This window comes from Notechis scutatus, chromosome 1, assembly GCF_049901735.1.
Source record: "Notechis scutatus isolate UNSWTSFEM ecotype Mainland chromosome 1, rNotScu1.2, whole genome shotgun sequence".
Classification (NCBI taxonomy): Eukaryota; Metazoa; Chordata; class Lepidosauria; order Squamata; family Elapidae; genus Notechis; species Notechis scutatus.
This window is the reverse complement of record NC_142009.1, coordinates 234,323,270-234,442,079: the sequence shown is the minus strand read 5'-3', so window position 1 is coordinate 234,442,079 and position 118,810 is coordinate 234,323,270. Positions and strand designations below refer to the sequence as shown.

General features: G+C 37.8%; 2 protein-coding genes and 1 pseudogene across 2 annotated transcripts; 1 reads left to right on the top strand and 2 right to left on the bottom strand.

The window, feature by feature from the left end:
- Positions 1-11,471: 11,471 nt before the first annotated feature.
- MRPL21 (mitochondrial ribosomal protein L21) lies at positions 11,472-33,242 on the bottom strand. Its single transcript, XM_026668167.2, has 7 exons — positions 33,105-33,242; positions 30,833-30,893; positions 20,441-20,526; positions 18,509-18,672; positions 15,446-15,498; positions 14,806-14,909; positions 11,472-11,736 (listed from the first exon to the last, which is right to left on the bottom strand). Exons 1-7 carry the CDS (start codon positions 33,154-33,156, stop codon positions 11,672-11,674), a joined length of 585 nt encoding a protein of 194 aa, XP_026523952.2. The 5' UTR covers positions 33,157-33,242; the 3' UTR covers positions 11,472-11,671.
- On the bottom strand, positions 28,318-29,386 carry LOC113412493 (E3 ubiquitin-protein ligase RNF4 pseudogene; annotated as a pseudogene).
- Positions 33,241-98,785, top strand: IGHMBP2 (immunoglobulin mu DNA binding protein 2). Its single transcript, XM_087950708.1, has 15 exons — positions 33,241-33,433; positions 36,076-36,245; positions 40,894-41,086; positions 41,703-41,800; positions 47,065-47,228; positions 48,721-48,921; positions 52,803-52,950; positions 59,092-59,266; positions 73,715-73,897; positions 79,658-79,776; positions 82,928-83,022; positions 83,593-83,716; positions 91,437-92,258; positions 94,016-94,200; positions 98,484-98,785. The coding sequence occupies exons 1-15, from the start codon at positions 33,351-33,353 to the stop codon at positions 98,679-98,681; spliced, it is 2,958 nt and encodes a 985-aa protein (XP_087806834.1). The 5' UTR covers positions 33,241-33,350; the 3' UTR covers positions 98,682-98,785.
- The last annotated feature ends 20,025 nt before the right edge of the window (positions 98,786-118,810 follow it).

The window sequence follows — 118,810 nt, the reverse complement described above, 5'->3', positions numbered from 1 at the left end:
CTTTAAAAAAAAAGATTGAAATTTTCAATCTTCTTCTCTTTCTCCTTTTTTGGGGTTGGGGGAGAAATGGGATTAAGAGACAAAATACATGCCTTAAATTTGTCAGGTCTTAAAGCATTCTTTTGATACCTTTTGAACATCCCACCCCACAAATGGATGACCCCCCTCCACTGTTTTGGGAGTGCAGTTTCAGCATGCTGCACACATCTTGGTTTGACTCACAAATTGATACAAAGTGTACATTCCTGAGCTAGGCTAATGAAAAGAAATTAAACTTTCCTAGTATCTCATCAAACTATTGATGCTCTTAACTATAAAACTTACAGATGGTGACTTAACCTAGCTGATCTTGCATGATTTTGAAAAAGCTAACTAGATTGGACCAGTTTAGTATATGATGGGAGAACTACCAGAAAAATAGTATAAGCTAATGGGAAGTTAACAAAAGCTCCAGAAAAAAGCTATGGAAAAATTGTTTTTGTACTGTTGCCAACTCTGATTTCTGATATTCCAGCTTTTATCAGACAACTGCTCTGTTTATTCGTGGATTTTTCTTTGGGCAGGTCCATGCACACATGGCTCATCAATCTGCGGTGACAAATTTTCCTATTATTTCTTTCTGTGCAGAATAGCTGTCTTTTGATCAGTTGCACTGTTTCCTTTTGCCTGCAAGACTCTTAAAAGAAACTGGTTATAAAAAGGCCTTGCTGCTTTCATAATCTACAACAGGAAGAAGAAGCTTTTATTCCACAAAACTAATGGGGCTTCTCCCCCTGATAAAAAGCAGGATTTACTGCTAAACAAAAAAGTCCCTGGATAAATTTGGGTCCAGCTTTTCTGCTTGTCATCCAGTCCTGTCATCCAGCTAAAATATCTAGAGACCTAAATATAAAGCTCGGTTTCTTAGAGACTTTGGGACAGATTATATGAGCTGGGAGTATTCTATGATGAAGGAATGATCAAGAGACAAACATTGTATTACAGCAAATATTCTAAGTTCACAAACTAAAAACTCAGCTCTTGTTCATATCAAGGCCAGAATTCTCTAACATCTTTTGATTCTGTTTCAGGAGGAAGACAGAAAGCATATGTTCATTTTTAATTGCATTTTTTCTGCCATTCCTAAACTAGTTGGGGGGAATGCCAATCTGTTCTAATAATCCTAATTTATGTGCTAATCATGTATTGGTAATGCAGCATTTTTTTTAAAAAATATCTTTCCTTTTTCTGGCAACTTGTTACAGCTCTCCCAAGAGCCCAATCGGCAAAATCAGAAATTAGTTTCTAAAGAGAAAAATAACAGATGCCATCTTATCCAAAATCTGTGTGAAAAGATAACAGCATGATAAACTAAAATTAGATTGAATTATTCCTAATGGTGAAATCTATTTTCGCTTACTCAGAGATCACTATTGTTGGGTCATCAAAATATTTACATGATTTGGGATTACAGTTTATGAAGTTCCATCAAAATAGGTTGAAAATTGGCTGTTTTTAAAAAGAAAAAAAAAACAATTACTGACCATTTCATCCATCTTGGTGGAAAATTACTGTAAGGATCAACTTCCTTTTATATCACTAGCTTATGAATGCCAAGCCAGGTTTCTTAATACTTATTTTTTCTGATGATCTACACTCTGGATGCAACCCCATAGCTAGTACTATGGTTCGTCATATAGTCAGCTAGATGTTCAGACTGGATTTGGCATTTTTATCTACCTTTCAAGTCCTTCCCAAAGACTTGAGATAGGCAGAAGTTGATGTTATGTGGTGTTAGATATAGCACCACAGGATGTAAGGTATTCTGAGTAAAGCTGCCTTTTGCAATTGATTGATGGTGAATTTGTCAATGCCCATGGTGTTCAAGTGGTGCTCCAGTTGTTTTGGAATGGCACCCAAGGCTCCTATTACCAGTTAACAATGTTGATATTATTAATATTGTTATTATTGCCCTATTCAATAATATATTCCTCCTGATCAGGAAACCTGAGAATTAGCCAAACATTTCAGGTACCCTCCTACCATCCTGGCAGTTAGAGCTGAATATGATTTTTTGCAAGCAGCTACAAAGGACACTATCAAAAATAGTAGAATAAACATGCTGGGCTAAGCACCATAACTTCATGACTCTTATAAATGAAGCAAGAGTTTCATAATTCTACCTCTGAGGCATTTTCCTCTCCTTCTTTTCTTGCAATATGGTATTTCTTCTGTAGAGCCTAGCTGTACCCATATAACATAGACTGTTTACACATTAGCGCTTAGTGGTGAGATCAAACTTGTTTTAACAACTGTTCCCCCGTTCTTTCATGCATGTAGCCTGCCACTTTCTGCAGATGTTCTATAGAGGGTTTAATCAACAGCAAGCACACATTTTATGCCTATCCTTATAACAGGCTGAAAGACAGATCTCAAAACCCATATGCAGTGCCCTTGACCTTCCATTCTGCTTACAGTGAATGTGACACATTCACACATACAAATGGACCAGTCACCCGAGATTGGAATCAGATTTATTTGTGCCTTAGTCCCATTCAAAACATTAATCATACCTAGGTGAATCATGCCTAACATATGACAGTTGACTTCCATAGCCTTCCAATTATGCCTCCAGATTTCCAGGCACAATGGCTGAAAATCAGTGGTAGCTTTTTTCCCAATCATTTTAAAGTATAACACACAGAAAAAAAATATGGTGTAGTCTAAATCATTCTTAATATTGTTTTTTTTTAAAGGGGCATGTCCCTTCTCAACCTGGCGAAAAAAGTTTTCAGAAAATGCTTGTCCGATTTATAAATGTAGTAAAGTTGGAAGGGTCATCAGTCATAAATCTATTATCCCCCCGATAAATATTATGAACATTAAAATTGCTCACTTCTGGGTTATGCCATTACCACACTATACTTGCTTAAATAAATAAAAAAACAACTAACATATCCTGGGAACCCAAATGAGATTGCCTGTCTGCTTTATGTTTCCAGTCCTGCCAATGAATTTCTGTTGGCAGATTGTTGAGAATGTTACTTTGCAGCAAAATGCATGAAAGCATCACCTGAGTTCCTGATAGGCAGGGATGCAAGAGCCATCAGGAGAAACAATGGTTCTCAGCTTGCCTTTTAAGTCTTTTCTTGGGAAACATCAGCAATTCTATCAAAATGCAGGGAGGGGGATGCTAGACGTCTCCGTCTCCGTAGGGCAAATAGGCAGTTGGTTAGACACACTTTTAGAAAGCTCAGCAAGTTCATTCCCATTTGGAAAAGAGAGCTGCAAGACCTCTCCATCTAAGTACATTGTGTTAACTGTTCACCCTCTCTTTCCCCCCCCTCTGCCCTCCCCCCGTGACTGAACAGAATCTAACCCTCTTGAGTAATTTGAACATGAAGACCATATATGATTGTGGTTGCTGCTTATTTTGGGTGGTTTAATTTATTCTTGTTCTACATCTCCAATATGCTGTTTATCACGTAACTTTTGCTAAGGGCTTTCTTCTGATGCTTTAAGTCAAGCTAAAACAAAACTTGCCGTTCCATCAATGTTCAGTCTTGTTTTACTGCTAGATGAGCCTTTTCTGTTTTGTCAAGCCATTTGATAAACAGCTGGCATGGCAATATATTCTTACAGGTGGCATTTCTAACACACCTTTTTAATTGCATCATTGGTTTATCCTGGTTTTCTGCCCCTCCTTAAATCAAGTTTTAAACTTGAAAAAACAAAACAAATTAGTACTATAATATTTGATAATGAAAACTCAGCTGAACTAATAATACCACGTTTAACATATATTGCAGAATTCAATTTGTTAAACAAACTATAATTATTTGGGTTTACACATATTAAACCATAGCACATGATTTACACGTCATAATTGCTGCATTCACAGTGTAATAAATATGTTGAAACAAGCCACAATATGTCCTGGGTGCTTGGACATAAAGTAATATTTTAACTCTGTCCACTGTTCTACCATTTTGTTGTTTATGAAATTTTATGCTGTTGGAAGAAATATCCTAATGGGTTCAGTTCCAAGTGGAGGAAAAGACACTGGAAACATGGAGGCTGTTTGGAAAGATGGTTTAATGGTGGACAAGGTCACATGGCTTGGAGCTCCAAAGTGAAAAGAACTATCACATGCTTCAAGATGAAGGAAAAGAAGGGCTGATATGCTGAGTTTGCCTGGGTTTTATACCCTCTGTTGGGATGTGAATTTGAGCTTGTGTTCTGATTGGTTGTCAGACTCCCATGGGGCCATGCAGGGGCAATTCTGTAGGCTGTCCTGAGTCCCAGGCTTGGTTGAGCCTTGCTGGATGACGATGTAATGAAAGGGCTTTAGGCAATTCCTATAGCTCTACCTGGAGATCTTTGTTATGTAAAATAGACTGGCCTAGGCCAGAGTAATGGCCATTACCAAAGGTCGGGAGCTGAGTTTCTGCTTCTGAGTTTCTACTCTTTTTAGGGGAAATATTCTGCCTTTTTAATATTTCCTAGGATATTTCATTTTTCTAGGAGCGGGGTGGGTGATAACTTCCTACAATGTCAAGTATTAATAAACATGCATTTACTTCTGAGTTCATCTTTTCTCCATTTGCAACAGTTTGATGTCCCTGAGCAGAACCCAACTTTTTGGGGGAAGGAACCTTGTTGTCCCATGAATGTATTAACCCTGCATATTACAATTTATGCATACAGTAATGTATTGCGTTCCTTTTTCAATGCTTGAAAAACAAGAGCCAGAATTCCACACCCAGTTTAGCTGTAGGGTTACAGGAGGTGATTAAGGTATTTTTATGTTGTTGTTTTTTTAAAAAAAACTTTTAACGTTAAGTATTTTTCCCTTAAATACTGCCAGTTCCCTGCCCTTCTAACCGCTGAGTTATATTTAAAATAATTATTATAAGTAAGGATTACCCAAACAATTTAATCATTTTCAATTCAATTGGAGTTTATATGTTTCTCAGCTGATGGAACATCTTGCCCTTTTATCACTGGGAATAAATGAAGTAGCTGTTTATCCCAGTAGAGCACAATTTATTGACTTGGATGAGTGTGTAACATGTTACATGAAACTTGCACACAGCCAATAATGCCATTTTAGTTCTCTATTTTTGAACAGAAAAATATTCAGAACTGCTGACATCCAGATTTATTGATCGTCATTTACTCTGTAACCTCAAGACCAGACCACAATAGTGCACACAAAGCTCCCTTTGATGAATGTTTGAAGTAGCAAGCTTGTTTCTTGACTATGAATGGATAGTTGGGAGTACAACTAGCAGTCTGGGTTTGAAATTGATTTTTCAACATACTGTTGGAATACCTTCGTTAGAGAGCACCAGCTTTGAGCACAGACTTGGTCATCTGCTCATTTGAAATATTAAGGAAACATTGAAAAATAGGATGAGTACTGAGATATACCTAGTTAGTATACTGCATGACTTATTACCTTAGAAGAAAAAGACCACATAGTGGTTTAGAAGAGAAACTGTAGTAGACCATTTGCAAAACATTCAGATATAAAAAGCTCCAGGTCCAGGATAGATTTATACACAAGCTTTTTTTTAGCAATAATATTTTGGTTTATCCTAATTAGTTTTAGATTTTTGACATGTTATCTGGCTGAAAGGCTGGTTCAGAACAATTATAGGAAAAAGTTGTTATGGTGTAAAGTGGGTATAGAATCTAATAGAAAAATGAATGGGAAAAATATTTGGCAAGAACATCCTGGGTAATGTTGTGCTGGTTCCATAATTGGGAACTGTTTTGGTAACCCTGCGCATGGTTACATTTTTATTTTATTTAGTAAATTGAATATCAATTAACATAAGAAACAGAAATGTTTTGTAGCGTACAGGAAAGTAAACAAAAAGGACATCTGTTCCAAAACATTAAAATCCTGAAGTTGGAAAATGTATTCTGAAACCAGGGAACCAAAACAACTGGCAACAGGCATCTGTACAATTGTTAAAACCGTGTTATCATACTGATGAGGCACCCAACCTAACCCCTCCAATCTGCTGCCCTCCACAGTTGTGGTGTTACAGCACTCTTAATCTCAGCAGCAGCAGATAAAAAGAAAAAGGGCTTTTGAACTTTAAGAGCTGTGGCGCCACAGTGGTTAGAATGCAGTATTGCAGGATAATTCTGCCCACCGCCAGTTCAATCCTCACTGGCTCAAGGTTGACTCGGCCTTTCATCCTTTCGAGGTTGGTGAAATGTGGACTGAGATTGTTAGGAGCAATAGGCCAACACTGTAAACCTCTCAGAGTGCTGTCAAGCACTATGGAGTGGAGCGGTATAAGTGCTTTTGCTTTTGAGCTAGGAGCTTAGGGCCACTTACCTGACAATAAGCCACTCCAAAACCTAGTTGATGTCCCTTCCTATTTCAGGATGGAAGATTTGATGGCTGCTGTGTTTAAGGAAAGAGAAGTTCTAGAGACAAGATGTCACCACATAATTTAATGATACACAGAAAGAATGGATAATTAAATACCTTATTAATGCTATTATCCATTATTGTGGCCTGTAAGTTGCCCATAAATCTTATAATTATTCTCAGAAAGCAGTTCACCTTAATTTGAGCTATGATTATCTTAAGCTCCTGAGCAACCAGATATTTTTTTCGCAAAAGCCTCTGTGGCAGAATAACTTTTAATTAACCCTTGCTTGTATTCATTGCTTGCAGAGTTTTGGTAGCAAAAGCAAAAGAATCTAATACAAAAGAACATTCAATAAAAATTGAATGGAAACCATAGTTTGTTTTAAAATGTATATTCAACTTTGAATAACAAAACTTTGAATATTTGAATATTCAACTTTAAATAACAAAAGGAAAATTCTATTCATCCTGATCCAACTGAGTCAAATATTGATGACTCTCTTTGGTAAATTCTTAGAAAAATCCAAAGGGAACCTGTGCATTTTCATCAGTCTTGCAGTATGCCAGATTTCCTTTTCATTGCTCCTTTCAACACATAACTTGAAATTCAGATGCTGAATGGTGTAAATAGTATAGAAGGTAATTTGCAGATCTCTCTCTAGTGTCATCTTTCTGCATCCTCTAATTAATACAGGAGTGTCAAACTCGATTTCATTAAGGGGTGTATCAGTTGATCTTGGGGGACTGAAGTGGGCGTGGCCAGCTCAACATCACTCATGTCAGGGTCCCTGTGGCGGCCCAAGCGCTCTACCAGCAAAAATGGGCTCCTGACCTGTTTTCGGCTGCAATGACCCCCTACAACCCTCTGCCAGTGAAAACACAGCTCAGGGGGGCTGCGTGGGCTGGCCCTTCCCTGTTTCCAAGTCGTCTCCATGGGCCAGACTAAGCACCCCGTGGGCCAAATCCAGACCGCAGGTTTTGAGTTTAACACCCCTGCTCTAATACAAACCCAAAGAATATTATAAAGTAGGAACAAGTGCATTTCCAAATAACAGAACAATGAAACAGACACGGTGTATGCTTAGAAACCTTGATAAAAAACCAGCTGCGTTCACACGATACAATGGCATCTATAGAGAAGAGGGGAAGGGATGCCCTTGTATCATATCATTGAAGGAATGGTGTGAATTGTATCATTTCTCTCATTGTGGCTTCTTATGGACACCTATGCAGGAGAAACTATGAATTAATTATGATGAAAGGACTCAGCCACTGAATGTAACCCAGACAACATATGAAATTTTGACTGACTTGGGGTTTAATAATCCTCCACTTTTAAGATATTATTGCAATAACCTTTGTGCTACTCAATATTTCCTGCTCAGTTTTTTCTGTTAAATTGCAAACAACACAGAAAAATCCTGGAGCAACTGAATTTTTACAAAGGACCATAGGTAAAGATAAGTTACAAGAAGTCATGGTTGTGTCCTGTGATTAAATTATATCTTATTTGTTTCCCAAATACACACTAGCAGAGAAAAACACAAGAAGCAGCAGAGATGTATGGGTCAAACAGTTCCACTCTACAGTTGCCTATCTTTGTGTCTAGAAAGCAAGATTAACTTTCTGATTGACCTTCCCTTTTAAATTAATTTCCAGATACAAGAAAGATTAATGCAAACAAGATCAATCTGAGGAATCTTTTACTTACCTTTTATGAACCTTGATTCCAACTACAACTGAATTATTCCATGGTAACCATTATTTGGTCTACAGTCCATGTTCAAATGATGTGGACCTAATGAGAAGTTCATTTGGGGTGCCATGTGAATATAGTCATCTTGATGCTGCTTTATCTCATGCGTAATTTATCTCTTTGATAATACAATTTAGTAAGTTTATGGAAGTGTAATAAAGATAGGTCATGGAGAAAAATAAGCTGGTAGATAAAGAGGACGGGCATTAAAAGCCTGACTCATGGTAGTTCAGGAAGCCCTCCTCCTTTTGTACTAATTTGTGAACTAAATATTACAAGAAATTCACAGATAAGTCAGTCTTGGTGATTTAAACATGTTTCCTAGAAAGTTTGCAAAGCGTTAAAGTAGTCTGAGCCTTCTACTTGTAAGGATATTGATTTATGTGATTATTTTTCTTAGTATAGTTAAAATGAATGAAATATTATGTATGAACACTGCACAAAAATATCTTTATACAACCCAGGAAACTCTTAATTTGGGATAGATTTGGGGTGATTGGATGGAGCTGAGTGTTTACTGGCTGGATGCCGTTCCTGACACCATGCGGGATTTGCAGCAAATATTCTTTCTTTGCTGAGAGAAACATCTACCACCACCATAGGATTGAACTCTCAACCTTCGAAGTGGGAGGCGGGCATCTTCACCACTAGACCATCACACTGCTCATATGAAACACTGTATGAATATTAATATCAACTATCAACAATATTATGAGATTAGGAATGGACTGTCCTTTTTAAAAAGTTATTATGGTGATTCTGGGGCCATGCCTCAAAGTTAAAACTCTTTTCTGTCTTATAACAAAGCATTAATTATTGATCCAGCTAGTATATGCTATGATGATAAATTGTTGCAGTGTTTTTTCATTGCTGTTAATCAGGATTGCAACTCTCCACCTGCCACTTCCCACCTGCAACTAAGTGACTGCCATTTGCAGGCTGTCAGAACCCAGATTATTAAAATGTATTTTTTGTTTGCAGTCAGAATGGACCCATAATATCCCAGAAAAATAAGTTAAAAATAAATCAAAGCATTCAAAACTAATGTTGGAAAAATATATATAAATAGAGCATATTTATAATTGTGGTGTCAAGCCTCAAATGTTTGTCAAAGCAGTATTTGCCACATTGCAATACTAATTTCAGAGATTTGCAAAGGCAGAAGGTGCAACTCCAATTCTACTTTTGTCCAGTTACTCTAGGACTAAAACAGATTCACACATATATTTTCCAGAATTCTAGAGCTATGATTCTCTTCGCATATGCATAATTCTTTATATATCTCTGAGGAAGTTTATTTATTTGTTTATTTATTTATTCAATTTCTATAGCATCTGTTACAGCAGTGTTAACATTTGAAAGCTTCAGTGACAGCTGTTTCTGTACCTTTGATTGTGATTACATGTGTAAACCACTTCAATGAGAAGCCTGCATAATAATATGAAAAAATTGCCTGTAATTTAAATTAGCAATGGTCCATTGATAAACCAACCACCTTCTCATGCTGTAGTCTTTGACCTATAGGTATGCATTTACTATTAATCAGACCTAAAATCTGCAGGTTCACATATTAAAAAAAACCTATGAATACTTTATTAGTTATATAAAATCAATGAAAATAGATATTTTAAAAGAAAAAAAAAACCATGGACATAGGCTGATCCATTAAAAAATCCATGGTTGTTTAAGTGAAAAATTAACAAGCTTTACCAACACAATTTTTGTAATCTATTCTTTTCCCTATTGATATCACTGAAAAAATACACCAAATGCAGATATACTTAGCTGTTTCTCAGTTTTTGTGTGTAAACTTCACCAGTTCCCAGAGATATTGGCACCACAGTTTGAACATTCAAATTGTCCCTGATACACTAAGGATACACTAGTGCAGTTTAATGGGAACAAATCAGTTCTAATAAATACTGTAAGAGCTGATAGAATTACATTATTAAATATGAAAACCACACTTCTGAATATTGTAAAAGCACTTCTGGCAGCCGAACTTTTTTTAGTGCCCCTCAGTCACATGACTGAATTTTAGCGCTTAGCAACTAGTTCACATTTGCAACTGGTTGCAGCATTTTCAAGTTATGTGATCACAATTTACAATTATTATTTTTTGCCAGTTTCTAGCAAAAACTGCCTGTTTGGGAAAATAGGTTCATATGATTCAGTGAGCAATCACTGCAAAACTGGTTGTAAAATCAGGTCCAGTCATGTGGGTGTGCTGATTTAAAACTGGTGGGCTTTATGATCTAAATCCCCACCCCAATTGTGTTTGTGAGTCAAAGACTACCTGTAGAGAGTCAGTTTAAGGAGAAAATAGGAGTACATATCTAAATCGAAATTAATATATATTTAGTACCATTGACTAGATACATGAACAATGAAGTATTATATTTTTCACCATTTGCTTTTTAATGGAGCTCAGCTCCAATTTGCTGATAGGTAACATTGCCAGAATCTTTATCAGAGCTTTTCACAGCATGTGAGAAGTATATCAAAACACTATTCACTTGTACTGTAATGGGGATCCATCCTGTAGCTTACTTATTTTTTGTTTGAGTGACATACAAACCTGTTACAAAAAACAATCCATGATGTCTGGCAAAAACTTCAATTTGAAATCAAAGTTTTAAATCACTTTGTGAATCCTGGCATGTATTAACCATCACACAGTTGTATAATCTTGCCTTATTTAGGGTTTGTTATACTCTGTTCATTTCTTCTGAGTATTAATACAAGAAATGGAAAAAACAAACCAGCAATTGGCCATGAGTACTTCCTCCTCCTCTAAACCATGGTCAGAATATGTCCTAGTTTATGGAATGAGACAACTTGACACATCCAACTTGCCATGGCCAAGTCACCACAGCAAATTCATCACAGGACAATTCAACAAATACAAAAGTTAAATTAATTTCAATGGAACAGCGGCCAATAATAATAAAATAAAGTCAATCCAGAAATACTATAATTTTGACAAAAAGGTGGTCACCAATATTAAACTGAATGAAATGATTAATACAGTGTTGAATTGCCCCACAGTGAGTTTTCCCCACAGTGAGTTGGCCATGGCGAATTGTCATAGACCCCTTAGTTTATGTGCAAAGATAGCCTCAGTGCAAAATAATCGAGAATCTTTTTGGCTATGGAACCACAGCTATTAAAAATGCTCTTTGGAAATTTGGTGCTAGTATTTTCTTATCAGTTTGAAACCTTAAAACACAAGCATTTTAATTGGATGATCTTAATTGTACTAATATATTTGATAATTTTTAATAACAGATTCATTGTGTTTTTATTAAATAGTATATAATACTGATTACAACTATATATGTCTTGATTTTAGTTTTTGAATTTTGTTTTATTTATAATATTTTAATTTAAAAATAAAAAGTACACAAGCAATAAAGATATTTGGTGATGGCAACAATAATGATTATAATAATATTTTAAAAAAATGTTTACTGAGAATAACCAAATGTAACATGAACATTTTCTATTTTCTTAATGCTCCCAAGATGTTACAAACCAATCCATCATGACAGAACAGGAGCAATTTCAATGGAATTTATCCGGAGAACAGTTTGCGGCTGAATGACAACTGGAAAAAAAATTGGAAAATTCAATTCAGGACTTGGATTTACAAGTGAATTACTTAATAACTTGCCAAAAAGAGCTAAATAATTCCATGACTGATCACAGGATATACATCTTAAAGGTTGCTTGTTTGTGGCACTGAGAAATAAACCATCATTTTGGAAGAATACCTGGTTAAATGTATTTGTTAAAATACATTGTTTTACCTTGTTAACATGTATGGAATCACATACAAGATTTGGAGCTATTGGAAGGGAACTGCCTTGCTTTAATTTTTTTTAAATTCAGTGAAATCTAAATCAGGTATATTTAAAGGGTACTATGCTAAAAGTCCAACAATCTAACAGCAGCTATGCAATGTTGGCTGATTTCTGATATCTAAGTAGGCTTAATTTTTTTAAAATAAAGTTTTATTTGGGTTTTCACACACAAAATACAAGTAAAACATCTTTTTTGAAAATAGTATGGTCCCGGGTTGAACTTCTTTATACAGACACAAAACTCAATTTCATGCTCCTTTTTGTGTTCTATTCCATATCTTATACTATTCTACATTTTCTATATAGTTTTTCCCCTCTTTTAATTTTCTCAATTTTATTTTGATTATCTCATCTCAATTCAAATCATTATAAACAGATTTTTTCCTGTAGTTACTAATTGGAGTATGACACCTTTATATCTTTTAATTACATCCATTCAACTCTTATTTAAACTTCAATATAAACCTTAAGGTTATGACCTTCAATATAATACATAATACATAACTTCCAATCGAATTCTGCTTGGTACATTCTTATAATACACACTATATTCTTTTTTTAAAAAAAAGGATTATTAATATATATAATTATAAACCCTCATTCCGTTCCAATTCACTTCTATCATTAATAATCATTAAAATCTTAACACCTTTAACACTTCTTTTCAATTAAATATCATACTTCCTTAAAGACACATATAATCTCCATAATTAATTTTTCCCTTATTTCTCTTCACATGTTTTATAAATAATTAAATATTCATTTTGTTACATTTATTTATTGACAAGCATTCCACTGAATTACGATAGCTATTTTATCAAACATTTTAATCATACATTGTTTCATATTTTCTAAAATTATTTCTGTTTCTAATATACCCATACTATCTTATGTACCTTTGCAGAATCCCTTTTTCCATTAAATTTTCACCCATTATCTCTAAATAGGCCCTGTTTCTCTATATTTTGTTTCTGTCCTTTATAACTTCTTTTCCTTTCTTTCTTCCCTCTCTTCTTCTCCCTCCCCCTTTTACCCCCTTGTCTCTCTACTTCTAATTCTCTCTTCTGCATTTCCCTCTTCTGTTGCTTTCTGATTTTATACTTATTTTTCACTCTATTTTTTTTTGGAGTTGTTTTTCCCAATCTTAAACTTTCCATTCTCTTTCCCCCCTTTCCTTTTTTTCTCCCACCTAAGATTACTTGTTCATTAAAGATGGCTTCTTCTTTGTCGCAATCTTCTTGTTCTGCAGGCATTTCTTGTTGTTTCTCATAATTCCAAATCTCCATTTCTAAAAACTGAAATACGAAGCCAAAAGAACCTCTCCCTTCTTGTGCATCTTCTTTCTACTTTTTAAGTTCCATTTTCAGTTCTTCTAAAAGTGGAGCCATTTTAAACAGTTTTAAACAACCATCCAATTGATTTTAGTCATTCAAATACAATAACCAAAAATCCAGAAATCATCAAGTAATCCAAATAGTCCCAAGTTATATCTTCTTATTTCTTTTTCCACTTTCTCTTCCTGGGGTTTTTGTTGCAATGTTTCAGTTAGAATGTATCTTTTGGAAGTCTTGTTGAGATTTTGCTGTAAGTTCTTTTTAATTCCAGGCAGTCTCCTCCCTTCCAGATCTTGCCTTTTTATTCTTTTTCTCTCCTTTCCTGTTTTCAAAAACTTTTGATTATCCAGAAATCTTTATTATCCCTTTGACTTTTTATTTTCAGCATTAAATGCCTATTAATGTCAAAGTGGATTTTTTTTCCAATTTCTTGCTTAAGTCTCTTAGCTGTCAGTATAGGAAAAGGAGACACCCCCCCCCAAATCTTTTCCCTTTTCTCTTTCCTTTGCAGCTTAAAAATCTTCTTAGGGAACAATGTTATTGTGTTTTTTTTAATAGTTTCAATTTCAGGGTACCTTATTTGTTGCTTTTGCTGTTTGACCCGGTCAACCAAAACTTTCTCTTCTTATCTTCCTCCTGCACATTCTTTTCCGGTCTAGTTCTTCTTTGTGGTGGCCATTTCTGACCACTGCTACAACCGCCTTCGGGAAAGGGAGTAATGGCCAGCTGGGGAGGAGAGATGTGGCTCTCCTTAACCCTACAGGCAGTCTCCCCCCTTTCACCACCTCTACGGGGTGGCTTAGCCCCGAAACCAGCTGGCTCTGGGCGCTCCAGCGGCGAGCACAGATCGAAGCCTCGCAGAGATGAGGTTTTGTCTGTCACCAAAGAAGCTCAAACCGGAAGTCCGGCTTAATTTTTGAATAGGAGACTACTAGGAAGTTACCTAAAGGACCATCTTTCCCAGGTACATCTACCCAACTCACAAGAATGGGAAGGAAGGGTATGTTATGGGTTCCCTCCATTAAGGGCTTTCTTGGTGGTAGTTCTATCCCAGTGGAACATCATCCCTGCAGAAATAAGATTGGCCCGCCACCTTGATATTCTTTTGAAAGTCTCTGAAGTCATGGGTTTACCAGCATGCCTGGGGACCCCAGGTGATTTATCTTTACCATGAATGGAGCAGCCATATATATTTTCTCAATAAATATAATAAATTAAAATAAATTAAAGAATTATAGCCTTAATGAAAAAAAAAGCTGAAAAGGGGCAACAAGAAGCTATATTTGCTATGTTGCTACAACAACATAGACCCAAATGGTATTTTATCTTTTTAAAATGGCAAAAAAAGAAAGGGAGATATTTGTGTTGTAGTTCTTGAATCTCAAATTCATTTTCCCCTTTTATATACAGCTCTTTGAATCATTACTATTTGGCTTAGTAGGGGTTTAAATAAAAAATTATGGATGTTTTTCATCTTACTTTTTCTTATCTCATAACTCTTCCTTCGACGGAACTTCACATTAACTCTTGGCCAAGAATCAGTCTTCTCTATAACAGTGGCCTCCACGCGGACTAGGTCCTTTCTTTATAACAAATTGAGAAATTAAAAAAAAATCATGTTTACTTCCTAATAGATATTTCCTTTGAAAAATTAAGCAATGGCAATAGAAATATTTCTAAAGCGATTGCAATTTATTTATTTACTGCATACATATTTTCTCAGAGAACTTTCTCAAGGTAGCTTACAAAACAAACAATAGCACAAAGCATATATAGAGATAATATCAAACAAATAATACCAGAAAACAGCAGACTACAACATTTTGAATTATATATTTATGATTTTAGAAGGGAACTCATTTCTCCAGAAAATTAAAACAAAGTGGACAATTGCTGGTCTAACTGCATCTCTCAACTAGTTCAACTTGCTTTTTTAAGGATGGTCTAAATACAATGGAGTTACTACGGCAATTCCCTTCTTTTCTGCACACATCTTTCCTCAGCTGCTTTTGAGTGCTTGGTAGAATCATTTTTAAAGCCTTTCGAACTCCTTTTCATCCCAGTGCACATGACTCTGAAAAGATTCAGCATGACTCAATGACCCCAAAGCATGCCTTACCCCAGGAGAGGCTTTCCCAGCAGTGTGAAGTTATCAGCCCCCACCAACAGTACCTGGGACAGAAGTAAATAATGCATGTTAATCATCATACTACAAAATATATCAGAACGTTTCCAAGGCAATCATGGAAGATGCACCCTTAAATCTGCACTTTGGTTTTCTCACCCTGGTAGTTGAATGACCAGGATAAAATAGGGGATTGCCAAATAAATACCACTTGGGACAAAAATTGTGTTATTTTCCCCACATCTCTGGAACATACAAGAGAAGACAATAAGCGATAGCAAACTTCACTGTTTTCATGCATGATGTGACTTCTTTCAGTGCTGCAGGGATAACCTCACATTTTGAAAAGAAGGAAGAAAATCACCCTGCTGGACACCTATTTGTTCCTGGAGTTCAGACAACTCAAAATCAATCTGAAGGAAATCATACGGAGAGTTTCCTGATGGGACCATGAACATCATGGTTTAATGATTAAGGCATGAAGCTAAAAATTGGGAGACGGTGAATTCTAGTCCTGCCTTAGAATGAAAGCTGACAGGGTAACTTTGGGCCAGTTGATCTCTTTCAGCCCATTATGTCAGGCTTGGGAGACAAGCTGGTTGGTCTTTTCCTCTTGTAATTGGATCAACACTTGGTTGATTTGAAAAAAAGTGGACCCTGCATGTGCAGGAAAATACTAGGAAGAAAAAAAAAACCATGCATTTTCTGTTCTTCAGATACACTGGGGCTTGGTGGTTCCAGAATTCCTAGCCATTTGCTATGTTGTCTGAGAATTCTGGGAATTACAATCCCAACATACTTGAAGAGTGCCAAATTGTAAAGTGTTGATGCAGCCTTTTTGTTCATTTTACTAACCAGCCAGCAAAATTTCATGGTCCCATGATAATTTCTTGCAAGATTTTCTTCTATTTCACACTTATTATGTTACTGAGTTAAATGATGCATAAATATCCAGGGATGTCTCATCAAAATAAAAATTAAAGGAGCAGATTATAGGAAAAGTTCTTTCCATTGCTAAATTATTCCAAATTGTAATATTTTATCAGAATACAAGGCAATCCAGTTCATCTCAGTGGCATCTTGTATTATTTTATATGAATCTACAATTATCCAGGCTGTTTTATTGTTAAGTGGATTAGTCTAGGCATTGAACTATGCATCAGAATTATGTTTACAAATCAGAGCAGATGTATATGGCAATGTATAATTAAATCATGTCTGGATAGGAGCAGAATAAATCACTTTAAAATGATCTTACACATGGAAGTCTTGTCTAAAACATGACAGTAATTAGTTGGTTTGAATTAGGCAAATAATAACTGAGATGTTTGCCTCTACAAAACATGGCTGGGGTTGATGTGAGGGGTTCTCCAAAGTATACAGAGGGAAACAGGTTCAACCCAAATCAAAATAAGTATATTGTACAGTGCCACAGAGACAGAGACATCAATTTAAAAAGTGAAGTGCCCACATAAGCTAACGAAGAGAAGTAAGTTATTCAAAGTATATTTTCCTCCAACCCCATCCATTTAATGGAGGCAGTCAGAATTAGTTGTGTGAATGAAGTCCGATGTTCACTTTTTAAAAGGTGCAATAGTGTTGAGAAAGTTCTCAGACTGAAGACAATATTTGGCTACTACAGGGGTGTCCAACTGGCAGCCCATGGGCCGGATGCATCACGTACAGGCCACGCCCACCCCGGCTCCGCAAACGGGAAAAATATCGCATGACGGCAATGTGATGCCGTGAGTTTGACAACTGTGCTCCAGTATAAGAGCTGTTACAGTCTCTTTTGTATGTTGGGTGTGTTCAGACTGGTCAGAGGAAGATGCTGAAACCTGGATAGCATGTTTTGAAATTATTTATACAGTATATTAAAATTTCTTTATATATCAACATATGCTGTTCAATTGTCTTAAAAGGCTGTAATCTGCTTTCAATAAATCTTATTCTAGAATTCCTGGGGAAAGCAGCTAAAACTGAGGTATCAACTAACAGGGTCTGACATTGTGAGTCACCTTAATAAGGCAAAGTGGATGGGGCTGAAAACTGTGTGGCAAGAAGTACAGGTGCCTCATTTAACGACTGTTCAGTTACAACAGTGAGGAAAAGATGACTTTACCAACAAACCTCACATTTAAAGACACCATAAGTCTGTAAAGCAAAGGAAAGGTGAAATAGGATCATAAATATAATCATTTTAGTGACAGCTTTGCTTAATGTCCAAATTGCTAGTCCCAATTGTGGTTGCTACCCAAGGACTACATGTATTCGTAAAGGGGGAAGAGTTAGAGGCTCTAAAACCTTGAAAACATCAATGGGGTGGTAGCATGAAAGTCACAACAAAAGAAGGCTAACAAGAGGATCTAATTGTTGCCAATAGGGAGCTAAAGCACTAGAAGGGAAGGCATAGGTCAGTATCTGATACCAGAGGGCACACAACACTTGCACTGGCCGATTGAGAGCTTAGGCAGCAGCTAAAGGAACTCTGCACTAGTAAGAAAAGGACAAAGTAAGAGAAACAAATTGGAATAATAGAGTAAGAGGCACACTTGAGTATAACTTGAGTATAAAGAAGTGGAAGCTTAGATAAAAGCCTGGATTAGTGGAAACAGATAAGGTGGCTATTAATACTTCTCCACTCCTATCTTGCCTTTGAACAACACCCACAGGTCCATCAGCAACCTTTCTTCCACAGCTCATCATTTACCACTTAATTCTTTTTCTCCTTGGAATGCCATTTGAATCTTAAAAGGGTTCCTGATCATCTTTATCTCTCTAGCCATCATCAGAAAACCACTTTGATGTTCTCACAAATAGCTCCCAGAAGTCATTCTTCAATGTTTTTAGCTCTGTCTCCCTGCTTCTACTACAATATCTACTCCCCTGTCACAGGACATGCATTCCTGCGGGAAATGCTAACAGGTAGCTAATGACACGATGAGACGGAGGCAGACATGTGTGTGTGTGTGTTATGCTGACTTAATGATACATTTATGGTAAAGTAATCTTTCGGATTACAAAGGGACAAAAAATTATTGCTAACATGAAGCCTACCTTTTCCATTCTGATTCTGTCTCCACATTCAGCGGGTATGTGGTTTTCAATTAAAATCAAGTCTTCACTAGTTATTTTCCACTGTCTACTGGCAAAGTGAACAACTGCAAACAGTCTTCCATATTGCCCAGTAGCAATTAACTCATTCACATTTTGTACAATCTCTGGAAGAAAATTAGTGAGTTAAAGTTAGTTATTGGCTAATTAAATGTATTTATTAGATTAATCTCCCACATTTTGTTCAGGAGCTCAAGATGATACCTAGACTGTTCCTTCATCTGACCCCTCCCCACCAAACAAGACTTGACAATTTAGGCTGAGAGGAAGTGAGTGGTTCCTTTTATGGCTGAAGATGTAGAACCTGGGTCATTTCATTTAGAGTAAGACCACCACTGCTCTCTAAATGAAATGTATGTATTGAGATGAGTGTGGGAGAATAATTGCCTTGGATGAATAGCCCTATTATAGCATCCATAGTGCTGCTTTTCTTATACTTTAAAAAGAACTGATTCTAAAGCAAACTTTAAGATAAGGGGAAATGCACACTGTTTTGGGTCCAAGCCAGGAAGGTTGGGTGCCGTAGTATAGGCAGAGCCATAGGCACCTTGACTTGTGAGCATCTCTTCTCAAAAGCTATTTCTTGGGCTGGCATTGTCCTGAAACATATTTATTTATTTATTTGATTTTATTTATTTGATTTGTCAATCGCTTACAAGATAATAGGTATAAGTATATACATAGTTATGAATACATGAAATGGGTACATATAAGAAAAACAAAAAATAAACAATAGGACAGGGATGGTAGGCAAGTTGGTGCGCTTATGCATGCCCCCTACAGACCTCTTAGGAAAGGGGTGAGGTCAATAGTAGACAGTCTACGGTTAAAGTTTTTGGGGTTTGGGGAAGAAACCACAGAGACAGGTAGAGTATTCCAGACATTGACCATTGTTGCTGAAGTCGTATTTCCTGCAATCAAGGTTGGTGCAGTTAACCTTGAGTTTGTATCTATTGTGTGCTCTTGTATTGTTGTGGTTGAAGCTGAAGTATTCATTGACAGGTAGGACATTGCAATGTATGATTTTATATACCATACTTAGATCAGACCGAAGATGGCGTAATTCAAGGCTTTCTAGGTCTAGAATTTCAAGTCTGGTGGCATAAGGTATTCTACAATGAGTAGAGGAGTGGAAAACTCTTCTTGTGAAATATTTCTGGACTTTCTCAACTGTGCTAATATCAGATACGTAATGTGGGTTCCAGACTGATGAGCTGTATTCGAGTATTGGTCTAGCAAATGTTTTGTATGCTCTGGTTAGTAGCGTGATATTACCAGAGAAAAAGCTACATAGAATTAGGTTAACAACTCTTAATTCCTTTTTGGCTGCGTAGTTACAGTGGGCTCTAGCACTTGGATCATTAGAGATGAGTATTCCATATACATGAGTTCAAGGGCATGAACGTGTAGCATGGTGTTTTGATCTTTGAACTCAAAACCTATCATTTCCAGAGGCTGCACGGCTACTGTTCAAGTCTAGAAAAAGACACAGTTTCATTCACATTCTTGGATGGGACACAGCACCAATCAGTGAGACCTTTCTCTTTGGGTTTATGAAACATAGGAGGTAGGGTTGGGTCTCTAAGGAGGCAACATTGACTACATAACAGTATGTTAATAGTAACTGCATTGGCTAAGAGGGTAAAGCATGTCAATAGCTAGATGACAAATCTAGCTACTTTCTGTATGAAACCTCTGAAGACATCTTTACTAATGCTAGTATTGCTTGTGTTTCTTGTTCTGCTATTCTGTGCTAAGGATTACATGTCTTTATTAAATCAAAAGCAGAAACAAATGAGAGGCAGTGACAACATCAAAATGAAACACACAGAAATGGCATGCCTTATGTTTTTTGAGAGGGTACAGATTATTTACCTCTATGATGTTCTGCCTCCTCTGCTGGATCTGGTAGCTTGATTTCAGGCCATGGAGGTGATGACAAGGATGTTTTTGGAAGTAGCCTGTAAAATAACAAGAATCTGCTATTATAAATATTACAGTCAATTCCTGGATATTTAATTGCATCTCTCAAGTCCCATTTTTTAAAAAATGTGTAGTCCTCTAGCCAAGAATTTTTCACACCTCTCCCAGCTAATACCTTATCTTAAAGTTTGCTTTAGAATTAGCTTCAGATACAGAAACATGAATCATAAAATATGATTACAGGAGAAGCAAAAACAGAAGAATGAATTACCTAATGGATTCCGAAATGCAATAGCAGGGAAGTCAACCTTCAGCCAACTCCTTGATTATACTGTAGAAGGCCCCCTATTTCATGCTGGAAAACTCACACTTTTCCAAGCAGAATGTTTCAGTTTCCAGGCACCTGGAAACTTCACTTAAAAGGATTTCAGAATCTAGGGGTGAGGTGGGGGCTTGGGGAAAGGGTGAGAGAAGTTACTATGAGCTACAGTAGCCTTTCTTCATCCTTCAGGTGTATTGAGGCTTGATGGAAAAGTAACTCAAAACAAGCAACATATTGAGCATATTTATAACATAATTAGGAAACTACTTCGAGCAATTGGGGAGGTCATTTGGAGCATGTACTGACATGTTTATCAGATATGTGTCAATGTTCCAAGTAATACCCCAAAGAAAGAAGAACTCTTTGAGGCAGTCAGATTCCTCAAAGGAGGGTTTTATTGGAGATATCATATTGGCACAGCTGGTGAAAACTGACTCTGAAAACTGCCACAGTTTTCACTTGATTAAAAAGTGAAAGTTCCACCTTTGCCCAAACAACCAGTCACATTGTCCAATCAAAGTGCTACCCAGTAGCCTGGTTACTTCACTCCTCCTTTCTCCAGCTACCTGTTGGAATGACCTTGATTCCCATGGGAACTATTTTGTTTTGGCCACAAAATCCCCATCTATGTCCCCCCTCCCTATCCCTTCTTTGCATTATGGCAATCCTGAAGCCTCCAAAATGGCCCCAGCCAAGTTTGCTTCAGAGTTGACAATAAAATGCAGTCAATCTGTTGCTTATACACTCATTTTCAAAAGCTTTCAATTAAAAAGCAGCATCACAAAGGGGAAGTTTGGTTACCTGGCATAAACCTAACTATGAATTATGGTTTATCTTTGAGTAAGTTTACCCATCAGTGGCTCATTCACCTAACCACAGTAGATGAAACTATGTTTTTTGTCCATGGTTAATAGGATTTCAATAATGAAAAAAGCCTTCTGAAAATGTTTTCAATTTCTTTATCATATCTTTTGATTCCTCTTTCCGTTTTATAATATATAAAATTGGAGGAAGAAAAAAAGAGTGATTGCCAAAGCACAGGCTACAAATATACACCCATTCATTCAAATCCCTGTGTGTTGTGCATGTTGTCCTGTAAAATGTTGTCATCTAGCCAAGGGTTCAGCTAGCTCAGGGTGGTACCATTCTGTGGCAGGCAGGCAGGCAGGCAGGCAGGCAGGCAGGCAGGCAGGCAGGCAGGCAGGCAGGCAGGCAGGCAGGCAGATGGTGATGATTGGTCTACTGTTTGCCAACCTTCCCTTTCACATAATAATCAGGCATTCAAAAAGTCCCAACCAGCATAAAGGAGCATCTATGGAGATACTCAGTCATTTAGGTCATAGTTATCACAAAGATGCTTTTCCAAATGGCAACTGGATTTTCTTGGCTTATTCCTTGAAAATGTTTAGCTTCTTATCCAAGTTCTGACTGAATTATGGGAAATGGAAGGATTGATAAATATCTTTTTACCATATAAAGGAGGCATTTGAAAATTTGTTTACAGCTCATGGAGCTGATGGCTGAAGATTTTTCTCTTGAGGAAGCTGGTAAATTGGATGGGAAACTGATTCAATATCTTTCTCCATGCCCATGGTAGAAAAGCTAATACAGGTAGTCCTTGACTTACAACAGTTCATTTAATGACCGTTCGAAATTACAACAGCACTAAAAAAAGTGACTTATAAAGTTTTTCACACATTGCTGCATCCCCATGGTCACGTGATCAAAATTCATATGCTTGGCAACTGACTCATATTTATGATGGTTGCAGTGTCCCAGGGTCATGTGATCACTTGTGTGACCATCTGACAAGCAGTCAATGGGGAAGCCAAATTCACTTAACAACCGTGTCACTAACTTAACAGCTGCAGTGATTCACTTAACAACTGTACCTATAGAATAAACCAATATAGTGATGTAGATTATTATTGTTTTTATTTTGAATTATAAGAAATTTAATGGAGCTGCTTCACTAGAACTACTAAGGGATTTTGGTAAAAGTCACTAGAATTTTGAGAGAAGAGACAAAGAGATATGGGAAAGCAGCGATTAGAAAAAGCGGGTTTCAAAAATAGCTGTCAGAAAAAAAATACGGAAGTGGTTTGTTTAGTTTTAAGAAAACAATTCATTTTTGGACAAAAAAAGCCAATTCTAGTTCTGTTTATGTATGCTTTCTCATCCCCATTTAAGGGTCTTTTAAAAGTAAATGTTGAACCAAAATGTAATCCTAAATTAAATATTTGCACTTAAATTGTTTTATGTACGCCATGTCATAACTCTTTGCCCTAATCTGGCCAGAAATTTCTTTAACAGACTTTTCTAAATATTGAGGGGCTAGAGGTGAATGGAGATACCATTGTTTAATATCCATCCTTTTATTTCCAACTTGCACTTTTCTTTTGGGGTTTTTGTGCAAGATCACAATTTCCTTTAGACTAGCACAGATGAGTTTGGTTAATAACAGGACATTCAAGCCCTGTTCAGTTTTCTGAATTTTAGAAATCATATTATTACCTGTATTTCATCTTGTGTGCTTCAGTGAACCAGTTTCCAGTCACTGATTTATTATGAGTTAAATTACTGCCAGGATATACACAGAATGGAAGAGTCTGAAGTAGTGAGCTTCTGGCCTTTGAATCTTGGTTGGATGAATGGACAATCTGCTGGATCCCAGTGTTCTATACTTAAGAGAAATACTGGCCTAGAGCTGGTAGAAAAGTCCTGCTTCTCAGACCACTTTGCCAATGAAGCACATACTTTTTATTCCAATGATGGCAGCAGATGTTCAAACGCTCACTGCCATTTACTGTAATAAAGCATGGAGAATCCCAAAGATCAACACTGCACTCATGTATGATAAATGCAAACTATGTCTTTTCCCAAAGGGAGCAAATCTAAATTCTAGCCTCTATTAGAAAAACACATATCTTTGGGGTTTTCTTTTGCATTTATCATTTGAAATGAATAATTTTAAAATAGGTCTCTTTGGTCCCAAGCAAAACTAGCAATAGAATGCAAACCAGTGCTCTTTGGCTAACTTGTGATTACCTGTATTATTCAAACTTTTTTTTCCTATAGTACATGCTTCCCACCAACATTTTTTTTCTTTGTTATGTCTCTGTGAGATTATCTTCAACCCATTTCCAACCGTGAATTAAACCAGCCTTAGCTGAACTCTTATTAAAGTGCTACTTATCTCTTATTCCCAATACTGACCAAAGGCAGCTTCAAAGTGAGACAATGTGTTAGTCTACAATGCTTGTTAATCTGGAGGGAAACCAGCTGGGGGCAATGATGTGCGATAGAGGCAGGACGGGATCAGCAATGGAAATGGCAATTTCCACACCAATTATTTTTCTGCCAAGGATGGAAAACCTCAGCTAGGCACTGGAAAAGACCCTCAAGAGCCTAATAGATCCAAAGTTTGACAGAAGCCCTGCTCTGGCTGGAACCAAATGCATGTAGGACACAATGAAAAATAGGGCTGCTCTTAAGAGTTAAGATTCCCTGCCCCAACCTCCCCACATTAGGTAGAATTTGAAGGAAAGCTGTATTTCTATGTGCAAGAATGTGATTACAGTTCTTTTGTGTAATTTGAGGTTTTGTTTTACTAAAATCCTGAATAAAGTGGCAGCAAAACTCCAATTCACTTCATGTTGTTTTCTGAATGAGGTGAGAGTTCACAGACAATAGGGGCTTAGGATATGTACAATGTGCATAGCTCAATTCTCTGTCACTGTCTCAAAGTCAGCAGTGGTAAACCACTTATTATTAAGAAAGCTACTGGTTGTGTTTGGTTCTTAAAAATGGACAGACTTCACTTCAGACTGTCTGGGTTCAGCGAAGTTCAAATGTGGTCAGCTAATTCATGGCTTCAGGCATTGTATGAGTCCCACCAGAATAGTTGACTTATACTCCTGTCTGAGAAGCAAACCCAGGCAAATTGGTTAATGTGGAAAACTTGAATTCCATATACTATTCATAGCAAGCTTTGAAAAACATGAAATACCTATTTGTAACAGAGGTATCCACAAATGTATCTTATTATTTATTGAATGTATATGCTGCCCATCTCAACAATACAATGACTGTGGCCAGCTTACAATATAAAAGAAGTGAAAAAAACCAAATTAAAATAGAATAAAAAGTTAAAAATTAAAATTAGAAACCCAGATGATGGGCAGCCTGTGGAAGAGAGAATCTTCTCTATCCCATCAGCCATCACCAATGTAGCGGCAGCAGAGCCAAATTTTTAGGTTCTTCCAGAAGGCCAGGAGTGTGGGGGCCGATCTCATCTCAGGAGAATATTCCAGAGGGTGGGGGCCACAGCAGAAAAGGTTCTCCTCCTCCTCCTGAATCCTGCCAACAGAAATTCTTTGGCTGACAGGTTCAGAAGTAGCTCTTTGTGCTGGAACAAATGGGGCAGGTTAATCTCAACAAGGTAAGGCAGTTCCTCGGATACCCTGGAACCCTGCCATAAAGGGCTTTAAAGGTAATGGCCAACATTTTGAATTGGATCTGGAAGCAAACTGGCAACCAGTGCAGTTCATGTAACAGCAGTGTCCCTTGTGCCATCCCAGGAGCTTCCAGTACTGTCCGCACTGTATCTTCACATATTTGTCACTAGTCAGAACCAGTACTGCACTCTAGAGACCAAAGGTCCCAACAAACAGAGAAACAGAAATAAGTCTAGCATGTGAAATCCTGCTACACATCTAAGATGCTCTTCTTGAAAAGATAGTATATAGGAAGTAACTTTTGTACTGGCTGAATAAAAAAACATGTTTGCAGTGCTTCTTCATTGCTATGCTTGTAAAGCATACAATTTACATCAATGGGAACATGTAGGATTTGAAAAAAAAAAGAACACACTGCTCCCACCTCAGAAAATATTGAGCATGTGAGAACCAATTCTTAATTTTTAAGGCTTATGTGGATAATAATATTTTAAGAAGTAAAATACTAGGTTAAATACCACGCCCACCTGTTCCAAAAGCAAACCAGAATGAAAACTAGAAATGGTGTATTGAGATGAATATTTATGTAAAAGAGGAATGTGTCAAGTATTTTAAAATAAAAGGGAGAAAACCAACATGTCAGGGGACAGACTAGAATTCTTGTGTTTTAATATATTGACTTTGCATGCCTAAAGAGCATGAAGAGATTATACAAATCCAAATTGCACAGCTAGTTTTTTAATAGAAATCATAAAACAGCTACCTTGATTCTGAATGTATGGCTATTAATACTGTTATTAATGCTAAGACAAGTGCTTCCTACCAAATACCTGAGGTAGTGATGCAATCACATCTTTGTGTTTTACCACCCAGAATACAAGGGTGAACATAAAGAGAACCTTATTCTTCCTTTGACTTTATGATGGGAGGTGAGGAATATAAAGCTATTTGTAGGGCTAGACAGAGACATTACAGAGCCCCAGGAGTCTCATGCGCATGAGCATGTTCTTTGCCTCCTGGAGAGAAGGCAGGCATAAAGACATTCAATTCAACTCTGGGGACCAGATTGGGACATTGTGGCAATAGCAAAGAAACACTTTGTCACGGCTTTCTTCCAAATTGACCTTTCAGCTCCCTAATCTAGTTTACCACCCAAATTATCTCCCAAGTAATCCCAAGTACTAACCACATCTATCTGTAGCTTTTTCAAGAGTTTTCAAAATGTGCTGCCACCTGCTGGGGCCAAAACATTTTATCTAGTTTGTTAGGTATCTTCCATTTAAGTTCATAATACTTCTTTACTATTGGAACTGTCAAAGAGAAAAAGGTGTTCTGTAGTGCATCAAGATGCTCACATAGCACCTGTCTAGGAACTCCTGTCTCTTTTTCCAAAGCTCTCTTAAGATACCCGCAGCATGAAAAGCAATCTGGTTTAATGCCAGCATCTTCTTCACTGTCATCAGAAACCTTTGGTCTGTATTTTAAAAAGTCCCAGTTTTAAGGACACAGTTGTCTGGGCCTGTAATATGAAGGTTCAGAACACATGTTATCTGTCTGTCCATAACCTGTGCTTTGGTACTAGTATTAGGTAACACTAAGAATTTAGTTAACAATAAACCTAAGTCATAAGAAACCATTTACTTCTCTGCCAAGAACCACTCTGTATTTTTCAGCTGTACTTTCCTATGATAAATTCTACAATTCAAGAAAAGCCAGTAAGCAAGTCTAAGGAAATAGTTAATATCTGGAAAATGATTAAAACTTGACAATTAAATGAATTTTTAACAAACCATCAAAAACTTTATTTACATAAATTAAAATCAATTGCCTATAAATACGGAAGCATATATATATATATATGCTTATAAAACAAATATCTGAAGGTTTTTTTTAAAGCTTTATTACTAAGCTAACATCTGTTCTGAAAACAAGTATCAAAAGTGCACTTTCCTCTCTTAAATGCATGTAACATTTATTGTTCGGACCGTTGTGTAATTTTAAGTAGGAGAATCCATGAAAAAGTAGAGAACTGCATTCATAATTCCAAGCTTATATACAGTAAGTTTAACTTCAATTGATTTTACAATAGTTCTGCAATAAGCATGGATATGGCTTTTCAACTGCCATTGCACATTACATTGATCTTTATTACAGTATTTTACATGACCGCACATGACAAAGTTCAGTAACTAGATTACACAGCCAGTCCGAAACAACTGTGGGAAGATCATTAAGGGGGGGGGAAAAATTACACCTTTTTCATTGAACCTGAAACTCAGACTATAGTTCATGCTGTATTATGTAAACATACTAGTCCATTTTAGTGATATGAGAATAGGTTTAGGCTTTCTAATTAGAAGTGAATGATTGCATAAGTACCCCATAACTGAAGGTTACATAAATTTAATAAATCCAATTAGTTCGGAATTACTAAAATTCTTAAATAGATCAGATTACTACATCAAGCCATCCACCAGTTTATTTACAAATATTTAACTGATCACTTTTATGTTCAAAATCTGTTCCTTATATGTTCTTATTTCTTACAGGCTTGAAATGGTTATTGGCTACTATTTATGGGAAAGAGCAGCCCTTTAGGCAATTTAGTTTGGACAACTGCCTACATTAAAGATAAGAATGTCACTAATCACAGAATTTCCATATGAGTTCAAGTAGATGATGTACATTCACAGATCTTATTACCATTAATATTCTTAATTATGAATGCATTTAAAATGAAATTTTTGGCTGCCAAAGAAAATGCATGTATATACAATATCCATGTATATAGTCTGAGATTTGAGTTCTAGGTTTTATAAATTTGGGAGTTCAGCATTTTTACTTGGGCTCTATTAACACAAAAGAAATTTTCTCACTGAATAACAAGGTTTTTCCATCAAGTCAGTATTACATTCTAATAAGATCCTTGTAATAGTGCCCTACATTCTTCGTCACAGCTTCTGCCTGATTGCATCAATATTTTTATAACTTACAATTAAACAAAAAAATAAGGTCTCTTTACTACTTGTACAGGATTTTTTTAACATAGGTTTCAGTAGATGGGAGTCTATGGTCTTCGAGTAAACTGAGCTATAATACTCCTTAAAGCAGAATTAAGTTTACATAAATAAAACACAAAGCAGCCAAATGAGAAAACTTAGATTACCAAATCCATCCATATATTCATATATATACTGGATGATACTGTTTGTGATTGAGTTTTTTCCTACAAGTAGGACAAGAGTTTGCACTTTTAAGAGAATTTTGGAGGCAATGACTACAAAAGATGTGGCCACATTTTGTTGACATTATAAGTCGTCCACTATGGATAATTTCTGCATAGCCATCCATGCAAATTGGACAACTCACAGTGCCTGAAGATTTTGGATTTCTAATTTTCTCCTTTTCTAATTCTCTAGGCAATTTACTGGCAGCCAACTCCTCACTTTCACTACATTCATTACATATTATACAGCTGTTGAACAGCGGTCGGCTTCTTAGTTTTTGGTTTTGCTGTTGTCTAGTCTCTTCCGCAAGTACAATGGAATCATTATGTGTAAGATCAACCACTGAAGTGTCACCGGTGAGATCTATTATTTCTACACTTTCATTGAGTTTGATTGGCTCTATTTTTGATACTGCTTCTGCAGCTGAAGGTGACATTCTATTTTGGTTAGGAATTTGCAGGTGAGTCCTCTCTCCATAGCGTTCCTTCCGATTCTCTTCCTGATTCATGCCTCTGCTAACACTCAAGGGGACAACTGCATCCAGAAGACTGGGCCCAGCTTTAGGAGAAGAGCCAACAGAGGCAGCTTCTACAGTGGCAATGGGAGAAATGGATGGCAAGGAGAAACTCTTGATTTTAGAAGTAGCTCCTGTAGCCATATTGCCCGAGACATTAGAAGGTGGTGCTGGGTTGAGGGGACTCTGATTGTTGCTTTTTCTGCTCCTGGTTCCATCAAGCTTCACACTGGCTGACTTCATGGTACGCAGCAAGAGGACTGGAGCAAGTTGCACAGAATATCTGTTTTCTCCCTTATCTCCAACTGCAGATTAATGCTTAGCTGCCACTCAGTTCTACAGTGCCGATTATGAATATTCTGGAGTACCTTTATACAATGGAAGAATTTTTAGAGTACTACAACCATTAAAGTGGTCTCTTTAATGCCACGTACTGCAAAGCTGGGAGCAAGTTCAAACTCTTGCGTTGAAATGTTACACTTTAGAACTGCATCAAAGTAGGGGAAAAAAATGATTAGGCTCAGATACAATTCATTTTATTTTCTTTTTTTTCAGCCAATAATCAGCTAAAACTATTATGAGGTAATAAAGAAATTCAGACAATTTATTGCAGCATACTAAGTCAAAGCAAGGATTCTGGTTGCAGATATTATATTTACCTCAGCTCAAACAACTGAGCAAACCAGTTGTTCAATTATCTGTAGGTATCTATTCTGTCTGAATTGAAAAACTAGTTACCAATTTTGGGTGCAATCTAAGAATATTAAACCATAATTTGATGTTGTTAACTTTCTGGCTTATTCCAAAATGGCAGTCATACCTTAAGGTTGGACCACCTAAAACTAAACATTTTGTTAATTTTGTTTATACACTCAAGCAAAGAAATGCATGTGTGCAAAGTGATCATTTTGCTGAGGTGATAATCTCAATGACTTCCTTGACTGCTACCTATATAAAAGAAGTCAGGAAAGAGAAAACCAGAAAATGAATGCAAGAAGTAGGCGCGGTGTAGGACATAAAGACTTTTCATACATGTTTGAAAACATTTAAAATACTATGTAACTGTTCACTTGCTTCAAGTGTCCTATAGCATCAGGATGTAAATTCAGGTCTTGCAGAACTACCCAGCATTGGGGTTTGTCTTACAATACTGCAAGAAAGACAACATGGCCTGCATTATGTAAAAAAGGGATATCATTATGGGCTTACTTGCACGCTGGAATCCCTCTTTTCGTCTGTTACAATAGCTTATTTTGCTTAATTGTAGGCTGTTTTGTACAAAAAGATTCTAAACTATCATAGGTAAATAACTGTACCATTATTTGCAATAGAAAAACTGCTATTTTCCCAAAGCCCCAACAGCATAAAAGGTGTTAAAAGCTTTCCAAAATCACGAGGAAGAGAAAAAAGAACGAGGCACCCATACAGTGCTTCAAGAGCCCCTAAATAGCAATAGCACTTAGACTTATATACAGCTTCATAGAGCTTTACAGCCCTCTCTAAGTAGAGTCAGCATATTGCCCCCAACAATCTAGGTCCTTATATTACATCTCGAAGCCCCAATTAAGGAAGAAAAAGATCCTAAAGGAATTCATGAAACTTATTCATATAATTTCAATTTAGCAGTAACACAAAGACAATTTCAAATGAATATGATTTGAATAATATATCTTTTTTTCTGCCTGTGTAAAATGTTAGTTAACAGTATACTGTCTTTCATACAACATTGAGACTAAAAGGTTAAATGTGTTATTTAAATGTAACCAAAACTAAATCAGAATACCAAAGCAGAAAAGAAAGCATTCTGCAATGTCCTGATCTTACCCTTGAACTGGTGAAGTGTTTTGTGCACTCAGACTTCGAATTGTAGACCTCAACAGAAATGCTGAAAGACAACCAGGGACAAAAAGTCACTCAGATAGGATTCAGATGTTCAAATTCTAGAATTAGTAAGAATAGTTTACACTTTTTAGGGAAGAGTAAAAATTCTACTGGAATCATCATCATACTCCTTAGACACTTCACAATTCATACAAAAAGATATTTGCAACCTTTTTGGGGTCAGAGAGGCAAGAAAGTATGCTGCACCAGATCTTAAATCCTAAAATATATGCTTACTCTTCAATATGAATTGAATTTCTGCAAATATATTGGATAGAGTAACAATATTCCATGTGGTCAAAATTAAGTTTATGCCTTTTTTAAATGCAATTTTCCTTCTCTTTCATAACAATTGCTTTTATATACAAAATTAAAAAAAAATCAAGGTAAAAAAGTAGGGAAGAATATTGTAAGATGCTATAAATAGGAAATGGAGAATTAAGTGGGTGACCTCCAACATAAACAGGAAGAAGTGGCAATACAGAGAAGGAGAATTTGAAGGTCTCTGTATATCTGAAAGACATTTCAGGTATACAGCCATTGTTTGAAATGGTTGTTTCTTACAATCTGAACTAAATTAACCCCTTTTTAATTTGGCACAATACACTGAATCACAGTAACTAACAAGCTAAATTTATGTCACATTGAAGGCAAACAAACCAAATTTCAGCATATGGTGTGCACCCAGCTTAACTGATTTAGCTGGGAATGCTATTTGAACCCAGGTAAATAAGTTTGTAACAAGACTTTCCTCCTTCTTGGAAAGATCTTTTAAAACTATTTTTTGGCTTTTTATATATAATTACATAATAGAATCTTGGAATAAAAATTACCCACTTATAATAAATGGAACAATAGCAGTTATCTGCAGGAAAATGCCAGCAAAAATTGCTGACTGAAGTCTCAGAGTGAAGTTTGCTCCAAATTATGCAATACTTTTCTGACAGACAAAAATTGCACATAGCCAAAACATTTTTTTTCCAAAGCATGCAATGACAAATAACTTTACTTTCTTGGAATGCTTATTAGTGTATGTTTGTTTTTTAAATACCAGCCTGAAAGAGTAAGAGAATAGGATCTCAATTTTGACTGCAATTGGAGTTGTCAGATGTTGCTCCTTGTTATTAAATGTGGAGTGCTGCTTAATACTATTCACACCATATAGCCTTAAAGGAATTTATACTAAAGAGTAAAATAAGTGTAATTTACCAAACTTGTCACTTCAACTACCAGACTTCAAAAACATATAATAATGTAGCCATCACAGAATATTCAATTGGAATGGAGATTAACATTTGTTTTATCATATACTTACATCCCAATAAAACAATTTGGCAATGCTTAATCAGTTATGAAGCAGTTTAATTATACACTACCAAATGAACAAATGAAAAAAAAGTTGAACATTTAAAATATTCTATTTTACACTGCCTATCGAATTAATAAAATTAAGATTGAAAACAGTAAAAGGTACTATTAACAAGGACATTAATATGCTAGTTTGGTTTGAGTCAGACTTTAATTTTCAAAAATAGATAGCTTCAAGGTTTCTGGGCATTTTTTATAATATAAATAAATGAAACATGCAAACTGAGAATACAATCACTCAGGCCACACGGATATTTTTTTGGGGGGTGGGGGGAAATATGCAAGAAACATTTGAGCTTTGGCGGTTCAAAACCCGACTAAACGTGCTTTGCTTCTTACAAGGCAGAGTTCCCTCATAATACAGAGATTACTTGCATTATGGGGAGCTCATATATACAACTCATAATTATTCCTAGCAGCGAAGACACAATGAACAAGGCAAAACAAAACAAAATATATTATCCATGACTTGAAGCACCTTTCCTCACCTGGTTGAGGTGAATTACAAATCGGAGCATACGACCGGCCAGAGATGAAGTCCAACGTAATTGGGGAGTATGGGGAATGGGTCGGGGGGAAAGAAAGGCTGTCTGAAGAAAAATGCCAGAATAAACAAGAGCTCGATGCAGGAGAGGAAAAGGATTTTCGATTTAAAACCAGCAGCAAAGAGAACGCAAAGGAATCATTATGATGCAGGCAGAAAGTACAGAATAGCCGAGCCACGTTAACAGAAAAAAATACCAGAAGGAAACCAAGCCTGGAAACGAATAAACGTTGGGTTTAAAAAGATAACGGTTCCTGAATGAGAGCTTAATTCAGAAAATGACCCCCCCCCACCCCCGCTCACCTGTCCGAGAAAGAAGCCGCCGGTAACCAAAGGCAGACGCCGCTATTGCCATTACAAGCCGACCAGGTTTACTCCCGCTCGCTCCCGACGGAACCGGAAGTTCAGCCCTGGGAACAGCTGGGGCGCCATTTATAGGGACCGTCGGGTAGCGAGAGCCAGGTTTTAAAGGGCCGTTCGTTGTCGGCACATCGTTGCCTGCTGTCCCCAGAACGGGGCTTCTCGGGGCCTCCGCTCAAGCCGGCAGCAATGGCGGCGTTGGTGGAAGAGTTTGTGTCCCGGCAGATGGAGTTGCTAAAGGAGGAAAGAGAAGCCGAAATTTCGGAAGCAAGGTATCCCTTCGGCTAGGGGGCAAGCTGGTTTTCTCAGCATCTCTCTGTCCCCATAGCAAAAACCGGAATGTACTCATTTAAGCAACGACTTAAGTTATATACTTTGACCTTTGCAAACACGCTTATTCAAATATCTGCTTCCTAATTCTAAATTGCTGTTAGCCAATGCTAGTTTACAACATGGCTTATAGACATTTGTTAGGACAAGAACAAGTAAGATAAGGTATCCCTGTAGGCTCTGACCATTGGCCATTAGGAAGAATTGATGGTGATGTAATCGAAAACATTTGAGGGTCAGCAGTTTGACCTAACTTTGCTACAGCAATATTCAATTAAACAGTTTAATTTTGAGTATCACCTGCCTTATAATTGAAGACTTGAAACCGTTAAGCAAACCTGCCATTGGAGAATTGCGACTATAGAAACAAATACTTGGTAAATACACAAATAGTGTATTTGTATATTTAACAGATAAAATACAAGCCAAACAAGCTACTTAATGTGAGGGCTAAAGTCTATAAACTTGTGTGGTATTTACTTCAGAATAACTATAGGGTATTGCTGGTCAGTTGACCAGAATGACAGAGCAAAAATAGTGATAAACTGGCTTGCCAGCCATAATGACTGATTTACAAAGTATGCTAATCCAAACAATTGTAGCATAGATTTTTATGATGTGTAAACCCAGTCAATATCTTTCTAGTTCTATAGATAGCAGAGTTGAAAGCGCTTATGAATAAACTAATAATTGGAAAGTACTCATTAAAATATAAAATCCACATCCTTGAACTTAAGTATAGTTTTGGTATCATATATGGCTGCTTGGAAGTTGCTGATTGTGTTCTTTAAATCATAATAGCTGCAAGTAATTAGAATATCATATTAGCTAAGATATAAGAGGAAAAGTCAGAACCACTGCAAAAGCTTACCAGGTAGCCCAGAAGGTTATCAAAGTTGGGTATTAAAAAGTACTGAGAGGGCCAGAAAAGCTGGAATAATTGTACTTGTCCCAATCTACCTTCCAGCATAAAACATCCACCGAAATTATCAAAGCAATCACTGCACCTGGACAAAATTCTGTTTAAATTGACCCAAGTAATCTTTAAGGGATTGTAATAATCAAGTGTGACAAAACTTAGTTTGTTGCTTAGTGTAGGCCCTGAAGTGAACTTTTAGAAAGCAAATGGCTCTGAGATACCTTAACAACAGTAATATCCCAATGCTTATAGATAGTAACCAAGTATTTTTTCTAGTTGTACCAGTATACTTGATCTACACATTGTAAAAAGCCGTAGTATGTTCATGAATAAATTACTGCTGTTTGGTTTTGCACAATATGTTAACAAGAATCAATAGATTGTGATAGAATATAACTTAAGTAAATGTAATGTTAAGATAATTTTGGATAGAGGAGGTGACTTTGAGCAATTACCATTGCATTATCAGACAATGAGGTTTAAGAATGCAGGAGTGTCTAGCAATTGATTTCTGGAGAAATGCAATAACCACATGTTTTATTATAGCCAAATTAAATATATACATATACATTAAAACTATTGAAGACTAAAATAATCTGTTCCTTAAATTTGTGAGCTTTTTTAACTATTGTTCATTTGCTGATATTAACAAATATGTAATATGTTCCTTGGGTGAAATATTCAGCTGAAAAACAAAAATAGGAGTGGAAGAATATGTGACAAAGTGGCAATTCTTTTGACAGGCTGTTTAGATGGGCAGTGCAATGTAGCAAGGTCCTTCAGCCATTCATGGTCCACAGAAGCCTTGAATGGAAGTTCTGGAAATCTCCATGCATTACCAAATTATAGCTCATAATTTGAAAAAGGGAAATTAAATTTATGGCTAGAGACCAATCCTATTAGCTATGTTACTTTACATTAAGAGGAAATGAAAAAAAATCCTATCCACATCTATTATTTTTTGGAGGGTAGCAGCAAGCATGCCATTCAAAACATATATGTGGTTTTTCCCACCCCAAAATCTTCTGCATCCCTTCTAGACATAGACATAGCAGTTAGAAACTGGTTTGATTTGCTCCATGATTCATTCAAAGCCTAGCACGTGCAAGATATTAGGGCACAAGAAAACAGCCTTGAAATTGCAAAATGCTAAATGGGCCATCAAAAATACACACATATGAATTTTGTGAGATATTGCAAGGTTTCTTTGCTTATAGGTTAGGAAATTTATCTTCAATTCAAAGTTAAGCTCACACAATAAATTATAAGCCATAATTATCAGATGTTGTGGCTTGTTTTATGTACTGTGCTAAGCCAAGATTAAATGTAATTGCTTAGTATGATTTGTGAATCTTGTTGACTAATTTTTTAAAAAATAGTTTTATCTAACTTGATGTCCTTCAAATGGAAATTATGAGCAATCTAGTTCAACATATTTTGAGGTTTGAGAAGACTTGTTACAATGAGGCACCCAGAATTGTTTAAGATGATATACACATCTTTTAAATAAATAAAACAACATCATTATCTATATGGGATATATTTTTTGTTGTCCACCAGTGTTCTCTCTCTGCAAAGCAAAGAGGGCCACAATATGATTTAGCTTCTCAGGTGTTATCTAGTAAACAATGATGTGGTTTTTCTCTTTGCATGATCTTTTTTCAGAGCATGGCAAGAAGGAATCTCCTTGAAAGAGCTGCAGCGTAGAGGAGTTTGCTTACTGAAACTTGAACTACATTGTCAAAAAACTGGGCTATATGGCCATCTGCTTGTAACTTTACAGCCTCAAAAACATGGCTTAGATACGGAGTTACCTTCCAATAATTTTGGGCCTGGTAAGTAAGTTGATTTTGAAAGAAAGTTTATTGTAAAATGGTAGGTGTAGCTTTAGATATTGGAAGGATAGACCTTCATGATGTGAATCTGTAATGATTTCAGAGTCTTTGAATTACAGCTGCTACATCAAACAATGAGAAAACTAGACTTCTTTTTTTATTCACACATGGAGTTATTAGCAGCGTAAATTTTGCATTCTTTTAAAAATATAACTGCCCAAGAAAAAGTTTATTACAAATATAATGTATCCGATGGACAGAGGTAAGGACTTTTCAGTATTCAAGTCAGTTTTGACAATTTACAGTAGAAGAATAAGCAATAATCCCCCCCCCAAATAACTACATTTATATAATTAAAATTTGGAGAAGGGAAGCTTGCCATCTTTTATCTTGATTGTAATCGTTCTTTGATTGTTGTGAACCGTGCAGAACTGTTGTGTATTGTATGGTAAAGAAGTTTAATAAAGTCTTACTGTTACAAAAGGTAAAGTAAACGAAAATACATTTCCCTGGGAATGGGGGAGCAGGAGAAAGGAACTCAAAATAACCATGCCATGATTCTGTATGGTAGAAAAGAGGAAAAGAGCCACTTCTGTTTGGCTTTCAAGATTCTGCTATTTTATCCTACAAAAATTGACTCCTTGCTGTGTTTTCTTCCTGATCTGGTCTATTTGGGAGTGTTGACAAACCTGATTGTTTCAGATTGAACTTGTCAGATTGTTCCCTTTTGTCATGATGACTTTTGTGAGTACAGTGACAGAGCATCTTGAAGATTCTCTCAAGATAGTCGATGACAGTAGTAAAGTTTCTGATTTCATTTAATCTGAAATACACTCAGAAAATAAATGTGCTATGGGCTTTACCTTCTAACCCAGGTTTTTTATTTTTTATGGGCTCACTATTTCATTGTGAAACAATGTATAATAGTAGAGGCTCATGCCTAGAATCTGATTTTCACATATTTGTAAAGTAATTTTGTTATAGTTCTGCATCCACTCGCTTAAGAAAAAGGCTTATAAATTCAGTAAGATTAACTTCTGAGTAAATATTTGAATCATATCCTTTCTCAGATTTGTTCTAAAAAAGAGCCTTTATCTTCCTTCCTACTTGGCTGGTCTCACATCATGTTAAGGCATGGTTTGTATTAATTGCACAGTTCAAACATAATGTTAATAAAATTTTAAGCCATAAATCATGGTTTACCAACCACAGTGGCTAAGTTCAGAAGCCAAAAACCAAACATTATAAGGTTTATTACAGTTTATGAACCAAATGACTGTAGCCTAAAAAGTGCCATTCTCCGAGAGCTTTATTAAACATCTTTCCATTATGTTGCAGTCACTGAGAATGCTACTTAGTATGTGCACAGTACTGCATTAATAGACACACACACACATGCATACACACCCTTTAGTTGCCTACTGGCCAGTCCTGTAAAACAATGGATTCTAGGCATATTTTTCAATTTGGATCGGTATTGAATCTCAAAGGTATTTTTATTTATTAAAAAAGAGATTTTAAGAACCTCCTGACATTCTTTTCCCTTGCCATAGATAGTTGGACTAATTGTATAATTAATTGTATGCTTGAATTGACACTTTACCATTGATACATTCTGTACTGTGTAATAATCAAGGAAGATCTTTTTTTCTTTTTAAAAATGCCATTTAGAAATAGGACGTGTGCAGAATTAGAGAAAGATGTTCTTTGAAAAGAGCTTCAGGGATTTTGAAAAGCACATCAGCTCAAGACAGGCTCTTTCTGAGGCGCAAGTTTTCTAAACTGAAACTATATGTTAAAACACATACTGTGTTAGATTCAGAGTTGCTAGGGGATGGACCTCCAACCTTGGATTCTATAATGCACAATTGCATTTTTCTTGTTGTGAATAAATCAAATACATGTGGAGGGTAATGTTGTGTGAACTTGCACAGGGCATTTCTTATGGCTTAAAGGAGAATAGATTCATTGAATCACGACAGCTTACATTAAAATTGTTATGATGAAAGATGCCCCACAGCTTATAGTTAAAACAATTGAGCTAATCAGTTTTGTTGGCAGTTCAATTACTTTCCAGAATAGAATGAATTCTCACTGGTAAACAGAGTGGATACAGGTGTTGGTTTTTTTTTAACCTAAATGGGAATGGCATGTAAGAATGTGTATGTTTCTTACATTTATTATATTTACATAGAGGTATAATGTCTGTATCAGTGTTTCAAATTATTTATGTATATGCCAAGAATGGCTTCTAGCATCATTCCAGGGCTTTCTGGAAGGCTTTCCTTTTTCTGACCTATGCTAGTTAGAAAGCTTAAAGTAACTGATTCTGAACTGCCCCCTAAATCTGTTAACTAGGACACCTGATTTCAATGCTGGGGCTTTCAATGCTCCTTCTGCTTTTACTTTTTTGAATTTAAAAAATGGGGATTGCATCTTCTTTTAAGCTTTGTTTAGTCAAAGAGTTCTCTTGTGTATTCAAGTTTTGACCATGGATAAAGGGCTCCCAATGGCAAAATGTGTGGATTTTGCCATTGCATTGGAGCTCTCCAGAGCTCTCTGCTGGAATTTTAGTGCCTACTGGGAACTAGAGTGAGAAAACTTGGAAAGGGTTAAAATGAATTTAAGGTGTCCTAGTTAATTTTAGTTGATTCTCCTCAGATGGGTAGCAATATCACTTGGTATGACTGCCTCCTTTGTGACTTGTGATGTTTAGTAAATTATTATTGTTTTACATATAGTTTATTTCAGTAACCAACCAAGAGGGTTTTTTTCCTTATGAAAGCCTGGATTCTCTTGATGCATAAATGATGAATACATCGGACCTGACCTACTTTCAGTCTCATCAGTACAAACTACAGTCTGCATGAGGGCTTTTGAAAAATCTTATCTGTTATGTTATTTTTGAGTACATTGGAACATTGTGAAAGGTAGCAAAAGGATGGGTAGGCAAATTTAGAGTATGATATTTGCCCATTTTTTCTGTACAATTCAATCATTTTTAAATCTTATCACATTTTGATTGACACTGCACCAGTTTAGCATCAAAATGTTGTACTCTTACACATTATTATAATTTCCACATGTCCTGTGAGTGGACAAAAGACTTTAGTATCCTTTATAAAACAAATGCTTCATAGACTCTCTGGATCAAATGAAGGTTCACTATGCTATTTCTACAACATATAAACTTTTAATATTATATATTAACCTACCTCTCCCTTAGACATGAAAGTCAGCTGGATGACTTTGGGCCAATTACTTTCTCTCAGCCTGACCAATCTCACACTTATTATGTGGAAAATAGGATGTAGAAGCAATAGAGATGAGTGCTGTCTTGAGTTGCTCCCAAATAAATGGGTTAAAGTTAAATACATTTTTGTAATAGATGTTTGTTTGTATAACTTTCTATAATGTTTTAGTACCCGAGGTTTGGTTTTGTTGCTTGATTAAGGGTTAAGACAGAATTAAAATGCCAAGAGTAAGGTATGTTATCTCATTTCAATTTTAGGATTACCAGTGTATGGTCTAACCTACAAATTGCCACATTTCAGCTTGTTGAATATGACTTAGAATTTAGAAGTCAATAACTAATCAATTTCTGAGTAAGATAATCTGTTTCAGTAATATGTACATCCATTTGATTGGGGGTTCATAATTCCCATATATTAAGTAATTTTTGAGCTTGCACAATTTTTGGAAGCCTTTTATACAATTAATTTCGTCTTTACATTTTTGTGTATCCATTTTCCCTAAATTATGCCTGCGGTTATAATTTCTTCCTTAATCAAGTTCTCTATACCAAATCGGAAAAAAGGAAAAATAAGGATTTTTTGAAGAATAGAAGTACTCAAAAAGGAAATAATTTGAATGTTTTAAATAATTTGAAAGGAACCATTCAATCCTGGTGATATCTTGGAATAACATCACTATTTCCTTCTCAGTTTATTTCTTGTACCTCATATTTCTTTCAGATAAGTTTGTCTTTTATGGGTGCAGTGAGAAATGTTGACACAATGTCTCTCACAGTCTTTGTATCTTCATGAAGCAAACACTCCATTTGCATAGTCAATATTCTTATTCATAGGTTTTAGATCAGGAAACAATTCATTAAGTTTTCTCACCAAGTAATCAATTATATCAACATTGTCAGCAGTTTCTCTAAAATCTCTGACTCTTAGATAATTTATTTGCAGTAATCTGATCTTGTAAATTCACCAAATTTATCTTATTATTTGAATTTTTTTTTTGAACCTTTTCTATCTTAGATGTATTCCATATGCTAAAATCGTATGATTGGCTACCTATTTAAACTTTATTAGACATTTGCTTTGACATTTCCTTAAATTTTGTATTAATTTATTATGCCTGTTAAATTTTCTCTTATTAACATTATAGTCTTCTCCCATTTCAGTTTTAGGTATTGCTTGAATTGTCTGATCAATGATTGAATGAGAATCAATGTATTGTTTACCACAAAGACTTACCTTAGATGTTTCACCTCTCTTTGTCTTTATTGTTGATTTATTTCTGTTTTTTGCTGGAGGAATGATGAGCTTCATATATTTGTGGTTTCTTCAGATAGGTTGTAATTCCTTTGCTTTTCTGTCTTCTAATTTTATTCTTTGTCATCATTTATCTCCTGCAGGTGACATAGTGGGACTTTATGAAGCAGCTGGACAAAATAATCAGATCTGCACAGGAATTGTCACTCGAACAGCCTCCAATTCAATTACTATAGCAGTTGATGAGCCTCAAAGTAACCTTGTGAGCTTAGATCAGGAGAATTTGTACCGTCTGTTGAAACTTGCCAATGATGTTACATACAACAGACTCAAAAGGTAAACTAACAAAGAATGTTTATGGAACTTTTATATCTTAAATAAAGAATAACAAAATATTTAATAACCAGAATGCTTGAAAAAAAATAAGGAAACTAGTTATGTGAGGTATAGCTGGGAGATACCTGTCCATTTGCTCCATTGTACTGAGATTTTGGATGATAGCCTCATCTTCCTAGGTTCTGGAACTCAAAGATGCATGAATATTTCTGTATTTTTTTTGTTCACTGGTTTATTGGCTGCTTCATTTTTGTCATGCACTTTGTAGTGTATACATTGGTAACATATGTTCATACTCTGAGCCTTTCACTTGTGAAAACAATGAAACAAGTAGGCTCCAGATGGCATGTGCCCGTTGGGTTAAGTTGGCATGTGGTTGGAAGTTTTTTAGCCCTGAATGAAGAAGTAGGGTGGAAGAGAAGCTAATTTAACTTTACAAGACTGATAATACTATGTTCCTGGGAAGTTTTAGTATGGTTTTGAGACTATGATATGTCATTTCAAGCTGATCACACAGAATTTGTAATTATTTAAGATATTATTTTGGGGGTGTTTCCTAAGCTCTCAAAGAGTCATCTTTAAGATTCAGTTCCTTTTATTTTCTTCTCTTTGGAAGGGCTTTAAGTACACTTAATCACTATGGGTCTGGTCCAGCATCTGATCTTATTGATGTGCTGTTGTGTTCTTCTGAACCTAGTGCTGCCAGTGATACAAGTAAGAACTTTTTCTTTTCTTTTTTTCTTTAATGAATGGTGAAAAATATATGGAAATGAAGAATAAATTATTCAGAATGTGTGATTTAATCCACAACTGGTATCCCTAAAAAGCCTTCCCCTCTTGCCCTCTGTGATGCCTTTGGAAGAAAAGATACAAATGAACCTCATTTTCTTTGTTCAATGCCATTTTGTACTGACCTGACAAATATAAATATTTATTTCATAGAGAGTAAGCATTTATATCTGAGCAAGTATTGTTCTGTATTGTCTTTGTAGATCTTTACAGCACAAGTACAAGTGTGAATTGGTTTTCAAAATGATAGTTGTTGATTAGACTCTCACATCCTGCTAAGGCATAACACATTAATGCGGGGTGATTGTTGAGACTTAGACAGCAGGAGATAAGGCATATCTTGATAATTCTCTCTCTAGTTTTCCACCTTTAGTAAACATTCTAGCAAGGAAAAGAAATTTGTCCATTTGTTTTGTTTTTCACCATTTAGATGTAACTTGTAATTGTTTCCTGCATTTTCCTAGTTGAACATAATTGCCTCAGGTTTTGCTCCTGTTTAGTGTTGTATTATTCCTGAAACAAGTCATTTATTTTCATCTGTGCCTTAATCTCAGTATATACAGTACACTGCTTTTATTGCATTCAGGAAGGAAATCTTCAACCCCATGTTCACGAAAAGCATTCCATAATTCAAGTTTATTTATAATCTACTTTCTTTAAATCAAGTATCTAAACTTGCTTTTTCACATTTGTATATTTCTCAATTAATTCAGAAGAACAGAAATTTGATCTGTTCGTGTATGCCCCTCCGCCTCTAGTATAAAATCAAACCACATTTTCCAATTTTGGTTACTATCACCTCTCATACTCATAATCCAAATCCCAGATTTTGTCCATCCAGCACTCATGCTACGTACTCTCCATTTGTCTTTATAGATCCTGTGCAGATAATGTTCAACTTTTCATAAACTGACTTTTTATTTTTCTGTTTCCATTTATCAAGAACCCAAGTATACCAGTAGACACAATTCCTACCATTAGTAAGCATAGTAACATTGAAATATAGAGAGAGATTTTCCCTTTACATTGAATGAAACAATGTTCTCAAATTAAATGTCCTCAAAAATTATAGATGGCTATATAAGTTATTTTAAATAAATGAGCAAGCCTGTCTATGAGGAAAAGGTCATAGTCATATAATGCCTCCTTTCTAGTATATAATAATGGCAGACAATGGTTTGTTTAGTGTTGTATGAACCTGATCACTAAACTCTGTTAAGTTATAAAACATGGTTTAAATTGTGTGAGTCAAAATACTGTAGCATATACATCAGTACAAGTTAAAATGAAGCCTTAGCTGCTGTATGTATGTGTGTGTGTGTGTGTGTGTGTGTGTATCTTATCTATGTAATTTAAAGGTAAATTATATAAAGGGCAACCAATAGAAATAAAGGACAATTGATATGTCAGAAAAAACACATATAATAACTTGGTTTATTCTATTCTGAATAGAAGAGAGAGAATACTTTTTAGAAACTCACCTACATTTAAAAATAAATATCCAGAAAGCTCACATAGAGAAACCTAGAATTTGGGAATAATATATAAAGACAGTTGGTAACCACCAGAGGTCAGCATTTTTCTATGAGCAGTACAGCCATAACAGTGCTATTGTCACTTTTCCCAAAATGTGCTGCTTCTGCAGGAAAAAAAAAAACAGACTTAGGCATCCCTGTAAACCGAGAAAAATTCTGATAATTTTTGTGTTGCTTGTCTCTATTCTTGTCAGATTTCTTCTGTGTTTTAAATAGTTCCAGTTGGATTTTGGGAATCGTTCTATCCTGATGTATTAAAGAAAAGGTTAAAATGTGATGCTTTGATTGTGTTAACTGGGACATAGAGAGTATGCTGTTGTACTCCTGCTTTAGCCTTGCCATTAGGTCACCATAGTAGTAGAGATGCTGGACTGAGCAGCCTTTTGGTCCTGTACAGCAGTTCCTACATTCTTGGAAGGGATGAATCATAAAAGAAATAGCAAATTTTGCTGTTGGAAACTGCCTAAATAAATATGTTTATATGTTACTTTCTTCAGCATTATGTTTTTGCTAGCTGTGTGCAGGTGCACTTGGTGTCACTCAGAAGTAACTGAATTTCAGCCCCATAGCAAAAAAACAAGTCCATTTTCTTAAATATTAGTAGCATTTAAATAATAAAATCCAAAAATAGGTGCACAGAAAATGCCCAAACCAACTTGCCACAAATCATGACATACTTTGAGGTTGACAGTAAATACCGCCTCTTTTTCTGTTTTCCCTAACACTTGTAGTCTTTCCTTGAGAGAACATAAACATGACAGTTTATAAATTGCTTGTACCTTTAGTGAATTGTGAAAAATAAGTCTAAATACTGGGGCAAAATCATTGCTGTGAATGAATGTGGAATTTATTTCATGAATTAATCTTTCAGGTAACTTAGCTTAAGTGGTAAAAAGCTTCTGTCTTTTTACTAAAACTATATCATATCTCTCATGTGCATCATAGATGCACTGTCCTGTTCTTGAATCTGTTCTGCAGAAAAATGCCAAATGCATTATAATTTTCTCTAGTGATTATTTATGCACCTTGGCAAATAGGCACCTTATCAGCTTGCCTGACATGCTTTCCCTCATTCTGCATTTGTCAGCTGATAAATGAATCTGATCTTGTGAATAACTTAGAATGCATTATCAAATGCCAAGTGGAGCCAAAAGCTTCTTTAGCATTCATGATGTATAGCAGGGGTCCCCAACCGCTGGTCCGCGGACCGGCACCGTCCGCGGAACAAGCCTTACCGGGCCGCTGGTTGCTGGCGCCGCCATCTTTTTTGTAAAAAGCAGTTTTCGTCAAAAGATGATGAGTGGCGCTATGCTCGATGAGCTTTTCGGGTAGAAAGCCATTTCTACCCGAAAAGCTCACCGGAAGCGCTGGCGCCGCTTATTTGACGAAAATCACTCCGTGACGTCACTGGAAGTGATTTTTCGTCAAAAGATGGCGGCGCCAGCTGACGCCGAACCGGGCGCTGGCGCTTCAGCTGACGCCGGGAACCGGGCCGCGCGTCGAAAAGGTTGGGGATCCCTGATGTATAGGACTTTTGGCTTTTGAAGTGTAGCTTAGTCATGACTAACAAACCAGAGCTCATTCATGCTGTCACAAGATCTGGAATCTTTCATTTGTACTCTTTTGCTAAGGGCTGCAATATTGCCTTATTCATCAGCAAGAAGTGGAACATAAGTATGGTAAATGGAAAATGCACTAAAATGTTTCTTTAAAAACAAGAAAAGTCCCTATAGCTCATGTTAAAATAATTGAAGGTTTAAGATGTTCAAGTGTTCCCAACAATTTTTAAAGGTTGACTTTACATGTGGAAAGAGGATTTACTTAAACATTCTTATTTTTAGGCATTAAATATTTATTTTATTTTGCACGTGACATTTTTAATGATAAAAACATTATAAAACAGCAAAAAAGGTTAAAATGCCATGTTGCTTGGATCAGAAATCCCCAACCTTTCCGGTTCTGTGAACTGGCAGTGGGGGGAAAGGGATAGTTTTGTGCTCTTGCCCGCCACTTGTGCAGCCCAGTTCCCAATGGGCCTCAAACAGGTATGGGTCCATAGACGGGAGGTTGAGGACCCCTGGCTTGGATAATCTAAAAAAATAGTTAGAAATGTAGGATGATAAAAAATAGTTAGAAATGTAGGTTGATGATAACTTTCTAACATATTCTTTACCAATCATTACAAAACTTGCTGTTACCATGATTTTACAAACATCTATAATTTGCTTTTTGTGTTTTAAACAAACTTGCTATTTGCATTATTTGAATAAAATCTGCCTGAGAAACAGTTTTATGGTAAAACTGTAATGCTGGCACCTCTGTACTTCTTGCAGAAGAGCCATTCCAATCGGGCAGCTTAGCAGCAGCAAATTTGAAGAAAGAATTCTTTTCTCGCCGCTCAGAATGCAAAACCTTTTGGCACCCTGATCCCGCAAAGTGACATTGCTGCCCCTTTTGATATGCCAACTCCTATAGCTAGAGTGAAATTAAATTGTCCATTTAGTGTCTTTTGCCGGTCTGAAATTAAAAATGCCTGTTCCAATAGCATTTGCCAAACTAACGATGACAACAACTCCTACTTACCAACTGCTCCCCTATACAGTATATAAAATTGCTATTTATATTTTAGTTGCTTTCTTCTGGATTTGGGTGAATAAATGTTCTTCTGCTTCTTCCTGCAATACTGGCATAAAACACGCTAAAAGCCTCCTCGTCTTTGTAATTGAAAAGTTGGTGGGATGAGGAGGCGGAGTTGGACAGTAATAATAATGGTATAATAATGACATTGGCATAATATCAATTCCTGAGATCCACCCAAGGAAAAAAGAACATATAACATTTTTACTGAAGTGAGGGTCTTCTGAAAGTTCCCTTTTCCCCATTCCAGTTGGGGCTGCATACTAGAGGCAGAAGTGAAATATTGCACAGGATGTTAATTGACAGTTCCCCTCCCTCCTCTACAACTATCATCAAGAAAAAAAAGGGTGGTCGTGAATTAAGAAATAAAGGTACAGTATAGACATTTATGTAGTTATTTTAAAGGTTGCACAGAGCACTCAAAACATGAGGTTTCAGGAAAACAAGACAGAAGCTGATATACCTGTTAGCTCCACCTGCATCCTTCCAGCAGCCACCATTGTCTGCAGGCCATTTCAAGGTAGTACTTCTTGCTCTTCTCACTTCACTGTCTAATGCTTCACTGCTAATTATTAGCAATTGTTCTATGAAACTCTGCTGCTCATCCAATTATACATTAGTGTTCAAAGCTATAATTAGGGTTTTGGCTCAGCATATTGTTTAAAATGTTTGTACTTTTAGGAAAGAAAGGTGTCTGCTTTTTCAAGGAATTTCCTAGTAAGAATGTATTCTGTATGGTGAAACAGTTAAAGGCAATGGGCTGTTAAAGCACATTAATCTTCTGTTATTCTTTCAAAGACTGAAAATATTTGCAGTAAAACAGAAACTTTCCTGAGAGATGCCAGGCCTCAGTGGGGGCTTAGAATTGCTCTTAGTAATTATCAGGATGCTTCCTTTGCTGAGAATCTGGTCAATGTCCAAAAACAGCCTCTTCTTATTTGTATTGTACTGTACTTGCTTTCTCGCAAATGTTCTTGGTGAGACTGAGACCTGAACAAATGTTCCTGCTGCTTACAGAGCTTTTGAAGTTCTACAATGAATCCCTGGATGCCTCTCAGAAGGAAGCGGTTTGCTTTTCATTGGCACAGAAGGAGCTTGCTATCATTCATGGACCACCTGGAACTGGCAAGACAACAACTGTAGTGGAGATAATACTCCAAGCTGTGGAGCAAGGCTTGAAAGTGAGTGAATGAATACATTTTCTGAGGAGACGCCTATTTCCAGGTCAGAGTGATTTAGCCCGGAAACTTAGTTCTCTGAGGCCATCGTACTACTCTGAGGCCTCAGTGTTTTAAGCCCAGTATGGCAGGTGAATTGGGAACGGTCACAATACATACAGATGGTATTTGGGTGTCCTTCACTTTAAAAGGGAGGTATGTAATAGAACAGCAGGTTGATATTCTAATACAGTTTAAGTAAAATGTTAACTGGCCTATTTTTTAACAAGGGGTCCAAAAGGTTTTGGGGAGAGGGAAGGAATAATTTTACGAAGAGAGAAAATAAAGGAAAAGGAATTGAACTATAAATATAAAACAAATAATAATTGGTAGCCCTTATAGAAAAATAAACTACAGTATGGTAATATTATACTCAGAGAAAGAGTTTTGTGTGTGTTAAACTACAATTCCCAATGCTCTCTGTTCACAAAAGTTTATTGTTAAACACAGTTTTAATTGTTTCATTATAAACTGGACCTCTAGGTAAATAACCTGAATAAACTAAACCCCTCTCCCTAATCTTAAGATACTACGCTACTAGGAAAAGAAATAATAGAAGGTAGGATAATATTAGTATGAAATCAAACCTTAAAACAGAAACAAATAATTTTGGGTTGGTGGCAGAGGTATTTTTAAAAACTATACATTTGTCCTCAGAATACATTTAGAAAAACATTAGGTCATATGTATGGGAATTTGGATATAATATAAACCTTGGAAGATTCTAGAAAATGTCCATTTGGCGGTATCAAAAGATTGGATAAGTGGGTCATATGAGGTCTGATTCTCAGCAGAAAGAAACATAATTTTATTTCACGAATACAAGTTTTTAAGAATCACCACGTTTATTTTATAGTTTGGGTTCTTTACGATGAATAATATTCTTATTTCCGCTTAGAAGCTAGGGAAAAACTTTGGAAGTGTTACAAATTCATCCAGGATACCCATACTTCTAGAAAACCTTTGTTTTTCCTACTAATCTCTCTCCTCGGCTGAAGCACAGCTGTTTCTGCTCAGAGTTCCTGGATCTTCTGAGGTTCAGTGAGATATACTAACAAAGCTTTGGAATTAAAGGGTATTCATCAGGCACATAAAGGAAAAAGACAAAGCTGAGAGATCCTTGGCAGGTTAGAAGTTAAATTTGGCTGGGACTAGTATCTCAAAGTAACTTTGGTCCTTGATCCTGGTTTAATGCTTTGAATTTGTACTGTTCTTTTTAGCTCAGAGGTCTGGCATATAATAAAGTCCTTCAAACTCCGGGTCAAATCCTGATCCAGGATTGACTTGAGAATAATCTCCTTTCCTGGCACTTATAAAATAATCTCCTTTCTTTTCCTTTTGACATGGATGCTTATAGTGTTTCTGTAAACTATAGATACGAATCTGTATAAGACTGTAGCTACTGTATTTCAGTGAAGAGAATTAATACTGTTTAAAGAGATATTTTTCTTCCTAGGTTCTCTGTTGTGCTCCCTCGAATATTGCAGTCGATAACTTGGTGGAAAGGCTCTCGAATCATAATCTGCGGATCCTGCGTCTTGGTCGCCCAGCTCGTCTCCTAGAGTCCATACAGCACCATTCACTGGATGCTGTCCTGTTGCGTGGAGATAATGCCCAGATTGTAGCAGATATCAGGAAGGACATTGATCAAGCATTTGTAAGTTTTGTATTACATTTTTACAGCCATTATTTGAAATAATCTGTAGAATAAATTGTGGATATAAATCTATGCACTATAAATCTATAGTGTTCTTGGTGACATTATATTCTTGGAATAAGTAAGTGCTATGCAGAAATGATTGAATATGTGTCTTCTTGAAATTGAACCAAAACTCAGCAGGTATATAAACAGTGTTGGGTTGAATGACTAAAATTAAAAATATCTAATAATTGACTCTCCCATAATGTGATACAGATAGTCCTCGACTTACAACAGTTCACTTAATGACCAAGTTACAACGGCAGTGAAAATCGTGACAACCATTTTTCACACTTATGACCGTCGCAGCATTCCAATGGTTACTTGATTTACATTCCAATGCTGGACAACTGACTCATATTTATGACAGTTGCAGTGCTTAGGAGTCATTTTGTGACATTCTGACAAGCAAAGTCAATGGAGAACCCAGATTCATTTAACAACCATGTTACTAATTTAACAACTTAACACATGTGGGAAGAAAAGTCGTAAAATGGGACAAATTCACTTAACAATTTTTTCACTTAAATATAAATTTTGGGCTCAATTGTGTTTGTAAGTTGAGGACTATCTGTATTCTGTAGAGCATCTGGGAGTTGAAGTCCACAAGTCTTAAAGTTGCCAAGGTTGGACACCCCTGGTGTAGAATATTCAGGATTCTTTAGGATCCAGTCTTTTCTTTCCATTTTAGCTTTCTAGCACTTGTTAAGATCAAATTGAGATTCCTCACTCAGTTTTTCTCTGTCCTTCTCTCCTGAATACTTTCTGTGTTGTTGTTGTTTTTTAAACCAGAAAGTCCAGTTGCCTCTTGAAAAAGCACCTTTGGGACAATCACTCTGGTTGTTAAGCAAATTCAGCTTTCCCCATTGACTTTGCTTGTTGGAAGCTTCCTGGGAAGGTCACAAATGGCAATCACGTGGCCCCAGGGCACTGCAACTATTGTAAATGCATGCTGGTTGCCAAGAGCCCAAATTTTGATCACATGATCAGGGACACACCTCATCTGCCATAAGTGTGAGGTTAAGTGTTAATCACTTTTTTTTCCAGTACCATCGTGACTTCAAATGGTTGTTAATTGTATAATCATACATTGAGGACTACCTGCAAAGCAGGCAGAAAAGAGGCATTTATGTGAGGGTTGAAAGGAGAAAGTGTTAAGCAGCTTGCTTATTTGTTATCTTTTAAATTCTGCTGTGCTCAGCATGATGAGTGTTTTCAATGGCACTTTTTAATACAGTTCACCTTAAGATTTTCTGTAAAGTTTAATGTTTTTTTATTGTTTGCTTTGTCCTTTTCAGGACTAGAAAATTGATTTTAATAAAAGATGAGGTTTGGGGAATTTTGAGAGTAATCTTTTCACCAAGGATAACTCAGCTGCAAACTTCTGTAGAGGCACGCAATATATTCTAGCTGTATTTCGTCCCTAGAGAACTTGTAAGGCTGAAGAATGAAAGGCACTATAGGTCAAGGATTGATTGGCTCGCACTAAATGGAAAGTCAGCTGCCTTTGCATTACACTCACCATTCCGAGGATCCTCGAAGTCATTTGCAATAATTTTCTTGATTGAGCCAAAATTAATTATTCAGAGGAGTATAAGAGATTTATAATTTATACAGAGAAACTATAAAGAGTTCTCACTGGAGAACAAGGACAGTGATCTCTAGTCCTCCCTTAGTTCTCCTGGTAGTGATAGTACCTCGTACCAAGTTTCATCTGTGCTTTTTTGTAAGAAATCAGAAGATCACTTTAAACTAAAAAGAATTAGAGCAAATGACTAGCACTTTGGCCACTTCTCTTTAAATATCAACTCCTTTGTATTCTAAAAATTTAGATAAAATTAATTATCTAAAAATTATGTATTAAAAAATTATTTCACTTTTCACCCTGCCTCTGAAAACTGTATTTTTTCCTCCCAACTCCTTTGCTTTGCCTCATCCTTAAAATGTTCAGAAAAGAAACTAGTGAAAAACATAGGATCACTGTGTAGGAAAACATATTATAGTGGTTGCCAGTTGCCTACTGGTCATAATTTAAGATGTGAAATTTTGAATTCCTCTATATCAGGGGTTTCAAACTCGCGGCCCCCGGGCCAATTGCGGCCCGCAGGATGATATCCTGTGGCCCCCACCGTGATATGAAAGTATAATATTAGTGCGGCCCACAGGAGGAATGGACCTCTGAAGGAAGTCCCGTCCACCATTCCTCGTCGTGGCTGACATTCGGGCCCGGCAAGTCCGAGCAGCCAGCACATAGAACAAGGCGGCGCCGGATGTTGGAGAAGCAGAGCGGAGCCGGAGATCATTAGCCGCCTCTTTCGCAGCACAAGAAGCCTCCCCCAACTGGCCAGCTGCTCTCCTCCTTCTCTGCCTGTTTGTTCTGTATGGCCGAGGAGGAGGAGACCAGCCAGCTGGTTGGGGGAAGCTTTCTGCGCTGAAAGAGGCAGCTACTAATCTCTGGCTTTGCTCCGCTTCTCCAATGGTCCAGCTTCCCCTCTTGCTCCTCACAGTTGCCCTGAGCTGGTGCGGTTCTTTACTTGGGCAGCCAGACGCCCGCAGCAGCGCCTGCAGCAGCAACAGGCAGTTCCGCCCGGGCTCCGCTCAGGTGTCTGGCTGGGGCTGTCAGGAGTTGCTACCGCCGGCGCAGCTCCGCGCGGCTCCTGTCCCGCGTTGCCTTGGGAAGGGAAAGGCAAAACCAGGAGCCGCTGACAAGTAGAAGCTGAGCGGAAATGACGTCTGCAGTGCCACTGTGGAATCCCTTATGTGGCCCAGCCTCACCCAGACTCTGCCTCCAGCGGCCCCCAGGTAAATTGAGTGTGAGACTCCTGCTCTATATCATTTGAGAGACTGTCAACACCGCTATGAACTTGCCCACATGGCAAAAGAAGCTCTTTTGAAGGAGCTCCCACTGACATAGGCGAGGCAGTTCTGTTTTCAGGAATGGGCCTATATTCCTCTGCAATGCAGGTAGTCCTTGCTTAATGACCAGTCGCTTAATGATAGGTCGAAATTACAAAGGCCTTGAAAAAGTAAAACGTTTCCAACTACCACAAAATGTCACAACCCTGCCACGATGATATGATTGGCAACCATTTGCTAAGCACCCCCTCATGTGATTGACACTTGCCATCTTTCCTGCCAGCCTCCCCAGAGAGTCGATGGGGAAGCTGGCAGGAAAGGTTGAAAACTGCTGCCGACTACCAAAAGCACTCCGTCTCATCTGGAAGCTGGGTGAAAGAGCTCTTTGCCGATCCGTGCCTGCTTGAACCTTGGCAACTGAAATTCATTCACACATGGACCCCAGAATCCCAAACTACCTGGATGTTTTTAATTCCAGTAACTTTAAGATGTGTGGACTTCAACTCACCAGCATGCTGCCTAGGAAAGGCCATACATTTTAAATCTGAGATTGAAAAACACTGCTCCAATATTTGGCTCCTGTTTTCCCCTTATTTAGGAAAATAGCAAATAAATCCCTCTTTCAGTTTTGACTTTTGACTGTTAATTGCTTTCAATGATACTGATTTTCATTTTGATTTTTACTACGCAGAATTATACAGTAGTGATTTTTTTATTACTGTAAGCTGCTTTGAATATTTATAGAAGCAGAAAAAAATATAAAAAAAATAATACTGTTATCAACTGCTTCAGTGGTCATGTTTGTACTAAACTACAACTCCCATTATCCCCAGCCAGTTATGGGGTCAGATTGGAGAAAATCCACCTAAAAAGCATTTGTGGTAGTCTAATGGCATTTTTATAAGATAAATCCTACTGCTGTTTTACTATTATTTTGACTACTAAATGTGTGCTGTGCTGAGATCACTGTCTCTCTTATGCAGATGAAAGCTAGGAAGACCCAAGACAAAGGAGAGAGAAAACATTTTTTTAATGAAATTAAGATACTGAGAAAGGAACTGAAGGAACGAGAAGAAATGGCTATGTCTGAAACTTTGCAAAAAGCTCATGTTATTCTTGCTACGAACACAGGTTAGGAGAATTTTTCTAGATTTGCCTATAAGGTTTAATCAAATGGTTACTATTATTAATCTAACTGTTCCATTTGTAACTGCATTCTACTTAAACTGGAACTCCCAAACTACATAGTATATCTTTGAACTGTTTCTTATCTCGGTATCTATAAACATGAACAGTGCACTGTATTTATTATTTATTTATTTATTTGTACTGCTCTTTATTATTTTTTCCTGTAGCTCAAGCAGAGGTGGTATTCAGCAGGTTCTGACCAGTTCTGGAGAACCGGTAGCGGAAATTTTGAGTAGTCTGGAGAACCGGCAAATGCCACCTCTGACTGGAGATTTTACAATATCCTTCCCCTGCAACACCCACCAAGCCACGTCCACAGAACCGGTAGTAAAAAAATTTGAATCCCACCACTGAGCTCAACGTATCTTCCTCCTCCTATTTTTTAGAGAGAGAGAGAGAGAGAGAGGAGAGGACTGGCTTAAAGTCACCCAGCTGGCTCATGGCTAAGATGAGACTTGGATACACGGTCTCCTACTTTCTAGCCTGAAGTCTTAACTACTAGACCAAGCTAGGGTCTCCAATCTTACTGCCCAATTTTTCTTTCGATCACATTTTATTCTGTGATTGGGTGATTTGATAACTAATCAATAGTGTGTGAATTTGAACAGCAGACTAATACTGCTGTTCACATTTTACAAAGCACTGCTTGCCATTTTCTTGTTCCATTTAATGAAGGAAAGGAATTTATGCATTATTTATAGGAATAATTAAGCCCTTGAACCAGCAAAGGAGGGAATTTATTTTTGTTTCCAAGCGCATACTCATGTGTACAGCCTCTTGGAGAGGACTCAACCAAACTGCAATTATTTATGTTTGGGGAACTGTTTCCGATCCCATAAGGATAATTTTCAGGAAACCTTGCAGATAATTTTGTGTAAAGAATACGCATTAAAATGTCTAACGTACAAAGTTGATTTATGAACACAATATCAGTTCCAATTTCTTACTGAAAATTATATGCCCCTTCTGCTCTGAAATTTCTCATACCAAAGAGAATTCTGGGCAAGCTCTGGATGTTATTTAAAAGAAATACTTTAGTCAACAATCTATAGAAGGCATAAAATCATATTCACTCCTTTGTCAATTTAATTTACTTCTGGAAAGGTGCCAAGGCCTGATGACGATGTTGTACAGTCTTATGCTGTTCATTCTACCTTAAGTGATGTCCTTTAAAAAAGGGCCATATTCATTTGCGGAGGGGCAAGATACTTCAAGGGGTATTCGCTTCTACAGAAGTAGACACCATTTCTGCAATTAGTGTGGTAAATATCAACATGTGTTGTCCACACCAGGGGTCGCCAACCTTTTGGACCTCAAGGACCACCAAACTCATAATTTTATATCCCGAGGACCACTAATATGAATTTTTAAAAAGAATTTTTAAAAAGAAAAGAAATATTATTTCTTTTTAAAAATTCATATTAGTGGTCCTCGGGATATAAAAATTAATGTTTATATTAAAGGTAAATTTAATATTAAAAAATAATTTTATATATATGTATGTATGTATATATAATATAATTGTTAATGTAAAAATGGCTTGGTGGTCATATGACTGGGTGGGTGGGCATAGCCAAGTTGACATCACTTCTTTGTTGTTGTTCTCTCTCTCTCATTTCTCTCTCTCTTCTCTTTCTCTCTTGTCTCTCTTTCTCTCTGTCCCCGGGATGGGGGGTGAAAGGTGTGGGAATCTGACATGGTTGGTCGTCTTGACTTTGCTGCGGAAGGTAAGCCGAGAGAGCAAAATAAGGTGGGAAAAGCTCCAGGTTGTTTTGAGCGCCTCCTCGGCTGTCTAGGGAGTGAAGAGAGGGGAAAATTCCTAAGGAACTGGCCCTGTGGGGTGAGCTTCATTGATTCCGCTGACACTTGCAGAAGCGGCCGACACTTACAGAAACGACCAACTTGTGCTGCGGAGTTGTGAAAGGGAAGGGAGAAACTCTTGGAGGAAAGATCATCAAAAGTTGCAGTCCTTCACACGCACCCCTCATCCCCCTCCCCAAATCCTGAAGATCCCCAGCTTAGAAAAGGGCTACCTGGGTAAAGGGCAGCAAGAGGCTTTTTTCTCCTGGATTAAGACCTTTGCCATGTCCAGGTGTCAACTCTGCAGGGCTTTTTGCTTTGTTCTCTCTCTCTCTCTCTCTCTCTCTCTTACCACCCCTGTTGCCGACATGGGTGCAACCGGGCGGGCGTGGACAGGGCCAACCAGGGGCGATTGTTCAGTTCGGCAAACCAAACTCTCCCTACCACCTGGCACGAGGTGGTCAAATTTCACCACTGCTTCAGAGGCTTCAAACGAGGGGAGTGGAGGAGGAGGTGGCTTATAATCATGGTTTTTATTATAAGCCTCCTCCTCCTCCACTCCCCTTGTTTGAATGCTCCCCCAGGCTGGCTGGGAACCAATTTGGTGGTCAGTGAGCCCCGCCCCCTCTAGTCGTCTCCCAGCCTTTGAAATTGGCTTCAAAGGCAGCGAGGAAACCGCAAGGGGCTGCTGCCAGCCACGTTTGAATGTTGTTCCTCTAACCTGGAGATTGGAGAACAAATGCTACTCGCATTTGCGCGGCATTAGCATTCTGCCTTCGCCACTACCGCTTCGGCCCATTTGCACTGCGTCCCCCCCGGCAACAGCACTATTACTCATTCCGGCCAACGAGGGTTGTGCTCCTTTTTGCACATTGTACCACTTGCAAATTTACACATTGCATATGCCACCCCCTAAGGAGAAGATTTCCAGTCCCACCACGAGCCAGTCCCATATTCCAGAGCTGTAGTAGTCAGGACTGGCCCTTTGGTCATCATGGAGCAGCTCCTCAACGGCAGGCCAGTGCACCCAGGTGGAAGAGCTGCTCTGGGGTGATCAAAGGGCCAGTCCTGACTGCTGCAGCTTTGGAATATGGGACCAGCTTTCCCACCAATGTCAGCAAGCCACCCCGGGGCAGATTTCCCTCTCCCGCCTTTGGTCTTACCTTCCAGTTCCAGCTTGCGTGGGTCTACTGAAGGTAAGATTTGCGAAGGGTGGGGTCCAGCGGTCAGTGGGCCATGTAGGCGGTGCAGCCTTGTATTCCCGCGGGCCATGTGGGCAGCGCAGCCTTCTGTTCCCGCACAGCCTGGATTAATTATTTTTTGGTGGGGGTTGCTTTTGGGGGGACATTTCTCTTTGGACCACCAAAATTTTCTCGCAGGCCACCAGTGGGCCGCGGACCACCAGTGGGACATAACCCACTGGTTGGCAACCGCTGGTCCATACCATCACAGCCAACCCAGGAAAGGGAATTATTCTCAAGTAACAGGTCTCCAACCATGTCCACCATTTTGTGTGGATTTTAATTGCCTTTATGACTTTTAATTACCTTCAGGTGACTTGAGAATAGAAGTGTGATTGAACTGGTATAACAACTGATTTGGTGAGCACACGCTTTGCCTGTGTGCTCCACATTTTAAAAAGCTTAATACCTTCAACTGCAGCTGAAGAAACAGCTGAGGCATGGCAAACTGCTCTACCGTGCGAATCAACTGCGCTAACAAAAATACATAAAGCACAGGAAAGAGCAGGGGTGGACGGGAGGACCCATATACTCGTCAAAGCGAACTGGTTCGGAGCCAGCTGAACGTTGGAACAAGGTGTTCGTCCGAACCGGGAGAATCCTACCCCTGCTTGAGAATAATCTTTTCTCCCAACCATTGTTGAAATAACTTTAAGAACTTTTTGGTACTTGTCTTCCTCTAGGTTGTTTTGAGGTGCTTGGTCTAATAACTAGGTCCACCATCAAGGTTTTGAAATAATAACATGTTTTCCGAAAATGTGGGGCTATTACGACAAGCATTTGCCCTTTAGCTTTTCTCATAGAAACCTGGTTTGCACTGTTTGTCAGAAGTAAAATTTCAAACATTGTGGTTTTAGAGGCAAAAGGCGAAATTATTTTATTTGTTAAAAGACAATTGGGAATAGATGACTCTGCACCTTTCCATTTGTTTATGTATGTATGCTTGTGTATGTGTTTGTGTGTGTGTATCTACAGTCAGCTTTTTGTTTCCTTTATAAGCAGAAACTCTGCATATGTGTTCATGTTACGGACAGTTACATATTTTCTGCAGATAAATTGGTTTGAAATCAGTGGCATAGACACCAGATAAGAATGAAGTTTTACAGTGTGGAAACCTCAATTTCTCTGCAATAGGTTCTTTCTCTGTCTCCCACTCCCCACCCCCCGCCTTTTTTAGAAGCATGTTCCCCTTGCAGCAATTACCCAGTTTTTATAAGGAAAGGTAAGAATCATTGTTCTGCAAGGTTATTTGGTGCAACCCAATCTTGTCACTTTATTGCTGTGCTCAGCAGGCAAATCTTAATTGCTTTTACCCAAGGAGCAGAACTGGCTTTTAATTAACTGAGTTCAATACACTAGGATTTTCCCAGAATGGTTAAACTGGGGAATAAACCAGGACTGGCGTAATTTTACCTGCAACTCAAAACTCAGACCCATATAACTGACTATTCTTTAAATATTTTTCTTACCTTTCAAACTGTTATGTGTGTACAACCCCTGAGGGCTGTACAGAGAATGTTATGATATCTCAAAAATTACTTCTCCTTTATCTAAAAACTCATATATAGATACAAATGCAGATTTGCAGCTTTTACTGTTTACTTTCTGAACTAAAAGCTGCACTCATTCACACATCCTTACTTCATTCCAGCTTAGCTGGTCAGGCTAAGAAGAGAAACAAGATGAGCCACCTCTATAACCAAGACTTGATCAGTCCCAGACCTCCCTTGACATTTTAAATCTCATTCCTGATATTTTTCCACTAGATTGCCACTGCCTCGTTCATTTGGGAATAATTATTATTTTGAGAACTATCTTTTTTATTTTATTCAAAGTCTTCATTTTTGTCCTTTTCTATGTGTTCCATAAGTTGAAATCATTTTGAGCATCCCTTTCTGGGGCTGGATTGTGATTGCTAGTCTAGAAGGAAGTAAAAGTCTAAGAATAAAGATTTTTTTCCAGTAATTCCAATACTTCATTTTCCCTGCTTGTAAATTGTGTTTTTAGCTATTACATGGCCATGCGGCCCTATGATTTATGGTGATTTTATTGTTAGGTGGCTTCATTGATGGCATCCTTGTTGTCAGCCAGTTTAATGGGCAGGCTGCTTCCATACCATTGCCAAGAAAACCACACAAAAGCAATACATTTCTGGACATTAGTTGGTGGGAAAAAGAGCAGGAGGATGCTCTTGCATTCAAGTCCTCCTTGTGGGCTTCCCATTGGTATCTATTTTCCTACTGTAGAAATGGAAGATTCATGTAGTTTGACCTGCCGTTGGGTCCAGAGAATGTTCTGGAAAGCTAAACAAAAGGGTAAAGGTTATAGGCACACTGCAGCCTTAAGTTCTTCCATAGGTATAAACTCAGCAGTTTTTTTCCATTATAGGCTTGCAAATCAATTTCATTTCATTTCACACATAAATGTGCCAGCTCTTCTGCCCCTTCTGATAGATTTCTTATAGCAAATAAACAGTTGTGAATGAAAAGGTAGAATTTACAAAGAAGGTGCAACTGGCATGACCACGTCTGTGTTGTTTTCTGGCAACAATATAAAAGAGGTTTGCCACAGCTGTCTTCTGGGATTTTTATGACTTCCTAATTTAAGTCTGCAGCTCTGGGATTTGCTGGTGGTCTCTTATCCACCTGTTAACCAAATCCAACCCTGCTTAGCTTTCTGAACTCTGTCTTAGTTACGTCAGTAGAAGAATGTTCTTGTGGAAAGGAAAATTGACCATACCATTGGAAACTTCAATCGCATGCAATTGAAGATCATACGGCAATAATGACGCAGTCCAGTACTATGAGGAATTATGGAGTCCTTGGTGCTCTCCTAGCTTTGTTGTTTGCTTGCAAATGTTTCATTACCTGTTTAGATAAAATTACCTAGTCAGGTAATGAAACATCTGCAGGCAAACAACCACACTCGGAACGCCCCAAGGAATCAGAAGACAGAATCAGAAGGTCTTTTAAGACAGCCAGTCCTTTTCCATTTTTGCAGTGCTGAAAGGCTCAGCGTAGTTTTTAATCTTGTTTTTAATTAGGTGCTTCTTCTGATGGTCCGCTGAAGCTTCTTCCTGAGAACCACTTTGATCTTGTGGTGATTGATGAATGTTCGCAAGCTCTTGAAGCAAGCTGTTGGATCCCACTGCTAAAGGTTAGGAAGTGTATCCTGGCTGGTGATCACAAACAGCTGCCTCCCACAATCATCTCTCACAAGTAAGAAAATGTCCTCCGTTATCAATTAATTATTTTAAAGGTGCTGGGAAAAAGCCTATCTGGAAAATGGCCTGTGAATTAGAATACCCATCTTTGCATTTAATTGCACAGCAGATAGAGATAACCTTCCTTGTTTTTTAATGAGATTTGATTATATATGTCAGCTGCTTAATATAAAGCAGAAAACTTAAATCAACTAACTTAAGATAATAAAGTAACTATTCTCTGAATTATAATGAACAGAGCACACTCTTGAACTGAAGAATAAGAAAGCAAATGTTTGTCATGGATAATTTTATATTACAGTCCAATCATTTGAGAGGCCTTTAGAGGTTTTCTGCTGAGGGGATGGTTGAACTGAATTTAATTTTCCTTGTGCACATTTTGGGAATTTCTCTTATAACAAGAACAGTGATGAAAAATGAACAGAAATAATGGATTCTATATATTGCTATACCCATACACCTAAGTGGGCCCAGTATAATCTCCAAAATTGGTAGGTAGCTGTATGTCTTGCATAAAAGCTTATATGCTTCCAGAAATTGAGGAACTGTAACTCTCAACATTCCTTCTAATTCAGTTCTGTAGGCTGGATAGCATTATAGCTAAATACACTTTTGAAATGGCAATAGCACTTAGACTTATATACTGCTTTATAATGCTTTACAGCCCTCTCTAAGTGGTTTACAGAGTCAGCCTATTGCCCCCATTGGGTCCTCATTTTACCCACCTCAGAAGGATGGAAGGCTGAGTCAACCTTGAACCTGGTGAGATTTGAACTGCCCAATTGCAGGCAGCCGGCTGGTAGCAGAAGTAGTTTGCAGTACTGCACTCTAACCACTGCCGCCACCAAGGCTACAGATGCTACAGATCTCCTATTGTATCCTGTAGCAAAATGCAACAGATCTCCTATCCTTGACCTATTTAAAGGAGCCCCTGTTATACATGTGTCTGCCTTGCTCACTATTGATAGATTTTTCAACTGGCTTTTTCCATTCTTAAACCAAATACTGTGCTTTAATGAATTACTTTCAGTGAAACCATAGCTTTCAATTTTATCCCAAGCCAGTTAATTATATTTATGGGATATGGATTAGTTCTGGTTTTGAAGGATCTGTGTGCATTATGTATTATTGGTAAACCTGTAACAAAGATTTCTGCCAAATGTGAAACAATTTATTAAAGAGAACCACCCCACGGAGTTCATTTGTTATCAAGCAATATATGTGAAACAAGTTTAGATTTGACTTTAAAATAGATTATAACAGTCAAATTGAAATGATTGATTTAATTATAGAATTACTATAGAAGGAAGGCCCAAGCCCATGAAGCAACGAGGGGGATAAATTTGACAATACAAGAGAACTAGGCTAAAGTGCTAGGAAAAAAAAAAAACATAATTTGCAGAAGGAATAAAGGGAAATTATCACAATGGAACAAACTCCTATGGAAAGAGCTTAGTAATTCTAGACAATGAACTTCAGTTAGCTGTAGAATTTTTCTTGTGTAATAAATCATGTAGGTATTTGGGGGACATTTGCATAGTTCAGTCAATTAAACAAACAAACTACTTGGGGAGAGAATATCTGGACTGGACAATCAGCTGTTGGAAAGGATAGTTGCAGTAGTTAAAGATTCATAAGGATGTACTCAGAAGAATTCATTCTGTACTTTATCACAGAACATACGATCTAGAAGCATCTGTTGCTGAAATACAACCTGCCTAAAACCTGCTTAAATTAGCTCTCACTGATAACTGTAGGTGAAAAGAGATCAGTATGGAAATGGCAATAGCAGTCCGCCCTTTCATATGTTTTCATGTAGAGCTACTTATATCCCATACATATCTTGACCAAGATTCCAAATGGTTCATGCTAGAGCTAGACCTTCAAATTTCCATGAACAGGGAAAGATTAACAAATGTTTCAACCTTATCACCATTGACTTATTGAGATCCTATTCATATTTTAATTGTTAATGATTTATATTCTGTAATTTTCCCCATGGGTGTATGTGTAGGTTGCTTGAATTTTTCTGTTTGCTGTGCTAGAATAAATTGCATGCAATTTATTAAATTGCACCCTGGAAGATGTTAAACCAGAAGCAGGAATGTAATTCTCTACATTCCTGGCAGAAAATTAGCATCCAGGAGACTATAAATCGTGCATTGTTGTATATGCTGCTCTTGCTATGAAACTCTTCAGTCATTATTGTTTATGCACATATGTTTTATGGATCGCTCATATTTTTTAATCATGAGAGAGATCCATAAAACATACGTGCATAAACTTGCCAGGAATAAGTTTTGTTCTGGAAACCTGCACATAATTGCTAATGTAAAGCATTCTTTGTGCTGTTGGCAGATAGAGTAGCAAACAGAAGTTTCAACTGAAAATTTCATTGTTTCCTTGAAGACCAATCACTCCAAAACAGCCGTCTAGTACAAGTTTATTCTTTGACAGATTATATATTGCTGCTTTATAGATAAGATAATCCCAATGCCAATAAACTAATACTTAAAGCCACAGATTGGTAAAAAAGTTTCTGCCAGGACATCATCTTAAGTTTTCTTTTAAGTTTCCCTATAACACTTGTACTTTGATGCCATTATAGGCACAATTTTGGACTAATAATAGATGTATGGTAATATTGACCAAGATAGTCTTTTGAAAGGTAAAGAAATGATTAGAGAGATGAATAGTAGTAGTTACAGGACAGTTTAACTGATTATAACCACAAAATGATTTTTAAGTTGACAAATTGTGAACTGCAAGAAAGTAATTATATATGGAGTGAAAGCCAACTTGTCAACTGTGGAAATGCTAGGTTCTTGCTATACAGATTATTATTACTATCATTGCTCTCCAGCTCTGAGACTTTTGTAGGAAGACAATAATAATGCAGCATCAATTGATGATTTTCTTCTTTCCTTAGCACTCCCAGAATTGCCTGGGTTATCTCCAAATGATTGCTTCTTTGTTCTGTTTCTCATCTTTTTGGCAAATTAGATGCTCAACTTGTTCTATGAAGATGTATTCAAAGGAGACTATACCAGCACAAGATATAACAATGTAGTTCAACTCAATTTCATCAGGGCTGTGGTTGACCTCGGGATGTGTATGCGTGTCACTGACTGGGTGGGCATGGCTAGCTTGATGCCACTCCCCAAACTGCTGGCATGTTTTCTCTTCACATTGGGTAGACCAGGCCGAAGCTATGCTGGCCTCATCTTTTGTCTTTGCACTGGGTAGACCAGGCTGAAGCCAGGCTAGTCCAATCTTTCCTCTTCATATTGGGTAGACCAGGACGGCCCTGCGGGCTGGATCTGGCCCATGGGCCTGGAATTTGACATGCCTAATATAATTTATAGGCAGTAGGCTGATCAAGATAGCAAGAAATGTTCAACTAAGAGAACACAAAGTTGGAAAGGACTATTTAGGCATTTATATTTAACCCTTTGCACAGTACAAAAATAAAAAAATCTTGCTTGTGCCAACATTGGTCTGATGCCTTTAATCAAACATTTGAATTATCCAAGATCTTCCTCCTCAATTACCATAAATGTTAGTGGGAAGAGTTTAAAGGGGGAAATGCTGGGGTTTGAGGTTGATGTGCAGCATCTGGTATTTCAGTTTATAGGCTAGAAATCTGGAGATCAGGCATTCCAGTCCCCATCTTAGGCACAACTGGGTAATGTCGGGCCAGTCACATTTTTTCAGCCCTAGCAAGCAGATAATGGTAATCCACCCCTGAAAAATCTTAGCTGCAGGGATTTGTCCAGGGAGCCCCCCAAGAATCAAGACTAATTCAAAGAAACCAAAAAGGAGAAATATATTTAACTCATTGGTATGGCAAGGAATGATGTGCCCTTAATTGAATGAAATCTGTTATCTTAGAATCAATATAAAGGCATCATCATTTATTTGAAATAGACCCTGTTGGGTGTTTTGCTGTTGCAGCAGCAATTAACATCCTTATCCAATCTACCTCAGTAAGTTTTAGATCCTGATAACCTTCTGTGAAATTTTGGCTTATTTGCTCTGATTGGGATCCTTCTGGCAGCAACTGGATATGATGACAAGCAAATTTGTTGAATCAAGAGAATCTTTGATCATATCCAGCGGGGTTCGAATCCTTTTTACTTTCTCTTCTGAGTGGATAATTCTTAATTACAATTAGGCTTAGTATAACACAGAAGTTAACAGCACATTTCTTGGGTTTTAACTTTGCCTCCAGAGCAACAATCACATCAGTGGTGGGATTCAAATTTTTTTACTACTGGTTCTATGGGCGTGGTTTGATGGGCACGGTGTGGCTTGGTGGACGTGGCTTGGTGAGCATGGCTTGGTGGGCATGGCTTGGTGGGCGTGGCTTGGTGGGAAGGAAGGTTACTGCAAAATCTCCATTCCCTCCCCACCCCACTAACCTGCTTTCCAGCTCCATTCTCCTGTGCAGGGCAACGAAAGAAGACCCAGCCGATCAGCTGGGATTTGGGAGGCAGAGAGTAGATGGGGGCGGGGCCAGTCAGAGGTGGTATTTGCCAGTTCTCTGAGCTACTCAAAATGTCCGCTACCAGTTCTCCAGAACTGGTCAGAACCTCCTGAATACCACAATCACATGCTTGAAAAAGGAGAAACTTATAAATGAATTTGCTTCCAAGGTGACTAAACATAGTTGTAACATATTGGTAGAATATATTGGATTTGAAGGACTTTCCTTGTCTGTAAGACTTAGCCAAATATCTTTCTTTTCTCTGCCTCTCTTTGTCTCTTTAAACTGAGTGTTCCTGATGGAACCACTGAGCTCAGAGTCTTAAAGAGACCCCCTCCCTTTTTTGGCCCCTTAAAATTCAGCATTTACATAGGGGGCACAGAGTTTAAACAGATTCCCAGGAAATTTATTCTGGGATAATATGTGTGTATACCAGTAGTGGTATTTGACCGGTTCGGCCTGGTTCTGGCGAGCCGGTAGGAGCGATGAGCAGCGGAGACTGAACCGATTCTCTCCACTGCTCTGCTGTTGGGCTCACCCGCCCGGGCTCCCATACTCACTTTTATCCGCTGAATTTGAAGCACAGCTGCTTTGCGCAGAATAGCGCCGCGCGGCAGCTGCTGAAGCGACCGGGATCATGCAGGCTTGCAGGAGGCGAGTTAGAATGCCTCTGCGCCTGTGCAAAGTACACATTAGGCGCATGCCTGCACGTAAAGTATGTGCACGCGCGCAAAGTACGCCCACCAAGCCATGCCCACTGAACTGGTGGCAACAATATTTGAATCCCACCACTGGTGTATACACACACACACACACACACACACACACACACACACTTCTATAGCAAGCACTGTTTCTTCTCAAGCCACAAAAGCAGTTACTACACAGAAAAAAAGTGCACATTAATTTCTGCCCATGCTGCAACTTTATTGGTCTCCCTGAAGAGGCATAATAAAAGGACAACAATTTGAAAAGTGGCATCCCTTTCAAGCCTCATTAACAAGGATCTAATCTATTTGAAATGTCTACACTAGTTTTCTTGAGTATGACTTTTTCATCTAAGTTGCTAGATGCACATTTCCTCTGTCATGTAACACCTCTACATGAAGAATAATGTGTAATAGCATGCCTAATTTAGAAGTAAGACTTAACTTTGCTCAATTTAGAGATCTTTAACATGCCAGCTAATTTCTCATAATGTCATCCTAGCACATTGAATCTTAATGCCATATGCAACTCTGTGGTTATTATTCAAGAAAGAATACTGCTACAAAATCCTAGTTCAATCTTCCGCTGCAGATCTTCTTTTTTAAAACGATCTCTGCATCCTAAAAGACCTATGAGTTGCAATACATTTTTAAAATAGAACTAGGCTTCTCTCAGAACTGAGGAAAATCTACTTTTGCTTTGCCTTTATGTTACACACTGCTGAGTTGGAGGATTATTATGCTGTACTATTCCTAATCTATCTTTGTGGTTGCTAGGAGTCAAAAATGACTTTGATGGCACATAATCACTATCTGTGATCTCTCTCAAATTTATCTAACAATCTACCTGTTAAATACTTGGGACAAACTGTCATTGTACTAGATTTTAAGAAAAAATTACAGTATTAGATGTCCCATAAATTTTGTTCTATGGATTAAAATTCCATTTATAAATATATGAACGGGCAAACATTTGCCTATTTTTTATGCTTAGCTTGATTGATCAGAATGGAGTTTTTGTGAAATTATCCTAGTCTATACTGGTTCATAACCATCCTTAATAAGAAAAAAGTCTAGTTTTTTTGTGTGGGGGTGGGGGGTGGAGAATAGTAACTTCAACCAGTATGCCGTGATGCAGGACCATGCACCCATTTGGACTTTCAGTTCAAAAATCACCAAAATGGGTGATTTCTTTCAAATTCAAAAAGGTTTACAATTATCACATTTACTCCTACTGAGTCTGCAATAGGTGTTGGCCACTTTGTTAACAGGATAGTTGTTGGGTATATGCAATCTTAGAGTGGATATTTCTATGTAATGGAATGGGTACAAAGCAGAAATGTGGCTACGTACATCTGCACATAAGAAAACATGGAGTTTCTTTTACACTCTTGAATTTCTTGAGCAGTATCTTCTTTTTCCAAGTGGACCTCAAATTAATATTTGAATTACATGCTAATCCTTGAGGTACATCAAGGTGTTAACTCTTTTCCCAAGCTATCCAGTCAGCTTCATGACTGAATCAAGCTTTCAACCACAATTTTTCAAATCCAACATAGCATTCAGGAGCCTGTTTAATCCTAATTCAAGATGTTATTTTGAGTTGACCCACACCCGTGTCAGTTTAAATGCAGAAGTAAATGCAAAATGCACACTGCATGCAAATATATAACTACCCACAGTGTCACTTTTAATATAGGCCTTTGGAGATCTATATGAAAATGAAGCTAAAGGCATGATAAATTTTATCAAATTGCCCAAAAGCAATATGCTTCACAAACCAGTTCTTAAAAGCTTGGTGGAAAATCTCAGTAATAGGAATGACACTATTAGGCACAGTTAAATTTTGTAACAGATTTGTGAACTTAAGATAAACGAAGTCATTAGTAAAAAGAAAGTTACTTCTTGTTCAGTTACTAACTGATGGTGTATCATAAAGATTAACTGAGCAAGATAGCAGAAGAAAAATTGGGATAGAAATTAAAAATAGAAAAAAGTATGGCAATGAGACTAAAGTGTTGAATATATATTTTTGCTCAGTATGCTGTTTATTGAGCCAGTTTGATGTAGTGGTTAAAGCATCAGGCTAGAAACTGGGAGACTCTGAGTTTTAGTCCCACCTTCAGATACGAGGACCATTCTCCCTTTTAGCCCTAGGAAGGAGGCAATGATAAACCACTTGCCAAGGAAACTGTAGAAACTTGTCCTAGGAATTGCCAGGAGTCAGTAGTAGTTCAAATTATTGCATTGTGGGTGCATTATAGAAAGAGCTAGTTCACTTGAAAAGTCTGTAATGCTGGGAAGGAAAGAGAAAAAAGATGACCAGAAGCAAGATGGATGGTCTTAGTTACACCAACAATTAGTACCCTGTTGGAAGACTTGAAGGACCAACTTGGAGACAGATTATCCTGGGGAAAAAATCTATGTGGTTGCCAAAAGTCTACCCCAATTTGATAGCATTTATTCAATTCAAAGATAAATCTCGAAGTATCTTATGATAGCAATTAAACTATTTATTGCCATAAAGCCCAAGTGCAAGTTCAATATGATGCTCAGATCAGATTTTACAAAAAATATCTAATAATTGATACCATCCCTATAATCTAAATTTTGAGAAATATCTTTCAGAAAAACATTTTTTTCTTAAACATCCTTTGCTGGGAAGTTGGTATAAATAAAACTGAAAGTGATGTAATTTAATATACTGAACTACTGGCTAAAAGCAGTCTTCTGTCTCAGAAGGTTGGATAGAAGTGATCAATTCTGCTTAAGTTGAATTAGTGTAGTTAATTGGAGAATGGTACACTAGCCTTAGGCCCTGCCTAAGCCAAAGTCAAGCAGAAGCAAAAAATATTAGAGAAATATAGGAAGCTCAAATTTATGTGCCTCTAGAGATTTAGTTAGGTGCTCAGCTCTTCAGTTTCAGTCAGCCAAATATTGGAGACAGCTTGAAATGTATAAATATAGATTGCTATAGTGCTAGCATGATCTAGTATTTTACCCATTGCTGTCTTGAAAGGGAAGTGTACGAAAATTTCTTACAATGGACAGTTTTGCCTGCATAGAATAGCAAATATTCAAAGTGGGATTCATTTTTTTCTGTACCACTCATTTATAGGGATGTAGGGGCTTATTCTATAGGTACTTCAGCTCCAAGATTGTTGCATCATATGAGACCAAAGGGAAATTTTGATTTGGGTAACAGGACTATAAGACTTTTCAGCTGAACTGAGTTCATTTCATTGCAGCAACAGTGGAGGCAGGATGCTTTTGGTAAGAAAAATATTTCTGATTGTTGTTGTATATTGTATCAGGTTTTGCAGTGACTTGATATTCCAATTCACAGTATGATCCTAATGTGTTAAAATTGTTAACTTGTGTTAGAATTGCTTCACCCAGTGCACTTTAACACCTAGAAAATCTGCTTACCAAATCATTTGAAGCATATAATAAGTTATTCTAGTATGAATTTTTTTTTTTGCAATCTGTGCTTCAACTGTAATAGTAATCATGTACCATATTTATCTCGAACGAGGATGCCCTGAATTTAAGATAACTTTCTCCCAAGGGAAGAGTGCTCAGGAAAAAACTGATAGAAGCAAAACCTATAGGAGAACCAACATCCTTATCTTATTCATCTTAACAGCTCTAACTGAAAACAGCTCTGGGGATTCCTCTTTAATATCATTCTGATTCTGTACATATCACAGACTAGTATGTGTGTGCGGGTTTACATATACTTACTACGGAAAAAACAGAAACACACTAATTAAATTCCTAATGAATAACTAAAATGAACTGCCTGTAAATTAAGATACCTTGTTTGTAAAATGATTTTGACCATCACATATCAGTATTCTAGTGTTAGAAATGGAAGAGGGGATCAACCTATTCTCCAAAGCACCTGAAGGCAGGACAAGAAGCAACGGATGGAAAATAATCAAGGAGAGAAGCAACCTAAACTAAGGAGAAATTTAGTCAGTGGAACAATTTGCCTTCAGAACTTGGGGGTACTCCAACACCGGAGGTTTTTAAGAAGAGATCGGACAACTATTGGTCTGAAATGTTACAGGGTTTCCTGCGTGAGCAAGGGATCTGGACCAGAAGACTTCCAAGGCTCCTTCCAACTCTGTTATTCTATTATTCTGGGAATAAAAGAATGCAGGCAGTTGCTTGAATCAGAGATGAAGTTTCTAGAACTTGCTGAGTCAGCTGTCGGAAGGGGCTGCACCGAGTCCTTTATGTAGAAAAACCTTGCCTTTGTTACTTGAAAGTACACAGAAATGTGCCCGTCCTCTAGGAATTCCAGGAAACTACACTTAGCTTGATTTCCTTGAGGGAGCACTCTGGAGTTAGGCACCCTGCTGTGTTGTGGTCTCCACACACACATTGTGTACCATACTCCCTCCCAGGATAAAGAGTAAAAAAAACCAAGAAAAATCCACAATGAAGATGGCTTGAGAGGTGAACTGCACTGGGAAGGGGGGAAAAAAAGACAAACCCCCATTTTGGCAGAACAAGGATGAAGTTCTCCAGAGGGATAAACTGGGATCCAATTTTTAGACTAACTGCCAGAGAGATTGGCTGCTTTCTTCTTATCTCGCTCCTATTCTGATGTAAATCAATCCCCATTCTTACTACCAAGTAAATATAGTTGTTTAGTGGAGTGGGCAGTTGCATGAAACCTTTTGCAAGTATAAAAATGGAAAGGAATATTTTGAATAAACTGGGAAGTGATTTCAGTGAGATAGAAGGAAGCATCGATGCAAAATATGTTAATAATGAAGTATGTAATTAGTTGTTACATCAAATTGCTAACAGAAGTAATATTCTAAAATGTTTATTGTCTCTGGTACGCTGTAAACATTGGGATACTTCCTCTCCCCCTCCCCCCATCTAATTGTGATGATTTGAAATTGGTAGAAATTAGCAAGGGCTTTTTAATATCCTTGGGCTGATAATAGTTTCTGACTCCAATGGGGTTTATTACCCAATTAATTAAGCAGAATAACAAATGTGGTTATAAGGTTTGGGGAGATAGATATATGTTTACTTGGCATGATGGATTGACATTGCAAAATAAAAGTTGCATAGTGTGATCAGCCCATGCTTATCCAGTATCAATATTCCAGTATGATCCCTGCACAAAGGATTTCTTCCATCTTTTTATCCTTTAAAAACCTCTAAATGGTTAAGATTGATTCTTCAGGAAGAACCTGCGTGATGGGTTAGACACCTGCTGGGAAAAGCGAGAAAGAAGTATGAAATGCCATCTTTTTACCTTATTGAAGGTCTTTATCCTATAGAGCAGGGTTTTCTGGGGACTTAAGGGCAGAGGAGGAGAGACCAAGGAATTTCCTTTCTGAATATCTGTGCACTTATAAGGTGCTGGATTCAGGACTCGGGGGAGAGCAGATATAATATTGTGACTCAGGCTACTGACTGCACTTGGCAGAAGAAAAGAAATGGCTGATTTATAAATCACGCAGTGAGATTTATTCAGAGAGTTTCATTATAGCCAATTAGACACATTCTAGGATGTGTAAGCTTGTGCAATAAAACAGCACATGTTATTTCAGAGACAGAAGGCATATGGAATTCCAAGCCTGCTAATAGGAAAGCTAAATTTGGGAAAGGTATATAAGCCTCCCCTTCCCCAAGTTTTTCATCAAATGTTTCTGTTTTATCAGTCTCAACTTTTCCATTTTGAGCGAGAAAACCTGAGGGAAATTTCTACTTGGAACAACATCACAGAAGTTGAAGTTCATAGGTTGTAATGGGTCCATAGTTGCCCATCCTTGGTTTATGGGATATCAACTCCATCTCCCTATAGTATCTTTATCTTATTGTTATAAATCAAAAGAAATAGCAAGGGTTTTAATTCGATGCTATGTATCCATAAGCTTCTTTCTTATCCATTTTCTCTCATGCTTCCCCCCACCCTTGTTTAGCTGATTTAACCCCAAGTCTAGTTCAGGGGGAAAAGTGATCCTTAACAGTTAATTTCATGCTTTTATGTGTAAAATGTTAATATGATGAACATATTATGCAACAATGTTCTGATCATGGAGCTTTCAAACAAGCTGCAAAATAATCTTTGTGGGGGTGGGGAATTAGCAAAGCTCTGATAGGGTTAGAAGTTTAGTATTTGAATCACGACTTTCACATACCAGCAAGGAAGTTTTCTCCTCATAATGCCACTGAAATTGTGCCTCTTCTGGGCTTTTGTTCTTATCTACAGCATTACTTGGAAGCCAAGAAACACATTTGTTTCCAAAGCATTCGTACATCCATTGCTTCAGTGGTGCTGAAAATTGAGAATTGATTTTACCAGTTGGACTTGCTAATTAATATTGAAGGACATCTGTCTTACCCTTTTATTCCCCTTCCTTGCCCCAATTCCTTACATGTGGTTTCAGCATTAATAACACTTAGTGCTAATGCTTATCAATAATTCAAAACCAGTTCTATAAAAATGTCAAAGTAAGTTCAATTATTTCTCTCTTTCCCCCTTCTAAGGTGATTGTGGTACTTTTAGCACCATTTATTTTGTTTCAATCTTGTTATTTTCAAAAGTTGCAGGCATTTTTGAATTAAAGGATAGTATAGAAATATATGAAAAGTAGAATATCAAGTATTGTATAACAAAATCCAAGAAAGTTTTAGATGCTACTGCTGGGACGATGATTGTCAATAAGATTGAAAAGTGCTCCATGTTATCATAAAAGACTTCAAATTTCTGTTACCTGTTAGTGAGATCGAGAATATCTTGATCTGTTTAGTTACCTTCTGCTTAGGGTAGCTAAATTGACTGAGTTGAAGGGGAAAAACACCTTGAGGCTTAAGGGCTAACCCTAACCTAAATGATATGTTTTAGGTTAAACCATCAAATTATAGCCTACTATTATAATTTAATTTTGGCCCAGTATGTCAGGGCTCCGGCAGTTACCCCCATTTAAATCATGAGTCTCTAGCTAACTTCCAGAACCTGAAGATTTATTAGGAGTAAACATGCCGGCGCTGCCTGGGTGTAGCCGACTCTGAGTCACTTCATTCATTGTCACCCGTGACCCTGGTTTTCCCCCACCTCCTGGGTGTATCATAATTCATATTCTCCAATGGGACACATCCATAGCCAAGAGTCATCAATCATGCTCCCCAGTTAGAATGTTGCACCTAGTTACTATCTTTGAAAACATTTATGGAATGTAGTTTCGGTTTTGCAAGCTGCTACACTGCTCACCCCTCCCTTTCTGTTGGCAACTCTAAAAGACCAGAGAAATATTTTATGAGTTGACACAGTATGTCATGCAAACTCTGTCATTGTAATACATGTTTGTTTGTTTGTTTTTCATTTATTTATAAAAAATTATAGGCAGCTCATCTTACCTCAAGCTTTTAAGGCCTTCTATTTCATTAGGTTTGACTTCAGCCTTTTAAAAAACTGATTAAAATAGACTTACTGGAAAAATACCACTCACATAGAATAGAGATGCAATTGCCTGTGTGGCTTGGTTCAGATTTGCTTATTTTTATATGTTTAATCAATAACTAATGCTGTCTTTTTGTCATCTAAAGGCAATGGGGGACAGTTTAACAGAAAACTTCGATACTGCTTGTGGGCAGTGCTTTGTATAAAATTTGGAAATCATTTTTAAAAGCTTTTATTTCCCACAAATAAGGTCTACTTGACAAAGAAAATCAAACATTCTGAATTTAAAATTCATATTATTACACAATCATTCCTAAGAAATACACCTCTGTTTATATGTATATGTGATTCTTATTCTTTCTTTTAAATGCTGGATATTCTTAGAGAACAAAGAATAAATCAAAGGAATATTTTCTTCTGCCATTTTTTTTTAATATGAACAGGATTTGACTAGAACCAAGGGTAAATTATTTAAAAGGTGGAAAAAAAATCTCTTTGCATTAATTCACCTTATCAGGTGTTACATGTCTCCACAGTGTATTGCGCAATGCCTTGGGCACAGTTGGACAGTCTTATTGTATATAAAAGTTATATTTCAGATGCATAGCGAACTTTATTGGTTCTCTCTTCACTTTTATGAGGTTCCATTAAAATGAATAGTTTAGACCATTTATTACCTGGCATTAAAGCAAAAGGGTTTTAACTGTGAGACAGCTCTGGACTTTCTTTGTATTTCATCTAACTGTTTTGTGAGCAGTGTTGGACCTGCTGGAATGGCACAGGCATCAGCAATTTTCCTTTCTCTTTCACATCCTTTCTCTCTGCATCATTTTTCTGGCCTGATTATAGACTCTCCTTTAGCATTTTTTGGACCAAAACCTTAGCAGTACTAAAAAAAAAGGGTTTGCTATACTTAAAAATAACCAGCTAATTTCATGGTAGTTGGATTGTACTTGCAGAGGGTCTGGAGGAAAAGCTTTTTGAAGATTGTAATGATCACACTTGAGAGAGGCAGAGGCAGAGTGGGACAGGCAGCCCATTCTAGCCCTTCATGGTCTCTCAGAAAATTGCAGTATTATTTAACATTATATTCTTCTGGTCTGATTGCAGAATATGGGAGACATGGTATTATAGTAGTTCTCTTTTGTTTCCTGGTCCTAGCCACTGTTGGATTAGGGGGGATGGTTGAGTCCAATGCTCCTGAACACCAATGCCCTTTGAGATGTCTTAGGACCCAATGCTCTATTTCCCTCCTCCCTCAATTTAATATATACATGAGACTGATGTGTCAAGTCATCCAACACAATTTTCCCACTTCTGTTAGCACTATATCTGTTGTTCTTTACCACTAACAGCTGGCTGACATTTTCTCCATACAGAGGCCGCTTGGGCCAGAACTTTAGAAATGAAACTTTACTTAACACTTTCCATCATTTATTAGGTTTTCTGTACCAAGGTTTATACATTGCCAAGAATGCAGCTGCTGTGTGATAAAGTCTCTATCTAGAAGTTTGTATTACTGTATTAACATTTGATGTGCTTAGGGTCCATTGCCATAGCCTTTGGTGAATTATGCAGTTGTATCCCTTGTACATTATGGAAGGAGAGAAATGCAAGTGAATATTCAGAAATTCCTGCATGTAAATCAGAATGCAAATCAGATATTCAGTTACACATTACAAGCATCCCTTTAAAAAAAAACAACTCCTCTAAATATGACAGAGAGAGATGGAAGTGAAACAAGCAGTGTGGCCTTTGTTGCAGTCTTTGAATGCCTTTTTTCTTTTTCACTTTGTTTTTATTACTCCCTTGGTGCAGGGCTGCTGCACAAGGTCTTTCTCTTAGCTTAATGGAACGGCTGATTCAGAAATGCGGGGACCGTGTTGTGAAGATGCTCACTGTGCAGTACCGAATGCACCAAGCCATAATGCAATGGGCTTCCACTGAGATGTATGACGGCCATCTCTCAGCTCACTGTTCTGTCGCACAACATTTACTGAAGTAAGTGATCGATGGCTTACTTGCTTTCTTTTCTTCCTGTTCAAATTAAGTTAGATTGATGCTGTCTTTTAATATTTAAAGCTAATGCAGACTTCTCCTGGCTGCACTAAATCTTTTCTTCTGGTTCTGTTCTAGCAAATAGCCTTTTGCCCCATTTTCAACTGGCAAATAGCTGATTTCTGCACTGAAGGTTACAGCTTGCAAGTTTTTTTCAACAGCTGAAGACATGTTATAGACTTGAAATTGTTGTCACTGTTGGCCCAGCAGCTATCACGTGGTTTGACTTGCTAATAACTCTTCCAGAAAATCCCAAGTTTTATTGAAAGTTGGAAAAGAAATAGCTTCCTATTTCTCTTCTTTGCCTCGACTCTTGATTCTTTCCTTTTCTAGAGATCATCCTGTGGTATCTGAAAATAAACAAAACTTCCAGCTAGAAAGGGAAGGGAGTGGGATATCACGCTGTTTAAAAGAGAACTAGTTTCAATCCTGACACTGTCTGGCTGTTGGTTGACTCTTAGGTAAACACAAAGGAGTTTGCCTATTCATTACAGTGATATTCCTGACTCATTCACTCATTCAAGTCAAAGCATCACCAAAAGTGCAAGAAGAAAAGCAACAGAGATGCTGGGGTTCACATCTATATGGGTTTTGGGCCCTAGGTATGTCTTGAAGGAGAGGTCCCCACTTTGGGATCTCACTTGATTTCTAAAATTTAATCATTCAAAGTTTACCGTATTTATGGTCCAAGAGCAAACACCAGGAGAAAGAACAGCAGTACAATTCATATTATAAAATAATTTTAAAAATTGCAAGAAAATCCTGAAACAATTAATACCCAGTAATAAATAACATGATGGGGAGGAACCAGATGGTTTCTAAGAGTTGTATCTATTGATAGAAATTTTGAAAATTTCTTACAGATTTCGAGGTCACAAAAAGAAGGTTCATGGTTTCTTGATCACAATGGCAATGTCATCAGGAAATATTAAGTTCTATCATCCTTGGCTATACAGTGGACATTTTACTAGAAAATGTGAAAGATTCTATCTCCATTCTGAAAACAATTATGGCTTTCATGTCTGCCAGTTTTTGCTCTAATAGCTAATGCCCAATCAGGCTGTTTTATGAGGGCCACATAGTACTTTGAAGAAATATCTAGGGATAGTTCAGAGAAGAGAGACAATTGTGTGATCACTAATATGCCTTCTTAGGATGACAGAGAACCTATCTAGCATGGTGAGATGGACCAAGCAATTTCCTTCCTAAGCTCCCTTCAGCCAAAGCCTAGGACAAGAAAATTGGGCCCAAGGGAAATGCAGCCAAGTTCCAGGGAAACTGCAACATAAGAAATTGGACAAGGGACTTGCAATAAGGTTTTTTTTTTTTAATTTGACTGAATTGCTTTTAAGCTAGAAGACTCCTTGTAGGTACATCTGAGCACTATATAGCATCATGCTCGGAACTTTAATTTTAAATAGTTTAATAGCTTCTGAGAGATCATTGTTTCCAGGTAGATCTGCAAATTTAGTAATTGCAAGGGATACCTTTTGGAGTCTTGGTAGTAGCTCTCTTGTGTGAATAGACTTGTAAGAAGAAGATTGAAAATAGACATCTAGATACTTAAAAGATTTAACCTGCTTGATAAGTTTGCTGCTAACCATCCAATTGGAGCTTTAAGGTGTCTTTGAGGGTCTACTTGGTTTAAAGCAGAGTGTCAAACTCAAGGCCCACAGTACTTAGATCCGGCCAGTGAGGCTGCGCTGGAAACAGTGAAGGACCGGCCTGTGGTGCCTCTGCCAGTGAAAATGAAGCTCAGTTGCAGGAGCTCTGTTTTCGCTGGCAGAGGGTTGCAGGAGGTGGCGCGGCCCACCCAAGCTCCATTTTCGCTGGCAGAGGGTTGCAGGAGGCCATCCCAGGCAAAATACAGAGGGTTGCAGGAGAGGGTTGCGGAGGACCTGAGAGGAACAGTGAGGCTCCTCTGGAGGACAAGGGTTTGGCACCTTCCCTGGTCTCACTTTCCTCTGCTGGAGACAATGGATCCCCCCACCCCAGCCCCGCTCAGGCCACCACAGGCACCCCTGACACAAGTTGAGCTGGCCATGCCTACCCCAGCAACACCCACCTGCCCCCCCCCCCCCAAGGTCAAACACAACCCTGATGCAGCCCTCACTGAAATCAAATTTGACACCCCTGAATTAGAGAGTAGGACTTCACCTTCACCATAAAGAAGAATAGAGAATTGGTGATGGGCAAGGCGGGGTGGATGGCAGACTCTTAACAATATTATTAAAGTAAAAATTGAACAGTAGTGAGGAAGAATATAGTCTTGTTTAACATCTTGTAAGTAGAGACACATTTAATTAAGTTGTCAGTAAAATTGCCCTTAACTTGAATAGTAATTCAATAACATTATTAGTTTAAGAAGATGGTGTTGTAGTAACTAATTTCTTTAGAGTTTTTCTCATGGTTTAGAGTAAAAAGCTTCCCTCAAATCTATGAGAGCTACATAGAGGGTATCCTTAGATTGATTACAGTATTTTTCAGCTAAATGAAGTAAAATGATACATTGGTTCATGGCTGTGTGAACATCCAATATTTAGAAAGACCAAGATTGAAAAAGTTTTGGAATATGACACTATTGTACCTTGTAATAATCCATTTCCTCGTTTGTTAGAAACAGAGAATCTTTTCTGCCATGAACCAATGTATCATTTACAATTGTGTAAATAGGGATTGGGACTTTATAGCTCCTAAAATATAAAGCCAGGTCACAAAAGGAAAGCTTTGGTTTTTTTTTTAAAGAAAAGTAGGTACAATTCAGGGAACATTTTCATCTAGATGGTGTGGAAAGGAAATTGTATCAGAGATTTAGATCACCAAGAAAGTAATTTCAGTACATAATATTGATGGCCAATGAAGTGAAATACAGTACTTTCTAAAATCTGTGAAAGAAATTGTCAACTATAAAAATGAGTTGCTGCTTTGAGAGGAGGAAGATATTTGTGTCATAAGTAGGGTCTGATGTTGCTGATAGAAGAAAGCTCCATAAATTTTTGCTGCCTTCGCTGAGCTCCATGAAAGTCTCTTGACCTGAAATATTCTGATTCCATCTTTCTAATCACTAGGTTTTTAGAAAAAACAAGATGGGAGATAAAAAGACTTTGGAAAACGATTCAAATCAAATTGTACAGAGGGGGTTCTAAGCAGAGTTATTAATCACACTCTGCCCCTCTCCCCAACAATGTGCTTGGTTTTAGCTTTACTATGTTCAAAGAATCATGCACAATTGCAGTTTAATATCCATTTCAGGAAATGTATAAATAATTCCAACTCGATTCAGCAGAACGATAGGTACATTATTCTGAAATATGTACCATCATATTCCATAAGCATATTCCCAGCAAAATTTTGAACAACACTTAACACTAGCTCAATTGCATCTTTGCTTTCAGTTTTTTGAATACGTGGGAAAGCGCATTATTTGCTTTTGTTATCATTTTAGTCTGTTAGTTGCTACTCTCTGAAAAATGAAAGGGCCTAATCTTGTTGCAAAGATTTTTACAATTGTTGCATCCCTTTCATGCTGTTTTTTTTGTGAGCTGCCATACCTACTTGTAATAAATCCATTTAACATGGCAATAATTTAAAAAATGCTATCCATTATTAAAAAGAATCTCAGCCATGATAACTGTTGGTATAATGTCCACATTTAGTTTGTGTTTTGGGTTGTAAAGAATACATCTTGGAATGTAAGCAGTCCAAGGAAGTCCTAGATACCGTAGTGACAGACAGGCCAATGTCTATGTACATTCTTCACTGATTAAAATTGAAAATATGCCCCTATTAAAACCTCTAGAAGTCTGCAAGTCACATGCTAACCAAGTAGACCATGAATATTGGAATTCTAAATGTTTCCAATATATATTCCAATTCAAAATCTTGACTCAAAATTAGATTAGCAGATTAAAAGGACCCAATGAAATGTATTTTTTTCTGGAAAGCTGTTTTCTATATCCTCCAGTTTTGTGTACTATTTCTCTTTTGCATTCCTTAATAACTGCTGATGGTACAGTGAGAATTGGTTTGCTATCCCAGTAGCTTTAATCTCATAAAGACTCATAAATTTTGAAGGGAGAGTTATTTGACATAAAGATTCTTTTGGCATGATTTTCTCTGCAGATGGAATTATTTTAAAAGAACAAAAATGGAGTTGAAAAAAGAGTATAAGTAGAGAAGAACAAAAGCTTCAGTAACCTGCTGGCATTGTCTCTGTATATGTGAGAGACCAGCTCTGCATCTGAGGCCTTGCAGTAGAATAATGGATAATGCTGAAATATTTGTTTGTTTGTTTTTTAAATCAGTACAGTAATTGCTTACTTCTCCATCCAGAACAAAGAATTGGTCTTTGGGGAAATGCTACTAGGAACAACTTGCAAATGCAGTTTTGAACAAATTATATCCATTAAACTTAACATTATAGTCGGAGATCTTCAAGGAAGACTGCTTCAGTGTATATTCATGCTGACAAACTCCATCCTTTTCGGTTGGTGGGAGGCTTGTGGTCATTTCCACTTTTAGCTTACAACTTTTTTTCTTATTATGTAGACCAACAAACAGTACTGAATAGTAACTAGAGTTTAAAACATGTTAACTTTAAGCTACGGTTTCTGAAAGTACTTTGAACCAGTACAATTGAACCAATACAATTAATATTCATCACAGTTCTTGGGCAATCCAAAATTGTAACTTGGTTATTTAATACTTAAAAACTTAATACATTTAATACTTAATAATGGGAGCAACAACTTCTTAATTTGGAGAAGGGGTTTGATACAACTCTAAGTCCTTCACGTGCCTATAGAAAATTTCTTCATAGCTGTGACAAGACCTATTTGTATTACCCCTGTTTGTCTATATACTGGCAAATATAAATACACTTGCAAGTATAAATTGCTTTGACATTTGACAAACAAAACTTAATGTCAAGGGAAAGATAATGGTGCCAGAAGGAGCTGGACTACCTAACTTGCAGGTTTAATGGGAATCGGGTCCCCTGGAGTCATTGATGGGAGAGAAGGTAAACCTCCCTTTTACATCTTTGTATTTTCCTTTGCATCCCCCTCAATTATATCTGATCATGTGTCATTATGATCTTACGTTCTGAGTCCTTTCTTATCAATAGCTTCTGTATGTGACCAAGGTTTTAAAAATTGAATCATACTTCAAATCCTATCCATCCTTGAATCCCTTAAAAATTATTTTCATGGGTTTGCTCAGAGATTAGATATATAAGGAACAACTGTAGTTCTGTAATGTTGATGATTAATATGGCTCTTCTAAGTACAAACAACATCTTTTTACGGTTATTAGACCCACAGAGTGTATCTTTTCCTAATATCACAGCTGTCACATTACTGTCTCCAGCAATAAATCAAGGCACACTTCTTTTGTCTCTGAGCAAAGGAAGTAGTTGTGTTCTGTGAAAGCTTTCATCTATAATTGTATTCTTTGCTTTCATTGAAAACAAATTTTAACTGCCCTGTTCTGTAATTTGCTTGATATATGTGTAGAAGCAATGCTACTGTTAAACAGGAGCACCATATGTGCTAATTTGTGTTCCCATCAGGCCGTATGTATTTTTTGTTTCCACATAATAACTAAGAATAAGTTCTAAGATCTCATAGTTGCAGAGAGAGAATAAAATAAGCTTACAGCTTTTTGCAAAAGTGATTTGTGTCATTCTTTTTAATAATTTAACAGAGACTTGCCAGGAGTGGCCCCCACAGAAGACACTAGTATCCCATTGTTGCTTATAGATACAGCTGGTTGTGGCTTATTTGAACTTGAAGTGGAAGAAGAACAATCTAGAGGAAACCCAGGTACCATCATTTACTCTGCTTCATGATTTTTGTTTCCTGAGTAGCATCTTTCCACCCCACCCCATCCCCCAAAAAACCCTGCCCCTTCAATTTATATTACCTGTGTAGCTGATACTAGGTAAAAAAGTTTCTTTGTACCAGAAAAGTATGGTAACATTTGAGTTATTGACTAATATTATACCCACGATCACAGGTACAACTCTTGTGGAAATTGTTCAATATGTCTGGAAATTTCTTGCATGTCATGCTTGAATTACATATCCTTGAAGCAGATCAATAGCCTGTTTAAATTAGCCATGGCTTCCAAAGCTGTTTTTAGAGTTTTGTTTCTAGATGGGGTAGGGATAACTATGAAATAGTTATAGTTAATTTCATAGTTAACTATGAAATAAATAAATTTTGACATACCAAAAACTATATCACATTGTACTATAGTATAACTAATGAGTCGATATAAAACATACAGTAGAGCAAGAAAGAGACAGGAAGCAGTTGTGACTACAAGGAGCAAAATCCTAAATATAATTTTATTTCATAGGTTTGAACGTTCTACCCTATAGTTAAGAATTACAGAATTTTAAATTGGGCTTCCGGTTAGCCTGAAAAATTAGAAATCAATATTGCAATGAAATGACTGTACATGCACACAGGATTGAAGCAGCTTGCAAAACTGGCATGAGACCTGTAAAAAGGAGTTGCTTTAATAGCTCAGAAAGAGAACTTTCCTACGCATTCCCATGAATTAAGTGAATGAAACCTAGTCTTGGTGGAACAAAAGGCTACCAAACTGGTAGAAACCATGCTCGTAGGTTGTAGGTGGAAATAAATTGTGGTGGGTTATAGCTTGGAAATTTTATGAGAATAAAGAATGCATGCCAAAACTGAGTAACAAACAGTATGCATTTTAGAAGCTGTTCATACTCATGTTTGTTCTGACATGCCACTGTTTTTCTGGCATCTATTTTTTTTTCCTGTTTTTTGCCACTGCCCACTGTTTTTCCTGGCATCTACTTTTTACCATATGTACATAGGGTTGCACGCTAAATAGTCTCATGTGAGCATTGATGCATAAGTGAATGTCAAATGGTCTGCAGTTTTGCCACTTTTTAAACAGAAAAGTTCTGAAAAGTTATAGTAATGTAGTCCATATCTGTCTCATTAGATACATTCAAGGATACTTTTTTATATGCAGGAACATTTGATTCTCTGACCTTGAATAAGGCTGCTTATATAAGTTTAAAATAATGTCACGTTTTTGAGCAATTCTGCAGAATGGATTAATCTGCTAGGAGAATCTTTATAACATATTGATTTCTTGCCTGTTTAAAACACAAAAGGGATCAGATCTTTTTTAGAATCATGAAACTGAATAATAAACATGAACAATATGGGAAAGTGTTTATTGTTCTTTTAACTAGAGGAAAAATAGCTAGTGATGGGGAAGAAAAAACCCCATGTATCAATCTTATTATATGAAAGAACTGGGAAGGGGGTGGTGGAGAATTTTAAATTCTCCATATACTGTTAAATTCCATTTTGGTTTAATAGGGTTGGGGGATGGTGGGAGTTGTTGTCTGTTACCTTCTGGATCACCACATGAAATAATTAAAAAATAACCACCTGGGTGAGCACAGTTTTCTTACCCCTACCCTCAAATACAAAGCTCAAATACATAGTTGTGATGACATTCTGAATCAGGGGTCTCCAAACTTGGCAACTATAAGACTTGTGGACTTCAGTACTGGCTGAGGCATTCTGGGAGTTGAAGTTCACAAGTCTTAAAGTTGCCAAGTTTGGAGACCTCTGTTCTAAATAATAGGTAGGAGTAGAGGCTCCCATGGCCAGGTGAAAAGCCCAGACCAATCTACTGGTCTCTAGCAAGACAACTTACATCTTGGTAACAGCTGGGCAAATTGTATGGACAGGTACCAGCAATGCTTGTCACATCTTGCAGCTGAAGTTTAAATATCTTTCTAGATACGGCACAATTGGCTCTGAAGCAACAGGAAAGATATCAACTCTCAGCCAGGAATATTGAACTGGCTTCATATCCATTCTGTTTGTGGCACAGCAGAATTGAAAGAGCTTTCACTTTTAACTCTTTTGGCACACATAACACTTTGGCCAGTTTTGAGCAAACCAAGGCACAAACCTCTGCAGTTAATAAGAATGGTTAAAGGTGCATCAAGAACTAAAGAGAATTTGGGAAATATCATTTAAAAGGCATAAGTCTTAGAATCCATGTTTCTGAATAATTTTTAGTGACCTTTTTCAAAACAACAATATGGCTATGTGATTTGTTTCATGCTTAGAAGGAGGATATGTCCAATGCTCAAACTTTGAGTAAGACTTTCTTAGTAAATAGTAGACCTTGCTTTATGGAACCTTGCCCTCCTTGGGTTTCAGAAAGCCTATCAGAATGATTTTACATTAGCAGGCCTTTGCACTCTGGAGTTTCTGGCACATATCTATTTTATTTGCCTTTATGATGTTTCCTTACTATAATTTCAGTTTGGTTTTCTAGGTAGGAAATACTCATTCGCTATTAGTTTGTTAAGGTGCACTTCCCAGAGTCATGTAAACTGGGGCAGTTTATAAACACTGCAAATAAATAAAGTAGCTTTTAAAAATGTTATCTTGTTTACAGTGTACAGTATATGACACATGTGAGTGAGGATCATTTTATGTTTTAGCGTGTACATACACCCTTGCTAAATGTACCAAGGAACAAACAATTGTGGACAGCTCTTCTCTCATGTGATAACCAGCAAGAGCCTGGTGAATGAATAAATGGAACAAAAGAATGTTTCTTGGTTTGCCATATGCCCAACCACAGATCATCATCTCTAAATCAAGAACATTAATCTTTAGCAAGGTGACCTTATGGCATAGCTGCTGTGTAAGGAAAATGGCAGTTCTTAAGCAGTGGAGAAGCCACATAATGAAAAAAAACTTTATTTTCTTTTGGCTTCCTACAATCTTTTAATTCTTAGCAAATAAATCTGTGCTTATATTCTAGATGATTATACACACTGTGCTGGTTTTTCTTTTATTTAGAATGTGAAGTGAAGTTTAAAGGTTGGTTTGGTTTTCTAATTGAACCTGCCTGCCTGCTTCTTCAACATTAAAGTTGCTTGTTCCCTGTTCCTAGGTGAGGTGCAGCTTACCAGTTTGCATATAGAAGCTTTGATGGAAGCTGGTGTGAAAGCCAAAGATGTAGCTGTCATTGCTCCTTACAATCTTCAGGTCAGTGCATCCACTGCCGTATACTAAGAAACATGTCATATTGAATAAAATTGAGAACTAAGTACAAAACAATAGAAGGAAATATGCTAGCATTGATGATGTTATCTAGTTTGGTAATGAAATGTCTGAAAGAAAACCACCCAGTTCAGAGAGCATCAGTGACCCCACACACTAAGTACAAAAGAAAATGAAACTGATTTGAATCTTCAGGGACCTAAATTACACTCAATGATAAATTCAGTGAAGTAGAGACAGAACTTTATTCTATTTTCTTGACCTCTGTGGACTTAACACGCTCTGTGTGCTGTTTGGTGTAGACCTAGCAACTGCTTCCAGCATCTTCTGGTCTACAGTAACATAGGAAGATCCCCATTCCTCCCTCCAGGCTGTAGGTCCTACTTCACCAGTTCAGTTCAATTAGTAGAATGAACATCAAATATAGCTTTTGTTCCTTTTTCTAGGGAGCAGTCTACCTGCTCAGACAGAAGATGCTTAATTTCTTTTGGAAGCAGAGGACTTTTTCAGTAAGATGGCATTCATTTCCTGTGGCAATAAGTGCTTTGTTTTCAGGTCGACATGCTAAGAAAACATCTGTATCAGAAGTATCCACAACTGGAGATTAAATCAGTAGATGGCTTCCAAGGAAGAGAAAAGGAGGCAGTTGTTTTTTCTTTTGTAAGATCCAATCGAAAAGGTAAATCGGTCATAATTTAGAGCCATGCAGAATGAAAGCAAGGAATTTCCAAGAAGGAATTTCCAAGAAGCACTGATGCTTCTGCATGTTGCTACGGTAGTGATTGATTCATGATTCTGACTATGGAATTAAAAAGAACATTATGATTTCCTATATAATTCTTTTTAAAAAGAGACCAGAATACTTAAACCAGATATTCACCCAAACCATATTTGGGAATAACATACTCCCCTTTTAGGTGAAAAATCTGTATGCTTGCTCCTTGTTTTTACTCCAATATTTGTGGCCATTTGAATTGAGTCAATCTTCATGTATAATTATAGGATAATCTACAGTTATACCTATATCAATTAACATTTGTTTATACATTATTAATTCTGTACATAACAATGATAAACAGGAGAATTCTGCCTCCATAGTAGACAAACTTATATGCTGTTGTCTTATTGACTTCCAGCCTATTAATGTCTTACCCAGCATTATGGCTGTTCCTGAAGTCGACTTTCTAGTGTCTCTTTCTGATGCAAAGCTAGCATCTGCATAAGCACTCAAAATTAAATCACCCTTTGGTTCTAAATACAATGAATAATTCATTGTCTTTTTAAGATATCTTAATATCCTCTTAGCTGCATTCCAGTGTCTTATACATGGTGCAGAATTGAATCTAGCCAACTGATTCACGCAGTACGATATATCTGGTCTAGACCAATTACTAATATAACTCAAACTACCAATTAAAGATTGATAAATCACCTTATCAAACTCAGGGCTTTGTACATCAGTGTTGCTAAACTCCTGACTCATTGGAGTCTTAGCCGGCTTACAAAGCTCCATCTTGTAATCTTTTAGCAATTTGCTTATCTTATCTTCCTGAGATATCTTAAAACCTTTCCGTGTTTTCTTTATATTCAAACCGAGATACTTCTTTATCTCCCCTAATTGCTTGATCTTTATTCTCTTTCCTAATGATGATATTATTTTATTTGCTTCATCATTAGTTTCAGTTATCAATGCAATATCATCTGTGAATAGTAATAATAATGATACTTTCCCATTTGTCTCCCTCTTAAACAGACATGGATCGGCTAAACCAGCTTTAAATCCTATATTGTCTAGTTCCTTTACAATATACTGGTTCCATTCATAGCCTGATTGTTTAAGACCATAGAGACTTTTCTTTAACAACCAACAATCATTATTATCCTTATTTTCACTTTTAATACCAACAGGTTTTTTCATATAAATAATATGTTTTAATGGGGCGTGCAAGTAAGCAGTTTCACATCTAAATGGTTAACTATATAGTTTTTACTAGCTGCCCACACTAAAGCTGCCCTCAAGGTTGCTGCCTTAAGACTAGGTGCAAACACCTCATCGTAGTCATTAGCATTCTGCCTAAAACCTTGGGCTACTAACCTTGCCTTATGGATTAAATTACCATCCTTATCTATTTTTACCTTAAAAATCCATTTGCAGCCAATGGATTTCTTTCCTACAGGTAATTTGGCATTCTCATACACCTTCATATCTCTTAATGAATTCAGTTCCTTATTCATTGCTGCATACCATTTTTCTTTTTCCTTATTAGGATACTTTTTAATTTCTTCAACAGAATTAGGAACTTGATTATTCTGGCACACTGTGTTAGCCTGGTACCTATCAGGCGGTCTAGATACACGTGTAGTTCTTCTGGGAATTACAGGGCTTACAGGAGGACTTTCTTGAACTACTACCTGTTCATCTTCCTCATCCTGTTCAGCTATTGAATCTGTTTCTTCCTTTATGGGCACTATTTCATCCTGTATTTGTCTCTTTACTTTATTTTTAAAATTACAGGGATAACTAATGGGATTTCTATAGGATTCAATAATTACATCTTTATTGGCATCCTGTTCTAATTTCTCCCATCCTTCATGTTCTAGAAATTGGGCACTAGCACTACATAACACTTTAGATGTGCCTTTCTCCCAAAATCTATATGCCCTATGGTTTGCCTGATAACCAACGAAGAAAAATCTTTTAGCTCTATGTTGCCCTTTTTTTCTGAGTTGTGCAGGAATATGCACCCATGCTGGTGCACCAAATGTGTGCAGGTAACTTAGATCAGGTTTCCTGCCATGCCATCTGGTGAATGGAATTTCACCTGTTGTTGTATTAACAACATTGTTCAATATGTTATTAGCACACATTGTAGCCTCCCCCACAAAGAATCAGGTAACCCAGAATCATTTAACATTGTTCTAACCATTGCCTGTATTGTTTGGCCTCTTCTTTCAATAAAAGCGTTATGTTCTGGCCTGTATGGAGCAGACTTCTTATGCTCTATTCCAGCTACCTTAAGTCTGTTCTGGAATTTGTTATTAATAAATTCCGTGCCATTATCTGTCACCAGGGTTATCAGTTGACGTTTAGACTTTCTTTCAGCAAACCTAAGCCAATTGAAAAAATGTTGATATGTTTCAGTTTTGCTTTTCATTAAATAGCAAAACCCATATCTAGAATAATGGTCCATAATGCTCAGTATATATCTAGCACCCCCATACTGGGTTTCTTTGGACCTATTATGTCTGCAAATACTACTTCTAAAGGTTCTTTTGTTTTGAAACCATTTAGCCTATTTGCAGGCAATACCTTGCTCTTATCTTCACAGCAAACATTACAACGCAAATATTTATCACAAGGTTTTAACCTTATTCCTTCAGATAACTCAACTGTACGTTTTAGCATTTTAAAATTTACATGCCCCAAACGCCTATGCAATAAATGGATACATTCATCATGAGGCTTTATATTATTAAATACAGTTTGTGCCTCCCCTTTCTTACTATTATCTAAGACATATAATGTTCCATTTAAAGCTGCAGTTACCCTTTTGTTATCTTTTTCAATTATGCAATTATTATCTTTAAAAGTAATTACATAACCTAATTTATCTAATACCCTTACTGAAAGCAAATTAAACTTTAGTTGCGGTACATACAACATTTTTATATCCTGGTTTATGTACGGACAACGTGCAAAACCTTGACCTTTCGCTTTCAGGTTCCAGCCATTGGCAAGAGATATATGTTGAGAACTTGTAGACATTTTTATAAATTTTGTCTTATCTCTTGTGATGCAGTGGGATGCGCCACTGTCAACCACCCATAAATTATTCTTCACATCAGAGTTGTTAATCGTGGCTAGTTCAAATGCTTTCTTTGGCTTTTTTACATTCTGGCTTTTTCTCTTTTTGCAGAATCTTGCCAAATGTCCTCTGCCTCCACAATTAAAACACTTTTTAATTGTGTATGCCGTTGAAGATAAATTCTCTTCTTCCAGGTGCTGTTTTACTTTGCTTTGCTGGTTTCTTTCAAGCTTTGAAGATAATTTCTCTTCTTTCTTATCTTCTCTCAGCTCGTCACGCTCACGCCTTCTTCTGGCTTCTTCTAGTAGCCTGCCTGTAATCTCGGTTAATGAGAGGCTTTCTTTTGGCAATACTTCCAACGAAGTCACATAGTCATCATAGCTTTGATCTAATGAAGATAATATTATGTAGACTTGTTGCAGTTCATTAAATATAAGCTCTTTTTCTTGCAAATCTTGAAAAATGCTCTTCATACAGTTTAAATGAACTAACATATCTCCATTCCTCTGAAGATGCGTTCGAAAAAGCTTCCGTGTAAGATTTATATGTGCTCCTACACTGTCCCGAACATAAATCTTCCTGAGGTTCTCCCAGCAGTTTGCAGCATTTTCTTCTCCACGAATATGGACAAGCTGCTGATCACAGAGAGTCAGTCCTATGATGCATAAAGCCTGCTCATTCTTCAGTTTAAAGTCTTGTAACTTTTCGTTATCATCATCATTAGCAGGATCCCAGCTACTCACATCTGGTGGGTTTGCTATAATGTCCCACAAACCTTCTTTACGTAGAAGTAAACTACATTTCATTGACCATGAAACATAGTTTGTTCCATCCAGCCTGGATATCATGGACAGTTGTGACAAATTTACTTGTGCCATTGCTCTTCAGATATTTTGACTATTTTAAACTAATTAAAACAGTTTGTTTTTACAGTAATGTGCAACTCACACCAACTCTCTCTGCTATAGCCTGGTTAGTTAGACTATGCTGCTGGGCCCATAACCAATGTTAGGGTTTGAGGATTAACCCCTAGAAGAGTATTGCAGCAGTAGTCAAGCCAGGCAGCCAAACGAGAGCGGAAGGGCCCCAGAGTATACACACACTGAACACAAACACTGTTTGTAGTTTAAATAGTTTTTAATCCAGTTAGACTTTAAGCATTGTCATTCAGTCCATTAAGTCATTCACAGTATTTCCATCCAGTAAGACTCACTAGTATAGTCCAAGTCAAGAGTCCTTGCAATATCTTTATCAGCCGATAAAGATATCTTCTCCTCCTCCGGTTTCACTCTCCAGAGAAACAAACGCTGGATATTCAGTAGAATTACGCAGTAAATCAGCAAACAGTAGCAAACAATAACAGTTCAGTCACAGGCACTCACAGTCAGTAATCACAGTTAGTCGCAGCAGCACACAGTAACAGTTACAGACAGTAACAGCCAGCCAACTTTCCAGCTTCTAATGCTTCCTTATATTGTAACTTCTAACCGCACCCTTAATCGGCTAATTGCCTGCTGCATTGTGCTTAAAGTGATAAGCACTTAAACCATGATATCTAAGTTTTATATATTTATTCACCCAAACCATATTTGGTATCAATGTTATACCTAACAGCTTCCTACAATCTTTTAATTCTTAGCAAATAAATCTGTGCTTATATTCTAGATGATTATACACACTGTGCTGGTTTTTCTTTTATTTAGAATGTGAAGTGAAGTTTAAAGGTTGGTTTGGTTTTCTAATTGAACCTGCCTGCCTGCTTCTTCAACATTAAAGTTGCTTGTTCCCTGTTCCTAGGTGAGGTGCAGCTTACCAGTTTGCATATAGAAGCTTTGATGGAAGCTGGTGTGAAAGCCAAAGATGTAGCTGTCATTGCTCCTTACAATCTTCAGGTCAGTGCATCCACTGCCGTATACTAAGAAACATGTCATATTGAATAAAAATTGAAAACTAAGTACAAAACAATAGAAGGAAATATGCTAGCATTGATGATGTTATCTAGTTTGGTAATGAAATGTCTGAAAGAAAACCACCCAGTTCAGAGAGCATCAGTGACCCCACACACTAAGTACAAAAGAAAATGAAACTGATTTGAATCTTCAGGGACCTAAATTACACTCAATGATAAATTCAGTGAGGTAGAGACAGAACTTTATTCTATTTTCTTGACCTCTGTGGACTTAACGCGCTCTGTGTGCTGTTTGGTGTAGACCTAGCAACTGCTTCCAGCATCTTCTGGTCTACAGTAACTTAGGAAGATCCCCATTCCTCCCTCCAGGCTGTAGGTCCTACTTCACCAGTTCAGAATTAGTAGAATGAACATCAAATATAGCTTTTTGTTCCTTTTTCTAGGGAGCAGTCTACCTGCTCAGACAGAAGATGCTTAATTTCTTTTGGAAGCAGAGGACTTTTTTCAGTAAGATGGCATTCATTTCCTGTGGCAATAAGTGCTTTGTTTTTCAGGTCGACATGCTAAGAAAACATCTGTATCAGAAGTATCCACAACTGGAGATTAAATCAGTAGATGGCTTCCAAGGAAGAGAAAAGGAGGCAGTTGTTTTTTCTTTTGTAAGATCCAATCGAAAAGGTAAATCGGTCATAATTTAGAGCCATGCAGAATGAAAGCAAGGAATTTCCAAGAAGGAATTTCCAAGAAGCACTGATGCTTCTGCATGTTGCTACGGTAGTGATTGATTCATGATTCTGACTATGGAATTAAAAAGAACATTATGATTTCCTATATAATTCTTTTTAAAAAGAGACCAGAATGGGGAATAGTAAAAAAATGATAAAATAATTGAGTCAATCTTTTTAGTAATTAAAATGATAAAATAATTGAGTCAATCTTTTTGGTAATGATGGTGACTGTTGTTCAGTTTAAAATGTCTATCTTGAAGCACACGTGAATCATAACTATTGAGATGTCTGTGAATGTAAGTAAAAATCTGTTTCTAAAGTCTGTAAATATTTTTCTTCTTTCCCATTATAACAGTGGAGCATGATGTGGAGAGGGATTTCTTCTCTCCTTCATATGGTTGCTGGAGAGAAAAATCCCCCCGCCCTCCCATTTATGGATTAAAATAGATAAGCAAATTGTGGTTCATTGTTGTCTGTGTATTATGTCTTCTGATATGATTTTGACACTTGGTAATTACTTCCCAGGTTAGGCTTCTCAAGCACAAATTGGTGACTCACGTATTTTAATGTGCCCTTTAATGTTTATTTTTCCATTTGTCTTCTGCCTAGCTCCTTATATGAGACTCAACCCCATCGGTTATGTAGTTGACTCATCTTGGCATTTGCTATCTGTTATTATAAAGTCTAAAAAAACCTGGAGATCAGAAATAACTTCTATAAAAGGCTTTGTCATTTCTAGCTATTTATTCAATCTTGGATGCTGCTTTTTTTTAAAGATTATGCTGAATATTTTTCTGACCTTTATCAGGCTTGTTAATAATTAGAAATGAGCAAAACGCATTTGCAATACTTCAAGAAAACTTCCTCCCGTTAAATTCTGCTTGTTAGATACAGCTCCAATCTCAGAGCAGTTCTATTATGGACACAAATTTTATAACTCTTATTTAATCAACATCAACAATCCATACACTTTTCCTCCCAGTTGTGAAACAAAATGAACACTTGAACGTCTTTCTGAAGTCATATCAAATGCTTAAATTTCTTATTTTTCTAGCTCCTGGCTGTTTCTTGAATTTTGCTTTCCTTATTTAAAAGTAAAATGGGTTGAAACTGGATTTCTCAGAAACATATATTAAAATAATATTGCAACCTACCCAATGCTTCAGTGTTCATTGGACCTTCCATGCCCAAATTTCAAGCAGATTGATATACTGTATTCCCCTGAAATGAAAATAAACTTGAATTGAAGCATTTCTTCTCTCCCTTACTTTTACTTATCAAAAAAACTAGGGAGGGCCTTCTGAGATCCTTCGAACCCCTCTTTTCCTTCTGTGGGTTGAGATACCTGTAGCATGATGGTTGTCCAGGCTGAGGCTTTCCCTTCTGTCCATAAGGTCATTCCCACATATTGGTCTACAAGACAAGTTATCAATCTGTCAAAATGATGCCCATAAACACTGTCAAATGCATCTGATCTTTGTCATACACTCGATTAGGTGTGGTTTTGGGTGATTATGAGGTTTGGCTACATATATTTTGTACTTTGAAGTCTGTCACTATGAGCATTCAGTTTGAAATTAGGCACCAGCAATGACACTCCCACCTCAGATTTCATAGTTTTACAATCATGATAATTAAGTTATAGTATGACTGTTGAAATCTTCATGGGATCTGCTTATGCAGGTCCTTGGTGCTGAAAATGTGTTTGGGTTTGTTTGTAAATAAATAAATTTGTGCCTGTGCTCTGTTCATATGTTCAATCCATTTTAGAAATGCCATTCTTGGGCAATAGTTTAGATAATTATAGAAAGAAGCAATCTACTTCACTGAATCCCATGGAGTTCAGTCTAACTTGCTTCTGAGGAAATATGCTTGCAATAAAACTGCCTCTATTATCATTACTTTACATGGTCTGCAAAGCTCTGCAACCTGACTTACTGTTTTTATGATGTGTAGGTGAAGTGGGATTCCTCGCCGAAGACAGGAGAATAAATGTTGCAATTACCCGGGCCCGACGTCATGTGGCTGTAATCTGTGACTCTCGAACCGTTAGCAGCCATAGTTTTCTTAAACGACTGATGGAGTATATGAACACCCATGGAGAGGTGCGCACAGCCTTTGAATACCTGGATGACATTGTACCCGGAAACTACACTCCCAAGAATTCTCTGGGTCCCCATAACCAGGAAAAGAGACTTAAATGCAGCACTGCCCCAGTCCCAAAGGCTCTTGGAGGGAAACCAAAAGGAAGACCGGCCCCAAGGCCTAGAGAGAGGCTAACAGAATGTTCCCTGGAAAACACTGGCAAAGTCGCAACATCAGAAACCAAAGGGAATGAAAACTCATGTAAATATAAAGCAAAAATATTGGAGTTTCTGGACAGTGGTGAGGCCCAACTGGATTTCCCTTCCTCTTTAAACGCTCACGATAGAATGCTTGTCCATCAGTTGGCTGAAGAATACGGGCTGCAGCACTTGAGCACCGGAGAAGGCAGCGCACGGCACATAAGTATTCATAGGAGAGATTCTCCCAGAGAATTATCTTTGGGAGATACTGTGGTTTGTCAAGCTGAATTAATTCAGGGCTGTCCAAAAGAAATAGATGCAGGCAATGAAGAGAGGGAGAGCGGTGCTGGCCCAGGGGCCACAGATCTAAAAACATTGCATGCCGAACGGATGAAAAGAGAGAGAGATAAGAAAGAAGAGAGAGTGAAACAAAGCCGAGAATCTAATGTAAATCTTCGGGAAGTAATTGGGAAGAAAGAAAAAAACACTGGAGGTGAGAAAGCCATTTTTAAAACTTTAAAAGATACCCCTTTTGTTCTTTTTCAATCTGCTGGGAATTAATCTGTTTATCCTGTTTTTCTTTGTAATCCCTATTTAGATTCTCTCCTGACAAAGGTAGTGTATCCTTTGAGGAAATTTTAAACCAAAACGCAGCCAGTAGAATTCTCTGCTTTAAATATCAAGCCTCCTGTTTTTATACTGTGCTTACAGAAGGAGTTGCTAGAATTAGCAGGCTTACTTTTAAAACACCACTATTTTTGAGAGCAGCCACAAGTTTCAGATCTAGGAAGCACAGTGCATTTTCCACAAATAGGCTTCTTTTGAAAATGTCAGCCAAACATTTGTCCTGGCTTTTGGAAATACATGGATTTTCCCCAAAACCAGTATCTCTGAAATTATCAGAACAGATGACCTAGGGCAGACATGGGCTTGCTTTGTGCAGTTGGGTTATTGCTTAGAACATTTTGAGGAGACAAAGTACAGATCCTTTGCTGACACCAAGCTGAGGCAGACTACATGAATATCCTCTAACATACTCTAGTTATCTTTCTCAGATCTTTATGTTCGCATAGAGGCTAAACATGAGCTTGTCAATACAAATGGGGAAAAAATGGTATCAATAGAAAAAAAAACACCTTTGCTTTGCTAGGAGGGTGTGTGTGCACAAGCCCCCGAGTATTTGCACTTACTAAAATGAAACCATTGAATGTGTGCATAGATACCTTCTGAAATTCACATCCTCCCAGATTTCTAAAGAAGAAGAAAATCTCCTCTGGTGCATTGATAAGACTGCTATAAAATACAGAGACAATTGGATTTCTTGGGCATGGGAATAAACCTGTGTCCAGGCAGTGCCTTTGGTTTTGATCTAAAATCAAGAGTGTTGGCCCCTAATTTTTGAATCAGTAACATTTTCTGGAGCAGCCTTCTCAAACTATGACAACCCTCCAGATGTATGGTTTTCTACTGTCAGCAGCCCTAACTTTAATCTCTCTTCCTTCTTTAAAAGTGGTCTCTAAAAGAGTTTCTAATTAAGTTGGGCAGCTTCAGCTGAGCTAGTCTCAGGCAGTTTGTCTTCATATCCACAAGCCAATGGGGTGTCTCCTCTAAGAGCACCAGACACTGCCTATTTCAGATTGAGCTATGAGGATGGTCTGGCACCTGAGTAGAAGAAGAGTGTCTTTGTTTTTAACCGTATTTTATGGATTGCGGTGAGCCACCTTGAGACATTGTCTGAAATAGGCAGCCATGTTAAGTCCTATAAACAAAAAGATAAATAAATCTCATTATTGCCACTCCGTTATCATGCTTTGCCGACTCTTATTTGCCCACTTTATCTTACTGACTCCTTTTGAAGTAGAAGTTAGTGCTTTCTGTTGACCATCTGGTCACACAGGACCAGCATCCTGCCTGTTTGATATGTTGCTGATTCTCGCTGTGGAAATAATCAAACTGTCTATGGAGATTCTCAGTCATCCAGGTCATGGTTGTCCCAAATATGTTTTTTTCAAGAGGCAACTGGGCTTTCTTGCTTTTCTTTGAAAACACTTTGCTTCTTGGATGAGAAGCGAAGCGACGTCTTCAAAGAAAAACCAGAAAAACCAGTTGCCTCTGAGAAAAAGCACATTGGGGAAAATCATCAAACTCTTGATCAACACAGCTGTGCCTTTTTATGTCCATAATAAAGTCTTTGTGTGCAGTCCTTTTGTTACTGCTCTCTAATTATTTTACGCCCTTATACTTATTTAGGAAAGGCATCCAGAAAATCCAAGAAGGAAATTGCAGCCGACGAAGATTTTGATTCTATGATCTCTGCAGCAATTCAAGCGGACAATACATGTGGTTTCTCCAAATGCAAAGCCAGCGTAACAACCCTGGGACAACTCTGCCAGCATTGCAACAGACGCTTCTGTCTCAGCCACCATATCCCAGAGGTACGCTTTGGTCTCTCCTCTCAGGCAGATAAAACATGTCCATTTTCTCGCCTCTCCAACCCAGGTTTTCATAGTTAAATGTAATTTTCAGGTGAAATTGAGATGCCATTTTTTAAAGTATTCAATGTAGTTGACTTTTCAAGGAACCTCATCGTAATAAAGGCTGTTCAATATAGGCAAATCCATTGGAGGGTAACTTTCCCCCATTTATCTTAACTTGCAATTTAATATATACATGGGCATATACAGGCAGACGTATTCTTGTGAAAAAAAATCTTTAGAAAGGTAAAGATGGGAGTTCGACCTTATGAAAGTAATGTAGCATAATAAAATACACTGGGCATAATTCACAAAAGAAATTGAAGCTATAGTTGCCTCCAGTTTAATTTCCCAATGACTGGAAATGCATCCCCTGCTGTGCAATCATGAGGAAAAATGTTGCTCTGCAGGGCTGTTTTTGCTCGTAGTCTTTAGGTTTTAAAAATGAAGTGGGTGTGGGGGTTTTTTTTTGTTCTCCTCTTGCTTTTTTAATGGTTAAGTTATTTTTTTTATGGTGATCTGTACTTTTGAAACATCTTTTTATCTCTTTCTAGTATAAAGAATGATTTTATTTCCTGTTAAAGTGCACAACATTCTTTTTCACTCTCCTTCATTCTTTAAATTTATATATACACATGTACACCTACTACCCTTTCTCTTGATTCTTTAAAATGAATTGGATGAAGAGAATGTGCATCCTTCAATGGAATAACCATTCTAGGCCATTAAAAGGCACTTAACCTTGTGGAGCAAATATCTGTTTTGAATGCTGAAATAATGGGATTTTTCTGTGTCCTTTCCATCAAGCTTCTCAGTCATTCTCTCCTTACCCCAAATCACTTCTTTATTTTAAACTCCCATTCACATTCATTCCCAATAGCCAAATACTTGAAGGAGTCTTATGCTCTGGAACAGGGGTCTCCAATCTTGGCAACTTTAAGACTTGTGGACTTCAACTCCCAGAGTTCCTTAGCCAGCTGGCTAAGGAATTCTGGGAGTTGAGGTCCACAAGTCTTAAAGTTGGCAAGGTTGGAGACCCCTGCTCCAGAAGTCTTATCTCCTCAGAGGTAGACCTTAATGTCCTTTGTATCCATTCAAGGGGTAGCCATGAGTATTCTATAATGTGGAAATGTTTACTTGTATATTGTGGAAATGTTTACTTGTACAACTCTGTCAGGTCTATGCATGTGTTCCACCAATGCAGCATTTTAAATCCTGTCTGACAGGAATAAATTAACACTGATTAACAACGAGGAATGTTTTCGGATATCTTCAGTTGGGCCTGATTTATTTGAAATAATTGATCATAGGTTCTTTTAATCTCATGGGAAAAGTGTTGTATCTAGTTACTAGAACATTTTGATCCAAAAGATAAGTATATACAGAAAAAAGTCTGCAAAGTTTGGGTTGTCACCAAAACTGAAAAGCAGGCCAAGAAGAGTGATTTTTTTTATGGACTAACTATATTTATGCTAGAACAACTATGAATCTTAAAGCAAGCTTCAGTCAAGAACAAATTGAATTGTGCAATTCATGAATAAAAATATTGGTCTGCAGAGAAACATCCTAAATGTTTGGATGGGCAGAAGTTTGGATTAAAAGATGTACTGTTTATTGAGTGCTCTGTTGATAGGCAACTAAATGAAAGACACTGCTGTAAGCTAAAATAATAGCAGCAGCAACTCCTAAGTAATGGATAGCTTACCAGCTTCCTACATGGGAGTACTTTCACTGCTTTCCTTCATCCTCTGTAGTCACATCAAGGCACCGAGTCAGGTAAAATAGCCTTTCCTATTTGGTTCCCTCCATGTATGCTGGACCAAGTTCACAGACATCTTCTCATGTTTTAAAGGTTACTAGTTTTAACAATTGGTGTTTCAGTATCATTTTATGGTGGGTATGTGGGCAGGTATTTCAAGGTTTTGTTAACTGCCTCACATATTCAACTGAAAGATGAAATAGAATTCATATTACTCAATCCAGTTGGCACCATGGAGATAGCTGACATAGTATTTCTGTCTCTTCACTGATACTCCCACGGCTATTCTCATAGTTCCAGGGACTAGAAAAAGCCCACATTCATATGCAGAAAAAGATATAAATTTTTTCGTCAGGAGCCAGGATAGCTTTCAAAAGCATTACGGGTTTGTTTCATGCTACCTATATACAAGAATCTGATCTATTAATGGTCAGCGCAAATTGGCGCCAGATAAGACCTCAAGGGAGGCTGGAGTTAGATCTCTTTCAGGGGCGTAGGGACTCCAGACTAAGGGTGTGTTTTACACACACACACACACACGCTCAGCCTGGTCATCTCCAATGTCCTACAACCAGTTTAGTATGAACATTTTTTAGTCTCGGTATAGATCATATTATATGTTTCATATATTTTGTAAGTTGACAGAAGACTTAGTATCTTTTATAAAATAAATATAATTCTCCAGATTCTGAAGAATTATGTTTACTATGTCTCATATGAACTTTATCTTAAAGCTAAGCTTACAGCTTAGTGTTACTGACCAGGTCTGACTTAAAGAAGAAAGCTTTTTGAAATATGTAGCCACAAAAGAGTAATTCCTTTTTTTTAAAACTAGAATATCATTGGTAATTTTAAAAGCATTAGAATAGAACCCTTAATGAAAAGCTAGTTTTTTAAAAACACATTCATATTGTTAGTTTAGTAATTTTTGTCTCATACCCTGAATTTGAATAGGTCTCATTTGACAGGGGGAAAGGAAGATTTTATCTTTTTAGAATTTAAGTCATGGAAAAATTCATATGGGCCAGCCCAAATGCTTGATCAATTAAGACAGAACTAATAAATGTGACCATTTTAGTTGTATGCCTGGGTTTGGTCCAGGACAATCCCAGTTTCTGCATTTTCTTCAAATCTTTTACCAGAGTGTTTTATAGTTTCTTGTTGCCCTGGATAAAATCTAGATGTGATATGCTAATTAAAATAAAGCTTTCTGACATAATATAATTACCTGAGTTGATCCACCATATAATCTTATTTTCCAGAAATTCTGCCTGATTCCATCATCACTTACTACTAATAAAACAGACTTCTATCAAAGCATTTTCAGTCTTTATTATAACCTTTATTTTATTAAAGTGCTTAACTTTTCCCTCTAGGTATTTTCTGCTCATATTTTCTCATAATTTTAAGAATTACTGTGCTCAATCTTTCCCCAGATATAAATTATTATTCTTGGCACTTTGTTTCAAACATACTTTTATTTATTCATTCAATTCATGCAATGTATATTGGCCAACTTGCAAACCGTGATTCTGGGTGGCTGACATAAAATGAAAAGAGTCAAACAACAACAACAAATAGTAAAAACAGCAGAGAACGCATCTGAAGCCCCGCATAGTTATTTTCTTAACCAACAAACCAACTAGGTTTTCAAGGCCTTACCAAATTGGGCTGTTTGAATCGCGGGGGTTGCTGTTCCAGAGGTCAGGCCCTGTGACAAACAAGGGCCCACAAGAAAGACATGGAGGGTATCTGAAGTATATCCATTCTGGCTGGGTCTCAGATCAGAAGCAATAGTATCCCCAGAAACCTACATCAACCAGTGCAGCTTGCCAAATTCTATAATGGGCCTATCCTATAAGGCCCCCCCCCACACACACACACCTTTTTTTTTTTTTTCTGGGCTTCCTCAAGCAATTTTCTCTCCGGGTATTGGCCAGGGTGAAGCCTGCCTGCTTCAGTTAGATAAGTGGCATTTTGTACTTGCTAGCTGCTCATCGGGCTTTGCCAAGTTGATGGCAAATTGGCATCTAGAGATATCTGTTGTTGTATTTATACAGCTGTGTTGCTGTTGATTTTCTTCCAATCCTCTTCAAAAGCATCTGTCTCTCTCTCTCTCTCTATATATATATATATAATGTTGGAGTTTAGAGAATGATGATACAGTTGTATTTTTTCAGACCAAGAAACCAAGTTGCCCAGAAGATGGAATTGAGATTTCCCATCCACTTGTAGAGTTTAAAAAGAAAATACTTAAGCTGCCTGAAAAGATGAATTAATTTCACTTTAGTTTCTTGGGGGGGTTTGATTGCATTTTTTGTTTTTGTTTTTGGAATCAAAAGAACGGTCAATGAACAAGTGAACTACTTTATACAGTTTTGTAAAGTTTAGGGCAGATGTATGAAGTAGTGTAACCTCTCATTTTTCTTTTACTAATCCTTTTTGCTACTGGAGTATCTTGATCTCCTGCCTTTGTTTCCCACAGGTTCATGGATGTGGGGAGAAAGCCAAAGCAAATGCCCGGCAGAGAATCAGCAAGGAAGGGATCCTCTATCCTGGGAGTGGGGTGAAGGACAAGTCCTTGGATCCTGCCAAGAGAGCTCACCTCCAGAGATGCTTGGACCAGAAACTCAGCGAACTGTCCAAACAGCGAAAGAGCAAAAGGAAAGACAGAGAGAAATAAGAGGATGCCTGGCTTTGGAGAGGCATTAAAGCCAACAAGCTATCCTTTAAAAGCTTGTTCAACTTTGCAGGAAAAAAAAAAGCTAATAAAAAAAATTGAACACTTGGCCTCCTATTTTTCTTTATAACCAGAACATGCTTTTGAATGCCGCAGTTCTCAGAGGACACAGCACTGGCTTAAAGTTGCATACTGAAAAACCTTAACCTGGAGATTTAAAAAAAAATGCTCTTGGTGCACCTTATGCTGTAAAATGTGTTTCTCCCTCTTGCCTCAAGGTTATAAAACCCTGTTCTTTTAAGGGGAGAAATGGCAGGCCGCTTTGCTTTTCAATAATTGCTTCAGTTGGCAGTGTAATCAAATACACAGTGAACAGTTAAATAGGCAGCTACGCAATAAAGAGGGATGTTTCGTTAAGAGCGTGAATCAACGAATGTAAGAAACGTAGGGATGCAATGCGTTTGTGGAAGTGATAGGAAGGGAAAGGATGTTGTAGATCTGGATGAAGGTGAACTGATATTGTGGAGTAGAGGTCATTAATGAATATATGTGAGAAAGTGAAGACGTAGATTTAATTATGAAAAACCTGTATGTGTTTGTATGATCAAGAATATTGGTGCATATGCAAGAAGAAATCGATAATTTGATCATAATTTCACGATTCTCTCCATTAATGTTTATATTAGAGCCAAGGATGAGCCTGGGGGAAACCTGTGCATGACCTGAATCAATCTGAGAAAGTGCAGAAAAAATTAGCCTGCTAGTCGATAGGGATGGATGGGTGGGAAAAAGATGAACGAGTGCAATCAAAGTTAAATGGGCTACTTGGGGATCAAAAAATGAATGGGAGCTGTTTTGTGACCATTTACTTAGCGGAACTTGTGCTTTAAATGGTATGTGTTTTTAATATGTATTTTTTTTGTAGACATTGAAAAGCAATTCTTTTGTATGGTGATTTTGATTATGATAAAAGACAGGTTTGTGAAGCACACAAAGATAATAGAAGCTTCTGACTGCAAGAGAGGCTATAATAATGACACAAGTGGATCTTGGGGGGTTGGGGAAAATGCAAATAGGAAAAAGGGAAAATAAATGACCGGAAGTAGAATGAGTAAGGGAAAAGTACAAATCCTGAATGAAGAATCATTTGTAGGTTAGGTACACTCTCAAGATAATTAATAGAAAGTAGACACAAGCAAGGGGATGTGGACGTTATTTGGAAAAGAATATATATAGTATAAAGTTACAAATGCTACAGAAATATATGCAGTTACACTAATGAGTGTTATAAAGGATGTTTGAATGATAGTGAGTGGGGGTGAACAAAACATTGCATATAAAAGAATGATTGCTGCAAACATTAGGATGAACAAAGTATATTTTATGACGTGTACAGAGAAGAATGTAACAACAAAGAATATGAAACAAAAGGCTGAATTAAGGTAGAGGCAAAGAAAATGCAGAAGTAATTTTCACTGAAGTAAAACATTGTTTTAGAAATAGGTGAAAAACTGAACAAGAAGCATCCAGCAGTGAATGAATTAACCAGTAGAAGAAATATACGTAGCTCCAGGTTGAACTGTGGAGTCCTTGATGTTCTCTGAGGTTGCTTGTTTACTTGCAGACGTTTTAGTTACCAAACTGAATGAATTAAAAATGAAAATGAGAAAACTGAATTGGAATATATACCAAAAGTGAGGAAATAATGAAGTAGGGTTATGGAGATTTATATGGTGATATATTGAAGAGTGGAATTAAGGAAAGGGAAGGGAAAAAAAGAAATGGGCTATCAGTGCAGGTGGAATTACTGAAAAGTTTAAAATATGGATGTAGTTTTATTATGGAGTGTCTGTGACTTCCTTAATACAATTATTTAAAAACTGCTAAAAAGAATGCAAAAAAGTTTTGGTTTGTAAAGCGTCAGTAAAAAGTATATGGCAAATTGTTGACTGAAAATGTACAGAGGTGATAATGAGCAAAATTAGAGAAGAGTCATGCAGCTTTATGTCAGTGACATGTAGACCAGATATTTGCTCCTCAGCAATTAACTGATAAATGTATGAATGTGATGTAGAAAGTTTATTAAACATTAGTTGATTTAGAGAAACCAAATGACGATGTGAATAGGCTTGAATTATGAAGTGCTTTGTATAAAATAGTGAAGTTGGTTACTGAATACCATAAAAGCAGTGTATAATGGAACTAAACTATGTGCAAGAATAAATGGTTCAATAGTTGAGTAGAGAGTAAGACAAGGATTGTGATGTCCCATTGTTTACTTAATGTACTTATGGATAAATGTATAAGACTTAGACTATTGGAAGCATATTGGTTGGGAATGTAAATGTGCACTTTTGTTTGTCAAAGGCTGAGAACTAGAATAAAGTGAGGTTAATATCAGGTATATTGTATAATGCAGTAAGGAGTATGAAAATCAATGTACAGTAATATTTTTTTAAAGGTATGAACAATTGCAAGTTAAACATAAATGATAAAAATCTTTGCCAGATGAATGGATTTGTGTGCCCTGATAATTTTCTACAGATGAAAAAAATGGCTGGAGAAATGTTCAGATGTACAAATGTTAATAGAAGAGTAGTGTTAGGAGGAATGAATGTTTTTTTGAAAGAAGCAAAAATGGCTGTGTCTAAGAAGTTGCTTTTGCTCACATTGTTATATGGAGGCGAAGTTGTGTATGTCAGGCAAAGCATAGTACTAAGCTGAATGCAGTTGGAATAGGGTACTTTAATGGTGTATATAGTAAAGCCAGAATCAGAACTCAATCCTGAGAGAGGGATAAATGAATGGAGATGTAATGCAAAAGTGAGTGACAATATGAAATAATTAGATTGAAAGTGATTGGTTATAGGAATAAATGAATGAAAGTAAATGAGGGATTGAGGACTGAATCACAAAACAAATATATGATGGAAAATTAATGGATTATGTAGAAGGGAGTGACTGACAACTTTTCAGTTGAATGACAGAAATGAGAACCTGAGAAAACAGAGGTGAGAAATATAAAGAACAACCTTTTCCTCTCTCCTTTTGATCATTATGGTCAGATGGATGGATGACTTCCATACGTTCAGGCAGAGAAAAATCTAAAATGAAACCCACGCATTGGCTATTTAGATTCATTTTTCTTTCTGACTTCCCTTCCCTTATCTGCAAAAATTCCGTGTCTCTTCCCAGCTTGCCTTGAAGAATAATACCGCAGTTTGCTTTGAAGATATCTAAAGAAGACAAATAGCTTTTCTTTCAAACTGCGTAGCCCTTTTTTCTCAGTCATTATAAAATCTCTGAAGCAACATATTTTGGTCCACTATTCAAACCCAACTCTAAAAGTCCAAATGGGCATTGCTCCTTTTAAGTAGAGGGATTTTGGCAAAATATGCCAAATGTAGAGAATATACCAAATGTAGAAAATACTTCTTTGATCATTACACAAGTTGTAAAACAAAATTGCATATAATGCAAGCATCCACACACCCCATTATAACAACAGCATGTTCTTTTGAGCTTGATGGCGGGAAGAGTGGCTGTCCAGCATTCCCACATCTATTTACCATTCTGCTTGGGTTTGGTGAAAGTTGGAATCTAGTACTATCTGAATTCATCACAGTTGTTACCATTTATTTTATTTGTCAAGGCCACCCAACCCAGAAAGTTTGGGCAGTGGTCAATGGAATTTGGAGTAGATCCAGACACACAATAGCTTCTTAGTGCATCAGGAAAAGAAATAAATTGGCGCAGCAAAAGGAAGAATTTGGATCCAGAACTCCAAGATCTTTTTATAAAATTACTGCAGCATTAGTAGAGAGATGTGATTCTGGCATTTTTGACAACATTCGTATCCAGCTGCCTCCTGTTGTCAGATACAGTGGTTTATTTTGCATAGGAGTTGCAAGCTACAGATGTTACCCTCTTAGGTATACCAGGATCACACTACTAAAATTCAGCAGCAAAATCCCAACTTTCCGCAATATTTTGTTATTGGAGCATTATGAAGTAAGGATGGAAATGTCAAGCCTTTAAGCAGCAAATACCAGCCATGTGACTTGGGCTGAAAAACCTTTTCAAGGTTTAAAGGTGGGATAAGAGCAGAGAAGCCTCTGACTTCCTTCCCCAACTTTACAATCTCCACAAATGTAAATTTAGAAATAGATGAGAAACTAACACTAATTCTTTTTAGGGCTCATCCTTGTGGTGCTTGCAACTTCCTGTAAAACCAGATGTTTGAGTTATTCATCTTTGATCTAATATGCAGATATTTTTCTGACTGGCTGCAGTTCTCAAGGTCTCAAGAAAAAAACTATCCTAACCCTGCAACTTAGTGTCCTTTTAATTGGACACTTTTAATTTGATTGGAAATTAGTTGGGATTTAACCTTTCTGCAGGGATGTGTGCTATGGTGGAGGGCTTAATTTGGGGCTACCGAATCTATAGGCTAGATTTTATTTTTCTCAGAATCCAGTAATGTTTGATGCTTTTTGAGGTGCTTTGAATGGAAGTTGTTAATTTACAGAACCAAATAAGTATAAAAATGGTTGCGTTTATTTCATTCCGCAAAACTAAACATGAATAGAGAAAGAGAAAGCTCTCCCTTTTCACGAGGGCTTGCAACAATATTGTCCTTGTTCATAGGTTTGCTCAAATATAAAAGAAGAAACTGCATTACTCATTTATGGAACTGGTTTTGATTTATACTTCATTATGTGAACAGACTGCCAAAATATACAGTAGGTTATTAACAATTTTTGTGGCTCCTACATTTCTGAGACACGGATGGCCCTAGTCCTAGAATAGTTGTGGCAGAAATTGTGCAGTCTTGGACTTGGCCCTCCTTTTCTTGCCAAGCAATGCATCCTTGAGGATCCATACAAAAACCCCTGTGGTTTTTACCATCAGCGGGTATGTTAACCTTGAGTCAATTAACCTTTCTGAACTCAGAGAATTATTGGCTTTTCTTTTTGGTCATTGTCTTGAAATTAAAGTGCTGTTGATGTTTTATCATCCAGATAAACTAGTTTCATATCATTTCTGTGATGCTAAACACAACATGGCTTCAACCTTGACTGCACTTGGATTTAACATGTATGACTTAAGAATAACCTGAGACTACAATAATAAAACGAAATGGATTTCTTTAAAAAAAACCACAACCATAATTATGGCTTAACATAAAAAATAAATTTACACAGTTTAGAAAATCACGGTGACACAATGTTTTAGAGCAAATGGAGGCTACAAAGTCAAAAGCAGATTGATCCAAATTGGCTCTAATGAGGGCAGCTTGATTATTTATTTATTTATTGAATTTATATTGCTGCCTATTTGCCCATGGTGACTCAAGGTGGCTTACAGAATATAAAACCATATTTAAAACTAACAAAAAGAATCAAATTAATATAGTACAATATAACAAAATCACGCCCCACCTCCCACCCCCTGCCCCAGCAACAGCAGATCATACGAGCCATTTAATGGGCTCCATCCCGCTCTGGGTTCCCCAGTCCCGCTGGCAGAATCAGGTCTTCAGCACCTTCTGGAAGAGTATTAGAGTGGGGGCCGTTCTACACTCTGGGGGAATGATGTTGTAGAGAGGGAGCCACCATAGATGAGGCCCTTCTGGGTCCCACCAGGTGTATCTCCCTTGGGGATGGGACCCACAGCATTCTCTGCCTTCCCGCTCTGATGGGTCAGGTAGATGTGACCGGCAAGAGACAGTCCCTCAGATAACCTGGTCCCAAGCCATGAAGGGATTTAAAGGTAACCAGTATCTTGAATTAACTATTGAAGTAACTTTAACTTTTAGAAGATCCAGATCACAGCATACTTGATATAGAGGATCTAGAAAGCTTTTGAAGGGCTCATAGAAATAGGACAACAAACCAATAACTGGCTAACTTCATTCATTCATTCATTCATTCAATCATTCATACATTCAGCCTGCTCTAAATCAGGGGTCTCCAACCCTCGGTCCACGGCCCGGTACCAATCTGCAGCTTGTTGGGAACAAGCTCTGTAAGTGGTAGATGCACACATGAGTGTGCAAAGTTCCATTTGTGGGTACATGCACAAAACCATCCCCTCTCCCCCTGCCGCCATCATCACTGGTGCCAGTCCATGGAGCTGGAAAGGTTGGGACCACTGCTCTAAATGGTCAGGAATCATCTCTAATATCTGAGCTGCAAAATTCTGCATGGCCATGAGAGGGCAGCAAAGAGAAACAGAAATCTTCATCTTTGCTGCCTTCTTTACTTTACTTTATTGTCACTGCACCTCGTACAACGAAATCAAACATCATCTTCAGTGCACATCATGACCATGACCATGAAAATAAACATACATCCTTCACCCTCCACACATTGAACCGGTCAATTCTCATGGTCATCCAGAATTTTGCAAACCTGAGGACCTGCTGCAGGGATCTTTGGAGTTGTGAGCCAAAACCTCAAAAGAATTCCAGTTTGGGGAAGGCTGTTATAGGCATTTTTAAACATCTCCTGTGAGCAATTGTGTAGTATAAACTGGAACCCCCTCATAACTTCCTGAAACTAGTCATACTCCAATTGGCAATACCAGACCAAGCATTTAAACATATTCTCGCTTGCAATCACATTCCTTGTCTTGCTTTTCTTGTTGCATTTTCATCTTTAGTGTTGGCTCATTACCCTCTCCTTGCACCCTCCATATGCTCCATTGTTGGCAGTTGTGTAGTACAATCAACATCTTAATTGATATCCCAGTGATAAATCTAATAGCTTTTTTAACCAGGATGCAGAAAAAAAAGGTTCAAATGGTGCCCATTTGGAAGAAATGGAATGAAATCCTAGAACTATCCTGGAAGGGCTGGGGCTGCAGAAAACGCAAGCAGGTGTTCCATGTGGATTGAGTGGAAAATAACTAAGCACTTCCAGACAATGACTATCCATAGAGAAAAAGCAGATTTGGGCTGGATGATTGGCTCACGCTGGAAGTTTTTGTAGTCCGAGCCAAGGAGTAAAGTGGAGGGGTGGCGTTCCCTTTTTCCTTTCAAGGAAGCATGATCAAGGTGGGGTATTTGCAAGGACGCTCCTGTGTTTCTGAATTTATCAGCAGTAGGATTGGTTAATATCTGCTTTTATCAAATTATGTCCACTGTTGGAAAACAGCCAACAAAACAGGAGTGTTGTCACCCTACAAGACAATCTACAGAATTTCAAGTAAATTCATAGATTAAATGAAGTTACTGAGCTAAGGTGCGAGTTCTTAGCCAGCTCTTGCTGATCAGGAAAAAAAAGGTAAGCAGAGCTAGATTTACTGGTAGTTAGTTCAATCCTAAAAGGTAAAGCGAGCTAAGAAACCGATGCCATATAGGTTAGGGCTACTTCTATTGGAAGAGCTATGGTAAAGGGTTATTTCAAGTCTGAATGTGTTTCCACCCTCGTTTTATCTTCATGGGAATTAGGGAGGGGCCTGTCTGAGAAGTTTTCTCAAGGTAGTTTCTTGAAATGGGCCATCTGATCCTTACCTTGGTAGAGGTTCTCCCTCCTGGCCTCCAAGGCCCTTTGCCCTTTGCAGGTTAGTATAGGTAGTCCTCAATTTGCAACTGTATTGGAAATGAAATTTCTGTCATAAGTCAAGGCACCTGTGTGACCCACTTTTTTTTTTTTTTGCAGTGATTGATAAGCAAACTCCACAGGTCAATCCATTCCTATGGGTGTTTTCCTCCCAGAAACTATTCAAAAGGGTCAGTGTCTGCCCCCCACCCGCAAAAAAAACCATGTTAATGGTGTCACATGATGTGGAACACTGCAACTAGTCATAAATGCAAACCAGTTTCTAAGAACCAGAATGTCATGTGACTGCAGAGGAAGCTACACTATCGGAACTCTGGAACTATGCGGTAAATATTTGGGGGGCAGGGGCTCCATCATAATACAAAGTGATAGATCATTAAGTGAGGACTATCTGTATTTGAACAGGAAGCTACCAAGAAATTCAAGGGTTGGCAGAATATCTTGGGGGAAAAGATCCCAGAAGAAGATAATAGCAAACCATTTCTACAGCCTTACTTAAAAAAACATTACATGGCTGCATAGACATCTGTTCCCAGCCATAATGCCGAAGTACAACATGCACCATGACATTGTACACAAGGACATAGCAGAGTTGGCATTATGATGTCACAATGCACATTTTGTCATATGTTCCCCTTCAACAGCTCAGATTATGTTCCTGTTATCCCAGACTGAGCACAACTCTTAGATATCTTCATCATACAAGAATTAAGTTTGAGCTGAGTCTTAGGAGGAAGCCATATTAAAAATGGGGTGTGTGTATATGTTTGTGTGTGTTTGACTTGCAAATACTGCTGCCTCTGGACAAGAGATACTGTTTGCATGCATGTGCATGCCCTGGCCACTATCTGTTCTTGTCCACATAGTTGAGAGATGTATGAATATTGCAATTCCACAGATCAGGGGCAATGGGTTGAATATATGAATATTAATAACTTAAAATGTTTTGTAATCCTATTTACCAACCCTTTAAAGTTGTTCGTGACTAACGCTAGTATAAAAGTGCCTGAGGAACCATCATTACCCACTAATTGTGTCTATCTGGGTTTTTCAATTCCCTCCTTCCCTTGGCACAATTAGTAAAGCTTCTTGTGTCATAGAAATTTTCGTCTAACCTGAGAAGACAGAAGTGCTGGCTGGGAATTTAAGTTGAAATCCTTACATCTTAAAAATTGCCAAAGTTGAGAAATGCTGATCCAGATTGAAAGATGGCCAAGCTTATTCAGACTAGTACACTTCACTGACAGAAATCATGTTACCATTGCATTTTTATCGTCCAAGCATTTTACAAAGGCAGGAGTTAGATACAAACGGCTATTAAATAAATGGTTTGGATATTAAAAACTACATAAAGTTGTCCATATCTCACTTTAAGCCGTTTTTAAAATTTTATTTCCATCTTGAATCTCTGGGCTAAAGGATCGATAAGATTCACCACTTCTGCTTTGCAGGAACATTTTTGATCCCTAACCCAGCTATGTCAGGCAATGCGAGCTGAGCGAGTCACTCAATGAGTATTCATGGTTGAGTGGGCCTGAACATAGACCTTCATTGTTGACTGTGACATCTAGTCAGAAACTGAACCTCCACTACCTGCCCTACACCAACCAGTGTTCTGTGATCCTTAAATTGTGCAGTAGTTGCTTACTTCTTTCTTCTAGCTTTCTTATCTGAAGATGTGTGCATTTGTACCCTTAAGTAGTTGAGGCACTCTGCTCTGGAAATATTTTTTTCTGCCTTATCTTGCCTCCAGACATAGCACGTATGTTGTGTGAGACATGATGATGTTGTGAGGGGAGAAGCAGCTGAAACGAGGTGTTCTGTGTTAGCAAATCCATAGCTCCAACTGCTTCTGCTGCTTTTCTGGAGACCATCACTTTCTAGTCCCTGATCTCCCTCAGTCCTCTTTCAGCTCTGAGGAAGATCCAGAGCTGAAGATCCTTCTGAACTCCCCCAATGGATCTTCCTGACACTTGGTTGATCTTTGGAGTATAAAGCTTGGGTCTCAGGGGTTAAAGAAAGTATAACAGAATAACAGAATTGGAAGGGACCTTGGAAGTCCAACCCTTTTCTCAAGCAGGCAACCCTATATCATTTCAGACAAATGATTGTCCTATCTCTTCCTCTTCCAATGTTGGAGCATTCTCCTTAGTTCTGGGTTGTTTTTCTCCTTGATTAGTTTCCATCCATTGCTTCTTGTCCTGCCTTCAGGTGCTCTGGAGAATCGCTTGACCCTCTCTTTGTTGTGGCAGCGCCTCAAAGTAATTAGACATATAATCGAAAAGATTTTTACTCTTGGGTTTTGAAAGCATGCCACCAAGGAATTTCCTTGGCAGCAGTGGGGCTTTCAAGAACCCTGACTCCTCCTTTCTTCTCATCTAATTTCATAGGATTATTAAATAAGTTTGCAAGCACCCATCCTGTTCACCTTCTTTTTCAAACTTCTGCTCTTCAGTGGCACTTATTCAGCAACTGCAGATATCCAGAGGGCCACTAGATGGCAGCCCCAAAATACAAAACTCTCATTCTTAACTGCAGCCTAGAAGATAATGGGCCAACAGTTTCAAGAAATAATGAAAAAGCTAAATCAGTGAAAGGTATGAAAGGAAAGAAAAAGAGGGTGTGTGTGTGGGGGGGGATGTAATGCTTGGGGTGAGCAGGAGGCTGTACATGCCAGCTGCGGGAGGTTAAGACAATGCTGGAATTTCAGCTGAGGGAATCATCACATCACCCTACAACGTGATGCTCTATATCAGAGGTCTCCAAACTTGGCAACTTTAAGACTTGTGGACTTCAACTCCCACCTATGCTGGCTGGAGAATTCTGGGAGTTGGTCCACAAGTCTTAAAGTTGCCAAGTTTGGGGACCCCTGCTCTATATGAACAGCAGGGCATCTCAGACACATTTGGGATATGCATTAATAAGGGTGCATTGTGTGACTAGTAAAATTTAGGGCAGGGTGATTTTTTTTTTGCCAACTCTGGGACAGGAGACCCCTTGTATGCACATGGACTGAATCAATAGTATTTCTCAGTCAGTCTTGACATGCTAAGCTTCAAACTCTACAGGAAAGATAGCAGTCACCATACTAACTCATTGCTCTGCCCAAAGAAATCCCAGGCACAACATAAAGGTGCAACTGTGAAAGCAATTGAAGAATCTTCTCTAACTAAACAAACATCACAATACAAAAAATAATAAGTGGCCACCCTGTGTTTTCCAGTAACTCAGAATATTTATAAGTTTCACATACCCGTTCCTCACCACCAAGTCATACTTGGTGGGCTTATTTTTAAATATTCTAATTTGCTATCATTCTTGCTAGCAAGCAAGTCCAAATGTAACCAGTGGGACTTTTATTCAAGTGAACATATTTAAGTCTGAATTTTAAAGCATGCACATAGGGCACATTTATGCAAACTAAGCAGTTCAGCATTTATTGAAGCAATTTAATTCCTTCTAGGGCAGAAAAATTAGATTTGCTTGGTAGAGCAATTTTCTGAGTTTCCTTCATGCAGAATTTTATTCAGAAGTTTCCTTGGTGTTCTAATTTAGAAGTAGATATTTCTGACATTTGATAAACATAAGAAACGTTATGTTTTCATGGATGCTTGCAAAATAAATCTACTCAATGTACAAAATGAGAAATACAGTGCATCTTTCCTCTGCACAACCAGTGTTCAAACATTCTCATTCTCTACAAAAATATTATAATTGAAAAAAGAGTTTTTGGGTGCTTCATAAAACTACAGACTTTTCTCCTGGGATGAACTGTGGCATAAGATGGTCTATAAGATGGTCTAATTATAAGATCATAATGCTCAAGTGATATTGCTTTGGCTCACTCTTCATAATAAGCTGAGTTATAGCCTTCCTTCCTTCCTTCCTTCCTTCCTTCCTTCCTTCCTTCCTTCCTTCCTTCCTTCCTTCCTTCCTTCCTTCCTTCCTTCCTCCCTCCCTTCCCAGTATCCATGCCTCACTAATTTTATCTTTACAACTCCATGGACAATTAGAGATGTATTTTGACACAACAATCAATGAATAACACTAGTTTTTCCTCTCAATCCTGATTTGAGCTGGAAAGAATTTGACCTGTGAGAACCTTTCCATGCATGTTTCTTCCGGGCCTCCAAGTTGTTAGAAAACTCCTAGCTAAATTTGGTCTACTTGCACCTTGGTAACTGGAAGAGGCTCATGAGTTGGATGCAGTTCCCTTCTACATATAAATAGACAGATTTGACTCAACAGAGGCATTTGCATTTCACATTTTTATATAAGAACGAGAGGGAATCCCATGACTGATAACTGGCAACATCTCTCAGGAAACTCGCATTATTATTCATGACCATCTGTTTAGATGCAAGAAGAGAGAATGTCCTTGTATTTTTGGAAAGAGCGGGATGGGATGCCTCGTAATGCTATTACGGTTGAGCATCAGGCACAGGTGGGAGATTCATGGCAGGGGGTTATCCAAATGGTTATATAGGCAGATGGGTGGCACATAAAGTGGACATACTGACAGCAAATATGTACCAACACTGAGAAGGTAGGCAGACTTTAGCACTGGGATTTACTTTAGTGTAACTCTGAACAGTACCTACCAGAACCAGATCAACATAGTGGCTTGTGTGGATGCATGTTTGCTAGACACTAAGCACAAGCTCAATTTAGAAACATGTCATCAGAAATCCAAACTTAAACTAACAAATTCTTGCATAGAAAAATCTATTCCCTATTTTATCTTTAGTGTGCTTATTCACACTTATTCAGCACTTGGTTTAGAAGCAAAAAAGGCTCTTTGTAATCATTGCTGTTGTTAGACATCTGGGAATCAAATATGTGACTACTTGCTCATATACTAAAGGTTTATTAAGATCCTCCGGCAGATTCTGAACTACCCTAAGTAAGCAATGAAGAAAAAGGAGCTTGTGGGTTAACTACATATATCCAGAGTTGTTACTAATAAACATAGAGAGATTTATGGGGACTATTAGTAGGTAGGATCAGAGCAGCTTGGTGGCCTAGAGATGAAGATGCTCACCTGCCACTTGGCAGAAGTTTCTCTATCAGGGCCCAAAGAGAAAATATCTGCTGGGAACTCTGCGTACCTATATCTCCACACAGAAGTTATAGGACAGGGGTGACTAACCTTTTTGGGCTCTTGTGCCAAAAATCAAGAATAAATGAACAAGCATTGTTGTATAGGCCAAATACATGCAGGTAGTCCTTGACTTACAACAACCACAATTGAGCCCCAAATTTCCATTGCTAAGTGAGACATTTGTTAAATGAATTTTGCCCCATGTTACAACCTTCCTTGCCACTGTTGCTAAGTGAATCACTGCAGTTGTTAACTTAGTAACATGGTTGTTAAGCGAATATGGCTTCCCCATTGACTTTGCTTATCGGAAGTTTGCAAAAGGGGATCATATGACCCTGGGACACTGCAGCCGTCATAAATGTGAGTCAGTTGTTGCCAAGCACCTGAATTTTGATCACGTGACCATAGGGATGCTGCAATGGTCATGTGAAAAACGGTCGTAAGTCATTTTTTCACCTCCCATTGTAATTTTGAATGTTCAATAAACAAACCATTGTAAGTCAAAGGCTACCTGTATACATAGCTTATATTTAAAATATTTTTAATATTTCCTTTTTCTTTTATTCAGCATCCTGGTCTCCCTTATAGGCCTTTATATTTAGAAGGCTGTAGATTTACACACACACATATACATACACACCAAAAAAAGGAGGGGAAACAATGGTCAACCATGGGACAGAATCTGTCCAGAAATGCGGGGGCAGTTCCACCAACTGGGTGGTTGTGGATCTGCAGACATAGCGTATATAAAATCTTACCTATTATGTGATATGGGATTTGGGAATCTTGGTTTCAGCTGTTCACATGCTACCCAGTGGTGGGATTCAATTTTTTTTACTACCGGTTCTGTGGGCGTGGCTTGGTGGGTGTGGCTTGGTGGGCGTGGCAGAGGAAGGACACTGTAAAATCTCCATTCCCACCCCACTCCTGGGGGAAGGTTACTGCAAAATCCCATTCCCTCCCCACCCACTAACCTGCATTCCAGCTCCGTTCTCCTATGTAGGCAACAAAAGAAGACCCAGCCGATGAGCTGGGACTCAGGAGGCAGAGAATAGATGGGGGCGGGGCCTGTCAGAGGTGGTATTTGCTGGTTCTCCGAACTACTCAAAATTCCACTACTGGTTCTCCAAAACCTGTCAGAACCTGCTGAATACCACCTCTGATGCTACCCCCTTCCCTTGGCATCACCACTGTCCTTTTCATATCCCTCCCTTCCCATGTAATCTCTTACAAGAGTGGCAATCTCCTTTATAGTCTTTTTTTTCATTGGGGTTTTTTTTGGCCAACCCACTAGAGATTACAATTTGAATTTGCCCTTCTCAATATTTCCGCCTCCCTTCAGATTTATGCCAATACTGCAGCAGATGCAATCAGTAGATTATAAGCAGAAGCGACTCCAGTATTGCAAATTGTCATTCCAAATTGTATAGTTCTGGACTTCCTCTTAGCTAGCCAAGGAGATGTTTATGTTCTCATTAATTCTAGCTGTTGCACTTTTATTGATTGACAGGGTAAGTTTCTTGCTTGATACCTATGTAATCTCAAGCCAGTGTGTCAATTTTCATGCTATTGCACAAACCAATGCTTTCCTTACCATCCTTCTTCAATATCTGGCACTCTTTCACCAATTGGCTACCCGATTTGGAGTGGTTAAAATTGCTGATTGTTATGATCATATTTTTGGGAGTGACTGGGCTCCTGTTGTGGTGCTATATGTGGTGTTTTCCTTAACTCCCCTCTGTGCTTAAAGGATTGTTTCCAAAAAAGGGATGATGCCCAACTCATAGTTCTAAACTTCTACACTCCTAACCATGATCCTAATTATTATTTATGCTTGCAACTCCCACAATGGTGACACATCACTACCTTCACTATGGTTTGGTACAGAGTGTTAAAGGGGGAAATGATGGAGTAGCTTGAAGCCATTTGGGAAAGTTTACCCTTCTGTTAGGCAGACAATTAAAACTGCAAGGAGTTGCTTTGCCATGGGGTCAGAGAAGTTCATCATTATCATAGTCAAAATCATGCCCAGAGGCAGAGAACTTAGATAATGAAGCTCATTCCCCATAAAAATATAATTGCCTAGTAATGTTACACAGGGAGTTGTTTATTTGCATTGACCAATAACAATTAAAGCTGATAACTTCCTTGCCTGAAATTGTCTAAATATGCTCTAAAATTGCAAACTTGTGCATTTGATTTGTGGCATCTGCCCCAAGTTTCTCTCTTTGATTGGAATAAAAGAAGGGATTCCAGTTTCCACTATTTGTGTGTTTCATTGGCTATTCACACAAGGTGAACAAAGCCAGGGTTGACTGGGTCAACAAAGAGAATGGAAACCCTGCTTTTATTTTAGAAGACCACCCAAAGTGGTGGGCTAACTTAATCCATTTATTTCCCCCCCCCCTCAAAAGCTGACAACTGCTTTTTTAAAATTAAATTTAAAGTCCTATCCTGGATGCAGACTTTGTATCATAGACTTACATCATCTGCTATACTATTTTACTATTTTTATATGAATGAGTTCAAAACTCAAACCATTTCAAGAAATCTACCGATTACGTCACCAAGTTTTTGTATTTCTGCTTTTGTGCTACTGGAGAGAGAAGAGCACTAAATTGGGTATGTTGCAGCAGATCTTGCTTTCAAATCAGGACACAAGACCATGAAGGGTAAAATAATACAGGTTTATTTGCGCAAAAGGTTCAGAGCATTAGCATGGCAAATTCTGAACCCCCGGCAATTCCTGAGGAGTTGCTTTTATGCAGCTCACAATCTCAGCTTTTCCCAGGACGTTTTTTCTTATCAGGCTATTCCATAACATATGTACTACAAAAGGGGGAAGGAAGTCTAATTAGTCATTTTGCACAATTCAGCATATACGTGCTTATCTTACACCATCTGTTATTTTCCATACCCACCCTTGCCACCCTTGCCATTTAGCTGTTTACAGAAAATATCTAGTTCATAGGTCATAATACTTAGACTTAGATTCAGCAGATTTCCTGATTTTCACAATATCATATTAAGCAACGTCTATAATGTCTGCGATATAAGCTAAGGAACTTCTGCTAATGATAAGAATACTTTTCTGGTAATTTTCCATTCTGCTTCATTCCCCTCTTTGAAACTTCACTTAAATCCTTAGATTATTGTGGAGTTTCATAAATGTGAGAGATATCTTCTATTGTGTTCAATTTCTCATATTCCCACAAAAACATGGCCTTATCTACAGCCTTTTTTTCTACCAGCATAGAAAGACTGTTGGAAATTACTCGCACAAAGATGGGGAGAATACATGGTAGAATAACACATCCTGCTGCTATCATTCCAATGAGTGCAACTATGGCTTGGAGGCCAGGTAATTTAGGGAACCAAGATCCAAATATCTTGCCAAATTCAAACCGATTCCATTTGTGAACAGGTACATGCACAATGTTTTCTATATGTCTAGCACTTTGTTCAATGATTTCACCAATATCATCGAATTCTAGACAGCAATTTGTAAAGTTGAATTTTGTACACACTCCCCCTTCAGTGGCTAAGAGGAAATCTAGGGCCAGACGATTTTGGTATATTGCATCTCTAAACTTTTTCTGCTGGATTGCTATTGTATGTAGAGATTGAGCTGTTTCATTTGCAATCAATTCTATGACCACTTGTAATCGGATAATGCAGTTTAGCATATATATTGGGGTGCGATAACCATAACTACCATCAGCAGCCCAAGTGGTTGTGTACTAATATTGAATGATCCATACGGAAGGCCACTCATCATCACTCCAATCCCCTATCTGATAATCTGCTTTTAGTTGTCCACTTTTCCAATGGTCAGCTTTTACTACTTGGGGCTGATTAAATGGTAACATAAAGAAGGCAGGGTTAATGATACCTAAAGTACATGCTCCTTTCCATTTCAAGGGCAGAGTACTATAAGCCATAATGCCACAAATCCAGTGTACACTGGGAGGGGCTACAGTAATGTTCTCCAAGGAATAATTGGACCAGAATTGGTTTGTATTATTTGGCCAGTACTGCCAAGAATTGGTGGTTTGATTCCATTCATGTACTTCTAGACAGTCTGTTTCCCCTATTGATGGTCCCTCCCCCTGTGAGTTTGCCAAACACCATTGGGCCACAATGGGAGTATCTAGTTCCCACCTGGACTGAGGTTGATGTCTGGGCATGGCCGTTAAATTATAGTTGATTGAGTAGTTCCATTCCTGGGCTGTCCATGGCCATTGATCCCCCATTTTAGTATCCCCACATACGTAGCAGCTAGTAACATTTAAAGTATGTGCTATGGTAGAGGCCAATTCCAGAAATAAATTGCGAGCCTGCTGGGATGGTTGAAACTCGATATCAACTTCCTTCCAAAATTCAGAGAAATATCTAGTATAGTTTCTAGTAGGGTGATACCTGGTTTCCAGAGACAGGTGTATGATACCTCCCAGATCAGTGCCTTGTGCCCACAATCTAATTCCCATTGTTGACCCATATCTGGAAATCCATTGCTGAGGGTTAGGTATAGTAATGTTGACATAATTACATTGATATAGCATACAATTTGTGAACGTATGTACCCTTGTTATTTGGAGATAAGTTCCCTTGCCCTTATTTGAAGCATAAGTGGCCCATGCAACACAATCCCAGGTTGGACAGAATCTCTCATCCATGTTTCTACAGTCCCCTTTTCAAGTCCCTACTGGGTGGTTATAAGGGCAAATATAAACATCAGATTGAGTATACGTTCTGTGCCATGACAAGGAAGACCCGCAGGAAGTGGGCCACTGGGCCACTTTGCAGACATCAAACGAAATGGTACCTGGGCTAGTGGCTGACAATATCTGCGTCTGGGAAATGATCGGGCCACTACTCGAACCTCTACTTCTAGCTACCAACCATGTCTGTGCTGGATTAATCCTGGGGTCATAACATTCATCCTTCTGGGCACAGATAGAGTACCAGGTTCCTTTATAGCAACAAGGAGTTACTTTTCCCTCACATCTGTAATGGGTATGATACACCAAGGTCATGGTAACTGTTCTCCCTTTCAACACAGATTTAATACATACTGTGCAATTGTTGGGGCATAAGGGAGTTTTGGTAGCTGGAGCATTTGATCTTTCAGTTCGCCTTTCACTTTGAAAGATTGACGGTAGATCATCTTTATAACATAAAACTCCCTCCGTCCCATTGCACCTTTTATATGTCTTTTGACCATATGCACAGGAGGGTAAATGGAAATGAACGCATCAATCTGGCTTCCTAGTCCTGGCATGTAGAGCCCCTTCATTAGTTAGGCATTGAGTACATGTAGCTAATCCTGCAAATGCCTTTTCCTTAGGCAGACTTCCTTTATCTGTTGTACTTCAGGGTATGCGGACATGCCTAATGGGTACCCATGGAGTGCGCAGAAGATGACATCTTACTGTGTTGTTGTACACGCACTGCCAATATCTAGTTCCCTCATGCTCACACTGAAGGAGATTAGTAGTGGAACAATTAGGAAACCTGGTTACACTATAAGTAAAATGTCTTCCTGTGGGAAGTACCATAAAACACATATCACATGGCCTGATTTCCCTTCCCTTATCCTGGCCCTCCTCCAGGTCTTGGGGTTCCTCCAGGTCAGTGGGGTCTGGTGAATACCACTCATCAACTGCATCCTTATCGAGGGGTATTTCTTTGTTTGTATTACCTTTCTTAGCCACTAGCATCTCATATAAGTACATGGAGTTAAGGATAACACTTATTACTAACAGGATGGTTACAATCCAGATGGAGGGCATAAGGCCTCTGCAGATGCATGCGGTCTCCCGCATCCTTTGATTAGCCTCCATATTGCAATGGGGTATATCTCCCACCACCACCAATTCCCCCCCTTCTAAAGAATTCCAATCCTTAGGTACGCTTGACTCGCAATCGAAGTTTCCAGGGGAGGCCCGTGCGTCGGGTGTTAGCTTCTGGGGTAACACCTGCAGGGGTCTGTTTCTCTTCGTCTCCCATTCATAGAGGGACAGCTTCCAGAGTGTCACCAGAAGGGGAGATATCCCGCGTAGTCCTTTGGAGGGTTACTTTTAATGGATGAGTCGGGTGGGATTCTACTTTCCACTGGGTAGGTGCAGCCAACTTAACTCGAGACCAATGAATCCACGGTTTTATTTCAGCTACCTTAACAGCAAGGGGAGAACACATAACAACAGTATATGGCCCTTTCCACTTTGGGCTCAATACTTCCCTTTTCCAATCTTTAACCCAGACCTCCTGTCCTGGATGTATGTTATGAGGGGAGGTCACTAGGACATGGGGTTTACAGGTTAATACATATTGTTGTAATCTTTGGACTATTGTATTAAGAGCTTGTAATTGTTGCATTCTAACTGTATCAGAAATCTGTACAGTATTTTGAATATTTAGACGAAGTAGATTGGGGACCCGACCATATAATAACTCAAATGGTGAAAGTGAGACACCTTTCTGAGGAGCACACCTGACAGCAACCAGAGCCAAACTCAAAGCATCTGGCCATTTAAGGTGGGTTTCCTGACATATTTTGGCCAATTTTTCCTTAATAGTTCTATTAACTCTCTCAACCCTGCCTCCAGAGGGGGCATGGAAGCTACAATGGAGCTTCCAAGTGATACCCAATATTTTAGCTAGTTGCTGAGTGGCCTTGTGGATAAACTCAGGACCATTGTCTGATGAAATTCTAGAAGGTAGGCCATATCTAGGGATTATGATGTGGAGCAGTGCCCTGGCAACTTCAGTAGCCTTCTTTGTGCGGGTAGGGATACACTCAGGCCATCCTGTGTAGGTACATACAATGACTAGCAGTGCATTGTAGTGGCCAGAGTGGGGCATGTCTGTGAAGTCAATCATCAGATAATCAAACGGGTAACTGCCCCTTGGTTGATAGCCTGGTGGTGGTTGGGGCCCTTGTCTAGGGTTATTTGCTGCACAAATTTCACACCTGGCACAGACGTTTGCTGCAATGCTGTGTATTTTGTTAATATAAGCTTCCCTTTGCAAAGCCTTTGTTAAAGCAGTTTTTCCTAGGTGCAGCTCCTTGTGTACTTGCTGTACTATGTCCCAAGCCATATGCACAAAAACCCGGTTGTCTGGTAGGATCCACCAGCCTCCTTCCAGTTGAGCCTCAAGTGCTTCAATTTGGTTCATGTCTTCCTGGGAGTAATGTGGTTGGTGATGTTTGTGTGGCATCCATACAGTAAGGCATTGTGCTTGTATTGTTGGAGCCTTTTGAGCCGCCTCTTGTGCCATTCTATCTGCTTTATCGTTGCCTTTTTGTATATCAGAGGCCACTTTTTGATGTCCTTGGCAGTGTATGACTGCAACCTTCTGTGGGGCCCATGCACTTTCTAGGAGGCGTAGTATCTGGGGACCATACTTAATATCCTTGCCTCCTGCAGTGATAAGTCCTCTTTCCTTATATAAGGCACCATGGA

What these genes read in the sequence shown, in the direction of transcription:
- MRPL21 (XM_026668167.2), bottom strand. Translation starts at nt 33,156, where the DNA reads ATGGCAATAGCGGCGTCTGCCTTTGGTTACCGGCGGCTTCTTTCTCGG. An exon ending in GCGGCTTCTTTCTCGGACAG is followed by an intron (nt 30,894 to 33,104) that starts GTGAGCGGGGGT and finishes GTTGTCTTTCAG; the next exon opens with CATTTCTGTTGAGGTCTACA. An exon ending in ACAGAATCAGAATGGAAAAG is followed by an intron (nt 15,499 to 18,508) that starts GTAGGCTTCATG and finishes CTTCTGTCCCAG; the next exon opens with GTACTGTTGGTGGGGGCTGA.
- IGHMBP2 (XM_087950708.1), top strand. Translation starts at nt 33,351, where the DNA reads ATGGCGGCGTTGGTGGAAGAGTTTGTGTCCCGGCAGATGGAGTTGCTA. An exon ending in TTCCAATAATTTTGGGCCTG is followed by an intron (nt 36,246 to 40,893) that starts GTAAGTAAGTTG and finishes TATCTCCTGCAG; the next exon opens with GTGACATAGTGGGACTTTAT. An exon ending in TTGCTCCTTACAATCTTCAG is followed by an intron (nt 83,023 to 83,592) that starts GTCAGTGCATCC and finishes CTTTGTTTTCAG; the next exon opens with GTCGACATGCTAAGAAAACA.